General features: G+C 50.7%; 33 protein-coding genes and 2 non-coding genes across 42 annotated transcripts; 19 read left to right on the top strand and 16 right to left on the bottom strand.

Annotated features, from left to right (window-relative positions):
- Positions 1–11,969: 11,969 nt before the first annotated feature.
- Positions 11,970–14,259, top strand: NCU00052 (alpha-methylacyl-CoA racemase; the record flags this gene model as incomplete). Its single annotated transcript, XM_951070.2, has 2 exons — positions 11,970–12,339; positions 12,436–14,259. 2 exons carry the CDS (start codon positions 11,970–11,972, stop codon positions 13,986–13,988), a joined length of 1,923 nt encoding a protein of 640 aa, XP_956163.1. The 3' UTR covers positions 13,989–14,259.
- A 188-nt stretch (positions 14,260–14,447) lies between these two features.
- Positions 14,448–14,551, top strand: NCU15229. The gene has a single exon. It is a non-coding gene; the product is annotated as a tRNA-Met (tRNA).
- Positions 14,552–14,834: 283 nt separating this feature from the next.
- Positions 14,835–16,545, bottom strand: NCU00051 (hypothetical protein). Its single transcript, XM_951069.2, has one exon. It carries the CDS (start codon positions 16,222–16,224, stop codon positions 15,124–15,126), a length of 1,101 nt encoding a protein of 366 aa, XP_956162.1. The 5' UTR covers positions 16,225–16,545; the 3' UTR covers positions 14,835–15,123.
- Positions 16,546–17,335: 790 nt separating this feature from the next.
- On the top strand, positions 17,336–19,851 carry NCU00050 (pyruvate dehydrogenase X component). Its single transcript, XM_951068.3, has 2 exons — positions 17,336–17,740; positions 17,845–19,851. The coding sequence occupies exons 1-2, from the start codon at positions 17,680–17,682 to the stop codon at positions 19,062–19,064; spliced, it is 1,281 nt and encodes a 426-aa protein (XP_956161.2). The 5' UTR covers positions 17,336–17,679; the 3' UTR covers positions 19,065–19,851.
- A 4,577-nt stretch (positions 19,852–24,428) lies between these two features.
- On the bottom strand, positions 24,429–25,424 carry NCU00048 (hypothetical protein; the record flags this gene model as incomplete). Its single annotated transcript, XM_951066.1, has 4 exons — positions 24,429–24,577; positions 24,662–24,745; positions 25,207–25,303; positions 25,410–25,424. The coding sequence occupies 4 exons, from the start codon at positions 25,422–25,424 to the stop codon at positions 24,429–24,431; spliced, it is 345 nt and encodes a 114-aa protein (XP_956159.1).
- Positions 25,425–27,172: 1,748 nt separating this feature from the next.
- On the top strand, positions 27,173–27,833 carry NCU16649 (hypothetical protein). Its single transcript, XM_011395734.1, has 2 exons — positions 27,173–27,258; positions 27,328–27,833. The coding sequence occupies exons 1-2, from the start codon at positions 27,233–27,235 to the stop codon at positions 27,590–27,592; spliced, it is 291 nt and encodes a 96-aa protein (XP_011394036.1). The 5' UTR covers positions 27,173–27,232; the 3' UTR covers positions 27,593–27,833.
- Positions 27,834–29,305: 1,472 nt separating this feature from the next.
- Positions 29,306–30,214, bottom strand: NCU00047 (hypothetical protein; the record flags this gene model as incomplete). Its single annotated transcript, XM_951065.1, has 2 exons — positions 29,306–29,481; positions 29,863–30,214. 2 exons carry the CDS (start codon positions 30,212–30,214, stop codon positions 29,306–29,308), a joined length of 528 nt encoding a protein of 175 aa, XP_956158.1.
- NCU00046 lies at positions 29,340–34,939 on the top strand. 2 transcript variants are annotated; one of them, XM_011395433.1, is made up of 3 exons: positions 29,340–29,937; positions 31,003–31,250; positions 31,332–34,939. In XM_011395433.1, the coding sequence occupies exons 2-3, from the start codon at positions 31,209–31,211 to the stop codon at positions 33,858–33,860; spliced, it is 2,571 nt and encodes an 856-aa protein (XP_011393735.1). In that variant the 5' UTR covers positions 29,340–29,937; positions 31,003–31,208; the 3' UTR covers positions 33,861–34,939. The 2 variants fall into 2 exon arrangements, with proteins under 2 accessions (XP_011393735.1, XP_011393734.1); XM_011395432.1 differs by lacking the exon at positions 29,340–29,937 and having other exon boundaries at positions 30,131–31,250.
- Positions 34,940–36,442: 1,503 nt separating this feature from the next.
- Positions 36,443–40,730, top strand: NCU00045 (PHD finger domain-containing protein). Its single transcript, XM_951063.2, has 2 exons — positions 36,443–39,224; positions 39,281–40,730. Exons 1-2 carry the CDS (start codon positions 36,718–36,720, stop codon positions 40,557–40,559), a joined length of 3,786 nt encoding a protein of 1,261 aa, XP_956156.1. The 5' UTR covers positions 36,443–36,717; the 3' UTR covers positions 40,560–40,730.
- A 1,070-nt stretch (positions 40,731–41,800) lies between these two features.
- NCU14113 lies at positions 41,801–42,823 on the bottom strand. The gene has a single exon (XR_897854.1). It is a non-coding gene; the product is annotated as a ncrg40 (non-coding RNA).
- Positions 42,824–45,575: 2,752 nt separating this feature from the next.
- Positions 45,576–49,283, top strand: pph-3 (protein phosphatase-3). Its single transcript, XM_951061.3, has 6 exons — positions 45,576–46,538; positions 46,687–47,024; positions 47,128–47,529; positions 47,610–47,909; positions 47,972–48,000; positions 48,090–49,283. Exons 2-6 carry the CDS (start codon positions 46,845–46,847, stop codon positions 48,103–48,105), a joined length of 927 nt encoding a protein of 308 aa, XP_956154.2. The 5' UTR covers positions 45,576–46,538; positions 46,687–46,844; the 3' UTR covers positions 48,106–49,283.
- An 868-nt stretch (positions 49,284–50,151) lies between these two features.
- On the bottom strand, positions 50,152–51,644 carry NCU00042 (selenoprotein domain-containing protein). The gene is made up of 2 exons (XM_951060.3): positions 51,384–51,644; positions 50,152–51,142 (listed from the first exon to the last, which is right to left on the bottom strand). The coding sequence occupies exons 1-2, from the start codon at positions 51,486–51,488 to the stop codon at positions 50,492–50,494; spliced, it is 756 nt and encodes a 251-aa protein (XP_956153.3). The 5' UTR covers positions 51,489–51,644; the 3' UTR covers positions 50,152–50,491.
- Positions 51,645–51,932: 288 nt separating this feature from the next.
- On the bottom strand, positions 51,933–53,688 carry gng-1 (guanine nucleotide-binding protein subunit gamma). The gene is made up of 3 exons (XM_951059.3): positions 53,509–53,688; positions 52,837–53,193; positions 51,933–52,741 (listed from the first exon to the last, which is right to left on the bottom strand). Exons 2-3 carry the CDS (start codon positions 52,995–52,997, stop codon positions 52,621–52,623), a joined length of 282 nt encoding a protein of 93 aa, XP_956152.2. The 5' UTR covers positions 52,998–53,193; positions 53,509–53,688; the 3' UTR covers positions 51,933–52,620.
- Positions 53,689–55,064: 1,376 nt separating this feature from the next.
- On the top strand, positions 55,065–59,421 carry NCU00040 (eukaryotic translation initiation factor 3 110 kDa subunit). Its single transcript, XM_951058.3, has 2 exons — positions 55,065–55,543; positions 55,776–59,421. Exons 1-2 carry the CDS (start codon positions 55,541–55,543, stop codon positions 58,950–58,952), a joined length of 3,180 nt encoding a protein of 1,059 aa, XP_956151.3. The 5' UTR covers positions 55,065–55,540; the 3' UTR covers positions 58,953–59,421.
- A 2,327-nt stretch (positions 59,422–61,748) lies between these two features.
- NCU00039 (hypothetical protein) lies at positions 61,749–64,304 on the top strand (the record flags this gene model as incomplete). Its single annotated transcript, XM_951057.2, has 2 exons — positions 61,749–62,940; positions 63,013–64,304. The coding sequence occupies exons 1-2, from the start codon at positions 62,364–62,366 to the stop codon at positions 64,302–64,304; spliced, it is 1,869 nt and encodes a 622-aa protein (XP_956150.2). The 5' UTR covers positions 61,749–62,363.
- A 39-nt stretch (positions 64,305–64,343) lies between these two features.
- Positions 64,344–65,892, bottom strand: NCU11012 (DNA-directed RNA polymerase I). Its single transcript, XM_001728433.2, has 4 exons — positions 65,546–65,892; positions 65,160–65,441; positions 64,967–65,086; positions 64,344–64,911 (listed from the first exon to the last, which is right to left on the bottom strand). The coding sequence occupies exons 1-4, from the start codon at positions 65,587–65,589 to the stop codon at positions 64,875–64,877; spliced, it is 483 nt and encodes a 160-aa protein (XP_001728485.1). The 5' UTR covers positions 65,590–65,892; the 3' UTR covers positions 64,344–64,874.
- A 438-nt stretch (positions 65,893–66,330) lies between these two features.
- On the top strand, positions 66,331–67,874 carry NCU00038 (C2H2 transcription factor; the record flags this gene model as incomplete). Its single annotated transcript, XM_951932.3, has 2 exons — positions 66,331–67,694; positions 67,820–67,874. The coding sequence occupies 2 exons, from the start codon at positions 66,331–66,333 to the stop codon at positions 67,872–67,874; spliced, it is 1,419 nt and encodes a 472-aa protein (XP_957025.3).
- A 444-nt stretch (positions 67,875–68,318) lies between these two features.
- NCU00037 lies at positions 68,319–71,378 on the bottom strand. 2 transcript variants are annotated; one of them, XM_011395430.1, is made up of 4 exons: positions 71,294–71,378; positions 70,717–71,233; positions 70,520–70,635; positions 68,319–70,464 (listed from the first exon to the last, which is right to left on the bottom strand). In XM_011395430.1, the coding sequence occupies exons 2-4, from the start codon at positions 70,847–70,849 to the stop codon at positions 68,686–68,688; spliced, it is 2,028 nt and encodes a 675-aa protein (XP_011393732.1). In that variant the 5' UTR covers positions 70,850–71,233; positions 71,294–71,378; the 3' UTR covers positions 68,319–68,685. The 2 variants fall into 2 exon arrangements, with proteins under 2 accessions (XP_011393732.1, XP_011393733.1); XM_011395431.1 differs by having other exon boundaries at positions 71,023–71,233.
- A 1,347-nt stretch (positions 71,379–72,725) lies between these two features.
- NCU00035 lies at positions 72,726–75,335 on the top strand. Of its 2 annotated transcripts, XM_011395429.1 has the most exons (5): positions 72,726–72,916; positions 73,092–73,416; positions 73,485–73,525; positions 73,615–74,653; positions 74,758–75,335. In XM_011395429.1, the coding sequence occupies exons 2-5, from the start codon at positions 73,125–73,127 to the stop codon at positions 75,009–75,011; spliced, it is 1,626 nt and encodes a 541-aa protein (XP_011393731.1). In that variant the 5' UTR covers positions 72,726–72,916; positions 73,092–73,124; the 3' UTR covers positions 75,012–75,335. The 2 variants fall into 2 exon arrangements, with proteins under 2 accessions (XP_011393731.1, XP_011393730.1); XM_011395428.1 differs by having other exon boundaries at positions 72,726–73,416.
- On the bottom strand, positions 75,203–76,751 carry NCU00034. 2 transcript variants are annotated; one of them, XM_011395427.1, is made up of 2 exons: positions 76,455–76,751; positions 75,203–76,084 (listed from the first exon to the last, which is right to left on the bottom strand). In XM_011395427.1, the coding sequence occupies exons 1-2, from the start codon at positions 76,502–76,504 to the stop codon at positions 75,331–75,333; spliced, it is 804 nt and encodes a 267-aa protein (XP_011393729.1). In that variant the 5' UTR covers positions 76,505–76,751; the 3' UTR covers positions 75,203–75,330. The 2 variants fall into 2 exon arrangements, with proteins under 2 accessions (XP_011393729.1, XP_011393728.1); XM_011395426.1 differs by having other exon boundaries at positions 75,228–76,478.
- An 88-nt stretch (positions 76,752–76,839) lies between these two features.
- On the bottom strand, positions 76,840–77,886 carry NCU00033 (integral membrane protein). Its single transcript, XM_011395425.1, has 2 exons — positions 77,688–77,886; positions 76,840–77,629 (listed from the first exon to the last, which is right to left on the bottom strand). The coding sequence occupies exons 1-2, from the start codon at positions 77,720–77,722 to the stop codon at positions 77,215–77,217; spliced, it is 450 nt and encodes a 149-aa protein (XP_011393727.1). The 5' UTR covers positions 77,723–77,886; the 3' UTR covers positions 76,840–77,214.
- A 313-nt stretch (positions 77,887–78,199) lies between these two features.
- pex8 (peroxin 8) lies at positions 78,200–81,807 on the top strand. Its single transcript, XM_951926.3, has one exon. The coding sequence runs from the start codon at positions 78,534–78,536 to the stop codon at positions 80,763–80,765; it is 2,232 nt and encodes a 743-aa protein (XP_957019.3). The 5' UTR covers positions 78,200–78,533; the 3' UTR covers positions 80,766–81,807.
- Positions 81,808–82,512: 705 nt separating this feature from the next.
- On the top strand, positions 82,513–83,730 carry NCU00031 (hypothetical protein). The gene is made up of 3 exons (XM_951925.3): positions 82,513–82,627; positions 82,950–83,208; positions 83,311–83,730. Exons 1-2 carry the CDS (start codon positions 82,610–82,612, stop codon positions 83,157–83,159), a joined length of 228 nt encoding a protein of 75 aa, XP_957018.1. The 5' UTR covers positions 82,513–82,609; the 3' UTR covers positions 83,160–83,208; positions 83,311–83,730.
- Positions 83,731–83,879: 149 nt separating this feature from the next.
- Positions 83,880–85,602, bottom strand: NCU00030 (mitochondrial nuclease). The gene has a single exon (XM_951924.2). It carries the CDS (start codon positions 85,245–85,247, stop codon positions 84,249–84,251), a length of 999 nt encoding a protein of 332 aa, XP_957017.1. The 5' UTR covers positions 85,248–85,602; the 3' UTR covers positions 83,880–84,248.
- Positions 85,603–86,051: 449 nt separating this feature from the next.
- NCU00029 (ZIP metal ion transporter) lies at positions 86,052–89,019 on the top strand. The gene is made up of 3 exons (XM_951923.2): positions 86,052–86,989; positions 87,073–87,203; positions 87,287–89,019. The coding sequence occupies exons 1-3, from the start codon at positions 86,926–86,928 to the stop codon at positions 88,634–88,636; spliced, it is 1,545 nt and encodes a 514-aa protein (XP_957016.2). The 5' UTR covers positions 86,052–86,925; the 3' UTR covers positions 88,637–89,019.
- Positions 89,020–89,036: 17 nt separating this feature from the next.
- On the top strand, positions 89,037–91,847 carry NCU00028. 2 transcript variants are annotated; one of them, XM_011395424.1, is made up of 5 exons: positions 89,037–89,224; positions 89,459–89,554; positions 89,804–89,858; positions 90,074–90,835; positions 90,914–91,747. In XM_011395424.1, exons 2-5 carry the CDS (start codon positions 89,467–89,469, stop codon positions 91,008–91,010), a joined length of 1,002 nt encoding a protein of 333 aa, XP_011393726.1. In that variant the 5' UTR covers positions 89,037–89,224; positions 89,459–89,466; the 3' UTR covers positions 91,011–91,747. The 2 variants fall into 2 exon arrangements, with proteins under 2 accessions (XP_011393726.1, XP_011393725.1); XM_011395423.1 differs by having other exon boundaries at positions 89,202–89,554; positions 90,914–91,006; positions 91,074–91,847.
- On the bottom strand, positions 89,762–92,003 carry NCU00027 (hypothetical protein; the record flags this gene model as incomplete). Its single annotated transcript, XM_951921.2, has 1 exon — positions 89,762–92,003. One exon carries the CDS (start codon positions 92,001–92,003, stop codon positions 91,332–91,334), a length of 672 nt encoding a protein of 223 aa, XP_957014.1. The 3' UTR covers positions 89,762–91,331.
- A 186-nt stretch (positions 92,004–92,189) lies between these two features.
- On the top strand, positions 92,190–94,616 carry NCU00026 (hypothetical protein). The gene has a single exon (XM_951920.2). It carries the CDS (start codon positions 93,083–93,085, stop codon positions 94,175–94,177), a length of 1,095 nt encoding a protein of 364 aa, XP_957013.1. The 5' UTR covers positions 92,190–93,082; the 3' UTR covers positions 94,178–94,616.
- Positions 94,617–94,946: 330 nt separating this feature from the next.
- On the top strand, positions 94,947–97,243 carry NCU00025 (integral membrane protein). The gene is made up of 3 exons (XM_951919.3): positions 94,947–95,535; positions 95,632–96,527; positions 96,602–97,243. Exons 1-3 carry the CDS (start codon positions 95,440–95,442, stop codon positions 96,864–96,866), a joined length of 1,257 nt encoding a protein of 418 aa, XP_957012.1. The 5' UTR covers positions 94,947–95,439; the 3' UTR covers positions 96,867–97,243.
- NCU00024 lies at positions 97,191–99,745 on the bottom strand. Of its 2 annotated transcripts, XM_011395422.1 has the most exons (4): positions 99,617–99,745; positions 99,430–99,558; positions 98,761–99,210; positions 97,191–98,577 (listed from the first exon to the last, which is right to left on the bottom strand). In XM_011395422.1, the coding sequence occupies exons 3-4, from the start codon at positions 99,208–99,210 to the stop codon at positions 98,344–98,346; spliced, it is 684 nt and encodes a 227-aa protein (XP_011393724.1). In that variant the 5' UTR covers positions 99,430–99,558; positions 99,617–99,745; the 3' UTR covers positions 97,191–98,343. The 2 variants fall into 2 exon arrangements, with proteins under 2 accessions (XP_011393724.1, XP_011393723.1); XM_011395421.1 differs by having other exon boundaries at positions 98,761–99,558.
- A 572-nt stretch (positions 99,746–100,317) lies between these two features.
- On the bottom strand, positions 100,318–103,306 carry NCU00023 (ferric reductase). Its single transcript, XM_951917.3, has 2 exons — positions 101,826–103,306; positions 100,318–101,763 (listed from the first exon to the last, which is right to left on the bottom strand). The coding sequence occupies exons 1-2, from the start codon at positions 102,561–102,563 to the stop codon at positions 100,702–100,704; spliced, it is 1,800 nt and encodes a 599-aa protein (XP_957010.1). The 5' UTR covers positions 102,564–103,306; the 3' UTR covers positions 100,318–100,701.
- Positions 103,307–106,936: 3,630 nt separating this feature from the next.
- On the bottom strand, positions 106,937–110,571 carry NCU00022 (hypothetical protein). The gene has a single exon (XM_951916.2). It carries the CDS (start codon positions 110,169–110,171, stop codon positions 107,262–107,264), a length of 2,910 nt encoding a protein of 969 aa, XP_957009.1. The 5' UTR covers positions 110,172–110,571; the 3' UTR covers positions 106,937–107,261.
- A 396-nt stretch (positions 110,572–110,967) lies between these two features.
- NCU00021 (hypothetical protein) lies at positions 110,968–116,079 on the top strand. Its single transcript, XM_951915.3, has 3 exons — positions 110,968–111,464; positions 111,659–111,822; positions 111,883–116,079. The coding sequence occupies exons 1-3, from the start codon at positions 111,425–111,427 to the stop codon at positions 115,525–115,527; spliced, it is 3,849 nt and encodes a 1,282-aa protein (XP_957008.3). The 5' UTR covers positions 110,968–111,424; the 3' UTR covers positions 115,528–116,079.
- A 1,337-nt stretch (positions 116,080–117,416) lies between these two features.
- NCU00019 (FKH1) lies at positions 117,417–121,476 on the top strand. Its single transcript, XM_951913.2, has 4 exons — positions 117,417–118,341; positions 118,460–119,470; positions 119,536–120,368; positions 120,427–121,476. The coding sequence occupies exons 1-4, from the start codon at positions 118,225–118,227 to the stop codon at positions 120,530–120,532; spliced, it is 2,067 nt and encodes a 688-aa protein (XP_957006.1). The 5' UTR covers positions 117,417–118,224; the 3' UTR covers positions 120,533–121,476.
- Positions 121,477–123,235: 1,759 nt separating this feature from the next.
- Positions 123,236–126,957, bottom strand: NCU00018. Of its 2 annotated transcripts, XM_011395420.1 has the most exons (7): positions 126,472–126,684; positions 126,352–126,379; positions 126,230–126,285; positions 125,926–126,175; positions 124,368–125,859; positions 123,652–124,308; positions 123,361–123,575 (listed from the first exon to the last, which is right to left on the bottom strand). In XM_011395420.1, the coding sequence occupies exons 1-6, from the start codon at positions 126,525–126,527 to the stop codon at positions 123,716–123,718; spliced, it is 2,475 nt and encodes an 824-aa protein (XP_011393722.1). In that variant the 5' UTR covers positions 126,528–126,684; the 3' UTR covers positions 123,361–123,575; positions 123,652–123,715. The 2 variants fall into 2 exon arrangements, with proteins under 2 accessions (XP_011393721.1, XP_011393722.1); XM_011395419.1 differs by having other exon boundaries at positions 123,236–124,308; positions 126,472–126,957.
- Between the last annotated feature and the right edge of the window lie 4,003 nt (positions 126,958–130,960).

Raw genomic sequence — 130,960 nt, 5'->3', positions numbered from 1 at the left:
CACCACATTCTTATTAACGTAAAAGATACAAAACTAGAATTAAACTTAAGGATAAACTCACTTAATAACTAACCTTATTACTATATCGTAGTTAATTATCGTAATTAATAGGGTAGCGGCGCCAACAGCCTCACAGCGAGCATTAACTTAGTCCATTAACCAATCAAATCCCTCTTGTCTCTCGTTATTAACAAAGCTAAATCCGTAACTAAAAACGTACCCAATACCAATCATACTAATAATCTAAAAAAAGGCTAAGCCTTTATTATTCGTTTTATATATATTATCGTACATCTAAACCCAAGGATTTTCCTTCCACATCTACTCTCCCCATAAATCACTCTAAAAAAAGGCAATCGATTTACTCTATTAAGAGGTATCTACCTAATTAACCTCAAAGTAAACCCCCTTCTCTATAAGCAACTTCATAGTAAACTAGAAGGGGTTATAACTACTATTAATTTCTCGCTTAAACGCATATCGAAAGTTCTCGAACTATCTAGTTATAAACTGGAGATCCGGGAATTAATTGCGCAAGTCTTCTATAATCTCACAATTCCTTACAATAAGGCGGTAGAAGTATTAGGAAACGAAGGTCTTATATTCTACCTTAAAGACCCCGCGAATCTATATTATAATACTAGTAGTATAGCTATAAATAGCACATCCCTCCCTAACTTCGAAGGTCTACCTCCTAAAATTCATCTTCAGTACCTTAGCAATTCCCCTCTAAGGATATCCCCGTTTAGCGGTTAATATAGATTTACTATATATAATAAAAGGACGGATTCTACTAACAATACAAACAAAGTCGATAGTAGTATAACCGAAGTCCTTAACGAAATTGGTAGAGCGTAACTTAACAAATTAATAACCGCCCTACTCTTTACTCCACTCTCTAACTACTTTAGCAAGGTTATCGAAATTATTATACTAAATTATAAAGAGGGGATAAGGCTCGTTATAAATACTATTACTATCGTTATCGTTATTAGGGTTACTACTATTAATCTCTATAGGCTCTAGCTAGGCAGAGGTAGGCTCGACTAGGGTAGTGCTTATTAGGGGTCTCAGTCTAGGATTAATAAGGAAGAGGTCGATTGTTTGAGCTTAATTAGGGTAATCACCCGCGCCACGGTCGCACGCGCCCGTCGGCTAGGGGGTTGCTATATTGGCTATCTATATCACAGTTAGCTGGGGAAATGTACTAAAAAGTGATAGATCAATCCGTACCGTCGACAGGATGATAGCGCTTTATTAACTTAGCGATAACTGGCGATACGCAATATGGTGGATTGATTGAGGGTGACGAGGGTAATAATGGGTAGTTTGGTAGAGGAAGTAATACAACGAAGCATATGCTAGAATAATCGCTAAGTTAGATTGGTTGGGTAGCTAGTGTAGTACGAGGGTAGCTAGTGCGACCCCTAGATGGGTGTAATGGGTTGAAATTTAGGAGCTTGGCGGGCGCGGTACGTACTAGATAGGTGCGGGTCGGTTTGGGAGTTGAGAGGGTTAGGGTTGGGTATGGGGGAGGAGGGTGGATCCACGTGCGAATAGAGTTTCTTCAACGTACGAGTAGAGTTTCTCTTAATAATATCCGCCCTCTTATTTATTTAGGATATAATATCGCTTTAGCTTAAATATTTATTAGCACCCTAATTTTAAATTTATACGAAGTATTCTGTCTAATTAGTATATATATTTGTTAGACCAAAGGTACGCTATCTTCCCCTTATTACCTCTCCTATTTTTTTTTTTTTTTAATTTTTTTTTTTTTTTTTCTAACGTCTTTTCCTTCTAAAGTTCAACGAGAGATCGCAATATTCGCTATCGCTACGCCGCTATATATTCGAGGTCCCCTATAGTATTTGTAATTTTTAGAATAATATATAGGATATAGTAGCCGAGATTATATACTTTACTAATATTAATAGCCCTCTACCTACCCCCCTCTTATAGTAATTATATTAGTCCGTAGTAGCGTTTTGGATTACGATATAAATACACTTTATTAATAACAGTCTCTTTACAACGTTACTTAGTATATTCTAAATTAGGAATTTCGATTGTAAAGGTTATTTAAAATTTAGCTACTATAGTATTGGCGATATTAATATTAATATTAATCCGGTAATTCCTATTAACAATCCTATTATTAGTAATAGCGGCTTTCCTATAAATATCTCTATACCGAATACTCCTATTCGTATCCCCCCTTCCCCTAATTGTAACTATAGTCCCTAGCGTTAATTGGTTAATAGAAAATTAGAGTTGCTAAATAGAAAATTGGACGAATTATTAGAATTTATAAGGGCGGACTATAAATAAATAATATAAAATAGTATTTATAAATATTACTAATAGGCACGGTAGTATATAGGAGTATTCTTCCTAAAGTTATAGGTTTTAATCCTATATTAATAATAGCGGATGCTATTAAAGATTTTTTCGTTTAAAGTAATAATAGAAAATATAGGCTATATTTTACTTAGTACCTTATTAGTATCCTACATTAAATTATACTACCTTCCCTTCCTATTTCTCATCTTATTTAGCGTCTCTACTTTATATTTCTGCCTTATATCTCTATTTTTACATTTCTACTTTATATTTCTACTTTATATCTTTACTCTTATATCTTTACTTTATATTTTTATTTTACGCCTTACGTCTACGTTTTATATTTACATTTTGCATCTTTATTTATATTTCTACTTTACGGTTTATATTAGCATTTTACATCTTTATTCTTCGCCTTATATTTATATCTTACATCTACATTTTACATTTACATCTTATATCTCGTATTTACATTTTATATCTATATTTTACGTTTTATATTTATATTTTATATTTATATCTTACATTTATATTTTGTATTTCTATTCTATATTTTTAAATAATTACTATTTTCCCTCTATTATTTAATTAACCCTTATTAATTTAATAATCGGCCTACTACTAGTATACCGCTACTATATTTCCTTAGCTTCGTATTCTTTAAATAGGTCTGGGCAATTTATATCCTCTTACAAAACTTACAAATTTTCATTATTCGGATACCCCTTCTACTTAACCCAAAATTAATATTAGTAGCCAGATTTATAATATTTTATAATCGCCTTAATTTCGTACTAAATATTATCCTCCTTAATATTTACAACTTCCCTTCGCAGTACTATTATAGTAGGATTCCTATAGTACGGCTCTAGTAAAGTAATAGGGAATATTAAGTAGATTTAATAATATATAAGGAATATAAATTAGTATACTATCTTCTTCTTTCTAATAACTTTAATAATTTAGAAGGGTCCTAAAAATTTATTTATTAATTTAGTATTTAGGCGGTATTATTTAATATATTTTATATTAAATAAAACTTAGTTTCTAACGTCGAACTCTTTTAATTTCCGAATTTTATTATACTATTTCGTATACCCCTAATTAATAACCTCCAAAACTACTATAATTTCTAATTATTTATAAAGTAATTTATTAATCCGATTAGTAGTTACTATCGGAAGGATTGTCCTCCGCCCTCGTTCCGGATTCGTTAGTCCCCAAAGATAATACCCGAAGAGTAGTTATAAAAGGGACTTTTTAATAGCGGTATAGAAATAATTATTATATATTTACTATGCTAGTATAATTTTTTTAGCCTAATCGATTTACTCTATATTGTAGAAGATCCGAAAGTATAATTCTAAATTCTAATTTTATTTCTCCGTTTATCCGTCCGTTTGGGGGTACTAAACCATATTAAAGCGTCTATAGATATTTAAGAATTTATAATAAATCTTCTAAAATTAGTTTATAAAAAGGCTGCTTCTATTTAATATAATAGAATCCGGGAGGCTAAATTACTAGAAAATGTTTCGTTAAAAAAAGAATACAAATTACCGGGCGTCGATTATCTTCTACGTAGGGATATATAAAATATATTTAGTAAAATAATTAATAATAATAAAGATTGCGTTGTAGGTCCGATTTAATATAGGGTTAAATAATTTTAGTATTCCAGTAATAAAGTTGTACGAAATATTTTACTAGGAGATAGTAGGGATAGGTAATAACTTTAATAATTTATATAGTTAGTAATTACGAGGCTTAGTTTTTTAATATATTAAATATTTACGGATATATAATTCGATATTAATTATAATAGTAAGTTAGTAATAGAATTAATTAATACGCTTTAATATCTTCCTTTAACCTAAGTATCTAACTATTATTATATTATAGTAGGCGTAGAATAGTTTAGTTCATATTTATTCTAAGATATAAATTTAGTATCGATACTATAGAGTTCCGTTTTCCCCTATTTTTTAATTCTTCGCCCGTCTCCTTCCTTCGCTATTCTTCTATATTTCTTTAATAATAAATAAATCTTCCTTCTATACTTCCAATAATTACTATTCTAATAATAATAATTACTCTTTATCTTTCTATACTTTTATTATTACTATATACCCGCCTATATTTCCTATAATAATACCTTCGTCCTCCTTCCTTAATTTAATAATAGTTTTATTTACGAACCTTACTTTCTTCCTTACTATTCTATCCTCTCTACTATTACTTTCAATTTCTTTATACTTCCTTTTTTCCTTATTTAATTCGCCCTCCCTCTATAAACTCTACCTTTCTTCCTACAATTCAATCCTTTCGTCCTCTAATATCTAACCCTCTTTTATTTCGCTTATATCTTATTACTATTCCCTTTCTTCTACCGCCGTCCTCTAAACTTCTTTTTTAATTAAAATTACCTATTTTACTAACACCCTCAATATTCAACTTTCCTTTATTACCCAACCCTTTTCTTTACCCCCTTTAATAACCTTTATTAATAAATAATCGCCCTCTACCTCCTATTCTTTTCCTTACAATTATAGCTTCTTTAATAACCTATCTACTAAATTCAATTTTCCTAAACGATATTTAATTCTAAAATTATATATTACTAATTCTAACGCTTACCAATTTTATTTCGCACTAACCTACTCCTTCTTTTAAAAATACTATAAATTTAAATAATCCGTAATTACTAAAAATAATTTATTTATATATAATAAATATTACCTCTACACTTTTAATACTCTTATAATTACTAATAATTTTCTATCTCTAACCCTATATTTAATTTCTTCCGGCGATTTCTTCTTCGAAAAGAAAATTACCGAGTACTATCTATTACTATATAACTATATAAAAACCGCCCTAATTATAAAGTCCGATATATTTATTTCTATTTAGATTTATAATGCTAGGTCGAAGTAGCGTAATATAGGAGCTTCTTAAAATAATTTTTTAAATTCTACGAATGCTTCTTCCGCTTCCTTTATAAATTTAAATAGCTTCTATTTATTCCCCTTTAATAATTCTATTAAGGGCGCTATTACTTTAAAATATAATATTATAAAGTATTAATAGAATCCGGTAAACCTTAGGAAGACCTAAATATTATAAACGCTCGCCGGAACTTCCTATTCTACAATTACTATAACCCTCTTTAAGTTTATCGATACGCTTTCTAGAAAAATAATATATTTTAAAAATAATACCCACTTTATATAAAACTCACACTTATTTAAATTTATATAAAAATTACAATTTTATAATTATTAAAGGACTTCCTTAATATAATTAATATAATCTTCTTTATTTTTACTATAAATTAAAATATTATTAAAGTAAATAATATATATTGTATTTATTAATCCCGTTAACGTATTATTAATATATATTTAAAATATCGCTAGTATATTCACTAATTCTATTAATATAATTAAGAATTTATAGTACTTATATTTCGTACGAAATACTATCTTCTCTTCGTTTCCCTTTTGAATCCGAATCTTATAATATACGTCCTTTAAATTTAATTTTATAAAGACCTTAATTAATAATAACCAATTTAAAATTTCTTAAATAAGGGGTAGTACCGTATAATTCTTCTTCGTAATTTTATTTAGTACTTTAAAATTAATGTAGAGCTTTAGTTTTCTACCCTTCTTTAGAATAAAAATAATAAAAACGCCTATTAGATTAATAGAAGGACGAATCTATCCTTTCTAAAGTATTTCCACTAACTATTTACGTAATATTTCTAATTCTTTAACGTTTAACGTATAAATCGGTCCTTAAAGTATTAATTCCCCTTTAATTAAATTAATATAATATTCTAGCCGATTATATTAGGGTAGAGGTGTAACTGAAATTTCGAATACTAATTAGAATTCTTTATATTCCGGCGGAATAATTAGTTTAGAAACGGCGGGCTTATTTTTTATTTCTTTTAATAATTCTAAAAATTATAGTAGCGCTAGTTCTATAGGGGGTGCTAAGGTAGGGTAAACGCTATTAAATACTATTTGAAAAACCTTTGCCGGGGGGGTAAGGACCGGAGGCGATTTGGCCGATTTTATTACAATAGGTAGGGTTACAAATTCTAATATTAAAGAAAAAGGGATTTTAAATAGGATATTTATATATATAGGAGGGTAAAAACTCTCTTTTACCTTTATTATTTCCTAAAGGTCTAATAGTAGAATTAAATTCTACTATAGCCCCATTAGGACAACTATAGCGTTATACACTTCTTCCATTAATACTATACTTAATATAAAATCGCTAGCTTTAATACGAAATTAAAACAATTATTACTACTAATTAATATTAGAATTCTACTTATAAAATTAAGAGTAACCGAGAATAACTTTTATAACCGGGGATTTAACTATAATAAAAGTAATTCGCTTCGTTCGCTTAATACTATAGGAATTATATATTTTAATAAAATAAATAGTTATATTATATATAGGAATAGGCCGAAGGGAGAAATTAATAAGACGATAGGGTACTAGATTAATTTTTGTATTCGATAGAAGTAAATACCTACTAATTAGGTTTAATTCCGCGCCCGAATCTATTAACCCTTATATACTCCGCTAATCTCTATAAATTCTTATTAATAATTTCATTTCTAAGTATATTTATAATTTACTTATATTATCCTAAACGGTTATAGCTATTATTCTAATTGTAATTAGTTTAATATTTATTCTATATAAAGGGGTATTTATAGGGATAGGGCAATTCCGTACTAAATAGCCGACCTAATTATAATTATAATAGGCTCAATTCGAGCACGCTACTACAAAATAGCCTATTATATTATATTTATAGTAGGTATTCGGTAATTTTAATTAGATATACTAACTATATATATAATCTTTTTAATAATAAAGGGAATAAATAAAATTAGGATTTATTTAAAAAGCGGTAGGAAGGCAATAGGAAAAATCGGAGGGGTTATTATTATAAGACAATTAAGAAGGGATATTTAAAGAGGAAGTAGGAGGGTATAAAAATAAAGAAAACAATAGATTATACCCTAAAGATATTTAATTTTAGTAATACAATATAAATAGTTCAATACTCTCTAGGCCTTCTAGCCATTCTGTATATACTATTATTTTATTTATTATATTAATATTAACCGTCGAAAGGATATTTTATTTGAAGAGAGGGCGCAACCGGTTGGTTTAAGTAATAATCCGAATATATTCTAGTTAATTATATAATAAACTAAGTTCTTTGGTATAATAGCGGTTATAAAAGTTACAAATAGTTTCCAAAGTACTTTACTATATACGTTCGAGCTTATCGAAAGCGGATTATTTAATAGCCTAGGTATTACTATTATATTCGGTCTTTAAGAAGGTATAGAAGTCGCTCTATATAAATATATTATAAATAATATTATACCTAGGCTTACTATAGAAAGCTAATATATATTTAATTTATATATTTTTAGAATTACCTTCAATATAATTAATAGTAAACGAGAGGGAAATATAGGGGTATTCTTAAAAGTACGTATTAACGTTATAAAAGTAATTTTATAATTATAAGAAATTTTCGCTAATAAATTTAATAATATTATATTTAGAATAATATTCAATATAGGCTAATATAACTACGGTTAGTAAAAGGACGGTTATAGCAATGGTTACTAACAAAGGGGTAATAAGGGAAATTATAGTAGAAATACGAATTTAATTATAAAAGAAGTAATTTTAGTAATAAAATTTAATGGAAATAGGAGGGTAATTTCCTACTAAGTTTTACTTAGTGAAGCTTATAAAAACGAATTACTCCTACTGGGATATATATAAGGGGAGGTAATTAAAGAGGAGTTTAATTATAGCGAATTGAGATTCGAATAATTATTATTTATACGTAAGTTTATTAATTTCCGAAGTTTAAGGGTACGAACAGGGAGCCCGGGGCGGCGTAGAGGGGTAGTCTTTATTATTATCTTCTTTAATAAATTCTATAATAGGCTAGTATTATTATAATAAAGGCGGAGGAGGTTGAATTATTTTAATTATAGTAACTACGAAGGTAATAGTACGAGAGGGACGAAGAGTAGTTTCGGCGGTACGAGAAATAGATTAGTTACTATATATATATATTTCGATAGTATCGGTTCAATTCCCGGAGGAAGAATTATTAATTTATTAGGAATATAGGCGAAAAGTAGGTTAAAGTAACTATAGTTGTAGTTATACGTAGGGGACGGTAAATTAGGGGTTAATCTAAAAATATATTAATAGTTACCGACTATAATAAATTATACTCTATTGAACCTCTTTTATACCTATATAAACTCTATTTATCCGCTAACGAGTATTATAGAGTTTCGTACTAGTTTAGTACTTCGGTATAGTGCCGGATTATCCTTCCTACGAGCCCGACCCGATATAAGCATTATCGTTAGTAATCCTACGCGTCGGTTAACGAAGGGGAGCAGCAGCCGCTAAGGTGCTTCTGTGTACGAGCTTTTAGCCTCCTAACATTTGGTACTAATCGAGAACGTTTGGCTGTGGATGAAGTTACTTATAGAGTTGAATTACGATATTCAATCTCTTACGCCCAAGAAATTGAGAGAGGCTATTTAGGGAGCCTGGGATGCCGTTCCGGAAGAATTTCTACTAAGGTTAGTTCATTTAATGCCGGAAAGAATGAGGCAGATTATTGAGAAAGACGGAGATTCTATTGATTATTAGGATTATTAGACTTCTACAATAAATGGCCATTTCTATAGTAGTTTAAATCCTGGTTTTCTGTACGGATTAGTGGCTTGGCTGGCGCCTTGGCTGTACCAGACTAGCAAGTTTAATGCCGGCAGAGGTGTAACATACTGCCATCATTAGCAGCTACAGACATGATTTTTGCTGCGCTATGGATGACGGAAAGGGCCCTGTGCTTTGTCGGATAATGCACCTAGACTCGCCCCTGGGCTCGGTGTTTCCGCCGGGCCTTTCCGTCCGGGCCTTTACCCGGGGCATCATCTGACTTGCCATCTTGGAGTCACAACATCATGGGTGTCCTCGAGTTCTTCAAAGCATCCAACATCGTCAGTCCAATCATCAACAAATGGACGTTGATCACATGTCCACGAGGCAAGTAAGAGCTGATTAATTCCAACTTCTCATCCCGCCCCGGCAAAAGAAAAGACCGGAGAGCCCTCAAGATGTGGTATTGTGGGTGCGTGGTGGTGTAAGTGATGAGGATGTCGAGGGATAGTGATGGATGCTGACCTTAACAGTTTCCCCGCAAGTATCTTGGACATACTGTTAACGATCACATTACAACCACAACTCGGAAACCTCCTGATCAAGTCCAGCTTGATGATCCAACACATGAGTTTCCCGTTTCTGGACTTTTGCCGGAATACCACACTTCATTGCCCACCAATCTTGGTGCTGCTGGCTTGCTTCGGCAACAACTCGTCAACAAGTCCTGATAAGCCCAAAACTCCAACCCCTTCCGACCTTCTTCAAGTCGAGATCATCTCTTTCACTCTTGAAATAACGCGTGAACCATGAATGCACATTGGTAGTTTCCTATCACCCACTTCATGCTTTCGGACATGGATCGCATCGGAGCATGACCGGTGGAAAGGAAGGAAGCTGGCAAATCACTTCCAGAGCCTCCCCGGCCTCTCTATGCGTAACTGCTTTAAGCATGCAAAACTACTGGTCCGCCGATACGCGCGTCTCACTCATCACCTCAAGTCACACCTCGACAAGGCGAATAGAAGGCATCTGAATCCGATCACTTCACAGCGTAAAGCGAAGAAAAAGTCGATCAGTCGTTTTACTATGGCTTCGGATACTTCTTCACGTTCGGATCGACAGGCATGAGAATAGTTTCAGGTTGAATGCGGATTTCGAAGGCTGGTTGACAGGGTCTTTGAGCCTAGTTCCATGTTCTCATCTTTCCGAGGCCAGTAGTTGGCTCAGGTTTTGCTATTCTTCATTTGCGATGCAATACCCGGTCCTTACGGGTCGCCCCTTGGAGTCTGGAAACACGGAATGTGACACGGCCCAGCTCCGGCAAAGCGTTCCAAGCCCCCAACTCCAAAGCTTGCCGGGTGAGCACACTAGAGGCTTGTCTTGAAGCGGCTCTTTCTGCCTTCTGGATATCAAAGCGCAACTGCTACGCCAGGTGTAACCGGATTTACCTTGTTCAGTCTCCCAGAGACCATCAGAAGAAGGGCAATACCTTTCCACTACGTGCTGAGAACCGTCGTCACATGGCTGTTGAGCTCCCACACCTGCATCTAAACCCTTTGAAAACGACATAATTCCAAGCAGCTTGTGGTTTGTCCAAGTTACCACGGGTCGCCCCCAGACTTCAACTGTTCAACATGCGGTGAACGTGCATGCAAGAGACCAGGTAACTCCTCGGTTACTCCCTACAGGACAACACTCGACATCACACACGGATCCCCCACGTCTAGGAACGGTCTCAAGCACCCAATGTGCGGGTAGATGGGTGCGGAGTGCAGCACACTCGCCGCACGTTCATCTTAAGCTGGGGTTTATTTGGTGTGACCGGCCCAAGAGATCCAAAAAAGATAACAGCCTCGGCCGCTCCCTTTCCCCCCAAAAACTGCCCCCCGGTCGAGTGCAGCGTAGTAGCGTGGCCCTTCTCTACCTCGTGACGGCGTTCCGAAGAGCCGAGGGCCAGTATGCTGTTCAACCTCTTAGAGACGGCCGAGTTACCCCCCATTGGCATTCATGTCCTGCCAGGTCCCGATGGAACTGCCGGGACATTATGTCCTTGAAACAGAATATCCAGGTCTTGTGCAGAATCTTTGTCGACGCATACTAGTCCAAATTTGCAAGTCATGATGTTTTTTTTTTTTTTTTTTTTTGTTTTTTTTTAAGGTTTGGATGCCTCACTAGCCTCGCGGGCTTCGCTAGGTAGCTAGGTAGAGATATATATGCAATAAGTTGGGATCGCTAGTCGGATAAACAGCGTCTGACCGCACCCCTTTGCTGTTTCACCTAGCACTTGGTTCCCTTAGGTTTGTTTGATATGACATGAACCAGAAAATCAAAGCATTTGAAGAGACGTGGAAGCAACCTTGATGAGGTCATGGTGGGTGAAATGTGTTTTGGGAGCTTGGGGTAATATCAGACTAACACAAAGATCACATTTCCCTCTCATATTTTTCTGTTGCCACTTCTTCTCTGAACCAGTCCGCTTCCTTCGTCGACCAACCGGATTCAAACCATATCTTGAAGAGTGGAGCGGGAATAGGTCCCTTCACTCATTATTCCCCCGCCTGCCTTTGGTCCGAAGGATGATACCTCGACATTGTACGATCATGGGGACTGGTCAGTGAACAGTGCTCCTCGGTAACCTTGGAAGCGACCTTGGAAAGCGAGAGCGCAAAGTGAACACTGGCCATTTACTTGGGAAACCTTGAAGTTTTGCACGGCAGGTGTGTTATAAAAGAAACCCATGGCTGCAGGAATTTCCGAACTCTTCCCTCTTCTCTCTCCTTTACCACGAAACTCCTCAACAGTAATTTGCACATGTCTAGTATGCGTGTCTCATCCACCCAACCCGATACTCTGAGCACCGGTGGTCACTCAGCATCCAACAGCATGGCCAGCTCGGCTACCCGACCTTATTCTGTCGCCGCTGGCGCATCAGAGGCCTTTGGCGAGCTATTGAAGCAATGCAAAGGTCAAGTCCCCAAAGAGTTTGGCTCCTATTCCGGCAACGTTACGTTCGTTCCTTCCAACCATGGGGATCAAGTGTACTTCCCGAGCCCTTGCCGAGAACAAGATGCCATAGCAGCCATCAAGGCCCTCGAGGCATGTGCTGCTGCTGCTATCGGCGACCTTCGTCATGGAAAGAACTCACGGTCGATCAAAGTGGATCTCGACAAGGCAGCCTGCTTCCTAATGTCGGCTTACCTTGCTACCATTGACGGCAAGCGCAAGGGTCAGACTCCGAAGGGGCTGATTCCAGGTAAGGCATCTTCACTTCCATGCGACTCCCATGTAGCCAGTTGTTCCTACGTACATGGGATCAAGAACGCCGCCATCTCACTAACTTGGACTACAGACACCGACTTCAATCAGGCTCAGTCCATACAGTATCGCCGACTTTCCGCGAATCTCTACGAGACCAAGGAGGATGGCAGATACTACCATATCCATGGCTCACTCGACGCTACTACTCAACTCCGCATGATCGGCCTTCTGCCTTTTAATCCCCGATTGACCGACTATCAAAAGTGTATTGACACAATTGAAGCCGCCGTGAAGAGATTTACTGTCGCGGAACTGGAGGATATGAATAGCAAGCACGGGCAAGCTGGTGTGGAGGCCCTTAAGTGGGAAAATTTTCTGGAAACCACTCACGGAAAGGTCATATCGGCATTGCCTCCTTTCACAGTCGAGGCCATCAAGGTACAGCAAACGACGGTACCGGAAACTCCGCCACACACACCCACGGAGACGAAGTTCCAAAGCCATCTCTGGCCGAAGGTGCCCGCAAATGTCTCTCAGTACGCTTTGCGTGGCATCAAAGTCATCGAGATGTGCCGTGTCATAGCCGGTCCGACCATTGGCCGCTCACTTGCCGCCCACGGGGCTCAAGTGCTCAAGGTGACCGGCCCCAAACTTCCTGATGTGCCCTTCTTCCAAGTCGACGTCAACACCGGCAAGCACACTAGCCATCTTGATCTTCGCAACCAGAGTGATCTCAAAACATTTCAGAACCTACTCGCCGAAGCCGACGTTCTCATCGACGGATACCGGCCCGGCGCCCTCGCCAAGTTTGGCTGCGACCCTCAATCGCTGGCAAAACTAGCCCAACAGCGCGGGAACCACGGCTTCGTCTACGTAGCCGAAGATTGCTTCGGCGGAACAGGTGTACCCGGAGCCGAATGGGCTGGTCGTCGCGGCTGGCAGCAGATCGCCGATTGCGTCACTGGCGTCGCGTGGGCGCAGGGCCAGTTCATGGGACTAGAAAACGAGCCCAGCGTGCCGCCCATGCCCATGTCGGACTACGGCACCGGCGCTTTGGGTTGCGTGGCCGCCATGGCAGGCCTGTACCAACGCGAGACTAAGGGCGGGTCGTGGATGTGTCGGACCAGTCTCTGCCAGTACGACATATTCTTGCTCAAGCTGGGACTGCTTCCGCTTCAGGAGCAGGAGCGTCTGAAAATGGTGTTCGCGGGCCCGTTCTTCAAGTTGCGACATTATGACTCTGTCGACAAGGTCAGTGGAGAGGCGCTCAAGGCTATGCAGCGCGCGTACCCGCATCTGTTTGGGCCGGATTTGATGCTGAAGGCGAAGAGCAAGGGCTTCAATGGCAAGGATATTCGCTGGCCGAAGGAGGCGATCGAGGTGGAAGGACTGCTAATTCAGCATGTGCGTGCCTCAAGGCCGAATGGGTTTGACAGGCCTGGCTGGGAGGGCTGGGAGACTGATTTGATCATGGATGGTGAGGTGAATTTGGCTGAGGATGATGCCGTCTTCACCAACACCAGTGTTACACCTGCGCCGAGAGAGGAACAGCATCAACAACAGGCCGGAAGTGGAAGCATGAACTCAGTCCCGCAGCGTCGTAACAGGATTGCGACAATGAACACTGTTCTCGCCACGGCCTAGGAGGAGCGTGTGAGGGGTGGTTCTAAGTCGGCAAAATAAAGCGCGATTTTGAGAGGGGAGGTGGGGGTATTTGGAGTCGTCGAAGGACATCCTGAGGGGAGAGAGGATGGTGGAGGATCGATTATGTGCGTTTCCAAAAATCCTTGGCGGCTGAGCGTTGCTTTCCATCATGACTTGTAGTGTTTCAAGCCAACAAATCAGTAGGCAAGGTTAGCTAGAAGAAGTCTACCATTTGTCATAAAAAAAAAGAGACAAACATTCGGTTCCGTCAGTATAGTGAAGGAGTGACACTTCAAATGGGTTGAGGTTTATATGTAAAGTTATTGCTACCTAGATACTGTTCCTCACTTCGGAAACGGATGTTGTTAATGCAAAGAGCGAGATTTTGTCCGCCAAGCAACTGTGATCTTCTCTAACTGTATGGTATAGGCATATGTAAAGCCCATAAAACCATAACAAGGGACCTTGGCGCAGTTGGCTAGCGCGCAGGTCTCATAAACCGTATGATCTGGCTTAACGTCAGAGTAATCCTGAGGTCGGGAGTTCGAGCCTCCCAGGTCCCATGTTTTTTGCTTTCTTTTCACATGAACCAAAATGATTCAAATTACTTGAGCTTTAACATCATATTATCATTAGTTTCTTTCTGCGTTCGGTTCCTTCTTTTTTTCCCTCCTATGTTTGCTTTCTGCATGGATAACTTCCAGCCTACCCAAGGTGGAAGGAAGAACAACTCGACACCCATTCATTTGGGCACAGTTTTACATACAATATTTGCTTTTTGAGTACAAATCTTCGCTAGTGGTTTGCCAATCATATAGCCCCCAGCTTGAAAACATTTTGATCTGGGCTTCATGAACAAATACTTGAAGGGGCAAGCGACTCGAGACACGCTGCCTACCTTCGTCAAAGCCTTGGAGTCAGCAGCTTTGGACACACTCCCAAGGTATTGATCCTTGGAAGTTCAACTTTCCATTCCTTCGTCTATTTGATTCCATACCATCTGCGTGTTATTATACATATGTTGATGCTACAGTAGTCTATACAGAACGATATCGTGTCCTACGAGTCACGGGGGCATACCTAACCGCAACCGCAACTCCTTTCGCTCCCGGCTCACCTTTCCAAGCACGCCCGCTCAATACGCGCTAATATTCGCACTCGGCTTGACATGGACCAACCGATCAATAGCCCTTCCATCATCCAGCGCCCATCCAGAAGTCATATCCAACTTATACTCCACGCCCCTCAGATAGACCTTGGCAAAGCCCTCACGGTAGAACGACCTCCTGAGGCCATCATACGCCCCGCGAAACACTTTCGCCGCGTCCCTGAACGGCAGGGTGAGCAGATGCTGCATCCTTTCCTTGCGCTCCTTCTCCCTGGCAGCCTTCTGCTTGCTCGCCGCAATGATCTGTCCGGTCTTGGTGGTAGGGAAATTCTTGCCCACGTTTTTCTGCGCGCTAAGGGTGTTCAGCTTCTCGCACAGCAGCTGCATGCGGAAGGGCATCTCGACCTCGGAAGGGTGGTAGTACTCCTTCTTGTTGGGCAAGAAGGGGATGGCGCGGCTGTAGGCGACCTCGAGGTAAATCGGGGTAGGGGTGGTGACGGGAACGGCCTTGGGCTTGCTGGTGAGGAGCTCAGCCCATGCCTTGGACTTTTTGGTGGAGGCCGAGGCTGCGCCATCGGTGATCTGGGAGACCACCTGAGAGGCCGGCACGGCCTCGATGTGCCGGATGATGCGCCGCAAGCCCATGAAGAAGTAGCCGCCCATGCCAATGGTCATGGCGCAGATGACGCCGTAGGCATAGGGGACCCAGGTGGACAGGTCCGCCGGAGGGTTGAGGTGGACGCTCCAGTAGTTGTAGAGCGAGTAGGCGATGCAGAAGCTGCCGGTGGTGAAGCTGGCGAAGCGGAACCAGGCGTGCGAGTGAGCCTCGTAGAGGAGGGTCCGGCCCTTCTTCGCTAGCTGTTCGGCATATGAGGCGGGGACCACAGTGGGAGGAGCGGTTACGGTAGTGATGACAGTGGATGATGAGGTCGGCTTCTTTGCTACCTTCTTAGCCTTGGAGGCAAAGAAGCGTGCCGTTTGGGCGGTGCGGAAGCCGGAGCCGGAACCGGAACCGAAGACCAGGACGAAACGTGTTACCGAAGCTTGAGATGCAGTCCTGGCACATGGCGCCGTGCGGTGTGCAAGCAGGACGAACTGGCTGCTGAGCCTACTGGAAATGGAAGCCATGGTGCTGTGTTGGATGACGGGCGGTAGTTCTGTACGGCGCCGGGGTAGCTGCCGGGGGACGGAGATCGGCAACGGAGTTTATGTGGATTTGAGGGCGAGCGGCTCCGGTCCGGGTCCTTGTCAGTTGACGGCGGGGAGGGGAGGGAAACTGGATCACGGTGCGGCCCGGCCACCTGCTGCCGTTTCGTTGCGTTTCGGGGCTTGTACGTACACTACAAAACCGTTCGTCAGGTTATCTTCGGACCCGGCCCCGCTCCCAGGTCTCGAATATTTTAGCGGATTCCCCTCAGGAACTCGGTCCGCAATGGAGCTCCGCTGGTGGGGACCGGTTCTTGGCTGCAGGGGAGAATTTGGAGGCCGAAGACGGGGGGGACGGTGAATGGGGGCATTAGAAAATATGGGTCTGATCACGTGCCAAGTCGCTTTTGGTACCTTCTCCATACCAGCTTGTAATTACGTCCGCGAACAGCCGTCAATACCCGACTTCTTTGCAAATTACCAATTAGTATTAGGGTTAGTTAGGGTTAGTTAGGGTTAGTTAGGGTTAGTTAGGGTTAGTTAGGGTTAGTTAGGGTTAGTTAGGGTTAGGGTTAGCTCCGGGGGTGCAGGGGGCCGGTGAGAGGCCCCCGCATGTGAATGTGAATCGTTAATATTGACATATGTCAACCATATGCCGGCCATATGTTCTGTAATTACGGTAATTATACGGGTGACTTTTGATACCTTCGGCTTAAGGAAAGTGGAGTATGCACGGACCAGTCTAATGCCCCTAATCACCATGCCCGAAGACGGGCTGACGGGGGAGGACATGGATGTCCCCAATCCTTGCTGACTCTACACTACAGTAGCGCGAGGATGATGACAACCCCGGGCAACTTCCATTGAAATTTGGCTCCAGTTTTGACTGTAGCGCGCGTCCTGCGCAGAGACAGCTGCTCGGGTGCTGCACGCCAGTGATGTGTGGTGAAGACGTCGCCCAAAAAAAAAAAAAAAAAAAAAAAAGAGAGGTTCGTTGCCCAAAGAGGTTTGGGGACATGGGGCGGTCGCGGGGGTTCATCGGAGGATTTGGAGGGTGGTCCAAGCTTCCCACGGTCGTTTCCCCAACATGTCGCTCATCGACCCTCATCAGCATCCACAAGCTGGCGACAGCTTTTTCTGGGTTGGTTCCCGTCCGTTTTCTGTCGCCGCCGGGTCCGCAGCCAGACTTCTTGACAGGAAGACAAAAAGATCCACTGCCCGCTGCCCATCCCGTCGACCTCGCGGTGGAATTTAGCATTGAACCTGACTCGTTTGACATACGTCAAGCATAAGGCTCAATTGGAGATCCCCAGCAAGCAGCAACCACGAACCCCATTCTCGATTTCCTTGCTGGAAACCACCATAGCCCTATCGCGATATCCACGTTGACCAGGCATTTCACGTCTTCGTTGCGACAACACCACATAATCATCCGCCATGGCTTCGCTAACAGCAGCTTGTCGCATCTCTGCCAGAATGGCAGGGCGCTCCGTCAGAGGTCGGTTCTCTCGGCTCCCGTCACCTGCCCGTCAACATGATGCCCGCTTTAGGTGCCTAGAAGGTCATCACTTGCTGACTTGGAGCAACATGCCATGTAAACAGGTTTCCGTACCTCTGCCGCCGCTCTCGCCGCCCAAAACTTTACCATGCCCGCTCTGTCGCCGACAATGACGGAGGGCAATATCGCGACCTGGAGGGTGAAGGAGGGCGACAAGTTCTCTGCCGGTGACGTGTTGTTGGAAATCGAGACCGACAAGGCCACTATGGACGTTGAGGCGCAGGATGACGGTGTCATGGTCAAGATCATGAAGAACGATGGCGCCAAGGGTGTTGCTGTCGGCGCCCGGATAGCTGTTATTGCGGAGGAAGGAGATGACATTAGCTCTCTCGAGATCCCAGCCGACGCAGCCCCACAGTCCAAGCCAGCCGAGTCAGCACCCTCGGCACCTCCCCCACCGACCACCGCGGACCAGTCTAACGTTGCCGTCCCCGAATCCGCTCCTCAGAATGCTTCGTCCAAGTCGGCTCCCAAGCCTCCGAAGAGGCAATACCCCCACTATCCTTCCGTCGCCCATCTCCTCAAGGTCAACGGCATTGACGCCGCTGCCGTTAAGGATATCACCCCAACCGGCCCCGGCGGCCGTCTGCTCAAGGGTGACGTTCTTGCTTACCTTGGTAAGATTAACGCCCAGACGCCGTCCACCGTCTCCGAGAGGTTCGAGAAGCAGTCGCACCTCGACCTTAGCAACATCAAGGTTGCCAAGAGCACCGAGGCTGTCAAGGCCACTACCGAGAAGGCTCAGTCCAAGAAGCTGGATGCTCCCGCTCCTCCTCCCGTAGCTGTTGTCACCGCGCCTATTTCTCTGTCCGCCGCCATCGATGTTCAGAACAAGCTTCACAAAACCATCGGCGTCTTCCTCCCTCTTTCAACCTTCATTACCCGTGCCACCGAGATCGCCAACCAGAAGCTACCCCTTCCCGCAAACTACCAGCCTACTGCCGATGAGCTCTTCAACCAGGTTCTCGGTCTTGACAAGGTCACTCGCAAGGAATCTCGCGGCTCCTATACTCCCACGTTCGGCTCCTTCGTGGCCCCTCAGCGGGCAGCTCGCAAGGCTGATATCATCGATATTCTCGCCGCTCCCTCCACGCGCGTTGCTGCTTCTGCTCAGAGCAAGTCCGCCGCCCCCGGATTGACCACTTCTGGACCCAACGTCTTCAGCCTTCAGGTACCCAAGTCGGAAGAGAAGAGGGCCCAGGCCTTCCTTCAGAAGATGAAGCTTGTTTTGGAACAGGAGCCTGACAAGCTTGTACGTGCCTAAAAAAAACTTAATGATCTGTTCATTCTTTTTCATCCTGCGCTCCCTCAATTGCCTTTTATAGAGAGGGAATAAAATGCACATAATGCACATGGGGTTTACTTGCTTGACATATGTTGGTATTGGATTGTATGGAGTAACTTGTTAGCACTAGACTTCCACTTTTATGGCTTCATGATCTAGGTTCTCTACTCTTAATGTTCGGGAGGACAACATGCGCTTATGTGCGGACATCCTGGGCATTTTTTAGTCGCGTTTCAACCGCTCGAATAACCGAGACATGATTGCGTTATGGTTGGCGTGCCTTTAGCCCATGAGCTCTGTGCTCGACGGTAAAGTTCTCCGCTCGTATGGAGGGATTTGCCAGGCCATGTTTCGGTCATTTGATCAGCTCGTACGTCCAACCGCCATGCAGCTCCTGTTCATGAGCAGGTACACTGTGACCTGATCTTCACAGGTCATCCGTCAAAAACTCGAGGTACGGGAGGAAAATGATTCAGTTCGAACTCGATGTTGATCAACATCATAAGCCAGGCCTCTGTCACACAGCGGTAAGGTATATTGTATCTTGGGCTATAAGTTTTTCTGGCCGCCAAGTACACTGGAAGACTTCATGGCACATAAGTGATAGACCTCCGTAGAAGAAAGAACCAGCTTTTTTAATCATTTCTCTCAAGGTCTGCCACTAGAGCCTTCTGGAGGAGGCTGAGATTGAACCACACTATGTGCATATAGTGTAGGCCTCATCTCGTTCGAGACCATCCATCAACTCATCATGTATTCAAAATAGAGACACTTGACAGATTAATTCTTTCCCACAAAAGACACTCGAGCCTCGAATTATCTGAACTTACTATCTCAATACGGTAGAGGTGTCCATACCACCAGGACCTTCGTAAAGAGCCATAAAGAGCCTTACTGGATGAATGGTAATGGATCCTGTTTGAAACCACATTGGGGCACTCAGTCCGAAAACACCTGCGGCGTGTACCAAAAGCATTCGTACCCCTAGGGGAGATTGAACGCTAAAGCCATTTCCTGGTATAAGCCGAGTGAACATTTCCCACCCCACGATGAATTCCCAATGATTGCTATATAGGCCCACCACGTCTACTACACCTATCATCACATGGTCTGGTCCGCAATCACATATCCCAATACATCCACTCGTCTCATATGAGGTTATACTCATGCCTCCTACATCTCCAATCACACCCCCGCTTTTACTTCTACCTCCTCGCCTCTCTTTTTCCCATATACCCATCTTGTCCAATCAAGCACTGACCATATCGTTGTTTAATATTCCAAGACCAATTTACCGACGTCTAGTCTCCAGGCTATCTTCGGGTCGGGCACCCAGGACCCTCGATGAAGATCTTTGATACCTACCTTGGCCGGTTTGCCTCAATCCGTAATCAGTTGGCCTGATGGGGCAAATATTGGGAGGACATACATGTACCTGAAAAGCTTTCTGAATTTGTGTGATGGAGACCATGGGATATGTGGTATGAATATGCGGGGACGTTAAAGTGAGTGAGGGGAGGAAGGCAACGAAGGGGAGAACCGTGTTCGGCGTCATGGCCTCTATATCTTTGATTCTTGAATATGAGCCAAATGCGTTGATGAGCATTCTGCACGGTTGAAACGACCCGAAAGATGAGTCCAAGTTCAACTGTGGGAAATTGCAAAAGGCTTCAATGTCCTGTTGTGAGTAGCTCTGGATCCTCAATCCTGGGACTTTCAAAGCCCTCAATCTTCCACTTTAGGTCCAAGCCCTTCCTAGATCCTCCGCTCACTTACATCCAAGAATAATCTGAATAAGTCTCATGTCTCCGCATCTTTGAATCTTCTCCAGATCTGGAACTGGAAACGGTAACCATCCGCTTCGCGAGGCTTCAAAGTTCAAACTTGGTCTGACCGAACCCCCATGTACAACTCGATTGAAACAACTTCAAGACCATGGGCCGCGCGGCTTGTCTTAGACACTCGTGGATAACAAATGACTTGGAAACGGTTCATCTTTTCCATTTACACCTAAGGCTGCGTTTGTTCTCGTACGGCTTTCGTATAGCGCTTGAAAAAGCTCAGTTCACTCAACTGGGTAGCTCGACTCAACTCAACCCAACTAAACTCAATTCGATATTCCCAAGGCGAGTTCCAACTTCTCTCTGGACACGGATACTTGATGACGTGGCCGCCTTTCCGAGTATTGGAAACATCGCACATGGCCCTTTTTTGCACGAAAACCGTACCAGATCAAATTAGATCAAACACAGCCTAAGTTGTGAATTGAGGAGATACCTAAGTATATGGCATCAAGGGTTGTAAGGCACAGCTTTCGATGAAGTCTATACTTGGCTAGGTTAAGATTGCATACACTAACGAGTAACGAAGCAAAGTTATCTGATGTAATCCTCGCTGTTCTTTCAATCAGAGTAAAATTCGTTAACTTTTCCAGAAAGTTTCCGGGTTCAGGTGTCGGTAAGAGCCAACGTCCACCTACAAATGAGACCTAGAAGCCCGCAGAGAATAGAAGTAGACGCACAAGAAAGGACATACTTACCTGCAGGATTTTCAGAACCCTACAACAGAGTCATCAGGTGTAACAAGCTGTGACACAAGTCACGACATGCAATTTAGTCGGTGCATAAGTTTCTGCCATACACCTACCTGGGATACCCCTATGTGTGAAGCTTCAAGGTCAAGCCATCCGACCGGGGACACATCAAGCCAGTGACATAAGACCGAAAACCAAACCACAACAGTTAGCAGGATAAGATGAGACGAGATGCAATGAGATGAGACCATACTCGGTTCATTATCAGACCGTTGCCCCGCATATGTCGGTGATGTCAGAAGAAGCTTTGTAAATCTACCTGGGATTAGCATGTATTTCAAGATGTTTGATCTGCCGACTTTGCGCCGCAAGTCTCTTGGTGCTACTTTGAACCTTCTTCGGACACGCGGGTGAAAGAAATATATTGTTGTTGGAGTGCCCGGTAACTTCGGATGATTTTGTTGATGACGACTGACAAAGATGAAGCAGGATAGGACTCCGGAGTTTGAATTTCTCGTTCAGAATATCGTTACTTCCAGACTTGAAGTTAGGTACGCAACCAACACAAGGCGATATCTCACTAGTTAGGTATTGCAACAGTACAGCCTTGTGTGCGTAATCTAGAATGAAGTGTCATATGGGAAGGTGAGTTGTGTGTAAGTGTAAGCCTGTATCTACGCTCCGTATAACTCTTTCTTCACTTTGTCGTACAGTGCCGACGTGAGTGTTGCCTTGCCGGCGTCCCACGTCCCATATCAAACCGAAAGGGATCCCCCGACTTCGGCAAGCCGGTATTTTCCTATTCATGGTTGCTTTCCGTGATACCGGCGATATCCTCTCCATTGTGAAACGTGAGTCTTTGTCCCTTGGCAATATCAATGGCGGAAAGGGTGCGGGAAGAAGCGAGACAGCGTCATCTTCGGTTTAGGGTGAGCACCCTTACCTTGCCTTACCTCACTTCAGCCTGCGGTCCCATGTCAACGGTCGATGTAGGCATGTGTTGTCTTGACAAAGAAGATGATGGCATGGTGCCAGCTACTCCCGGTAATCGTACGTTATGGGAGTGGAATCCAAGGAAAGGCTGTCCATTATGGGCGTATTGTGTGATATGCGTTGTTTGTGACGGATTCTTGGCACTCTGTTGTCTTTGTCCCGCGGCGACGACGAGAAGGCTATAGAGCCTCAACTACCATCCTCTAGAACCCTATCGTCCGATACATATGGCCATGTGTATGCGAGCCAAAGAGGTCGTTGCGTTCATGTATCAAGGGACAGCCTTGTCCGGCAGATTTTGATAGCGCTGTTGAAACTTGAACCAAATGATCGCTAACGAGGCGAGCGAGGGTCTATAGATCCCACATAGAGCCTACGTAGTATCCATTCGTGTCGCAATACTCTAGGTTCTGTCGGTATCGGTTCAACTGTAAGTCTGGCAAATTACAATATGAACCATAGGTACGCTTCACAGAAACTGGGCATGTCAGACAACTCCTAGAAAGACAAGAGGAATGGAATACTGGACGACAGAACCGGAAAAAAAAGAAGACGGAACGAAGTTTGAGCCTCTCCCATGACCCCGGAGCCCGCTACATACACCGGGTGGTTCGTGCACCCTCAAGTTGCATTAACCAAAAGGGTGCTAGCTCAATGCAAGAAAGGCCTCACCCACAAAGCAAAAGGGAAAAGAAACCCACTCGCATTGTCTTCCTGCACACACTTCGCAGAACATCCAGATGCGATGCTGGCACCCATACTCACCAACCGCCATCCTCTGTCATGCTCTTTACACCCTCACACATGGGATGATGCGCATTCGGGACGAGACATTCCCACCACCCTCTTTCACCATATCTATGGCATAGTGTACATCTAGCGATTTGAGCGGTGAGCAGGTTCGAATTGGCGTATCATAAGCCACTGAGACTCCAGCCGTGTGCGTGAGTGTGGGGGCTGGGGCGCAGGGAGGAGAGGAAGCGGGGGGCAGAGAGAGGGAAAACAAGCAAAATCAACAAAGGGGAGGCTGTCCGTCCAGATCCGCCGAGCGAACGAAGGAAGAGATTTTTCCCACGGGGTAACAGAAAATGAAGCAAGGGAAGGGTGGTTTCGGACGGGTGTTGAAGAAAAGTCCATGCCGGCCGTCAAGGTGCATCTACGCAAAAAAAGTGGGGTGCTTTTGCTCGGGCGCGTGATACCGTTCGTTCGTCTTGGTTTTCCAGGGCGACTGACGAGGAGGAAAGAGCAAAATCCGGATCGAATCAGATGAGGATTGTCTCCATTGATCAGTCCAGCGAATGTCCAGTGTCCATTCAGTCGCGAGCGAGAACAAAACGGAGGACGGAGGAGGACATTGAATGACTCTGGAGCCCCATGTGCTGGGAATCCTTGCTTGTTGCGCAATCCCCATCATGACTTGAGGAATCAGCCGCCCTTGGCGCCCTCGCAGACGTTTTTATGGCCTGGGAGCTCCCGGCTTCCCAGCTCCCAGCCGCGCCAGCCATGTATGATAGGCCTCGGAGGATCTGCCGGAACTTGGGCGATTCTCTCTTGATGGAAGATTGGAGGAATTGGAAGGAAACAACAGCAAACAAAAAGAAGAAAAAAACACACACACATCTAGATACTGCCACTACTACTACGGCTAGGGTACTTACTTCACTGTTACGACCCAAGTGCACCAGTGGGTTTTGAAGGGACAAGTGCCGTATGTACGTCATTGTGGTCTTACTCCGAGAGGTTGAATGCTTCCCAAGAACTCCCAAAGATCCACTCTTTCGACCTGAGCCGCTAATTAATCTGAAGAGCATGGCGCTCTATGAGATTGACAAGGTTGCAAAAGCCAGGAGATTGTCAGGGCCCTGCTGCTGTTGGGCAGAGCCAGACCGTGATAAAATCACCAGCTTCCATTGGAGAAGCCCATTCGCCTTGACGCTTGAAGAGGGCTGCTTGTGGGCCGTACGTGCTGTTGCCGTACACTTAGTGCCGTAGGTACTGCCGTCGGAGCCGATGCAAGTCTGTCATGTCGACGAAGCTTCTTGCTACATACAAGAGATCATCGGCACCGGGCAGCTAAGAGTGGCGCGGGGTTGTAATTCGAAAATCATTTGACCACATGGGCGTCTCAGCATGTCTAACATGCCAAGGGAGCAACAGTTTGGCTGTTGATGAATGACACTCAAGTCCAGGATCCGATTCCGAACAGACTGTTGTCAGAGATCAAGCGAAAAAAAGGAAAATCTGATCCCGGTTCTGGAATCCCTCCAAGGTTTCAGTGGGTTCGGCATGATCCAGCAAACACCATGGCCGATCTCGTCCATTTGCTTGCGCCTTCATCACCCACGCGGAGCCATGGGTTTGAGATGAGGCGGGAATGGTGACCAATGGAAGCCGAGATTTGACCACGGTCAAGAACGAGATGTAACCATCTTGCGCGCCTACCTTTGTCCAAGGCGCATTCACAATACATTCCGTCCAACGGCGAGATAGCATCTATGAACGAGGGGGGGCCTTGTCGAACCCCGAGGTATAGCGAGCGGGGACAAGGGACTTGAGCGCAAGTTGATATTTTTCTACACTCTTGTCCATACATACCAGGGATACAGAAGTAGCAAAAGCGGGAGGCGGTGAGTGCACAGGCTTCTTTCGCATGCTGCAACGGCGAGGTAGCAGCGCCGGCACTTTGGCGCTTCTGTGATAGTTTATGTAGGTGGTGCAGAAGCGATAGGTAGGTAGGGTAAGAATGGGGGTTATAGTCGCATGCATTTATCCGCAACGACGACCATTGCAATACATACCTGCGTTCCAGGCATTGTGATGAGTGACACACAGTCGAATTGTTTTCGGCGCCCTTGATCGGATCTATACAACAGGTCTGAAGTCGAAACGTGCTGACCACAAGATCTGATTCACTTCCCCGCTCTAGGGCATCAGGCCTTTTGGATCTTGATGTGGCCCATGCGCTCAGTGCTGCGACGATCACCTTTCTGAGCTCGCACGGGCCATCTGGGCTCCAGATACAGGCGAGAGTACTTGGCGGATGAGATTTAGTCAACGATGAGACCAAGATGGAAAGTAGATCAGATGATACGCATGTTCCCCAGCGACAGGACTGCAAGGCTGAGCAGGAAGAAAAAAAGTCAAAATATGTGCAATGTATGTACGACAATGAACCGCGTCCAACCTCTAAACTGTTATATCCAATGGGCCGACCTCGGAAATTGTCTTTTCTCGTCACTGTTACCCACTAGTGTAAAAAACCACCAATGACAATACTAGTTGCCTGGATAAGCTACCCGGGGTCAGATATCAGTTGTACTAGCCGCTACCGAGTGGTAACATGGCCCGACCCAAACCTGGAGAGGATTTCCCGAGAACTCCACCACGTACGCCAGAAAAAGCACGAAGGGACCTGAGCTTCAATCGAAGCCCTATCTGCAATAGGATTCACGTTAACTACCAAGCAGAGAGGTAACTAGCGAAATTTGTTCCTGGTGCTTTAAGCTAATGGCATGGCGGCTGTGAAGAATGCCGGGTTGCCGTTAGTCTGTTCAGCCCTCTCAAGGTAGTTATGCCCGACGAAGGATCCGACACACCCAAGCGGAGAAAACAAACTGCTGGGTCTCCAAAGTGTCAGATAACGGTATTGGTTCACTAGACATTGATCTTCCTGTGGCGTTAGTGTCCTGAGGCTGTAGTGTACAGGATAGCCAACCAGGCCAGCCTGAGTTCAAGCCACGTTCGTCTACCCGCCTGGCATGTGAGAGGGGTTGATTCAAAGTCCGTCGAACTTGATTCCCATTTGCTCTCCCCTGGGAGATTGTTTGCCGGTCATGTCCCCTTTCTTCGAAAAAAAAAAAAAAAAAAAAAAAAAAAATCGGTGGTCCTCGGTTTCCCCACACATTGTTACGCCCTGTTGCTACATGATGCGTATGTGCTCGCTACCGTCTGTTGGGAGGGGCATTGACAGGTCGTGCACTGATGTGATTCTTGCTCAGGTCACCCCGGCAGACATGGATCACTGAAAAAAAGCTCCTTTCACCCTGGACCAAGTCCCCAGAACCCTGAGCCTTGGCTCTTGTCCTGAGGACCTGCTCTGGGTTGAATTCCCTCCAGGGATAGAGGATCGCATTCGTATACAATTCTCGTCAAGACAAAGACAGCTAGCTGCTGACGTCCCAAGCAAGGGATGTTTCATGGTCCTTTTCAATGCCATGCAGAACATGTCGGAAACTGGGAGTTACGCAGTCAGCAGAGTTTTCCTCGGAATTTGCCAGGACGACGCCAAGTTGGAAGATTCCCATCTCCGATCGTACGGGGTAGGGAACAATGACCTACCTCGAATGGCAGGCCCAGCCTATCACCCTGTCGCCATGCTACGCCGCGATAAGGCCACCGCAATCTTAAATTTGGGGCAGATAACCACTTAATGTCAAGGCATAAACATCCTTCCAATGATTGACCACCGCGGCGCTCTCGGCTTGGGCAAGGGGCGGAACGAAAAACTCTCCTACCGAAGTGTTACACTGGTTCAAAGTCAGCAAGAGGGGCTGGACTGCTCCCGACGTACACACACGGGACAGCGACCCGGCGCAACTCGTTGCTTCGAAAAGACTTGGGAATGTTCTCCGAAGATGGATTGAAACCGTAAGTCGAGCCTTGACCAAAAGTTGCAGAACAACGAACCATGATGACGGAGCAATCATGGATAAGTAGTATACAGAAAGAGCAGTTGGAATGCCAGGCTATCTCTGTCGGTATCAGGAGAATGCAGCTGATCTGCCACGCCAGTCTGCCAGATGGTCAACAACCCAAGTCGTCGTGCTGCTTTCTGGGGCTTTTGCAAAACACTCGCTGGAGCTTCTGGCTCCTCGGCCCCGCACAGTGTTTTGTCACTGTGATTGGTCTCTGGGAACCCAACTACAAAACGACGCCAGTCGGAGCCAAAGTCACCCCGCATAACCGAAATCGTGCTACTTAGACACTACACTGCTTTTACCCTGATAACACAAGAGGATCGTATCGAACCCCATTTCAGCGACTTGGGCGTTCAAAGGGGGCACTATTGATGTCTGAACTGTCGGTCTAGAAAAAGAACACATATGTGGGAGTGAAAGCGGCTCTTCACAAGAGGATACACCTCGCGAGTTCAGGCATGGCCCTTTTTTGCTTGGTCCGATCGCTGTTGACCCTATCATAATTCAAAACAGGTTCTACTGCGCTTTTTGGGTAGGTGAAGTGAGACTTGCATTGTGTCCTGCAAATGCACTGCATCTCTGATCTAGAAGCCATCATTGGGTTATCCTAGGTCTGCTTTTGGCCCGGACTGCGTGAGCGGCTGCTTCAACGCAACTGAAACCAAGGCAAGCCATGGCCAAGAAAGCCGAAAGACAGACACACTTTGGCGTTGTATGACAGCAAATTCCACTGAGTTCTATTGCAGAATTGCTACCTTTGGTCTTTGCACCCCGAATTGACTGACGCTGTACAAGTACGACGATGACATGTCGGAGGAAAGCGGTCAAGTGAGCACTATCTGCGAGAGACGCAGAGCAAAGCAACATCATCAGAGGATGAGATGTAATGTAGAGGTAGGTAGGCACTGTCGACGGGTAGGTAGAGAGGGGGTCCAGATAGGCTATAGGCATGTATATCTGCCCGCGTCTTCCCCGATGAGACAGAGGAGGCTTCGAGCTCGTGCCTCCAGCATTCCAAGTCCAAGTCGAACAGAGCCCGTTCCAAGGTCTGTCCCTGGGTCTTTTCAGTTCGAACAAAAGGACTCTGATACAGGATATCGTGAAGTTCGGCAATGACAAACCACCTGAAGTGAATCATCCACGCAGCCTAACCACCACGGTTGACGATCATCGACCGAGTCACCTCATCGGTTCGCGGCCTCTTAGCTACAACAAACCCCGAGACAGTGGAGACGTGTGTATGTAGCATAGTAGTAGCGAGGAGAACGACCGTGCGAACACGAAGAGACGAACACAGGGCAAACATCATGACGGACCATGGCTTGGGAAATCGCATTGCCTGAAATTGCCTGGGGTAGCAATGGGCAGTTCAACCCACAGCCTGGTCCGGGTTTCCAAGTTTCGTCGCTACCTACTTACACCTTAGGGTACCTACCCAATACCTTGTTAGAGGTAGCCCCGCTCCCAAGCTGGTAACGGTGGTGCCCTGTATCATCTTCCCTACCAACATGCCCCGCTGCAGAGGACGACACACCCCAGGAAACCAACCAAGATTGTACTATAGAACTACAAGGACGCAATGGCATCCCCAAGACGTAGTCATCACAAGTGAGGCTTTCTAGCAGCGATCCCATTGCGTTGAAAGCGGAACGCGTGGAGGTTTCCCGTCTGAAAATGAGGTGGACCGTAAACAGAGAGATACTCGCAAAGCGCAGGCGGCGGTCCAGGTCGTGCCGCTACACCCAGGTAGAGGCAAGGTGGGCAGGCAGGTACCTCTTGAGGTACCCAGAGGTTGGAGGTAGCGTCGCCCGCCAATCTCACATATCTGCCCAGTCACCACCCAAAACCCACTTGCCTATCGAAGCACTGGACTGGACCGACGGCTGCTGCCCTCTTGCTGCTACCTAGGGGACCGGGGTGCCCTGACTGTCCAGTGTGAAGGGTGCAGTGAACTCGCAGATTCCACTTCGCAGCCTGCCCATCGTAGGTATTTTGATTTAGCTAGCCTCCATCCGCACCCCCCCGGCGAACCGACCATCAGGAAGACCCTTCTTTTTCTTCTCTTCCCTCCCCCCCTTCGTGGTTTTGTGGTTGCGCCGGACAGCAGCAGCAGCACCACCACCATTCAAACACGCGACATCGCGAGAGTTTGTGCAGACAGAGCGGAATCGGACTCTTACACATCCATCTCACCCCAAGCGAGGCATTCCTGTCCTCTGTGCTCGCTCCCGTCATCCGCCTTTTCTCCGCCCTCCATCCCACCTCCCCGTCTCTTCACAACCTACCCCGATCTCCAGCAAGGTCCCCGCCCTTGTCCTGCCACCGAGGCCCTCCCTACCTTACAAGTACCTTAGCGTGTTCCCGTTGGGCACCTCGAGTCCTCAACAACTTGCTCAGCTTTCTCAGCTCGCCCTCCCCCCCCGAGTACCTATCGACTTTCTGTCGTCGCCTTCCTTGTATTCAGTTGCGTGCGTGTCTGTCCGCCGACACGCTTCGCGGCCGCATCGCACACAAAAGTCGTCGAGTCCGCCCTCAGGATTGGATCCGAACGAACGAAACCTCCCGCTTTGTTGGTCTTTGTGGGAGACTGGGTTACCGTGAGACGGTCGCGCCAAATCGAGTGAACTCGGTGAGTTGCCTGATGTTTCCTTGGCCTCCTTTCCGCCCGTTCTACCGTTGTTCCCCCCTTCCGCTGGGCCAGTGCCGGCCAGCCAGCCAGCCAGCTTGCTCGCATCGCATCGCCGTCGCATCATATCGCTCCCAAGCGCCTTCGCCGTCGTCATCGTGCTCCTCTTCTTCGGCTTCCATTTCACAACGTGGGCTTTTGGGTCGTTCTTGGTGGTTTCTCCAGCACTCCCCATCCCATCGTCCATCTTGCAGCGGAGATCGCCGTTGTCGACAGACATGCTGTTTGGTGCTGCGGACCCTGGCACGCTGGCACAGCATGGAAGGAAATCATCTTGTGACTGGCCCGCCAAACCTCAGGCTGGCCTCTGGCTAGTCCCTGCGAGTCCAGGACACCCTCCCCCCAATCGGTGTGCACGCGTGATCGGTGGCTCATTCCGTGCTCGCATACCTGCTGCACCTCACTGCTGCATCTGCGTGGATTTCACCTCCGGGCTCTATTGCAGCCATCTTTTCCGCCATTTCTGCTGCCGCGGCGTCGGTGTCCTGTCCGCATCATGACGGCCTCGATACCGCTACTTTGCTACAATCTTCACTACTACAAGTGGCGTTGAAACGGCCGAGGACGACTGAAACTGTTGAACGAGCACACACATCTCGCAACCGGTGCCGGACAACGATCCGCCCTCCTTCAAGCATCTACCCGTCACACAGAAACCGGAACCTCTGCTTGCCGCCGAACCACATCTGCACACCTTGCACACCTACATAACACGCGCCGCATTGTCACCAGTATCCCCGCACTCGACATATCTTAGACCCGACTTTGATGCCGAATGCGCTCATTTCCACCGGATATACGCACACTCTACCGATCCATCACGGCCTTCGTAACCTTTTGTTCAAAAATCTCGTCGGCCATTGACATTACCGAGCCGACTTTGTTTTCCGCATTTTAAGCAAGCTCCAAGCGGTCGCTGTGCCAGACAAGAAGGGCTTGCCGAAAGAACGAGGCGTCTGTGCCTGTGCGAGGTGACGGCTCGACTAACTAACATATGACATTACGCAGACCAACTTGCTGTCCGACTTTCGCCACGACAAACTCCCGCAAACTCTACAGACCGCACGATCACACGCGTAGCCTTCCGAGTCCGAGCTGCACATAAACTCTTCCCAGCGCCGACATCGTCCTATCTAGACACCTTTCCCCCTGCTGTCCTCGTCCGGGAAACGCACCTCTCTACCTACAACGCCCCAACCCGTTATGCATATTGAATGCTAAATATGGATTCGGAAGACGGGGAGTTTTTCATCAAGGTACGACGATTCATGGGCATTACTGCAATGCAGTTGCGCTTCAAGAGGACCGTTAGGCTAATTATCCATGTTGGCTTCTAGCAACTGGCGAGCTTCGTGCGGACCCATGAAAAGGCCCTCGCCAATGCGCTACAGTTTAGGAGGCAAAACACTCCTCGCCATGCATCTTCACAGAGCGTTTCGGTGCTCTCCACCTCGGCCCCCACGGCCTCTTCTCTTCCAGAGCGACCTTCGACGTCTTCATCGCCTTCGAGCACATTAGCTGCAGCTCTATCCCTAGGTTCCTTGAACTTCACATCCCACAACGTAAAGTCGGCAAAACTGGCTCTTACCGCCCATCACCTGTTTTATCTACTTTCCCGATTCCAAGAGCTGGCTATTCCTGTCGGCCCCATGAAGGTTCGCCTGGAGAATCTGCACGATAACCGGAATTCGGGAAATTATGTATCCTTCCTCAGCCAAACGCAACGGTGTAAAAGCCGTGGCTCCGACGTTGGCTCGATCCACTCTGTTTCCAGCATCAGGAGTGTTATGTCAGGCATGTCTGCTCTATGGTCGAGTTTTGGAATCGGTTCTAGCATATCTGCCGCTCGTTCCGAGAAGCAGAAGGCTGCCATCGAGGCTGACCTCAAGTACTTGTACTCTGCTTTCACCAAGATCCCTTGCCTACGACTTGCCCCCGACTTCCGCGCGCGTCTGATCAAAGGATACGAAGAATTTCCTTTCGACTCGGCCGTCCCTCTTTATGTCTTCAAGAACGTCCAGGCACTTGAAGTCAGTGATACAGACTTCAGGCAATTCTTTGGTTGGGACCGGCTTTCTGAGCAGCTTCGCTCTCTCACACTCAAGCGCGCCAGTATCGATGACCCTGCAGATGTTCTGATCGACATCGTTTTGGATGATATGGATAAGAGACGTCGTCGCTCGTCAAAAGCGCAGTCATCCCCAACCGGTCCTTGGGCTGCACCAAGTCCTCGGAGAAGTCCCACAATTCCGCAGGCGGCGCAGAAGTCGAATTCCCCACCTAGTTCTCCAGATGCGAGGACGTCCAACACTGAAATACCAGTTGGCTCTCTCAACAGCGAATCTGGGCCTGACCAGTTCGGGGCGGCTTTGCACAACCACAGGCGGCCGTCTGTCGTAAGGGTGGACAGCGATGAGTCAAGGACACCGGCAAAAGACGGGCGACCACGAAGTCACTCCCCGCGCCGGCCTACCAGCTCTAGGAATGGCTCAAGCAACGTCCGGGGAAGTCACAAGATTCGTCGATCCGGGTCTGGAAGCTCACACTCGAGCCTCTCGGACTCCTGGTATAATTCTCGTGGAAGTTCTTCCAACTTGCTTGCCATGGGAACACTTCCTCCCTCCAAGTGGCGTTTCCTCAAGCATTTGAGCCTCGCAGACAACTCCCTTAGCTCCATCCCGGCGGCCAGTCTGGCCCCACTTGCGAATTCTCTCCATTCTCTCGACTTGTCGGCGAACTTGTTTACCCAGATCCCCGACAGCCTTGTAACTCTAACAGCCCTCCGCGCCCTGAACCTGGCCCATTGCATGATCGACTCGCTCCATTCGCTTATTCGGTGTCCTCTTCCCGCTATCACAGCCCTCAATCTCCGCGCCAACCGCTTGACATCGATTGTGGGCATTGAGAAGCTTTACCCCCTGGAAAGACTGGACTTGAGGGACAATCAAATTACCGATCCTATGGAGTTGGCGCGTCTTACTGGTATCCCCGAACTCCGGGAAATCTACGTGGAGGGCAATCCTTTTACGCGAATTCACCGTGACTACCGCATCACCATCTTTAACCTGTTCCGTCAAACACCGGGATATACTGAAGACATCACTATCGACGGGTCAGGGCCCAGCTACTCAGAGAGGCGGTATCTTCATGAAAGGGCGGCAGAGCTACCGGCTGTCCCTGTCATCAAGCCCCCACCCCAGGAATTGCCTGCGGTGGATGTCAGCAAGCCTACATTTGTATACGAGCCGCCCCCAAGAGAACCGGCTGTCCTTAGGAAGGAGAGGCCCATGCCCAAAAGCACAACAAGCGAACTCAACACTGCGTCTACGCGCCGTCGGAAAGCACCCAAACGACGTATTGTGGATCTCGCTACTAACGAGACGCCTGCTCCTGTGACTCTGGTCGATGATCGCAGTAGACCTGGCGAGAGAGCGGCTTCGGGTCATAACGAACATTATCGTATTTCACAACCCACCGAGATCCATGCTTCTCAAGAAACACTTGCGGCTAGCCCTTTGCCCGACGCTCGAGCACCCGCCGATATCCCCAGGATTGAATCCACCGTCATTCCCAGCATAACTCCCCTTTATCCCTCCCACAAGAGCTCATCCGAGTCTCAGTCGTGGAGGGATAATGGCCACTGGGATGTCGACGGCGAATTGTACCGTCGGAAGATCGAGTCGCTTCGTGACAAAGTGGGGAGCCGCTATCTGAGTGCACTCAATGAGGAAGGATGGGATCCTACTTCGCTTCCGCCCAACTACTGCGAGGGCAACTTTGGTGCTCCCTCTCCCTTACTTGCGGACCCTACAGCTCCTAGAGCCGCATCCGTGCAGGCGATCCATAGTGGTCGGACACTTGGATGAAGTCTTATTATGATATACCCCCCCAGGCTTGTTAAAAAAAAAGGCATGTTTTGACTTTGGAGCGTTGTATAAGTCGTAAGCTGTTCGCTGGACGATGCTACGATGCCTCCTCGCTACCTCTACGCATTCCCTCCTCCAAACCCTTCAAACACTTGTGTAGGATTGGACTGGGCTGGTTTGCATTTACATTACACAAGAAAAGAGATATCCTATAGGCATAGCGTATTGGCGTTTTGGAATGGGAGGGCGTTGAAGGAAGCGGGAGAAATATGATTGTATAACCCAACCCGCCACACCTTTTTGCCATTCTTCCTGTGTGTTCTTTTTAGCTATGCCCGTTTTCTTTTGTATGCTGGAGCTGTTGCATCTTGAACCTGTTGGAAGATTTTATCTTTTAGGATGGTGGAAATTTGATGCTTCTTCATCGATGGGCATTGATATCCACACGGCCTACAAATCTTGTCCATTTGTGGACCTGATTTGGTCACCCTTTCCTTTTTCCCCTTATCCGGACAAGTTTCAGTAACAGGTGGCTAGCCGGTGGCAGCATTGAAGTTTGAAAGAGTAAAGACAGAATGAATGGTGGGAGGCATTGCGAATCCTTTTGACAGCCCAAGAGCTGAGGCATGATGATGACGACGATGATGATGATGGGTGGAAGCTTGGGTGGGATTGATTGATTTCCTCGTTATTGGCGTGTCTTATGATGATGACGATGATGATTGGCGTTATTTTCGAGGGCATTTGAGAGAGATTTGAAAAAAGCATTGCAGAGTACAGCAAGAAGTGAGACATTATGTATACTGGTTTCTCACAAAATTGGGTTTCCCTGAAACTTCATGTCCGCGTCTTCTTTATCTGATGGCTGTTACATCTGCTTCAGTCCTTTGCATTCATTGTACGCCTCGATTTGATGTTGCAGAAGGGGAGAATTTGTGCGGACGCTCAAGAGTTGCAGTTTGTAGCAGTTCAAATTGACGAGCTATTTGGTTGCCATTGCAAATATCATCCAACCTAGAGCACGAGGGTTCGAATAGGAAGATGTCTCTTGTCTTGGAACAATGGCAAATAACACGGTGCCGCCCGCGGTAACGCCCAAAAGAGGGAAATCATAAGCTCGCGAAATTCTAGAACCAGGATTTTCATGATCGTGAACGGTGGATCACTCATGCATTCTCGGCAACGGATCCGAGCGAACGGATCGGATGGGTTTGTCGGGGATTTAGGTTTAAATTTTTTCTTCTTTTGTTTTTAAGCTTAAACGCGGGATAGTGTCCTTGTCGATCCCCTCGGTAATTCTCTCTGCTGGGTCAGTCAATCATTCCATGACAGGAGAATGCTGTATCTCGACTACCAGGTGTTTTTCTTTTTTTTTTTTTTTTTTACAAGTCAAAAAAAATCATAGTATCCTGTTGTCAATGTAGCCGGCTCCTGCCGTGATTGGAAGCACACGTTCCTACAAAGACCGGTTCACCAAAAGCCCCAATTGAGCACAAAACAAGTGACGGACAGCAGAATGGATATTGAAACCAATTGGCCATGATCCTTGCTGTGTTATTCTCGGAATGTCTGCCGGAGGTTCTGGCTCGGATCCGATGAGGAGGAAGGCCAATCAGACGTCGAGCGCATGCGGGATCATGCGTTACGCGCGCAAATGTTACATAGTTAGAAAGGATTCTTTGTTTTTGTTCCTCTTGATGATCCTTTCTCACTGCTGATGAGGTGGCAAGGCTAAATGGTCAATTCGAAAAAAAAAAAAAATGCATGAACGGATGGGGGCCAGGGGGCCGACCGTGGGTCGTGGGAAAGGTGAGTGGGGGACTCTGACTTGCCAAGACAGTGCAACTAATCAATACTACCACGCACGAAAATTGCATCTCTGTGGAATAATTACATCATGGTTGAACAGTAAATTTGGATATTGTGCGCTGGCCGTTCTCGGCGTTGACCTAGGGAAGGATGAGGGTGGTCGGTTTCTGTGACGACATCTGATCTTTTGCCAAACTAGAGGTGGCTCTATGTATGGATTTCTCGGGAGAACACACAGGAAAGAAACAAAGAGCTGAAACTCACTTCAAAGCTCGCCGGATCCAGCGTGCGAATGCGCATACCCAACTGCACAAGTTCTGCTGTTGGTGTCAACCCTTTCTTTCATCCTGCCTCCTCCCCGTGATGGAAACAGTTGGTTTGAAGCATGACGACGTTCGCCTAACAAAAGGGTCTGCCACTAAGACTGTAACTGTGCACTACAGGTATCTTGTGGTGGTTAATTTGCCAAAAGCTTAAGGTTGAGTTCTGGGGGATCTTCGAGAGTGGCTGGGATTAGGGATCGAAATGTGCAAAACCGTTTGGTGACTGAAGTGAAGATGATCCACGCACGCAAGCTGCACCACGGGATTTAGCTCAAAGGGCTAGGCCGAAACGAGCGGTAAGCCCCTCCCAACCCCTGGAACCCCTTGTTCTGGTCGATTTTAGGGCCCGTGACATGCGTGCGGCTGTCGTTACGTAAGCGGACAGCCAGTGGGCCATCTTTCTTGCCCTTGACCGCGGCATGCTGATTGGCTAGCCATCACTCGAGCCTCGCGTTTTCGAGAACGTCACGTCTTCAGGCCTACCGGGCTCCCTCACGCTTCCCGCATCGTTGACCATCGCACACCCGCTTCTTCTTGCCTTCTAGCCCACGGTCGCATATCTACGCTTCCTCCACCAATGATCGAGCCGAACCGCCGACCCTCTCGAGTGATTTCTCAGCCACCATCTCCAACGCGGTGATCCCCCTTTGACCACCGCCTACCCGTCACTTATCCGTCACCTTCGACTCGTCCATCAGCTTTATTGCTTCATCCATCAAGCAGCCATGGCGCCGGTGCCATCAACCCCGCGGCGGCGACCTCAGAGTCGGCCCAAGGCTCGTTCAAGGGCCGGAGGTTCTGCGACCACCTCCCGCGGCAAGAGACACGCCTCAGGCGCCCCGGCAACCGAGCCACCCTTGAAGAAGAGACGATACGTGCCTGGTGGGCCCGGCGGTGGCGGACGTTTTATTGATGAAGATGGTGTCGAAACCCCGGCCGAGCCATCGGGCTCCGCATCAAGAATACGAACATCCGCCGCCCGTGCCTCCCCAAGCGTTTTCCCGAAACGAGAGCGAAGTACAAGGATACGGACCGCCGTGAACCGCGATAAACTCGACGATATGCAATACAGCTCGGCTGCCGCCGTGGTGGCGGCCGTTGTTCAGAGCGAAGGCTACAAGCCCCGAGAGGAGCGTGGGTGGGAAGAGTTCCACCCAAACCTGGATATCGAGGGGACATTTATGATCTTTCAAGCCGACGAAGTGGACGGTATCTTGAGGGAGGCACCTCATACACCTGCTGTCCAACAACAACCACAACAACATCAACTAGGTGGCCAAGATCATGGCGCCACTACTCCTACGAAGAGCGCCATCAACAATATGGTGTCAACGGACGCACCTAATGCAGCAACACCTAGTGGGCAGGATAGGCCTCTACTTGCTGGTTCGGTCACAGATACGCCTAGTAGGCGTAGACCACTACGGCCAACGAGAGAATCGTCTTCTATCTATGCAAACCGTCCGCTGGACTTTGGTATCACACCAAAAACACCCAAAGTTCTTCCGATCCACAACCAGACGCCAAAAGAGCGTTTGGACCTCAAGCAGCCATCATACCGAAAAACTGACCGAATAGCCCTATTCGAGAGCAAGACTTTTGGGCAAGCACGATATGTCGACAAATCCATGTCCAACGTGGGCTATCAGGAGAGCGACAACTTCATTCGGCCGGATCGGAAACTCATCAAGGCCACGGATGCGAACGTCGAGGAAGACATCGATCCTTCGACCATGACACAAGCAAATAGTGATTCTGCACACAATTCGGCGGGGGCTGTGGGCAGGGTCGAATACGACATGGATGAGCAAGATGATATGTGGCTTGAGACACTCAACAGGCGCCGCAAGGACTCCAACCTCGACACTATAACCCGCGAAATATTCGAAATCACAATAACAAAGATCGAGAAGGAGTGGCATGCGCTAGAGAAGAGGATACCAAAGCCAAACCCGAAACCACCACAGACTCATAGGCCAAGGTCGAGCTCAGCAGCGGCAGTCAACGGCGAACCGCAGACCGGCGAGGAGCAGGATAGCAAGTGCGCCATTTGCGATGATGGGGATTGCGAAAACACCAATGCCATTGTCTTTTGCGATGGCTGCGACCTTGCAGTACACCAAGAGTGTTACGGTGTACCTTTTATTCCAGAGGGCCAGTGGCTATGTCGAAAATGCCAGCTTATTGGGCGTGGTGTCCCAACCTGCATCTTCTGTCCAAATACCGACGGTGCATTCAAGCAGACAAACTCGTCAAAATGGGCACATCTTTTGTGTGCCATGTGGATTCCAGAAGTGTCACTTGGGAATCACACCTTCATGGAGCCGGTGATGGAAGTGGAAAAGGTCCCCAAGAACAGGTGGAAACTCGTGTGCTACATTTGCAATCAGAAGATGGGAGCCTGCATCCAGTGCTCTAATAAAAACTGCTTTCAGGCTTTCCACGTCACATGCGCTAGACGAAGTCGGCTATATCTGAAGATGAAGAACAGCCAGGGTGCTCTTGCAGTGTTGGAAGGCGGTCTGCCGCTCAAAGCATACTGCGACAAACACTGTCCGCAGGACTACGCGAAGGAGAACGATGTTGTTCAGGCGACAAAAGATGCTAAGCGCTTTTATAAACGCGCCATGAAGGGCCGCATCTGGGCCGATAGTCAAGCTTCAGCCCTGCAACTGGCAGCTACCCACCGGCACGCCATTACCGAGCACCCTCCTGACGAATCCCAGATGACGGGAGCCAAGGTTTCTGCTGTCCTAGGGGAAACCAAGAATGGCCATCCAGGAAAGCCTATATGGAAGCTGCCATCAGGAGCGCCCATCATCCCACAGGCTGTCTACGATCTGGTGGAGAGCGCCCTAGCACGCTTCCCTATCCTGAAGAGGAAGGACTTTGTTGCCGAAGCATGTCGTTATTGGACTCTTAAGCGTGAAGCCCGTAGGGGTGCTGCTCTTCTGAAACGTCTCCAGCTCCAGATGGAGACATTCTCATCCATGGAGTTGACGAGGCGGAACTTCGCAGCTATGGGACCATCGGGCAAGACACGGTTGGCTAGAAGAATTGAGTTTGCGCGAACATTATTGAAAGACCTTGAACACCTCAAGGCCTTGTCAGAAGAGATCGTGCAGCGCGAGGCTAGCAAGCTTGAAGCTGCCGAGATGGAACGCGATTTCGTGGACAGCTGCTATTTCCCAGTCTATGAGATGCTGATACCGGCTCTCCAGAAGGCCATCCAGTACGTCTCTTGAACCGCCACTCTTGTCACGAACAACCTTGCGCTAACGGGAATAGGTCAGATAGGGACGTCTTTGCGAAGGGCTTGTCCGAGTTGCAGGACAAAATGGAGAAGCGCTACTACACGACAACCCTGCAGTTCACCCACGATCTCTGCCAAGTCATTAGTGCTGAGATCAACTCTGCAATGAACCCGCATGCGGGTTTAGACCAAATTGTCGAACCATCGTATGCTTCACCGACGAAACCCGGCACCAATGCTGAAGTGAAGAAATGCAAGCAGATGGGCAAGAGGATATTAAGACAAGTTCAGCCATATCTCGAAGCAGCATTGCAAGCAGAGGCGGATATTTGCAGCAAACCCTACGATACTCTCCATCAAGAACTAGAAGGCATGCTCGATGCAAGCCTGGAAGTCAGGCAACCCACAATCACTGTGTCCAGCCATGACGGTGTCGCGGCCGAGGACGTTGAAATGGCTGATGCTCCAGAAGAGGGCGGCCAGATCATCGTCGCCGATGAGAGCGACGGCGAAGCAGACGGGGACGGTGACGAAGACGGGGACGGTAAAGCGGACGCTAACGTTGATTCCAACGGTGAACCGGATGAGATGAACGTCGATACCTCCCAACAGAAGGCGGGTGTGGGCAGCATAGAGGTAAACACATCAGAGGTAGACGCTGCACCAGAATCTAATAACACACTATCAACAAGCCAGTCAGTCGCTGGCGAAGAAGAGAAGGAAAATCACAAGGAGGACTCCCAACAGCTTCAGCTGCCTGATGGGCCCACCAAAGACTCCGGCACTCCGCCCTCTTTACCCGGCGAAGGTCCCGACCGCGCCAATGTTCCCCAGCTATCGCACCCTCAACAGTCTGGACCTCTCACACCACCTCAGTCGAATGGAAGCTTCGGCCGCGACCCGACCACCAACATCCTCACAGAGGGTGGCGTACCCACCTACCTCCACGGCTTCCAGATCGAAGGTACATCAGTCATCGAAGAACAGTGGCCTGGCAGAGAGGCGGTGCGAAGTCTAAGTGAGGAGTTGACGGATATGGACGACGAGGCCCTCAAGGACCTTGAGTTTGATGTCGATGAGGCAGATACCATTACGGCAACGTCTCCTAACCATGTCCCTGTTCCGCTAGGAACTGCGGAAATAGCAGTAGAGGGCGGCGCCAGCAGCAGTAAGGATGTTGCTGCCGCTGTTGTTACTGCTGCTGTTGCGAATGCTACTGCCACATTATCAGCGCCGCCAGTAACGAGGAGAAGAGAGAGGGCAAACCCAGCGATGGCTAGGAAAGGTGTTAGATCGAGTGCCAGGAGGAGGTGACGACATGACATGAGATGGCGAGCCAGCGTTTATGAAGTAAATGGATGGAGCTGGGTTCCACTCATGTGTCGTGTTTCTTTCTTACCAAGTTTAATTCGGAAAATATTCTTTTCTTCGATTTTTTTCTTCATCTCTCACCTCCTCGCGCAAAACCTACCTCTAAGTACTCCCCACCTCCGAGCAAGGTAAGTGCGTGTTCCTTGGTTTCCTTTTTATTTCTTGTGTTTGCTTTCTTGTGTTTGTTGGAGGTGCATCATGGTATTGTGTATGGATACTTCAACCATCTCTGCGTCGGCGTGGCACGTTTTGTCGAGGGCGTTTATTCTTTTTTTTTTTTTTTTTTTTTTTTTTTTTTTTTTTTTTTTTTTTTTTTGGCCCAGCAATCGCCTTCTCTTCCTTGTTGCCTTGTATTGCCTGCCTCTTTATCGGGTTTTGCTACGTGAGAAGGTTTTTCTTTTTGGTTTTCTGGCAGGTTTCTTTTATACCAGTTGTGTTTCCCATCTCGAGTTTTATGTAGCCAAACGGAACGAAATGGGTGATATGGGATGGGTCAGGAGTAGGCGTGGAGGGCAAAGGGGTCGGATCAATGTTCTTTATATGATAACCAAACAGGCGAAGAGGCGTGAAACAGATATTCATTACATTGGTTTTCTCTTTCCCCCCCCCCCCCCCCCCCCCCCCCCCCCCTCCTGGATGGGACTTCTTGCTTGCTATTACGGTAGTGAGTGGTATAGTAGGTATTAGAGTTGACCTTGACTGCGGTCCCTTACTTCTACACATATCCAAATCAAACACACCTTCATTATCATATTTTAGACATGAGCAAGAGCGTCAATGGATAAACTCAAGTCAGATATACATGGACCACATCGTTTTCCTGACCACCTGGGAGCTTGATCGCGTTGTAGCTAGATTATCGTTTCCAAAATCATCAATTAATGAGCTAAAGTTTAAAAAAAAAAAAAAAAAAAAAAAAAAAAAAAAAAAAAAAAAAGATCACGTCCATGTTCCCTTCATACCTGCGAACGCTGTGTAACTTGTATTGCTGAAGAAAGACCCTCCTCCTTCCTTTACCCCAGAGTACAGGTGTACTCATTGTTGAGAAAGCAAACCGTCGGTCCACAGGTACATATACGCCAACAGCCTTTATCGTCATGTCCCTTCCATTGTCTTCTCACGGAATTGCGCAGGTATCATCACGACATACCTTTTTCTAGTCTCTGCCTTCCCACGTGTCGAACTATCAGCATCAGGTTCTTGTTGAATGTAATACTGTCACTATACCTATGTCACTATATGCAGACAAACACCTTGTTGAGATGCCGACCTAGCTAAGTAGGTAGGTAGATGGACTCGCTCAACCCAACCCAAACAAATAAGATCTACCATACTTCGTTGTTTTCCGTTGCAGCTAGGCAGGCAGGCTGAACCATTATCTGATCTGTCAGATTGATCTTCGTAGTTTCAATTTGTTCCCACACCAACGAGTGAAAGTGATGTCAGTCAGGCTGGTGGTCTTCCTACACTATCTCTCCCGTATTATCGGGAGCTGGTTTTGTTTCGTTTCTTGCTCTCTTCCTCTTTTTTTGTTTCTTCTTCTTTCTGTTTCTTCTTCTTTCTGTTTGTTCTTCTTTCTGTTTCTCTGCCGAGCAAGCCCGAGTCTCATCTTCCATGCTTGCATTACTTACATTACGTATATATATATGGACACATGAGAAATCTTGGCTTCTTCCTCCGTTCCGATGATTTGATCTCATCATGATTGCTCTCCGCTCCGCCGCGCGGATCAGGGTATGTGCAGTAAGTGTAAGGTAGGTAGACGTAGGTATGTATGGCTTGCAGTCACTCAGTGTCACTGAGGTGGACCTATGACATACAAGAGCATGAAGGATGGATGAATGGGATAGGGAAGCGAGGATGCGAGTGGGATGGAAGGGACGAAGATCGTTTCGTAAAAAGTTGGGGTTGGCGAGGGAGGGAGAAGAGGATGAACCCTGGATGCATATCCGGCATAAACATACTCTCTGTAGCAGGTTTCCCCCGTCGTTGACAGCCCGCAATAATACGCTCGGTCGGTACGTTAGAGAAACAGGATGGACGTTGGCTTGATTATAGCTAGTTGGAAATCGTGATCCATTCTGTCATATCAAGCTAAAGGAAAAGAAAAAAAGAAAAAAAAGAAGAGTTACTTTCTGCAAGAAATGTATCAAGCATTGGGAAAGTTGAACAGATAGCCATACATAATGGATCATGTGACAGAAGAAGAAATAATGATATTTAACGGGCGATGAGCAGTGAAACAAAATAAATAATTTTGGACAAATGGAAATCGGAACTTGCGCACAATGACAGCATAGGATGGAGGGGCATGGAATCGAGTCCAGAGGACGGGTGGTAGGACCAGCGTTCCTTTTTGAACTGTTTTTATATTTTATTTTATTTGTTTATAAACAGATCCCGGTGCAGTCATGGTTCAGCTGGAGATACGGAGGGGCTTTACAAAGGAGGGAGAGAAGGAGAGGAGGGGGGTAGGGCGCGCTCCATACACTTGACTGCGGAGGAGGGGACTCGAGCTGGAGAAGGGGGGGATGGGTGTTGTGGAGGGGGGGGGACGCCTAATGGAGGGGCTGCCCCGCCTTCCGTGGTAACCCAAACAAAGAAAGTCATGCTACTCTGGGCAGTCTAGGCCTTGTACGGTGGAGGGGCAACACGAACGACAACAGAGCTCTTCCGGCCAAGTCGTTTGGATGCAGTGCCTAGTCTTGACCGGTAATTAGGTACTAGAGGGGAAAGGTGTTGACGGGGTGACAAAGCAAAAGAAAATCGAGCTTGGGTGACCCCCATTGATTCGGGCTCGATGGCAAGGCACATAGTCGATCCTCGCTGTAGCAGCAGAACAGCATTGGACACTTGAGGAGCTGCTGCAGTTCGAGCCTCGTGTCTCTTGGATTCCAGAAGCGGACGAGGGGTGCTGTGTTTGACGATATGTACAAGGTCGTCAAATTGGAATTGTCTGGTGGGGCAGACTATGCACTTTGGATGATGAGCTGCGGTTGGAAGACTTCGGGAAGCCAGCCGTTGAAAGGCGTTCGGTTTTTAAAAGACTCGGGGCTGAACGAATGCCCAGACATAGCAAGGATCGTGAGGATCGTTGTTCTGAAGGGAGACCTGTCCGAGCAAATCAGGAGCCGTCCCATCTGACGAAACGGAGTTGTGACCCGGAAAGTCGAGGAGAACGGCAATGAGGTGAAAGTGACAAGGGAGACCTCGACACATTGCTGAAACATTTATTCTGAGGTCCCGCGGGTCCAGGTCTTAGTTCAGGCGCCGTTGGCCCCGAGATAGGTGTAAACCGAAAGTTACCAAAGATATGGGTTCAGACATAGTGGGCGCCTAGTTGTTGGTTTCGTGTGTGTGATATATTGCTATGTCTCGTCATGGCGATAGCCCAAAGCGACCAACCACCACTTCAAGGGATAAAAGGTCGGAGTTTCCATACTCTGATGTTGTTGTGATGGTCGAGTCTCTTCTCATCATATCGCAGACAAGTCCAAGATCTTAGCCGACTTGGACCTATCAGAATTTCTTTCTCCTTGGTGGTGTGGCGATGGTGGTTCAAAGAAAGTCAGTCATGTTGACACTACTCTGTCTGCATGGACAAGGTACCGGATTCTAGCAACCCGGTAATTTTGCCAAAGGGCTTCCTTTTTTGACGGAAACTGGCATTCTTGAGTTACCAGAATCTCAGGTTTTGATATGCAGCTAAGCATCACCTATGACCGCAGAGGACTACCTGGATCTCCAAGATGCCCAAGATTCTCGACAGCCTGACTGAGGCTTTGCGCATTTGCTGTCGAGCTCCCAGTCTCACTGATCTTGCGGATACACGTCGGCGGCTGAGTCGCTCGAATATTTTGCTCGTTGTTGACTGGATATCCGTTGCCTGTCGACCTGTCTTTATACTCCTTCGCTTCGAGCTGTTGTAATCATGCATACCGGGTGCTTGTGCCTGATCTAGGTGTAGGCCATGTAGCCAGGCTGCCCTGCCTATCATTGCGTTTGCGGAACCTGATGCTGATGGTGGGGGGAAACGAGCAAAGAGGACAAAGCCGGAATACCAATGCAAAGTAACAACAAGGCGACCAAGAAGGCATTCCCGTCTTTGCTATTGCCGTGTACATACCAGGTAAGGTGTCACACTCACAGTCCACTATCTCTACACAGGGAGGGGGAAGTTGGAGGGTTGGGAGAGATGGAAGTTCCAGGCGACACCCACCAACGGGATCGCAAGCGGCTTTTAGGCGAGCCAATCCCAGGCCTAGACCTGCCAAGGAGGGTCCGGTGTTCGGGACTCTTGCTAACAGAAGTGCTCGCAGTTGCGGGGGAAGGCAGCGCAGCTCCTACCCAGTCGCGTTAGTGAGCAACATGGACCGACCTATCATCATACCTGCTTCCCCAGAGGCGAGTGCATGCAATTTTTCTCGAGCCAAGTTGGAAGGGCCGCTTCACTGCAACTGGAAAGGGCACAAGGGCTCGGCCAGGATCTGACGGAGATTCAGAGCGGGCGCGAAACCTAGGTAGGTACCTACCTACCTGGCTGGCAACCTAGGTACCAACTACCTAACCTAGCTCACCCAATCTGAGCCTGTCCTTGTTTGGGTTATTTCAGCCGTAGGTAGGTATGTTTGAGTTTAAGTTGAGGGTTGTTCTGGCCTGCCATCGCGTCGGATGTTTCGAGTTTTTTTCGTTCCATGTCACTGAGTGCTGTCCTGTTCATTCCATCGATGTGGATGAGAGCCCAGTCGGCGGAAAAGATCACAACTGCACCGAAACCCGACCCGACCGGACGCCTGTTGTGGTTGTTGTAACGATAACCTGACTGGCAGGCACCGAGGTGACCTGACCTGGGCTTGAAAGAACGCGGACCTGGACCTGGACCTGCCTGCCTACCTCTACCTACTGCTCTCCACTGCTAGTAGGTAGTCTGGAAGCCCTGTGCGTTTCATTAGCTGCGTTGCGTGCGTGTAAATCTTGCTGCTCCATCGGCCCAGTAGCCCAATCCCTTCTCTGCGTCCCCGTCCAGTCCAGTCGCCAGTCTTCTCTACCTACCTACCTCTACCTAGCCCATCGCCCGGCCGGACCCCCCCCCCCCAGCAGCGGGCAGCCCAAGTGGAAGCGTCTGCGCTTGTCCGTCTCCTCCCAAAAGTCTCTAAGCAACCACCACCGACGTTGATTTTTTTCTCCCGACGCTTTCTATCCCAACCAAAACAGGGCGACGTCTTTAACCACAAAGAACGCGCATTTTCAACCCCACCCTGGCGATAGAAGTCCTATTATCATAGGCATCATCTCGCGGTATCTCGTCTTCTGGCCTCCGTCGCTCAATTAGACGCAGCTTTTTCCAGCGACCCTCCGACCGGCCCAGCGCTCTGTACTGCACCTCGCTGCAGCACTTTGCACTCTCCCGGGCAGTCCATCGACCAGTTTTTCCCGACCGTGGTTTTGGCAGTGGCAGTGACAGCCTCTCCCGCAGTCTCAGGACTACTTGAACTCCCCTTCTACACCCGACCTTTTCGAACCCAGATTTTCGACGACGACACGGCGTTTTGCCCCAGCCCCGTCCGCGCGACAAAAAAAAAAAAACACGTTACCTCACAAAGGACGATCAGAGACTTCTGGAGCCGTCTCCTTTTTCCATCATTGCTAACCCTCTTGTCGCCGCGTACTACCGGACCGATTTCTTCGCAATTCCGACGAGATTTGCTTGCGCTTGCTCTAGACCGTTCGCACCTCCGCCAAACCCAGTGACGATTTACTAAAACCAAAGCACAACATTCGGTATCCGAAAGAATACCTATTTCCAGAAAAAAAAAACACCAAAAAAATCACCGCTTGCTGTATTCCCAAGGAGAACGCGTTCGCCTCTCCAAAAAAAAAAAAACCCCCAACAATCGCTTCTTGCTGGGATCGCTTCTGAGCGTAAGTTGATCAACTGCCGTTACATTGCGGCTTCCCAGTCTCTGCCCAGCCGTCGCTCCTCCTTCATTTTCCCGCCATCGCGATCGCGTGCGGCAAACCCCAATCAGAATCTGCGTCGTCATTGGCAATGTCTAACGTCTTGAATTAGTCGTTTAGCTTTGCAGAAGTGCATCTACCCCAGTTTCCTACTCCTTACGCGTGCCGCTCTTTTAGACCCGTCCCATCCGACTAGCTGGGGTTTGTCGGTCGTTACCGTGACTTCGAAAACCTGTGCGCGGTATCTCTCCGGTTGGTGAGGATTTTGCAATGGCGGACCATACCGAAGTCGACCTCGACTCTATAATCGACCGCCTCTTGGAGGTGCGGGGCAGCCGGCCTGGTAAGCAGGTGCAGCTGCTGGAAGCCGAGATTCGCTATCTCTGCACCAAGGCCCGTGAAATCTTCATTTCCCAGCCCATCCTGCTTGAGCTCGAGGCTCCTATCAAGGTAAGCATTGTGTTCTTTCTATTATCCCTTTACATAGCCTCGGCATGCGCCATACTGCCCCTTCGGCAGTGTTCATAGCTGACGTCGTGCCCCACCTCCCTAGATTTGCGGCGATATCCACGGTCAATACTATGATCTCCTCCGCCTCTTCGAGTACGGTGGCTTCCCTCCTGAGGCCAACTACCTCTTCCTAGGTGACTACGTCGATCGTGGCAAGCAGTCCCTGGAGACCATCTGCCTGCTCCTCGCCTACAAGATCAAGTACCCCGAGAACTTCTTCATCCTTCGTGGCAACCACGAGTGCGCGTCCATCAACCGTATCTATGGTTTCTACGACGAGTGCAAGCGGAGGTACAACATCAAGCTTTGGAAGACCTTCACCGACTGCTTCAACTGCCTACCGATCGCTGCCATTATCGACGAGAAGATTTTCACTATGCACGGTGGTTTGAGCCCGGATCTGAACTCAATGGAGCAGATCCGCCGAGTCATGCGACCAACTGACGTACGTTACACCATTCATGCCCGGGCTTTCCGTTTGCTCAGGCTAGTTGCCGTAACATGAGACACTAACAATAGCGCCAGATTCCTGACTGCGGTCTTCTTTGCGATCTCCTGTGGTCGGATCCCGATAAGGACATTACTGGTTGGAGCGAAAACGATCGTGGTGTTTCCTTCACATTCGGCCCGGATGTCGTTTCTCGCTTCCTCCAAAAACACGACATGGATTTGATCTGCCGTGCTCACCAGGTTGTTGAGGACGGATATGAGTTCTTCTCGAAGCGCCAGCTCGTTACTTTGTTTAGTGCCCCCAACTACTGCGGCGAGTTCGACAACGCTGGTGCTATGATGAGCGTCGACGAAAGTTTGCTCTGCTCTTTCCAGGTATGTTTTTCTGACTTTGGCAAGCTCCGAGACCCTTGCACTCTTGCTAACCCCCTTTGCAGATTCTCAAGCCCGCAGAGAAGAAACAGAAGTACGTTCCCAGTCTCAGATGAAGCAATTCAAGACCCCCAAGAAGCACAAGTAAAGAATTTTCTTACGAACACACCCGTTTTCCTTTAGGTTCGGCCGCCGATAAACGTCTGATACTTTCGCCCGCCCGCAACGAACATGAGTATCTTACCGTCAGCTTGTCTACCGCCGCCATGTTTCCTGATCGCCAGGGCTCCCAGCCATCATCCCGTCTGCCGTCTGTTCCGACCACTTCTTTTGGGGAGGTCCTCGCCCCTCCTGCCGTGCCAACGAAACGAAAGCCACGTCTGCCCGTCCTGTCTCTCCATCCGTCCGGTCTCCACACAACTCGAGAGGGTAGGAAGGAAAGGGAATCTTTTTATATCTCGGGGGATGAATAACGAACGACCTTTTCTTTTTCTTGTCTGGTCACTACTCCTGCTAGGAAAGGTATAGATAAGCAGTGTGTGTCTTGGGGGGAAACTAGTTGTTTTGTGTCGCTTTTCGCCAAAGGCATATGTCATTCCGTCATGGGAGAGTGTATTGAAAATTTGTTCGTTTACATCCGCTCCAGCACTTTCTGACTACGGCATGCTGTGTTTCGCCACTCCGCTATTTTACATTTACGGCTCAGTTTCGAAAGGTATACACGTTGCAGCAGCATCACAACATATCTCCGCTTTAATTTACCAGCTTTTCGGCCTGGTCAAACGACACTTCCGCCTTACCTTCCTACGACTCTCACGACCTAGGCTCTTGTAGTTACCAAAATGGCCAGGGCACCATCGCAGAGGTAAAGCTACGAACATTGCAAACGGATGAGACGGAGCGCCTTGGTGATACCAGAGAAGAAGCAGATGGGATGAAAGGCGGTGGTTTTCTGCGCTCAGGCCCGATTCTGCCACGCTGGATGGATAGAAAAGCAGGAGAGAGGCGTTGGGCAGGACAGGACAAAGAGAAGAAGTACGATATGGCGTCCTAGGTTATGAACATGAAGATGGCAGAACGTCTTGGCAGGCTCGAGTTTTTCTTGTTCTTGGGGGAAAGGGAGGGGGACGGTTGCTACTGGGTGATTATGAGGCGAACACCATGCTGTATTCGAGAAAGAGGAGGCAAGCGTGCCGGCGGTAGGGAGTGCGCGGGGCATTGACCGATGGGTTGATCAATCAGGCTCATCGTGAAAACGTGAACTGGCGGTGGCATACGGTGACTGAGAGGCAAGAGTGATACTGAGATACAGGTTGTCGTCGTGTTGTGTTTGGAATTCCTGTATGTTTACCAGTGTAATTATACATTACGATCGAGCGGGATAGAGGGTGGTTCTCGAAGTCAAGTGAGTCGTCTAGCAATGCGTATATTACGTTGAAGATACGATGAGTGGGACGAACAATGAGAGGGGGTATCGTAGCCCTATTTGTCAAGTATGTGGAAAAGCCGGACGGAGAGGGATGACAGAGAAGGGGCCTGGAGTCTTAAGTCGGGGGCTGGGGGTTGAGCAAGGGGCAGGTATCTTTGATGTATACGTGGACGTATCCTCAATAGTTTGTTTTGTTACTTATTGCTAAGTTTCTTTTCGTTTTAGGTCTTTCCTTCACTTTGTGCTCCCTTCGTTGCGTGAGCTTTGTTTTTGTCGCGTATCTTGCGTTAGATAATGGGAAATATGCAGTCAAGCAGCACTGGTTATACTCTTGTGTTCATGAGCTCTCACAAGGCTTACTGCCAACGAACATTGCCTCATAGTGTTTTTTCCTCTACACCTTGCTGTAATACATTTCCCTTCATAACTTCGTAGTTTCCGAGTGTCAATACGAGCACCTTGATTATCACACTTGAAAGATAGGATATTCACAGCAATCCGAATTATGAAGGGGAAGAGTGATGGTGAATCGATCTCATTAGTACTTCATCTTCACTTTCTACAGTGCGTTGTGAACTTCGCGAGTTTACTTGCCTTGGGGCATCTACCTTCAAATATCTGGAAACTGACTTTCGGGAAAAGCTCACCCATTTCCTGCTCCTTTCGTATACCTGACATCTTTGACTTCACCCGCTCCAGGTTTTCCAGAAAGTAAATCCCCCGAAAGGTATATGATCTAGACCCGTACCTGGTTCATCTACCCTGTTTTAGGCATGATACTTGTATGTCAAAGGATCATCAGCTGTTTTTGAATCCCCCATACGTCGATTTGTTTCCTCCTGGGCTCATGTTCTCGATGTTCCCCATGGATTCACTCGTCACCAGGCTTCTTAAAGACCGCAGCCCTGTTCTACACTCATAGTGAAGCGTCATGGCAGTCCAACTCAGTACCAATCTGAGTTGGCTTCGACCGTTTATCATAAATTCCAATCGTGCCCATGGAGGAAGGGCGAAGAAATAGCGCTTGTGCTTATGCGCAGAGCGAGAGAGCGAATATCCCAACCCAACTAGTTATCTAACCTTCGAAACCACAACCCACAACCATTTAACCAGATATCCCTCCTTTCTTCAATATCCCACCCATCCATCCCCTAATTCAATGTCCACCCTCCAAGTCCTTATAAGTCTCCTCAGTCATCCAGCTAGAATCAGCCGTCTTCTTTTCTCCGCTACCTCCCCTCGTATCAGTTCCAGTTCCTTCCCCGGTCGTCTTACTACTCTGCTCTCCGCTTTGCCTCGCCCCACTCCCACCAGCATGTCCTCCTTCAAAATCCCCTCCCTTGTAAGTCTCCTCAGTCATCCAGTTATCGCAATCGGCACACTCTGTCTTGTTGTTAGAGGTACTTTGCTGCTGGGGGGCAGCATCAGCCTCCGTAGACTTGTTGGTTCCTGTTATAGCTTCCATAGTAGCTTCTTCCGTAGCCGGCTGCTGCTCCTGTTGCTTCTTGGAATGATAATCCCGATCAACATGCCCCAGATTTCTCTCGGGTTGAATCACGTCTCTCACCCGCCTCTTGAGCTCCTTGGTTTCGGGGAAGCCGCCGTCTGTTTTGCGATCCCAGATTGTCTTTTGCTGTATTTCGGGAGTGGTGGTAGAAGCTCGGTTGTCCAGAGTGGTGGCGGTGGTAGCAGCGGCGGCGGCGGCGGCGGCGTAAGTGATGTCGACGATAAAAGTGCCGCCTGTTGAGGGCTGGAGAGCGACCTCGCCGAGAGAAGTGGAGAAGGTTGAGAGGAGTTCTTGGGCGTACTGTATTTGAGAAGGGGGGTTAGAATTTTTGGAGATGTAGCTGAGGTTCATGTGATTCATGTGTATTTAACGGGAACGCGATTGGTGAAAGTGTGGATGATGAATGGTATAGGTGAAGTGGGAGGGTGAGGTGGGGGTTAGGGAATTCAGAAACCCTCTTCCGAGACGGTGAATAGATGACAGTGGCGAGACTCGAAGCGTCTGAAAAGTACTTGATATCTTCAGGAAACTTTCTACTCACATATGCTGCCCTAAGCATCCACTTGCACTGCGTACAAAAGCGGATGGTAACACGAGGAAGTAAAGTTGGAGTCGAGGCACTGGTAGTAGTAGGAGATTGGTCCATTATCCTTGTGTGTACTGGGAAATGCTATGTCAAGAATGAGAGTGATGTACATGTATATATATTCGCGTAGATGGAGGCCTCTTGATTGTTATGGACTTTGCGTGTTTTTCTCACTCTGGTCGGTTTTAGGTGGCGGCGTGTAAGTGGGAGTTCATGTGATTTGGAGGGAAGTCCACACGAGAAACGGCTAAATCCTGGAGCTGTACATACCTACTCAGCTCCATCGGATGGGTTCCGCACCCCGAATCGCCTGTGCGTCATCACGCCTCCGAACTAAACATGAGTTCATCAACAACCAGTGCGAGATCCCCAAAATGGATTACTACTATGTGAGGATTTACCAACCGTTAAGTGCACTGATAGAGACATTTTTCAATGTCTATCTCTCGACCCAACTGCAGCAATCCATCACATAGGATATCAAATTCCGTTGATGAGGAAACTGGAGCTATTTTGATGCATTCATTCAAATATCATCAGTTTGAGTAAAATCGATAGTCTAGTGCATTTCATTTGCCTCACTTATCATGTCGTAAGCCCCTTCCTTTCCAGACCCAGAAGAGGAAGCCGCGCGAAAAGCGCTTCATGAAGCAGGATATACACATGTAAAAGACAAAAAAGGGAATCGAGAAGGCCGAGTATAAAAGAGTACAACCGGGGAATAAGAAGCAAAAAAAAGGGAAAGAAAATATAGAAAAATAAAAAGGTATTACATGCTGAAGAGTCTGCCGAGCCTGCCTGCCGTAGATCCGAAGTAACGGATGGGGGGTATTTGAATAAGCATTATGGTCAGGCCAGCCGTCGTGTCTTCACTCCTCAAAACCTTTCTCCCCGGTTTGACGTATCGTGATAATGGCGGCGAAAAGGACGAACCGCAAACAATGCCGACTTCTTTCCGTCCCGATGATGCACATCTGATCGCTCATAATCTCCGATAACGTTCTCGGCCTTCCAAACCAACTCCGTCCGGATCCAATCCCGCTTGCAAACGACGGTGTCCGCCCCTCCAAAAGACTTTCGTAGGAATCGCTGTTTCGAAACGCTGAACTGATCGCCCGTGCTAAACAGAGTGACTCGAATGTCCTCCCCTTTTGTCGCCGCATTGATGTCGTAGCTTTTCGCAGTTGGCAATTTACATGACGACGCAGCACCCGCTGCTCTGTTGTGGCAAATACGGGTCTTCGGACTTGGGCACCGGCCCCCAAACACTTGGTACCATGTAGTCTCGTGTGCTGTTGCAGTAGGTGATTATGCTATATAGGGGAAAAGAAACGACTGTCAGCCTCATTGAACCACGACCGGCACATGTTGCCGAACGACCCGAGCAACAACGAATGGCAGTTCTCACCTCTTGGCTGCCTGGCTAACCGGAATCCTCTCCCTTTCCAAGTCCTCACGTAGTCGGTTGTTGAGTTCGGTCAATCGACGGAGTTTTAGATCGGCCATGCTTTGCTTGTTCTTCTTGATTTGCGACGGGTCGCCGACATCGCGAGAGGCGTACTGAGGCATTTTGGCTGATATTATCGAAGCCTCGACTCCAGGGTGGGAATTAAAGGAGTGTTGGAGTGTCGTCGGGGACGTGGGCGACAATGGTGCTGCGACAAAAGCCGACAACTAGTAGTTCGGACAGGCTTGGTGGTGAGGAAGGGTCGCAAGTAGAACTCGGGGTCGGTGGTGCTGTGGGTCTTTAACGATAGGAATTAAGCTGTTTAGACATGTCGTGTCAGCCGTGTTGTTCAGATGTCGTCGTCAATCGCCATTCATTCACTCCAGTCGGTGGTCGGGGTCGCGCTGATGCTTGCTCGTGTCGGGGGGGTGAGGGCGAGATGGAAAAAGAGTTGGAGTTCGGACTTCTCCCCCGGCGGTCCTCTGTCCTTGCTACTGACGGCTGGCGATTAGGCGGCCACGAAGGGGACGGACGGAGGTGCCAGACGTGAAAAATGAAGGGCGACGGCCGCGATGGAGCAATTGGAAAAATTGCGGCAAGCAGAGGGAACGATCAGAAATCGCGAATACATACCAGATACTCTTGGTAAAGGGCAACCTCCTGGCACGCAACGGGGAAAAGGTGATGATGTCGACAGTCGATAGTTGGGTTAAGCGAAGGGTCGGAGAAGGCGCAAATGGATCATTGACTGTCCCGAGGATTGAAGAGAGGGAGGAATTGCGGACAACGATGCCAGGAATGCTTAGGACCGACACACGATTGACGATTCCTAATAGCAAGTCTTGGGAAGAGAAGGGGCGCCCATATGGAAGTTCCTTCATTCCTTCAGTGCCACTGGCGGGCCCCGGACCGCGACGGGGGTCAGTGCGCAGCCTGTAGAACCAGTAGCAGCGCAGCAGGGAACGGTTCGGTAGGCGGGTGCAGTCCGTGCAATTCCCCAGCAGGCATGGACGCCCCAGTCTCCCCCTGCTTGGCCTGCTGCAGTGCTGCGCTTTTACCTGCACTTGCACTGCTGCAATGCTGGTCGCTTTCGGTGCTGCACTCCTCTTCTGGGCAGCCAAAGCAACCCAGGGCGACGAGGAAAAAAAGGGCCAAGTGCAAATGAGACGGACCAGGGGGTCGCTTAGCAGGGTTTGGTTAGATTAACTCGACACTAACTACGACCGTAGACGGAATGGGTGCAGACGAGTTAGTATCAAGACAAGATAGCAAGTATCACCACGAGCTCCGCATTCAGGATGAGGTGCCGGCCTCCCTATTGTCCTGCCCCATCCGTGCCATTGTGATTGACATTGTTGCAAGCTTCTGGAAGCGGGACTGGAGGTCAAGATCTAGGAAAAGAAAAGCACGATGGAGGCCGTTGAAGATGGACTGCTGCCACCGCCGCTGGATAGGCAGGGACAGGACTAGTCCGACCAACCGACGGGACCTTTTTTGGATCTGTCGGTGCTGCTGTGCATGAAAGCTGCAGCAAGAATGGCAAATGCAGGGCAGTCAGAACACGACGGGTTCCGCCCCCACTTTATCGTCCCCCCTTTGATGGTCTAGCGGAACCACCCCGGCTCAGCAGGCATCTCCGGACGGGATTGGGAATGGCGCCATTGGGTGGGTGCCCACTTGCTCCGACCGATGATGGACGCGAGCTTGAACGCTCTGGGTGGGACGACGAGGGTACAGAGGAGAGCCTCCTGTTTCTGCATGTATGTATGTATGTATGTATGTACACTACAGTAATCACAGACCGTGAAGTCCTATGCAGTTGCTGGTGTGCATTCAGCTACAGGAGAAGAGTTTGCAGCCACTCTAGCAGTTCAAGCAGCGATATCATATGCCTTTTAGGAGGATATATGTTCTTACTGGGGATTATCTTCTCAATACTCGACCGAAGTTCGCACCACGATTCTGTTCCAAGTTCCAACTAAGCCTCAAAGTGCAATTTCGTCGATGACAGCCGTGAGAAAGCTTGGCAAGACCGCCGACGGTCCGTCATCGGTCAAGGCGGGGGTCCGTGGCCCGGCAGAGAAGAACGCCCGTCGCCAGCGGGCTGGGAACTCGGGCACAAAGAAAGAACAAAAGCCGCTGTGCACACACACCATGGAGCTCCTTTCTAGTGTACACCAGACTGGACAGCACCAGACGCCAAGATGGCAGAACATCCCACTTGCCCTTTGCGACAATCCAACCTTTTTACCATTGTGCACAATAGCCTCACAGCAGATCACGGTTAAGATCAAGAAAATAATTGCATCTCAGTCAATCCCCATTGCTACAGAAGTGACCAAACATCCATTCGCACAACAACTTGCACTTCACGCCTCTGAGTTGTTGTCGCAGCGACGTGCTCGATAAGCTGCATCACGTGACTGTCCCGCATCATCCCAGCCCACAAAGTGCTCCTCAGCAAAATCGAGCCTCTAGCCTTGGCCAGGGCTTTTTTGGCTGGCAACGAACTGAACTTCTCCACGAGGCGAAAAAATCGTCCTGGACAGCGCAGCCTCAGCCAAAGTCTCCAGCATTTCTACGTGCTGCTTTGCGCGCCGCGTCCCCTATCACCACTTTATCCATATCTCCTCCAGATTAGCCAAGTGCCGAGGAGTTGCCCATCATGGTGAGTTGGGAATACAGCCATAGCCTTATGGTTATGGCTTCGAGTTCATATAATCTTCTGCCCCTCCTTTGACTGGAAAGCCAACTCCATCGTCACCTAACCTCATCACCGCCCACCCTGCCCTCCACCCCCCCCTTCAACCCTCGACCACCCCCGCTCCCCGCCTGTCCCGCTCACCACCAAGTGTCGTCGTGTGTTGTGACCCGTGGTGACCATTACTGATCATCAACAGCCTCCCCCACCTCACCAAAAGCCTGAGAATGTTCTCAAGCGCGCCCACGAGCTCATCGGGGTCAACCAGGCCCCCGCCGCCCTGACCCTGCTCCACGAGCACATCACCTCGAAGCGCTCCCGCAATGTCCCCATCGCCTCCCTGGAGCCCGTCATGCTCCTACTCGTCGAGCTCTCCGTCGAGCAGAAGAAGGGCAAGCTCGCCAAGGACGCCCTCTACCAGTACAAGAACATCGCCCAGAACACCAACGTCGCCACCATCGAGTTGGTTCTCAAGAAGTTCATCGAGCTCGCCGCCGAGAAGGTCACTGCTGCCCAGGCCAAGGCCGACGAGGTCCAGTCCAGCATCGAGGCCACCACCTCCAACATCGACGATCTCGAGGCCAGCGAGACCCCCGAGTCCATCCTGCTCGCTACCGTTTCCGGTGAGCAGTCTCGCGACCGCACCGACCGCGCTATCGTCACTCCTTGGCTGAAGTTCCTTTGGGAGGCTTACCGCACTGTTCTTGACATTCTCAGGAACAATGCCCGCCTCGAGGTTCTCTATCAGAGCACCGCTATGCAGGCTTTCGACTTCTGCCTCAAGTACACCCGCAAGACCGAGTTCCGCCGCCTCTGCGAGCTTCTCCGCAACCATGTCCAGACCGCCGCCAAGTACTCGGCCCAGATGCACGCCATCAACCTGAACGACCCCGATACTCTTCAGCGTCACCTTGAGACCCGTTTCCAGCAGCTCAACGTCGCCGTTGAGCTCGAGCTCTGGCAGGAGGCTTTCCGCAGTGTTGAGGATATCCACACCCTCCTCAGCCTCAGCAAGCGCCCCGCCAAGAACGTCATGATGGCCAACTACTACGAGAAGCTCACCCGTATCTTCCTTGTCGGCGAGAACTACCTCTTCCACGCCGCTGCTTGGGCTCGTTACTACAACCTCTTGCGCCAGTCTGCTGCTCTCATTGCTTCTGGCCACAGCAAGAAGGCTGATAACCCGGCTTGCAGCGATGCTGACCTCCAGAGGGCTGCCACCTTTGTCATTCTCTCCGCCCTCTCCATTCCCGTCATCAGCACCTCGCGCTCTCGCGGTGCCATGGTGGACTTCGATGAGGCCCGCAAGAACAAGAACTCTCGTTTGACCCACCTGCTCGGCATGGCCCAGGCTCCTACCCGTGCTGGACTCTTCCGCGATGCCCTTTCCAAGTCGCTTCTCCGCCGCGCCCAGCCCCAGATTCGCGATCTTTACAACATCCTCGAGGTCGACTTCCATCCTCTTTCCATTTGCCAGAAGATTTCCCCCATTCTCGCGGAGATTGGCGCCGATGCCGAGATGCAGAAGTACATCCTTCCTCTTCAGCAGGTCATTCTCACCCGCCTGTTCCAGCAGCTTTCGCAGGTGTATGAGACTGTCGACCTTGAGTTCGTCGAGAGCTTGGCTCAATTCCCCGAGCCTTTCCAGGTCACTCGCGGCACCATTGAGAAGTTCATTATGAACGGCAACAAGAAGGGCGATCTCGCCATCCGCATGGACCACGCCACTGGCGTTCTTAGCTTCGATGCTGATGTCTTCTCTTCCGCCAAGGCTGTCCACGCCGGTTCCTCTGCCGGCTCTGCCGAGAGCGAGACTGGCTCTGTACAGCGTCTCCAGAGCACTCCCTCCCAGATTGTGCGCTCTCAGCTCACTCGCCTCGCTGAGGCTCTTTACACCACCTGCCGCTATATCGATCCTAGCTTCAACGAGGCTCGCATCAAGGCTCGTGATGAGGCCCTTGCTCGTGCTAAGGCTGGAGCCGAGAAGGAGCACCAGGAGGTCCTTGCTCGCAAGGAGATCATCCAGACGCGCAAGGATAAGGCTTCTGAGGCTCAGGCCCAGAAGGAGAAGGAGAACGCTCGCAAGAAGCTGCTCCAGGAGCAGGCCCTCCAACAGGCTGAGGCCGCCCGTCTTGCCGAGGAACAGAAGCTCCGCGAGGCGAAGCGTCTTGCCAACGAGCGCGAGCAAATCAAGAGGAAGGAAGTTGAAGCCCTCCTCAAGGATATGAAGCTTGAGGAACTTCAGGGTGAGGACATCGAGACCCTTGACAGCAACAAGATCCGCATGATCAAGCTCCAGCAACTCGAACGTGAGAAGAACAGCGTCGCCGAGAAGCTCCGGATCACCGGCAAGCGTCTTGATCATCTTGAGCGTGCCTTCAGAAAGGAGGAGGCTAAGAAGCTCCCCGAAGACTACGCCAAGCAGCGCGAGCGCGATCTCGCTGCCTACGAGCGTACCAAGGCACAGACTCTCAAGGAGGCTGAGCTTAAGCACAAGGCTGATGTTGAGCTTAAGCACCGTCTCACTCGCCTCATGCCCTTCTACGAGTCCTTTAGGTCTGACCTGCACGAGCGTCGCCGTGATGAGTTCGAGAAGCGCCGTCGTGATGCCGAGCGTGAGATGGAGAAGCAGATCAACGCCCGCCGCAAGGAGGCCCGCGAGAAGAGGATCCGCGAGAAGCGCGAGCGTGAGGAGCGTGAGCGTCAGCTCCGCGAGGCCGAGGAGCGCGCCGCCAGGGAGAAGGAGGAAGAGAGGAAGCGTCTGGAGGCTCGCCGGGAGGAGCTCCAGCGTCTCAAGGAGGAGAAGGAGAAGGAGCGTGAGAAGTTGCGCGAGATTGCTGCTCGCCAGCAACAGCGCGAGGAGGAGGCCATGGCCAGGCGCAAGGCCGAGAAGGAGAAGCTTGCCGCGACCCCTTCTGCTTACAGACCCCCCGCGGCTGCGGAGCGTACCGAGGCTGCTGCTCCTCCCCGCATTGCCCTCGCTGGCAACCGCCCCAGCTGGAGAGAGCGCGAGGCCGCCAAGGCCGCCTCTGGAGAGACCGCCGCTCCCGCACCTGCTGCCGCCGAGCCCGTTGCCGAAAGACCCCGTGCCGCTGCCCCCCCTGCGGAGAGGACAGAAGCTGCTGCTCCTCCCCGCCTGGCCCTTGCCGGCAACCGCCCCAGCTGGCGTGAGAGAGAGGCTGCCAAGGCCGCCTCCGGAGGTGGTAATGCTGCGGCCGTCCCTGAGAGGAGCGCTCCTCCTCTCAGGGCTGCCGCCCCTCAGAGAGCTGGATCCGGTCGTCCTGAGAATGACAGGGACGTCCCTCCTGCGGAGCCCTTGAAGGCGAGCGGTGCTCCCGGCAAGTACGTTCCCAAGTGGAGACGTGAGGGTGCTTAAGAGTCTATCTCTTTGCACTTGTTCTCATGGGAGTTAAGGGTTGTTCGCGCTCCCTTTTTTACGAGGTTCATGTAAACTAGCATCACGTAATATGGGGAGCACCTCTTGCAGTATAGACTGGACTAAAAGTGGTTGTGCGTTTTTCTTCACGTTTATCATTCATTCATTCAAATGGTCCCAGTCCTCCCAGACGTTGATGGTTAATGGTCATGACAAGTCCCAAAAGCTGTTTACAACTTCTTCATGCGGCGACCGCTTTTACGGTACTTGATCAATCTCTTTATGTTCCGTGTAACGTCTTATAGCGTACCTTTGTAATTCAGCGACAATTTGACCAAAGATCCGAGGGCTTGGTTTCGGGGTAATTCGAAATTACGTTGCAATATTAAAGGACGAGTTACTCTCCGTCCACCGTCGCAGCTCCACTGATCAAGATGAGGACGGGGCAGCGATCGACCCCAAAACCCCGTCGCTTGGGAACACCCCGGTCGACGATCACTGCTTTCACCACGGTGACAAAGACACAAAAGTCTTCAACAAAGCTTTTCGTTTTACTTTTCCCAATTTCAAGAAAAACTGTTCCATCGGCTCTGTTTCACACTCCCCGGTACTACACTACCTGACGTGCTAACCTACCCCCTGAGTTTGTCGCATCAGCCTCCTTCCAAACATCCCGCCATCGCACCGTGTTTTCCGGCTGTCGCGTCATCATCCGTCGTTGTCGCACCTCGCCGTTGTCAATATTGCACTTTTGATATTGCTCAGGGGGTTTCTTTGACGTTTCGCAATGCCTGCTACGACGGTGACCGGGAGAACTGAAAGGGAGAGCCGGGGAAGTGAATTTGGGACATAGGACATGCATGGCTGGACATGTCGATAGGTAGGTATTTGTGTATATATACTATATATTACGTGTCGTGAGGAACTCCATATTACCAAATTTTCTCGCGCTTGCTGTGCCATTCTGAGAGGTTTGTCATCACCCTCGTATGCAGTGAGGCACCCTACAACACGAGGTTGTGGCTGATAAACCTTTCCGACGTTTGTTTTCTAGCGCGAACTACCTTGTTGACGGCCTTGTTATGGGCCAAACTTGTGACTGATCAAATTCGGGCAAGCAATATCTGGATTGGGATTGTCTAATGTCTGCTTTGGGACAAATGGTTACCGTTGTGGAAATTCGAAGGAATCTTCATGTGCCACAAATGACCACAAAAAACAAAACACAAGAAAAAAAGAAGATATTTGGACATGGGTGATTATGAAGGAAAGAGTCGCCAGACTTACTTGGGTCTTTACTGCATAGGTACAGGGTTTCAGATTGACATTTGACATCGAGACATGGTGGGATATCTGGTCTTATTGTTTGGGTTCTATGCTTTTTCTTCGATCTTTCCCGAGAGAAGTGTGAAGAGAGGCGCAATACTATTTAATGTATGTCTCAACATCAGTACACCTCCCGCTCTCGTGACAATAACTTGGGTTTTTATGATATAACCAGTAGTAGTAATTCTTCCGGAATTACGAGGCATCCGCGAAGGAACGCATAGCCTCGTCACGGTACTCGAATTTTTCCACTCCAGATCGATGCATCCTTCTTCGAGGGCAAACCGCGTCATGTACGAGAGGATTCTGCAGCCCAGCGGGTGATGATGGGCACAGCCTTATTTTCCATGTAGTCTGCTCTTGGTCCCTTGGCCCCATCGAACAGTTGCAGATGTTCAGATTGGGTAATTTGTGTAGTTGTCAGGCTGCTGAAGCAGACCTCAAAACCATCGTAATTACCGTGCTGTAGTTCTCGCTCTCGGGAGAGGTAAACATGTAATGGTAGTCTGGGCATATAGATGTCTCCAAGCTTGAAGCCGTGATATGGTGAGATCAGGACATCGTTAATGGTATATGGTTGGCTTCTTACTCCTTTATTCCAATGGTCATTGCGTAGTACTTCTTAAAGGTTGTAGCCGTTGATGGCCCCTGGATTAAATTAACAGCTGCAACTCAATATCCATACAGAAATAAAGATGAGAATGCGAAGTTGAAGATGGCAATTAAGGAAGTTGAAAAGTAAGAATCGCGTAACGCCGTGAGACTGATATCATCTAGCCTCAAAGGCGTTGAAGGAGACGGCGAGAGGTATAAAGGATATACAATGAAGGCTTCTGTGGCGCTACGAACCCTTGTCATTGTCCTATGTTGCTTTGAACGGAGGATGATTTTTCTCGTGGGGGAAAGGGGAGGGAGGGGGGGGGCAATAAGAGCTTCAAAACTTCCCTCTTCAACCCATCATCGAACTGGACTGACCAAACAAACCAACTTCGTATTGTAGATGGACCGCATGCAGGTACCCGTTTCCTATGACAGCAAGATATAGGGGCAGGACGTTCATCCAAAACCCTTATCAGTTATTGCAGCTCCTCCTCCTCAGCTCCCCTACAATAACATCATGACTTTCTCCTTTTGTACAAAATCACATTGAATTTGTAGAAGTATGACCTAGACCTCTCAATAGAAACTTGCAAGTCTTCAATAATCCTACCTCTACAACAGAGAGCCGGAAAGCATCGGATCGGATCAGATCAGATCACGTCCCGTCCCGTCTTCCCCTGCTCCCGCTCTCAGCTGAAGTGAAGCCGGAAGGTGATTATTACCTGAAAGGACCATGAATGACATCTAGGGCCCCAAATGCAGAAAAGGGAACAATTTACACATTGAGATTACGTGCCGGAATCCACGACAATTAAACATCGCCCCCCTGTGAGGTGACAGTGTGATGGCCTACGCCATGGGCTTACACTGAGTTCAACACGAGGACTTCATTATACATATATCGGAACAACGCTTCATTTCCAGCAACCTCGGACCTGTTTCCTCAGCCTAGTCACTTAGCCATTGTCTTACTACAACGCCATGGCGTTGAAGTCTCCCTCCTACACGTTGAAAACTCAGTGAGCACCAGTCCCTTCGACTCTTCTCTTCAGCTTGCTACCCTCATATATTGTGATGGGGTACTCAATTGTTTGATGGCCCATCATCCAAGTCCCCATACCACTAAAGCTGCAGGTAGGTACCTTGACAGGAAAAGTATGTAGTAGGGTTTTGCCGAGAGCAAGAAATTGGATATCACTGTTCTTTCGATATTTGGGTCCGAAAGGCTTCGGTGACCGGATGTCCAGCGTGATGTGGCGTCGTTGTGTTTATTCCAGACTGGACGTCAGTGAGCTCAATACACCATCTGCTTCTGAGCAATTTGTAGAATGTATACCGCATTGACTTCTTCGCACCATGACCGCTTCAGTGCCATGGTTCTCATATAAGACAACCTGCTTCTTGCTGCTCAGCATCTGAACTTCTTCCCCCGGCAGCACTCCAACCATCCCAAGGGATTCTCACGGTATTCAAATCGTCACCACCATGGCTTCGCTCACCCTTCGAGCTGCAGCGCTAGCAGCCATCGCCCTAGTCCACGTTGGTGTCCGTGCAACAACCATCGAACTCCCTCCCTGCCTTGACCCCTTCCAGCCTTTCATCTACTCCGGCTGCTACGCCGACACCGGCAACCCTCACGCCCTCAGCCTGCGCAGCCAGCTCAACCAGCAGGACATGACCATCGAGAAATGCGTCTCTGTCTGCAAGGGTAATGGCTTTCGTTACGCAGGTCTAGAGTACTACGGCGTGTGCTACTGCGGCAACACCGTCAGCGGCCAGCAGATTGACGAGGAGCAATGCAACTACCCTTGCACCGGCAACTCCTCGCAGGTCTGTGGAGGCACTGATATCATATCCGTCTACCAGGATCCCACTTTCTTGCCGGTTGATGAGGTCACGGTTGCGGATTATGACCATTTGGGATGTTGGACTGATGATTCCGAGTACGGAAGGGCGTTGGCTTATCCCCAGGATCAGCTTGAAGGGTCTACCTTGACGACGGAGAAGTGCTTGCAAGCTTGTCGGGATGGGGGGTATCCGTTTGCCGGGACTGAGTTTGGCGGTAAGTAGCAACTTGTTACTTGATGTGGTGTGAATGAGAGCACTGGATGCTGACTTCCTAACCCACCCCTAGGCGAGTGTTGGTGCGGTGTTGTCATAGGCAACGGAACCTTCTCCGCCCCTGATAGCGAGTGCGATATCCCTTGCAACGGAAACTCCACGCAGATTTGCGGCGGACGTGCTCGTCTCAACCTCTACGTCGCCAACGAGCTTCAGTCACTCGAACCTTGTGGTTACGTGCCTCCCCCAGAAAGTAGTAGCAGCTCTTCCGTCACAGCATCCTCATCAACAACTCCAGTTGCTTCTTCGCAATCTACCTCCGACATAACCAGCTCGACGGCGACGACTTCTGACGTACCCTCTTCGACTACTACTTCTTATGTCCTCAGCTCAACCACCACCACTTCCACCACTTCCATCACTTCCACCACCCTAGCCACCACCCTAGCCACCACCACTTCGCCACCCCCTACCACTACCTTAACAACCACGTCCACCACCACCACCACCACCTCCTCCTCCTCCATCTGCAAAGAAACAGTCACTCTCCCGCCCACCTGCGAGTACAAGTGCGGCAAATGGTGTTCCTCCCCTTTGCCGGACTGGGACTCCCCCCAATCCTGCTTCCCCAGCCACGCCAACTGCTTCCTCCAAGTATCCGCCTGTTTCAAGCAAGCCGGATGGCCGGGGGCGCTCGACTGCTTCGGTTTTGCCGAGTGGTGCTCGGCCCTGAGCACCTACTGCAAGGGATCAAGCAAACCGGGGGGCATCTGCTCCAAGAAGGATTTCTGGAATCACAAGCCGCCTTCGTCGCCCTCCCTTACCGGACCTGGTGTTCCGACAACGACGGTGATTACGGTTCCTTGTCTCCCTGTTAGCACTGGCAAGCCGACATCTACTTCCGTTCCAACGTCCACCAAAGCGGCCACATTCACAACCAGCACCACCACCACCGGCACCAAATGCCCAATCCCAACATCCACCTCCCTCTGCAACCCCCCCAAAAGCAACAAACCCCCCGTAGGCGGGATCCCTCTCCCCGTAGTAACCTGCAACGACCTTCTCTCCTCTTTCTCGTCCGGTCACCCCTTCAAGCTGTACACGGACTCGGACTCGAGCAAGTGCAAGTCATACGCTCGCTCGTCGTTCTCGACAGCCTGTCTGGATGCGTGCCAGGAGCAGTACGATGATTGTGTGGATGTGTACGCCAAGGGGTGCAAGGAAGGAAAGTACGGCAAGGATGATTCGACCTCGTACGCGGGGGCGGTGCTGAAGTGTAAGGAGCAGTATGCGGATTGTACGTTGGCGAATTGGGGGAAGAATGCGGGAGCGAAGTGTAAGGTTTGGGGGACGGGGCCTTGGTGAGGTGCTGACTGCTGAGCCGTGTGTGGTGCTGGGACGCAGAAGGAAAGGAAGGGAAGCTTGGGAGAACTGGTGTTCATAAGGATGTTGCTGGACATGCGTGGTGATAGGGATGGCGGTAAGCTTGACACGAACGCTGTTCTTCGATTCTCAAGTAGGTAATTTTGTATGAGTGTTATACTCTATTCCTTTTCTGTATAATTGACATACTAATTGATCTGAATATTCGCTATCAAATAGCGACAGGAAATCTAAGCAGATATCAGCATGAAAAGTGCGGCGTAAACAAGGCTCTTGATACCTCATATGCCCAGGCCTGTTGAACAATAGCACGAACGTACAGGACAATGACTGATCAGACGCACGTGAATTTTTGAATGGGCCCTTTATTCAACTCGAGGAGCACATTGTGCTCTTGTTGTTGCCCTTTGGATCGAGTCCAACCGTCCCAAAATGATCAAATATGATGTATAAAACTTCAACCTGAACGCCCTCGCTAATGCAATTTTGTGTATTTTCTGACCAAAGACTGGGTCGCCCCTATTACCCCTGACGGGTCTTGTAGGTTTCCGTTTACTGCAGGAGCTCCTCGCAGGTCCAGTCCTCGTAGCTACGTAGGGATGTTAGCGGGTATTCGGCTAGGTGCCGGGAAAAGGACAACTTACTATCCATCAGGCATGTAACGACGGACAATCAGAGGAATCTTCTTCTCGCGCAGCTCCTTGATGGCGATTTGAAGAGGATCCGTCTCACCCTCGAGATCAACCAGCACTGGCGCGTTCATGCTACAAAGGTGGTTCCTTGTCAGCCCAAATCCGTCCCTACAGTCGTCCAAGCGCCACCGATGAGGAAACCCACCTGATTTGCAGAGCACGTGTGCCGAGGATACGAGCTTTCTCGTACTTGGTCATGTAAGGTGTCGTGGAACGCTGGTCGTTGGGAATCTTCTTGTCCTTGTGGGATTTCTCGTTGCCCTTGCCAGCGTTGGCGGCCGCGTTAGGGTCACCCGAAGTGACTATGTTGTTATCGTTTTCGGCCTCGTCGACTTCGTCGCCGGGTCTGCCCGCTACGTCGTCGTCCGCGGGCTCGGGTTCGGGCTCGTAGTACTCATCCGGGTCCTCATCGAAGGCGGGCTCGTCGCTGGCGGCTACGTGTTAGCATCTCTTGCGTTACGCATGAGTTGCGGTATCATGTGTAGAGGTTGATGCCAAGGACTAGGTGGGTAGGTGGCGTTGGAAACCTACATAGGCTCGCGATCATCGTCACCGTGGTCACCGTAGTCGGACATTTTTGGTGGGTTTGTTTAGGAGTTGATTGATGGTAAGGATAATAAGATATGGGCTGCAGCTGCACAAGTAGAGGTAGGTATGTGGACAAAATGGTATTGCCCAAAACGCGTGGATGTGGAAGACTGGACGTGTTTGGCCGACCGTGGATGCGCAAGGTGGTGAGGGAAGGGCGAAGGGCTGACAAAAGGACGACAGAAAATTCGAGTGGGGCCGCTACTTTATGCAAGGCTGAGCCGTGCCAAGACATAAAACCTTAAAGAGACATGGGGGGTAAGAAGTGATGATGTCTCATTCGTCCAAAGTAGTCTAAAGAGTAGAAGAGGGGAGGGATCTGAGAAGCCCCCACCTAGCTAACTTAAATAGGCTAAGAATGCCCAATGCACGTGACACCAGAGAAGTGGGTCACAGGGGTGGGGCCAATGGATGGGCCATCAGCTTCTTCATGGGTTCCCTTCCTCCAGGTCCCCCGAATTTCACTCGCTCGTAAAATTGCCTGCCGGTGCTGGAACCGGAAAACGTCAGATAAACTTTTTGAAGCGGCAGGGACACCCACCCCGGACGAAAAGTCCAATCGGCAGGTGCAATGCAAAGGTTCCGTCACAAATGTGAACCTCCAAAAAAAAAATCCATCCAAGCGAATTTCCCAAAAAGCGTGGAGCTCCCTCTCTCCAATGTCGAAGCTCCAACCAAGTCCAGGGTAGCAGGCCACGGCGACCAGTGCTGCTACTCCAGGCCTCAAAATGAAGCGGAAACAGGACGACGAGCGCCTTGATGGCCATGACGGCCCCGACCATGCTCAAGTCCAATCCAAGAAAAGAGCTACTGATTGGGTCCAGCAGCAGCAGGAGGAGGAACTCTCACAAGTAGAGCAGCTCGAGGCACCGGCCCTACCCTCGCAATCGCGATCGCCACCTGCTGGCGCAGAGGCGGCAGCTTCTGATGGCAACGGCAACGACAGCCTCGAACTCGACCCTGACTCGGCCTCTGTTGCCTCGGTTGCCAACACCTCCCTTACCCACGCCGATCCGACGACTACGGTAGCAGCAACTAGTATCAACACTACCACGACTCGTGCTTCACGCCGCTTCCCCTCCGATCTCAAGACCATCAGGTGCACATTCGCCGGTTGCACCAAGACCTTCAACCGCCCTGCTCGTCTGGCTGCCCACCTCCGATCTCACACAAACGATCGCCCGTTCAAGTGCCCCTACGATGACTGCGACAAAGACTACCTCGAAGAGAAGCACCTCTCCCAGCACATCAAGGGATCTCATACCAACGATCGAAAGTACACATGCCCCGAGCCCGGTTGCGGAAAGTCCTTTGTCACTAATACACGACTTCGCCGCCATGCTCTGGTTCACGAGGGCGCCGATCGCTACCGCTGCCGCGGCTATGGGGACTGTGTCCAGAGCTTCCGCAAGCACCAAACGCTCCAGAGACACATCCGAACCGTTCATCTAGGCAAGTCGGCATATCCATGCGGTAACGACGGGTGTGACGCCGGCTTCGACACTGCAAGTGCCTTGCGAAGGCACGTAGAGCGCGAGCACGGTGACCTGAAGTTTTGGTGCGACGAATGCAACGCTGAAGGAGAGGGTGATGACAGTGGAGGTCGCCGTGTTGGATTTACCACGATGCTGCTGCTTCAAGCCCATATGAAGAAGGAGCACAACAACTGCGCCTTCTGCGGTGTCAGATGCGGTACACAAAGCAACATGATGCGTCACGTTGAGCTCTACCACTCAGCCAAGACAGTCGAAGATCGAAAGACGATTGCTTGCACGTGGGAGGGCTGTGACAAAAAGTTCACGCGTGTCTCCAATCTCAACACGCACATCAAGTCTGCCCATGAAGGCCATCGTTTCGTCTGCGGACAGACCGATACTTACGATGCCAAGGTTTCGGAGATTGCGGACTGGAACTTCGCGGAAGAGGGTTGTGGCCAGGGATTTACCACCAGGGTCAAGCTGGAGGAGCATGTTCTTCATGTTCATCTTGGGAAGAAGCGTCCACCCAAGCTGTATCCCGTCCCTTCCATGGTCGCCCAGGCTCAGCAAGCTCAACAGGCTTTGCTGGACACTCGTGACCTTGCTTGCCCTGCGTACGGATGCACCGCTCGCTTCATCCGTCATGCTGATCTGGATAGACATATCCAAAATGACCATGGCAACAATGGTATCAAAGAAGAGGAGCAACAGTTGCTGCTCCTACCTCAATTGCATACAGGCGAGGAACAGGCAGCTATGGTACCATTTCCGAGTGCTGCCAACTTGAGCGTTGACGACTTAGGATATGTCATCGATCCTAGTCTAGAACCCCAGCATCAGCAAGGAGATGTCCACTCCGCATTCACCTCAGCTGGCGCTACCCCTCCCCCTCAAATGGAGCAATTCACGAATGCTCCAGTTAGCGATGGCGGAAATCTCGGCGCTGCGCCTTTCTGGCTTAGTGATCATGGAGATCCGTTCTCACTGCAACACCAGTCGCCTGTCTTTGAAGACTGGGCTGCCGACATGCAGCTGTTGATGGGCCAAGATGGTGAGGGTTCGGACCCGCAGTTTGCTAGAGCATAGATGATGCAGTAATACGGGTTCATGGTTCACAATGGGGGAATTGTCGACTGTATGATGTTGCATTGCTGAAAACAAAACGGAAAAAAGATGGGAAGGTTCACGGAAATATTGATACCCTTTTGTTATGTGGCTTTGACAGTATGTAGACCGCGTGGAGGAATGGAGATGGCTTACTTGTACGGTTACGGCGTTTGGACGGAGTAGACATATAATACCGGTTGTGGTTAACTCACCGTGCTCTCAGCAAGACTCCCTTGTTCGCTATCATTCACGAACATATAGTAGTCTTATCGTAATATTCTTTTCTTGTCCCTTTGGATGTTTCTCTCACCCTATGATTTCCTTCTTCATGTGTCATTCCAGGACTACCGCCACACTTGATTTCCCGACACATACACTGCCCGGAAGAAAAGTTCTCAGCATTATGTGATCAAGCACCACCCCCATTGACTTTGTGCAGCATGGCTAACAAAAGCAAATATATCAAAAGCAAAATTTGTCTCCTCCACAATCTCTATCCTATCTCACGCGCGTATAATTGCCCTTGCTCTGCTCCATCCTAAGACTCTCCTCCTGACTAGGCAACGGCGCGCGTCTCCTCCCTGACGAATCATACTGATCATTCCCACCATCGGGGTGAGTGGCTCCTCCCGGCGGACCACCAGCACCAGGAATCAGCGGCGGAGGCGCAAACCCAGGAGGGGGCATAGGGAAGCCCGCCGCGCCCGGCGGGGGGATTAGGCCAGGGGGCAGGATGCCGGGAGGGGGCATCGGTGCGCCAGCCGAGCCTGGCGGCGGCGGCGGTTGATAACCGGCCTTCTTCATCATTTCAGCGAGCGCGCTAAAGTCGGGCGGGTTCTTCAGATCTAAACCCGGAAGGGGCGGCGGGACGACACCGGCAGGCAGACCGGGCATGCCGGGGATAGGGAAGGGGAGAGGAGGCGGGACACCGGTGGCACCGCCGACGCCGGGGATGATGGGTGGTGGCGGTATAAAACCGCTGCCGCCAGGGCCAGAGCTGGGAACCTGCTGGAGAGGAAGGCCGGGAATGCTGGGGAAGGAAAGACCAGGCATCATTCCGCCGCCGCCAACGCCGGGCTGCCCCTTGATGGGCATCTTTTGATCCACCAGGCCGTCCATCTCGTCCTCCAGCTCCTGCTCCTCCTCGACTTGCCGCATGTGACGGCCGCCGCGGCGATCCCAGGTGCCTTGAGCTTCGGCTGCTGCCTCGCCGATGTGATACCGGTCGTTGAAGGACTCGGGAGCCTCGCCAGGTCTTGCGCGAGACCAGAAACGTGTGATGCGATCGTTGGATCCCGAGGCGAGGATGTGGCCGAGCGGGTGCCAGTCGAGCGACCAGATGGCGAAGTCGTGGGCATAGGGGATCTTGTGGGCTGGGTAGATGGGTTGGGCAGGTGCGGACGAAGGATCGGCGGTGTCGTAAACTGCCGGGATCGGCATGACTGAGCCGTCGGGCGCGGTGTTCGGCTCGTCCAAGAGGTAGTGGAATAGCGAGCCGTCCGAGCCGCCGGTGCTTAGGAGGTTGGAGTGGACTGGGTGCCACGTCAATGTCGATATGTCCTTTTCGTGGCCCCTGAGGAGGGCGATGTCTCGCATCATTCGAAGGTCGAACACGCGAGCTGTCTGATCTCTAGCTGATGTTGCCAAACAGTTTCCCTGTACTCTCTCGAAGAGCGTTTTGGTGATGGTGTTTTTGTGCCCATGAAGCGTGGTCAGGCATCTACCCGTCCTTGGATCCCACAGCTTGACCAGATGATCTTTCGAACCAGAGACAATCAGGCCTCTGCTGGGATGCCAATCGCAACTCTTTGCGTCCCATCCGTGCCCTGTCAGAGTCATGTCCGTTGAGCCGCCAGCAAAGTCAAAGACTTTGAGTGTCTGATCATCTGAAGCCGTGACAAATTTGGTGTCGTTGGGGCTGAAGGCAAGGTCGCGGATGGGATCAGTATGGCCCCTAATGCTCTCGACATTGTTGAAGTTTGGCTGCCAATATTTGATGATACCGTCATGATCGGCTGAGACGAGCCAGTCGTCGCTGTGCGAATATACTAGAGCACGAATGGCGGAATCGTGGGCTTGCATGATCGTTTCGAAATTGAATCCTGTGCCGTTCCAGAGCGTAAACTCTCCACTGCTACTGGCCGTTAACAGCCTTCGTCCTTCTGGCGTCCATCGTACCACATTGATGGGGTGTTTGATTTTGTTGAGGGAAGAGTGAAGATGCCTTGATGGTACGGAGTCTGCTGGATTGGTGACTCGGGCGTATGGTGGTAACATCTGTACCAAGTTTTAGTATCAATGCGGCGGGTTGATGGCTTGCATTTGTCCTTACATCAACAATGTAACTCGGGCTGGGCCTTTCAACTTCACCAGCATACGATCCCCGGTATCTCGGTTGCCTGTGGCGCATGTAGTGAACTACTGAAGCACCATAGTCGGTGACGGGGCCTGAGTCTAGGGTCAGTCTTCGTTGTCCATCGGCGAGTGAAAAACAGGTGCTATTGAGTTGGGTGAAGAAAAGAATCCCACAGAACAGCCAGAGATGGTGATGTGAGATGATGGCGGTGCTAAGCAGGAACGGGTGAACGAGAAGTGAGGATAAAGTGAGGAGGGCGAGTGTCAACGTGATCGATTGTATTGTCGTCGGTGATGTCCAGGCCATGGTCGGCAACAAAAGCTACGCCATCACGGAGCAAACGGATAACTGTTGTCACCTGGGACGCCGTCATGATTGATGGACAGAACATTGTGATAGATAATGCCTGGCGACATGGACTGTGTACACGGTATATTCGCTAGAGGTAGAGTTTGGTCGTAGCCGCAGCATGAACTTACGTCTGCCTCTATTTCGGGGTGGGAGGCCATCATGACCTCCTCCCCCTCCATAGCCCTTGTCATGATCTCCCCTGGGCTCGTATGACATGGTAATCAATCGACTGAATTCTGATGCTGACGCGCTTAGATGATGATAACTTCTGGTCGCGCCTCAGACGATGATTTGTTTCCCCTAAGCGCGTGTAATTTTTCAGAATTCTTGTACGAATATCTAGATGTAATGTATTAGCGGCATACTCCACCCTGAACTTTCAAGGACGGATAGACTCACTTCACTTGAAGCGCGGCTTCCTTTTTTTTGGTTGGAGTTTGGTGGTTTGGTGGCTTGGTTGAACAGGCTGGGTGGTGAACGATTGATGAGTTGAATGGAAAGTCGGTAGATGGTCCGTGCCCTGGTGGTCTTGTTCAGAAATGCCTGGGCGCATTCAAACGCGGCCGGCATGCTTTAGCGCACGGGCCAAGCTTTCCATCTGAGGGTTACAGCGCCCCGAGAGCGCCTACCTCCACCGCCCGGCAACGGCCCGGGTGTGCGATCAGTGGGGATGAATTTGGAGTTTGGAACGCCCGTTCTGATGATGTTCCCGTCGCAAGGGAACAGAACCTCGAGGAACCACAGCAACGACGCTTCAGGTCAGCGTTGAACGGGCAGTTTACCCATCCGAGCCCACGTTACAAAGAGGCCAATGCCTATGGACACTGGATGAGCGATGTTTACCTCTTCGTAGAGGCATACACAAGGATATGGTCATTTGGATTCCCTTTTCCATAGCCCCTATTTCTCATCGCTTTCAAGACCGTGTTCTGGCAGTATGTATGTAGTGCAGTAAGGGAAGCTCATATGACTATAACCCCAAAGCTTTTCTGCCACTACAACAAGGGCTTCTTTTACTGTCCTACATAGTTTTGGAACGAACACGCCTTGGGTTCAAAAACAGACAGATACCTCTATAGGTGATGGCACGGTACGTAGGCGGTCCTCTGTGAGGAGGTGCAACGAGGTGACATGGATTTCATGAGCTTCAGAGTTCCCGTCCCGCTCAACCTCATCTTTGCCTACATGATTAGGTACATTCGTTTTTACCTATGTACCTACTCCTCCCCGTCTTGCCAATTTATATGGATGTTCGAGTGGTTCGTGAGCGCCAACTTGGTAGTGCATGGTGATCCCGGCCCTTGCACCTATCAATACCCTGTTCGGATCACATGTATCGAGGAAGCTTCGACCTTCAAAAATTTTAGGGCTCCATGGACGGACTTTCCAGATGCGTTATTCCAGCTCAAGTGGAAGGGGACATCTTAAGTTGTATTCGCGTTCCACTTCTTTAGGTGAGGATGCCCAAACAGGGGGCCCATTGCATGGAACTTAAAATCTCGGAGCGTGGAGCTAGAACGATCTCGACGGAGATTTTGTCTTGGGTCGTCGCTTCTGTTCGGGAGCCGAGAGTTATATTATACGACTTACAGAGTTCGAGGACGTTGGACAGCACAGAGGTAGCTCCTGAAAGGTAGCGGTGTCCGTTGATGAAAGAACGATGCTCCATTTCTCCTTCATTTCGGGGATTTGGAGGCCTTCTCGGATGCTCCAGTGACAGACAACACCTGGTCCAGGCACCAATTTCGCGTGTTGCTATAGCTATCTCTATGCACGCTACAAACTAAAAGCTTCCAAGACTACCTAGGTACCTCTAGCTGCCCTTCCACTTCTTGTCTCTTGTACAACCTCAACCCAACGGATTCATTCCACACCCTTTCTGCCCTACAAGGTCCCCTTGCATCATGTCATCATACTACCCTCGGCCTCCAACGTGCCATCCCGAGGCTTTGACAGTTTAGTAAAACCTGATCCTTGGGGAAGGGTCCGGCGGCGTGCCCGAACCAAGGTTGACAGCGGCCCGTAGGTAGTAGCTAATTGCGAGCAAGCGCCCAATCCGACTCGGCTTGACGCGGAGATATATACCCTTGCCACCTTCACACTTTATTTGATGAATATACATCAACCACACCCTCGTCTCTTTTTCACGATTTGACTCTCGTGAAATACAAAAGCTCACAATCCCCAAACTTACTAGCCACCTCATTCCTTGCCGGTCTATGCTGGGATAATGAGTAGTTCAACGGCCACGACGACGGGGCTTGACCCCGCTGTCCACACCTCAAACGACAACGTCATCCGTCGGACTCATGGTACAGAAAATGGCAGCACTCCTAATGACAAGGCCAATGCCGGTGGTGAACCAGAGACGGAGACGAAAAGACACTCGAAGAAGGTAGTTCGGAGTAAATATCGCCATGTCGAGGCCGTTCACTCTCAATCAAGGCCATCCTGTCTGAGCCACGACACAACTGAGAGCCCCAGCTTCTTGGGGTTCCGCAACCTGATGGTCATTGTTTTGGGTAAACATTGGGAATTCCTGCCACGTTTACATTACCGAGTTGGCCGAGTGTGCTAACAGTGTTCGCAGTTGTCGGTAACCTTCGTTTGATCATTGAGAACATCCAAAAGGTTGGACATACCATCTCCTGCCTGACTTCGACCGTCTGGCCTATCTGTTCTATTTGTACCGGATCGATATAGCTAACAACTCTCACCAGTACGGCGTCCTGATATGCATCGGCTGCCATGACTTTCGGAAATCCGACATCAACCTCGGTCTGTTGCTGTACTTCCTGATCCCCTGCCACCTTTTCATCGCCTACATCATCGAGTACTACGCCGCCGTCCAAGCCCGTGCCGAGCGCAATGTGTCCGCCTCCGAGCAGAACGCAAAGGAGCACCAGCACCAAGACGGCACCAATAGCCCAACCGAGGAGCAGCACCGCAAGTTCCAATCAACATGGAAGCTCGTTCGCCTCCTTCACGCCATCAACGTAACTACCGCCCTGGTTCTAACCTCCTATGTGGTTTACTACCACATCCACCACCCTTTGATTGGCACCCTCACGGAAGTGCACGCCATCGTGGTCTGGCTCAAGACAGCCTCGTACGCCTTCACCAACCGCGACCTGAGACACGCGTACCTGCACCCGGCCCGCGGAGAGCTCGACGCCTTGCCAGGACTGTACGCGGAGTGTCCCTATCCGGAGAACATCACGATGGGCAATCTCTGCTACTTCTGGTGGGCTCCCACGCTAGTCTACCAGCCCGTATACCCGCGCACCGCCAAAATCCGGTGGTCGTTCGTGGCCAAGCGATGTGGCGAGGTGATTTGTCTCAGTGTATTCATCTGGTTCCTTTCGGCGCAATACGCGACGCCGGTGCTGCGCAACTCGCTGGACAAGATTGCTTCGCTTGATATCCCGAGCATTGTGGAGCGGCTGCTGAAGTTGTCGACTATTTCGTTGATTATCTGGCTCGCTGGGTTCTTCGCGCTGTTCCAGAGCTTTTTGAACGCGCTGGCTGAGGTGACCAGGTTTGCGGACCGCTCGTTTTATGATGAGTGGTGGAACAGCGAGAGCTTGGGCGTGTACTGGCGCACGTGGAACAAGCCCGTTTATCAGTACTTCAAGCGCCATGTGTACTCGCCCATGCGGTCGAGGGGGTGGAGTAATGCGACGGCGAGTTTGGCGGTTTTCTTCTTGAGCGCCGTCTTGCATGAATTGCTTGTTGGTGTGCCTACTCATAACCTTATTGGTATGTTTTTTTCTTCTTCATTTTTTCTTTTCCTATTTTTTTCCCTTTGGCCATTTCACAGACAAGCCATATGGAAGAACTGTCATCTAACACAAAAATCACAGGCGTCGCTTTTCTCGGCATGTTCCTTCAACTGCCTCTCATCCAGTTCACCAAGCCTTTGGAAAAGAAAACGTCTCCCAATGGCAAGTTGCTGGGCAACATCATCTTCTGGGTCTCCTTTACCATCTTTGGCCAACCGTTTGCGGCCCTCATGTACTTTTACGCATGGCAGGCCAAGTATGGGAGTGTGAGCAAGATGACTACTTCGCAGCAGCTTGTTCAGCAAGGGCAGGGGACGTGCCCTCCTCTCGTGTAGTTGTCTGCTCCTGGTTATTTTCGACGGTGAAGGAAACATAGATATAGGCTTGATCAACAGGACAGTGTAAGGTGAACGTCAGCTGTTCCCTGCAGCTGGGTCGGGATTCTAGGTAGACCAATTGCTTTAGCCATGGTGTTCGAGGGCGTTACCGGAACTGCGATAATATTATGTAGTAACAAAGGGGAAATACGTGAACTGTTTGGTTTGATAGGCTTTGTATCTATTCTTTCGAACTGTATACCACGTAAAGCGACTACCACGTAATAGACTATGGCACACAACAGATGAGTTCTGTCGAAAAAGCACCACGCCCAACTCAGGGAACAAACGGAATCTTGGTGCCCACCCTTCTTCGATAATCCACATACTCTTGCCCAAAGAACTTGACCAAAAACTCCTCCTCATGCTTGATCCTCGAACTGAAGAACTTCCACAACACCGCCGCATAAGCCACAAAGCTAACGACGTTGCCCATAGCCATCTGCGTCCCCAACGCCCACCAAAAGAAGCCAAAGTAACTCGGGTGCCTGAACCTGCCGTAGATCCCCGACGTCACCAGTACGTGCGCCGAGCTTCGCTGGCGCTGCACCAAGTGGTTGAAGCTCGGTCCCGCCTGTACCATGGCCACACTGCGCACCACCTGGCCGATCACCGTCAGGGCCAGGCCGAGCAAACAGAGCAGCGTACCGGAACCAAACGGCGCCCACGCACGGTTTGGCCAGAAGGCGTTGGTCAGCAGACACTCAAGCGTCGCGAAGCCGTGTGCGATGGCGTAGCCGGGCCAGTTGGCCGTGAGAAGGAAGGACTTGACATCGGCAGCGCGGGTATTGTAGGCGGCTGTGGTCCAGAACTCGAGGAAGTGAAAGGTCGCGAGCGCGGCGAGGAAGAAGGGCAGGCGCCAGAGCGAGCTCGATGTGTAGAAAAGGGTTGCGACGGTTGCGCCGACGCCAATGGTAACAGCGATGCCGAGGCAGAAGGAGCGCGTGGCGATGCCGGCTAGGGACTTGGGCTGGTAGGGAAAGTAGTCTCGGTCGTTGACGAGGTTGAGGTCGGAGTTCGCGCTGGTTGGGCTGTCCGTCGGAAGGGAAAGGTCAGCTTCTGAAAGATGGGTAGCGGTAGCGGTAGCGGTAGCGGTAGCGGCAGGGATGTTAATGTGAGTGGTTTGTCCGCGTGAATGCTGACGGTGGTGGACTGATGGACCGTCACTGCGACCAGTAGCCAAGGGCGCCGACGACGACGACGACGGAGTTTCAGACATGGTAGACTGATCTGGTGATGTGATGCAAAGGAGCCGGCAGAGTAGGCAAGACGGTTATGGCGACAGAGGCAGTGGGAGGTAGCGAAGATGTACACATATCATATGCTGGCGCCCGGGGACGGCAACGTCGCAACAGAGAACAATGGCAAGAAAACCAAACAATAGCATTTAGGGAGACTTACCCCTCTTGCGACCACTGGCGCAAATTGGACGATGTTTCCATTCTTTCCATTCTGAGGCCTGTCGATTGCAGGCTGCCGGGTGCAGAAAGCAGAGGTAGGTACGTGGTAGGTATTCGTCGAGCCGGTCGGGATGCGGTCAAGAAAGCGAGTCGCGACGAGATGTTTGTAGTCGTAGATATTGTTGTTGCGCTCCCGCGATCTCCTTCGTATTGTCGTCTGACACGCCAACAAAGTGGCCCCCCTTACCCCGGCAAGCCAAACAGCAACACAGAAAACAAAGAGGCGATGTTGGGTCCCGTCGAGGATGCAAAGGTGAAATGATATCAGCAACAAATCTCCATCAAGAAGACCTCGATGCGGGCAGTTCCTCGTTCACGGATGTTGTGCCCCGCTTCGAACCGCTAACAGCGTTGCATACAGGGGCCGGGGTGCTGTGAGCAGTACAATGACGCAACCTGGGATCCTAGCAAGCAATTCCGGGCAGTCCCAGCCAGTCCATGGAAAGCGCCTGCCCACTCGTTTACAGAGCCCCTGACGCGCCCGCGAGGTGCCCCTAGAACCCCGTATCGTCCCGGTTCCTGATCGCCATGTCGAAAAAGGGGTCAGTTGGTCGGGTGGGTTCCATTTCAAAACATCGGGCACTTCCCTCCCGTCAGCTCGGCTTGAGGCTCGGTACCTGGATGAATCAACGGTGGAGGTATGCTGAGCACTTCCAGAAAGCACATAGCTTATTGGCCTTGCAGAGAAGCCAGACGTTCCACTAAAGACCGCCCTGGATTCTGAAGGACGACAAGATCAAGATGAGCACGTTGACCCAGCCCCAGATGAAGGGGATCCACGTCGACATGGAGAATGCGCCCGCTTTGTAAGTGGCTCCCACTACCAGCCCAACGAGACAGCCGGCCAGCAGAGCCTCGGCGCCAGCAACAGCAGCATAGAGCAAAGGGACCAGCCAGAGGAACTTCCAGTTGGATTTCTTCTTGCCGACCTGCATCATGAGCGCAATGCCAGCGGCACCGAGGTGAACGAGGCCATAGATGATAAGGGTCCAGAGAAGAGTGAAGCGCCACATGTCCTCAAGGTCGTAGAGGCTATAGGTGTCACGTTGAGGAGGCCAGTGGAGGGAAGGAAAGGGAGGAGTGACATAGCCAACCGGTTTAACCTTTCGGATGATACTGCAAGTATGGCTGTTAGTGAGATACACTATGTTGGGGAACTAGTCAAGAGCCGTACGAGCGTGTTTCCATTGCGGATGGTTCCGTTGCCATCGAGCTGCAAAAATTGTAAGCGAAAAATGTAGCCTGGGCAGATGTTGACTATCTCGTGGTGTGATGTCGTCTGAGGGTAGTTGTATCAAGTATTGATTGGTGTAAAGTTTGGAAAATGGCTGGTTTGGTTGATGGTGATTTTGGCTAGTAGCCTGGATGGATTCAGTACCTATTGTCTGGTGATGTTCTTTGGAGTTTCGCTGCTGCTTGTTGTCGTTGGCCGTGTTTCTTGTAAGAAAAGTCCCGTTTGTAACCATTCGTTCCTTACTTACAAAAGCGCACATGCCAAGAACACTGGCCGATTACGTTACAGTACATGACTAGGTAGGTAACACTGGACCGGACCTCGATATTATGGGGCGTCCCCGTATCATGCATGTGCATGGATGGCAAGAAGAATCAGGTCGGGTTCAGCTGAACGGGGACGGGAATCGAACGAATGGAGCCCCCCAGAGAGCCTCCTCACCCACTGACACTGCACTCTTTACCGTCGTTCCTCCTTACAGTACCTCGGCCCCCGGTAGGAAATAACGACGGTCGCAACCTTCCACTTCCATCAGGTCCCGTCTTCAATGTTTGTTCTTTGCCAATAGACATGACATGGTTCCACCGTGACAATCATCTCGATTAGTTCCCCTGCCCATCGCTGTCCTTACATACCGCCCCATTAATCTCTAATATCCCACGACGTAATTGACAAACGAAGACTTGCGACGGCGGCGACGACGACCACTACAACGACGACGACGACGACGACGACGACGACGAGCAGCACGACGAGAAGGGGCGACCCATCCACACGAAGCACGCCATGTCGGTCGAACGACTTCTGACCAATGTTCTTCGGTTATACCAGGACGTCCATGACGATGATCGCACCGAACAGTTATACTCGACCACCACCACGCTGCTGACCCACCTCTCCAACCCGCTCAACATCACCGTCCTCACCTCGCAACTGCTCAATGCGCCAGCAATATGGGAGCGCGGCGATGGCATGAGGGCCTGCTACCGCGTCATCAGTATCTTCAACAGCGCTGCCACCCACGTCCGCAACAAGGAGTTGGAGGCCGCGAAACTTCAAGAGCAAGCCAAACACAAGCAGCCGCCCCAGCCACTTCCACTTCAGACACACCCGGCACTGCATGGCCCGCCCGGGTCGCGAGCGTCACAAGGCCTGCCGCCAGGTTCGAGAGGATCTCAGGCAGGACCGCCGGTGCCACAGGCGCCACGCACAGGTGGTGGTTTGTCGTGCGATGACTGGGTATCAGCCGTCCTCAAGGGCGCAGACGACAAGTCCAGCAGGTGGCAGCATCTGCTTGTCTTCTGCGGTGTTCTCCTTGGCATGACAAGTCAGAAAGATCCCAGGAATCGCCATGGCCTGAGCTACTCGATGCGCAATACCGTCGAGCAAGCCTTCGTCACCGCTGTCAACCTTGCCCTCCGCCCCAATGAGCAACCACACGGACAACACCGCGAACCAGAGCCCCCTGCTCCCCCCGGCCCGATAGCGCTGGCCCTCACCTACGCCTTCCCACTACTTTCAAAGTCCTCTCGCCTCGCCCTGGACTGTGACGCTATCGTGCCCGTTGCTCTGAATGGCATGACTGGCGCAGATGGCTTGCAAGACGGCCTCTTTCTTTGCACTATCGATGGAGATCTCAAGCAATCAGGAAACCACTTTACTTGGCAAGAGAACTCCCCATCGGCTCTTCTTCTTCGCCAGCTTGAGCAAAAGCCGTTGGTCAATGGACTTGGACCTCTGTCAAAGGTCGTTGGATTTGCCATCGAACATGCGCGTGATACCAACGTTGTCTTGCAGGCTCAGAATGATCTGCTCACGTTTACCCAAAAGCTCCTGCACGAATGGGAGGCTAGCAAGCTCTCGGAAATCGAAATCTCCGAGGAGGAAGTATACCTCACCCAAGAGACTCTACAAGGTCCTTGGGTGGCTCTGTGGACGCTCTTGAGGAAGGTCATGTATGGCTCGGTAGCGGTGTTACAGACCATTGTGGCTCGCAGTCTGCTCGATCCTCGGATGAGGAATGATGCCATGGCACCCGTCGTGGCCAGCAAGACCCTCAAGGCCCTCCGCTACCTCTACTTCATCTCGTCTCGGAACGGAAGCGATGCCTTCCAGGTATACACCTTCACGTACCTTACGTCCGTTGACAACCTGGCGAGGTACTCGGACGCCTGTGCCAGCTTTCTACGCGATGCGAAGCCACTTAACCCGGGCACCATTCCTCCACATCCCCTTCACAGAACCCTGGACTTGTTCTACTTGAACGTTGCCGAACACCTCCCCCTTAAGCTGACACCCGAGGACTGCGATTCGCTCATTGTGCAACCGGCCATGGCCTACCTGACTCACTCAACCCCCCTCTCGCCACGCATGCTCGAGTTGTTCGAGGCAGCACACAGCGCCGTCCTTTCGGTTCTCTCGTGCCCACATAACGCACCCGTCACCGTAAAGCTCGCCCCTTTCTATGCCGAGGCGCTGTTCTCGGCCTTCCCCACGCACATTTCACCGCGCCAATTCCGCCTGGCCTTCAAGACCTTGATGCAGATCCTTTCCCCCCCGTACCCCATTTCGTCAACCCACCCACAGCTGGCTGAGACACTTTTAGAGATGGTCCGTTTCCGCATAGGTGTCGCAAGCAAGGTGCCATTGCCGCCTCCTGAAACTCAAGTCCAATCGGCCACTCCCGAGCTACCCGTGTCTGAACAGAGTACCTTGGTGATGACCTTGATAGATTCTCTGCCGTTCCTCCACCTCCGGATCTTTGAGGATTGGCTAACCCAGGCCGCTCATGCTGTGAACCAGATCGAAGACGTGGCCATGAGGGAGGCTGCCAAGAGACGGTTCTGGGAGATCCTGGTCAGCGGAGAGATGGACGTCGAGAGATCGGCTATTGGTGTTGCATGGTGGGGGACAAAGGGAGGCAGGCAAGCCGTTCTCTATGGATCTCAAGGAGGACTTCCTGACGTGCCCATGATGAGTGGTGCCATTCAGAACAACATGGACCGAGCCAAGCTCTGATTGTCTGTGTCTTGTTTTTTCCTCCTGCATATGGAATAATGACATTTTTCTCTTTACTTCAGTAAAAGGCATGGAAGTTCTCAGTTCTCAAAATAATATGTCGATACCCCCTTCTTTTTGCCGTCCAGTAGTCAACTTTCTCGCCTGCCTGCCGCCCCGCCGGCTTACGCGGCTGGTCGTAACACTTTGCTCAAACTGATACGACTTGTACTCCTTTCTTGCCCAACTCTCTCGCCTGGTCATCGAATTGAACTCTCAGTCGCAGTTGCGTCAATGATGCCGTGGGGCGTGGCACGCCCAGCCTCTTAGTCTAGTATGGCAGCGTCATCAGCAGACTGACCCGAGGCTCCTATCGACTTTCAATGTTGAAGCCATGAGGCTGGATTGACGACCGCTTTGCTTTTGCAAACAACAATGACTTGGTCATTTTCTCATGCGCACCCACGACTAATACAGTGCGTATCTCGCCCGCATAACATGTGAGACTCACCGTCCCCCAAAGCGGCCTGTTATATACGGCGGTAGGTAGTACACCGACCGAGCCTTTCATTTCCCTTCCCCCCCTCACCTTTCTCTGGTCCAATTACGGGATCTACGGCGATGATACAGTCCAACCATTGTGCCTTGCTAGAAGGCGTGCGCGGAACAACCAATTCTGTTTCAGTCTCGCTCTTTTGTTCGTTCTCTCTTTTCCCCTCACCTCACTTGATCGGGGGGATGGTGTCGGACAGTTCTTTGACCAGAACATCGAGGCGAGCGAAGCCATGAGGGAACCACATGGTTTGATGTTCCTGACCGGTTGTGTGTCCGCGCGTCAACTTGTCTCGGATTTTACTTGAATAAGACAAGAGGAGAAGAGCGGGAAAGCAAAAGGCGGTAGAAAAGGAGATTACGCAGGCATTTGATTATACATAACGACTACTACAGTACACGACAGGTACACCTTGCTGCCTGGCTACCTCTTTTCGTTGGACTTGAGGATGGCGGAAAGGCGGTTGGGACGGGGAAAGGAGAAAAGTGACCGCAAGACCCAAAAAGTAACCAAAAAAAAAAAAAAAAAAAAAAAAAAAAAAAAGAAAAAGTTTAGAAGAAAAGAGAAGTACCATTTTCTGCTGCACTAGAGGCATTACAAGGAAGGATTTTGCTCGTCGGCAAGGCGAAAATGAAGGCGCGTGAGTGAATGGTAATCGCGTTTGAGCTTCCACCTGAGCTACTTCAGAGTCCAAACCCAAAACGTGGGACAAGTTACCTCTACCGTGCAGTGAGTATATCGAGGTAACCGGAGACACTTCGGCAAGAAGTTTGAAGGCGGCAAGCGGTAAGATGACTGGAGGGGAAAGGAGGATGATGGCATGAGACGATTTCGACGTGGCCTCCTCCTCTCGCCTTGCGGTCGGTTGATGGTGGTATCGTCTGAGAAAGACTTGGGTGGGCGGTAAACGACTCGTGGAAGGGCAAAACGGGAAGAGATGGGTATGATTGTGGTTTCAAGGAGCAAGGAATGGTTGCGGTGGTGTTGCGCGGAATCTGTTCTTTTGTGTACAGTGGAGAAAGAACTTGCTTGGTTGTTTAGCGGTAAGATGAAAGCGTTTGGAGAGGCGAAGGTTACTCTGCGAACTTTCTTGGATGGGAAGAGGAAGGAGAAGGAAGAAGGAATTCAGAGGACGAGAATTTTGGACGGAAAAAAAAGTATAAGTATGAGGGAGTCGCCGAGTTGCAAGAATGAAAAGATCTAAAAGAAGAGCATTGAGAGTCTTATATCCTCATCTGCATGATATATCCATAGCCTTCTACTACAAGCACCATTCAACCACTTCTCTAACCTACTTCGCAACTCTATCACCATGTCGTCTTACGATAACGTACGTTGCCTATCTCCTTTTACCCAATCCTCTAATCTTCATGATCATTCACAAAAGACACATTTTTGCTAAGTCTCACATCTGTCTTCTCCACCACTCACAGACTCGCGAGGAGACATTCGTGAGGCCATCATCTCATATCCTTTCATCCTCAGCATCCTTATCCTTAGCATTTTCATGGTCCATCCCACTCCAATTCCACACCAACCCTCACCAGTTTTTTTTTACACAGAACCTCCAGCCCAACCACAGCCATATCATCATCTACCGCACCAGACACCCCTTGCTAACAGCTTTTCCTGCCCCTTATTTTTGCGACCAGACCTCCGGCCAAGACACCACCACGGGTGGCACCACCTTCCCAGGTAACGAGCAAGTCCCCAAAGATCAGACCGGGGCCACCACCGATTCCAAGAAGGACGAGTCTAAAGACTCTAGTTTCAAGGATGAGTCCGCGAAGGACCAGAAGCCCGAGGAGACGGAGGCTTCGACTACTACGGCTTATTCCAAGAAGAAGTACCAGTCTGGTTAAAGACTGCGGTCTATGAAGATAGAAAGGGGGGGTAGTTGAATGGGGGTTGGTATGTTTACATCAACGTTGATCACCTATGTCGGTGGTTAGGGTCATGACTGACTGACTGACTGACTGACTGACTGACCAATAATGCTGATCTTCCATCCAGATGGCTATCGCAGCCACAACGTACCATGTAGACATGGATACCGATACCCTGTGGTTGATGGTTGACGTTTTGGGAATGGATGGATTCGTTGATCAGAGCGGTGTGAACGTATACCCAACCGAGACAAGATCAGATGAACAACATTTGGAAGGCGGGAACGATGAACAAAGGAAAGAGAGAAAGAGAGAAAGGGATTACGATCGTTTCGCGACTGTGTGTGGGTTTAACTTCGAACTTCCTGTTTGGCTAGCTTGATGTTGTCGGGAAAGATAGGTACCTCGCCGGTGCTTGAGTGAGGAACCTTGATCAGATAGACAGACGACTTTGAGTTGCCTGGTGGGCATTGAATATATCACCATGGTTGCTACCCCCTAATCTGCTACTAAGGTTGGCTGTGGAGCTTTAAACCTCTTCCCTACGTTATGCACTGATATCATGCTTGGTTCACTGTACGGGCTGTGATCAAGGATGCCTTGGTGTCGATAAGTGCTTGCCTGGCGAATGGGCTTGCCGTCATATATCAGCTCGCGAAAATGAGCTCTGATTTGGAAGGCACACCGCAGGGCTAAAGGAGTAGAAGCGCACGTATGCCTGATGTCCATATGCAGTTGACCGACCAACACCTTTAACTGAACCCTGTCAAGTTCGACTTCGGACAGTGTTCCCTTTCCAATGGGGGTATAATCATAAAACGCTAAACTATGCTCATGTATGATGCTATGCACAACCCGCCTGTATGCAAGTACAAGCCTCACAGCGGCCTTCCCCGCTAGACTCCCATTTATCGACCTTATCCCCAACCTTCGTCACGGCAAGAAATCGAGGTGTACACAAGAGGTCATCTTGGGTGATACCGTCCTCGATACAACCATCATTTTTCTCTCTCTCTCTTTCTCTCTCTATTCTCCCCCCCTCCCCACAATACCTTTGTCATCCCCCTACTGCTTCTTACCAAACGACTTCTGCCTCTCGGCATAGTCCTTGACAATAAGGGAGCAGTTCGCCTCCGCACACAACCTCTTCCTCCTCTGTACCGGCAGCTTGCTCGCAAACTCGAGACCGCTCGCCCTCTCGACCGCCTCCAGGGGCACCTCAAAGTCCTGCAGCGGCTTATCGTTGGGGATCTTGGCGTTGGGCAACACGAAAGCTCCTAGCGCAACGTTTCCTCCCTTCTTGCCGTCCTCGGCAAAGATGACCTTGTAAAAGTGCGTCGGCACCGCCACGTTAGGGGGCTGCCCGATCATCTCGTACTTGACGTACCACTTGTTGTCGCTGGGGTCGCGCTTGGGCAGGTACAGAGGTCCGGTGACGATGCGGACGGAAGGGTACTGCTTCGTCAGGCGACGGCAGAAATCCTCAAAGTGCGCCCAGTAGTCGCGGTTGAAACCCTCGCCCACCTGCGGGCACATGTTGGACAGGTAAAAGGTGTCGTCCATGGCGGCTTGCGACCACTTGCAGTCGGCCGCGGGAACCTGGTGCCCGCGATCGAAGCCGGAGCGGAAGTAGTCCTTGAGCTTGCCGCGGAACTTTTCGGGGATCGCCTCGTCTTCGACGAAAGTAGACTTCTTGCGGTCGCCTTCGGACATGGACAGGGACTCGGGCGTGATGTGCTCCACCGTCCAGTGCGGGTTCTTGGTGCGGCGGTCGTACGAGGACACAAAGCCTTGGCGGGTCGCGAGATCAGCGACGGGGCCCGGGAAGCCGTACTCGAAGAAGGCCGAGGGGTCGACAGGTTTATAACCGCCGGCGAGAGCGGGCGCGCTGAAGACCTGGCTGGCGGGAACCGGACCAGGCTTGGAAGGGGCAGCGGGAACGGGAGCGTTCAGCGAGGTGGTGTCGACCTTCTTGTCGCTCTTGAGGGAGAGCATAGCGGCGGTGGCCGCGGCACCACCGGCGGCGCTCACGGCGGCAATGACGGCGATGGTAGCTTTCGACATGGTGACTAGCTGTCGTGGGGTTGCCCTGCTGGATAGACTGGATGGGCCTGCTTCCTGTCGGGGTGCGCGCAAGGGGTACTCTCCGCGGCTTTGAGGCGAGCGAGGTGCTGAGGAGATTCGGACAAGGGAAATTGCAATGGTGGAAAAGTTCCAAAGCTCAACTTAATAAAATTTCCCACGATCCGCGACCCGCGACTTGCGACTCGCGCCCCCGCGGCATCTCCAAGGGACACCCGAGGACCCAGTGACCCCGGCTCCCCCGAACGGTTGGTGACACGGCGACGGAGTGGGGAGGTCCCCACCGGGCAACTGGACGGTACCACATCACAAACACATGCACTTCATCTGATTCAGCTGGTGGGCAGAGACTTCGAGATAGAATGCTGTCCAGTCCCTTCGTTGCAACTGATATGGAGCATTTTGCCAACTGTTCCAACGCATTGACAGGTTGGTAGAGGTATGCAGTATAGGTATTTCAGTGCTCTTTTTCGATCTCGGAAACTCAGGGTCTCTTTGACTGAGCAACCCTGACTAGCCCATATGAGACCTGAGAAATATGCTAGACCAAACAGCATCTATAGATATCCATCAGAAAGCTGAATTGTTGAGACTCATGATGGACAATTGCTCATGACAGCTACCAAACAAAAAAGAGAAACAAAGTGGGCCGAGTCCAAATCGGGGATCTGTGGTCTACATATGGTAGGTACAAGGCCAAGAAGGAGACCTATGATGGCATCGATGATAAAGATCCTTGTTGCTTTCGCTGCTTCTTATCACGAACGGACGGTCCTTGTTAAAAAGCCTGCGTGAGCTGCAATTGTTCGCCTTCCCAACCTCAGCCTGGATATCTCGGTCCAAAATCAATCGACTTCTTCGACGTCAAAACCGGCAGTCCCTATCAACTTGCGGCACTGCAGTCGACACCCAGGCATCCAAGGCTGCAAGTTCCCTCCACATCCGCCCTGCATCTTGCATTGTCTTCGTTCTCCGCACTCGACGCCCCAGGCACCTGCACTCCATTGTACCTACCGACCGAAACAATACTTATCTGACCCATTGACTTCCATTCTTCCATCCAATCTGATCACCTGCTTACCTTCACGACGCCAACAGCCCATTCAGGGCCGGCTACCGTGTGCCAGCAAGGTCCTCAAAACTAGCGCACACTGCACTAGCGAAGTTTTCGATCTCCAAGCGCCGGTCCGGATCAACAATCTAACCCCAGGCCCCAAACCCGCCGCCCAAGAGCGGGCTCCAATTGATTGTCCTGTGTCTTATATTGTCTGGGCTGGGTGTGTGTGGCCGTTGAGGTTCTCAACCACGACGGGACCTGCTAGCTACCTAGATTCTCGCCTGCGTCTGATCTTGCCTCGCTGCCTTTTCCCATCCAAACACCATCTTGATCAAACTTGTGAGGCTCGCTCGTCCGTCTGACTCCTGTTGACGCCAAGGTCCCTTTTTGGTCATTCTTGACAAATATCGGACTATATTCAGGATTTCTACTGCAACAATTTGACCGTTCCCCGTTGCTACAAGTACAGTTATCGATCGCCGTCTCCCCTCCATGCCATACACGCCGTCATCACGGATAGCAGAGACTGCAGCAACCGACTACAGACGGGCGGCGTAAAGCGACAATCCGGCAAACTTGCATCCTCACCCAATTCCGGCCACGATGCTTACAACCGCGATCGACAATGACACCCGAGGGTGGATTTTGACCGTCGTGAGTGGCTTGGGTTCGTATCCATCACCCTTCGTTGTATCGATTATGTGTGTGGGTTGAGTTTCTCGAGCATCCAAGCTGACGAGCAATCCCTAGCATGCATTCTTGGATCAACTATCATTTGCGTCGATGTCCCCATCCGCTTTTTCAACATCAAGAGCAAATTTAGTATACAGGGGAGCAATGTCTTCATATCAGGCTCTTTGAGTCTGAGTTTTGGGGTTATGGTTAGTATTCTTCAGACCTGGCTCTAGTGGCTTTCCTTGACCTTGCAAGAACCACAGCGAGTTAACTATTGAATGTACCACAGATATTCTCGGCCTTGTTTAGCATGCTTCCGTCTGCTTTGCGATACCTCACTACGGACGGGCGGGACGAGAAGACCGCAGGCCTCATCAACATGGGCTGTTACATTGCTGGCTTTTTCGGCATTCAGGTCGTCTCCCGAGTCCTCCATCGATTTATACCCTCCCACGTTGTTGGGTGCGACCATTCCCATAACCCACACGCAAATGTGCAACATCAGCCCCATCATGATGATCATTATCACCAGCCGCCTTGGGCGAGCCGTACCCATGGACAGTCCGTCACGACGCTATCCTCGGAAGCTCCAGAAACACCGACCATGGTCGAAGTGAATGGGCATGCGACCGAATCAACTCCCCTGCTACCGACCGAGACCGACCACGAGGCGCAGTCAGTTCCCCCAGTGAGGCCTAGTCTTTTTGGTCGTTCACATACCGTTGGAAGACAGGCCCGCAGCACCAGCGGCATCCAAAGCAGACGCCCATCCGTACGCCAGATGACGAACAGAGTACTATCATTTGTTAAGGATACCAAGCTTCACTGCGATGGCGATGGCCCGTGTTTCGGATATACGGATCCTTGTGGGCAGGAGTGCTTCAGACACATTGGTGCACGCTCCATCCCCCCTGGGCGTCCCGCCACCCTCCCAGTCATACGTTCCGGAGAGTCCGTGGGTACTGGCGAGGTACCAGATTCCCTCAACAGTCCCATATACCAAGTACGGAGTCGAACTTGTTCCAGAGAGTCGTCTGTCGGTTACGCAGACCGTGCCGACCACGATGGACCCCACGATGACCATGACGGAGAAAATCACGACACTGGCTATTCAGCAGTAGAGGAGGATATCGAGGCTCAACACCATCATCACGTACCGACAAACGCCTTTCTCTCTATCGGCCTGCAGACTGTTATAGCCATTGCGCTTCACAAGTTTCCTGAGGGCTTCATCACCTACGCCACCAACCATGTGAACCCTTCGCTCGGCTTCAATGTTTTCATGGCCCTGTTCGTTCATAACATCGCCGAGGGATTCTCCATGGCCCTGCCGCTGTACATGGCGCTGAACAGCCGGTTCAAGGCCATTGCCTGGGCCACATTGCTCGGTGGCCTCAGTCAGCCGCTGGGCGCCGGAGTCGCAGTGCTGTGGTTCAAGGTTGCCAAGCACAGCAACATCACGATCAACGGCACAGCATATGGATGTTTGTTTGCCGTCACTGCGGGTATCATGACCAGCGTGGCACTGCAGCTCTTTGGGGAGAGCTTGAGCTTGACCCACAACAGGAACATGAGCATCTTCTTTGCTTTCCTGGGTATGACTCTGCTTGGGGTCTGCGACGCCATTGCCGATGTGTAGAATGAGGAAACATGCGACAAAAGGTGTCCCCTTTTTTTGAATACGTTCATAGACGGAAGAGCACGGAGCTAATAGAACCATCTTGTATCACCCGTCTTGGTTGTTGGCGTTCTTGATTGGATCAGGGGACGTCATCGCACGAGTTTTCACGATAATGACAATGGGGAACAAATACAACGGTCGGACACGGGGCGTTTTGGGGAACATTGGACATTGAAGATTGGAGAAGTCATGAATTTGAACATGGGAAAAGGGGGCGGCGGGTTTATTGCTAGCAATGAAGTTTGTGATATGGCTAGTAACAAACCTCTTGAATATCAATTACCAAGACGTCGACCCCTACTTAGTGCCAAAACAAGGAATCTGAATGCCACGAACTACTCCACTTAAAGCCGGTGCTACTTGGAATTCTGACCCCTCACAAGCCCGAGTTTTCCCCTCTTCGGACTCCTCCTACGATTCTCCGAGATCGCTCGCTGGAGCAAAGTCGACCACCCAAGTATAAATAGGTGTGGTCACTGGTCACTCTAGATCTAACCTCGGGATAAACACTCAGACAGCCGGCCGATCGGGTATTAGTTCCAGCGGGTATGTTTCAGTCGTTCAGTGTACTACACTAGTCAATGAGTCTTCCTAGATGCATGAAATCAGAAACGGAAACTGAGGGGAAACTGAAGTCGATCACAAAACATGCGACATTCTAGACATCATTAGCACCGCCATTGTTATCCCCTCTGCCACACAATTTCTGGACTCACCACTAAAACACAACCGCACAAAAGTTCAACAAGCTAATTGGCCTCTTGATACCAAGAAATTTAGAAACAAAAATGTCGACAGAAGCAAAGAAGACTATGAAGGCCGTAGTCTTTGAAGGACCCAAGAAGGTTTCTGTTCAGGAGAGGCCGATTCCTGAGGGTAAGCCTCCCGCATCTGGTGTTTTCGCTCTCCACCACCAACCACTCCAAGATACATACATACGGTGGTCTTGATCATGCTAGACTTATATTTCACACTGAGCACAAACTCAGTCAAGACCTTCCCCAGATGGCATAACGAGTCCCGAGTCCAACTGGGCACACTGACTGCAAATCATCATCCTCTACAGCACGACGGAGTTTTTTGTGTGTGACATGGGCTAACGTGAGTGCATGAATGATTGAACAGTGCAAGATCCTAGGGACATCATTGTCAAGGTGCAGATGACTGCTCTGTGTGGCTCGTAGGTTCTATCCTCTGCGCTTGGTTTCCTAGGCTTAGTATAACATGCTACACACCTCACCCAGTATCTCACCCCATCACGACCTATCCTCCCTACCTCCCTTCTCCGTTTCCCCTCTCCCTTTCACCTGCCTCACTGCCACCGATCAATCCCCCTCTCTCCATCACCAAAAGCACACCCCTGACCGACCACCGCTAACCAACAACTGCCCAAAGTGAACTCCACACCTACCGCGGCCGCGAGGCCTCAACCCCAGGTTTCATCATGGGCCACGAATTCACCGGCGTCGCCCACGCCGTCGGCTCCTCTGTGAAGACCATCAAAGTAGGCGACAAGGTCGTCGCCCCCTTCACCGTCTCCTGCGGCACCTGCTTCTACTGCCTTCACGGCTTCTCCTCCCGCTGTGCCTCCTCTTTGTTGTTCGGTTCCCCCGGGCTCGACGGCGGACAAGCCGAGTACGTCCGCATCCCCCTTGCCGACGGGACCGCAGTCGTGGCCCCGCCCGAGATCGAAGATGAGAGGGCGTTGGTGTTGATGGCGGATATTTTCCCCACGGGATATTTCGGCGCGAAAAACGCGTTTAAACTGATGCATGACCTGAACCCGGAGGAGGCGACGGTGGTGGTGGTGGGTTGTGGACCTGTGGGGCTTTGCGCGGTTGTATCGGCGCTGGAGTACAAGCCTAAGCATTTGTTTGCTGTGGATTGTGTGGAGAGCAGGTTGGCGTTGGCGAAGGAGCTGGGCGCGGAGCCGTTGAACTTTGCGGAGGTTGAGAAGGGAGGTGTTGGGCTGGAGGGGATGGTGAAGAGGATTAAGGAGGTGACGGAGGGGAGGGGCGCGGATGCGGTGGTTGAGGTGGTGGGAAGCAGGCCGGCGCTCAAGACGGCGTATGAGCTTTTGAGGCCGTTTGGAGTGATCAGCAGTATTGGTGTCCAGGGACACTATGATTTACCTTGGTCGGGTGAAGATGGGTATAAGTAAGATTTCCCCTTCGTGCCTCGTCTGTCTCGTGAGATGATGGATAATGGATGGTTTGGCTAATCTCCCGGCAACAGCAAAAACCTGAGAGTACAGATGGGCCGATGTCCGGTGCGGTCCATCTTCCCGGAAGCGTTGGAGGTGATGGGTAGAAACCAGCACAAGTTTGGGTAAGCACCAATATATGTTGGTTTGTACAAATGTTGACACAAGATGCTGACCTTCTGTCGTCTATAGCTTCATGTACGACAAAATCATGCCCCTCGCCGAGGCTGTCGAGGGATATGATCTCTTTGATAACATGAAGGTACAGAAGGTGATCTTCACACCTTGAATAGGAGCCATGATTTCTTCGCGCCGGAGATGTCATACGCATGAGTAGAGTACGTCGGGGAGACCAAATAGCCTAGCCATCTACAAGTACTTCCATAGACAGACAGACAACTACCGCAATGCACCGACGGATGCGGAACTTTGGTGTGCCTGGTAACTCTCTCAGTTCTGTCTAGGCTTCACGAGGCCGTTGTGCATCCAGTAGTACGTAACAGTTGAATCATCTTGGACGGTCGCGAGCAAAATACGCTTGCCACGCTTCGGGCCCCTCCATAACTGCCACTGGGCATCCTCGTTGGCGTTCACAGACTCGCCTCCGGGAGGGAGGGCCGTGATGGCATCAAAGACGGCCGCGAAGTCGCTAATGGACCATTTCTCAGCCAGGTGCAGCGGAAGAACCCATTCCAGCTCAGGCTCCTGGGGAACACGCTGGTTCAACTGCTTCTCAGCCCTGATGATGTCGATCTGCTCATCGGGGTGCACATAGAGGCGCTTTGGCGGGAGTCCATAGATGAGAGGTCGAGGGAGGTTGTCCTGAATGTGTATCTGGACCTGAGTCCAGTCGTGTTGATTTTCCAGGTTGTTCACCACAACCTTTGTGAGAGCTTGGAGGTGTTGGTCGGCCGACATGTTGGCAACAATGGTAAGACAGTCTTGCGTTTGGGGTGACTGACTGACTGACTGACTGACTGAATGAGATGGTTGTTGTTGTTGTTGTTGTTGTTGTTGTCTTGTCGATGTGGGCCGAGCAAGAAGCTTGCCCTGATGTCCTGTCCCGTCTTGTTCATTTTCGCGAATCTGTTTGTCCGTTGGCGGGGTTGATCCAGACTCCATTTTTAAGCGGGTCTCAACCACAAGGGTACGACCTCAAGGGACGCAATCAGCAGGGGTTCTCTATCAGTATTGGACAGGAGGAAGTGGGTCACTGAGGAAGATCAGTCGAGCCTGGAACATGGAGGCCGCTGAAATACGGCAGTATGGACAACTTTTGTTTCGGATGTTTTTCCCATCGACATCTCATTTTCACATCACCTCCCGTCGACACGACACATTCGAACACTTTTTCCCGAATTACCTCGTAACTTTGAAGCTTTACTGACACATGCGGCATGACATCACCGCTACGTCGGCCGTGTTTTGGTCCCGTCAAGCCATCTCACAAGCTCCCAATGACCATGGAGTAGGCCGAGATGACGGGAAAGGTTCACCAATGAACTGGGGACCCAAGATATTTTCTGTTGGAAAAGGCCGTCTTTCTGGGTTTCTGGAGGGTGTGTCACGACGGGGCTGAGTGTCTGCAGGTTTCTGGGGGAGCTAAGCTCCGGCTATACGCGTACAGTATGGTATAGGCTGTTGGATTGAGGTCTGGCCCATCCCGTCACTCGCCCCCCCCCCCCCTAGTCGCCGTTACCTTGGGCGGTTTGTGGTTATGTCGACTTCCTCGCTTCCTCCCTCCTTTTCTGCCCCCTTGAGCAGCTGCATCACTAGTCGGTGCGTCCTGTACACAAGTAAGGTGACCCTCCTGTGTCGTCAGTTGCAGGTACCGTGCCCTTTGCAAGGGTGCAAGTTGGTTCCGGGACCAAGAACTTAAATCTGACGACGAGTGCTATCGGGCCCTTTGACTTCTCGGCCGCCCCTTCGCTGTCTTTTCTCTTTCTTTTTTCTTCTTCCTCATCCTCTCCTTCTCTAGGTACTAGTAACCTTGCCCACATTGACTTTGGTCTTGTTTACTCTGAGAAACCCCCACATCTTACTCTACTTTTACATCGTTTGTATCTTACACCACTCTTGTTTTCCCAGAGCATTACGAATACCAAGTACACATAATTAATCTTTAGTCACCCCCGCCACGCTTTGATAACCGCGCCCGCCAACAGCCCCCTTCGATCAACGGCTTTATCAAAGAAGCTGCGATGGTTCAAAACAACCATGTCGCAGCCGGGAGCCTGAATGGCACCAACGATAATCCATCTCCTCACAAGGATCGAACGACGGAGAACTTGAAACCCGTCACATCAGAACAGCCACTCGTAAGCCGCCAGGTCTCACGACAAACCGACACCACGAAGCCTCCTCGATTATCGGTAGATGATGTTACCTTAGCAGTACCAGCAGAACGCGACATCGCAGAAACAGACCACACACGGCCTTTTGATAATGGCTATCACTTTCCGCCCAAGTACTCCTGGCAGGAGTCCACAAAGCAAGGGCTCTCCTCGTTCTGGAAGTTCTTTACAACGCCAATGGGCTGCTTCTGGACGTTCTATGGGCTCAACGTGGTAGCTTGGGGTGGCATGTTGTTCCTTTTGCTCTGTAACGCCGCGCCGGCCATGTGCCATCCGACGTGCGACGATATCAACTCGCCGAGGCGAAAATGGGTTGAGTGGGACTCGCAAGTTCTCACGGGTCTGTTCTGTGTCACTGCGTTCGGACTGGCGCCATGGCGCTTCCGGGATCTCTGGCTTCTGATGAAGTACCGCATCAAGGGACAGCAGGAAGGCCTTCTAAGGCTTGCTGGGATTCATAGCAGCTGGTTTCGTCTCCCGGGCACGGAGGAGCTGTCCCCGGATATCGGACCAGACAATCTCCCGGCTGATGTCCCCAAGCAGTGCGTTCCCATCCCGCAGGAAAAGATGCCCAACGCACCACTGACGGGCATTCGAGCGCCGGCCACCAAGGTTTGGAAGATGGACTTTATGATATGGTGCATGATTCTCAATACCTTGGCTCAGGTCGGCCTGTGTGGTATCATGTGGGGTATGAACCGGTATAACCGCCCGAGCTGGTCAACGGGATTTCTGGTAGCTGTCGGCTGTATTATCGCTATGGTCGGTGGCCTGGTCATGTTCTTTGAGGGAAGAAAGGTGAAGAGGATCGAAGGTGTTCCTTGCAGTGCGCGAGATCTGCAGAAGCTGGCACAAGACAAGGAGATGGGCATTTTGCACTACAACAACATTGGCGACAAGAAGCCCAAACAGAAGAAGAAACAAAGCGATCCGGAGAAATAGAGGTTTCATGGAAGAGGCATTCGGCGTTTGGGATTTGGGATCAGGCATTAATCGATGGATCGAGTTCTACAACAACCCGGGAGGCTTTAATGATGGGAGTTTGGGAAAGGATATGGAACATTGTTATCGCTGTATGGGCTGTGAAAATAAGTGCGATAACTTCTTGATGGAACACGATAGGTAGAACACCATAGGTTATCGCGGCTATTAGTATGTATCAAGAGTATATGGAACCTACGAGCAGAGATCGCCGTCTCACTACTCGGAATACTGCATAACCAAGGCCTGAAAGCGAGGCGGTGAATCTCTGGTCCGTCTGTCTCTCTTTCTTTAGGCTGTCTGTCCTCCAGACACATGACAAGCTCTACGTTGATATTCCCACGTAATCATTTCAGGTTTTTTATTGGCTCGATGTACCACAGTCACTTGATCGTATGAAGCAGCAAGCAAGGGTTTGGGCCGTTGTGGCTCGAGATCTTGAGATTTACAATGCAGAGGCCAACCAACACCTTGATGGCCTCTTCCGGCGTCGGTAGGTATTCAAGCCACAGTGACCAATCCCAAGGCGGTTCCCTCTGTTCCCCCGGTCCGTTTCACCACTGAGGGCCTGTGGATACATGCGTTGTGGAAGGGAAATGATCAGCGGGCGTTTATCTGGGGTGCCGTACACACTAGTTCAATGCCCGCTGAGGACGTCAGCCACTGCTCCACTCCACGTTTGTCACCCGACGGACTGTTCGCCCTGCCTAGGTAAGTACCATACATAGTAGTTGGAGCATGGCAACGAACTGTCCACAAACCAACAAAGAAACGGACGGACAGATTGACTCGCGCACTATTTCGAAAGTCAAGGCCACCCACGAAGGTGTTCTTTTCAGGCATCTGGAACCAATCCCAGTGTTTCACAGATACACGTTCACGCAGAACCGCATCACCACGGTCGGGTTTACCATCATTCCCAACAACCTCAAGCACCGAAAGCAGCAGGTAGCTAGCCTCTCCGCGCAGTAGCGCATCCTTTAGCGCCCCCATTGATCGTCCAAGAGGGAAGGCTACCGATATCGTTATCAGTCCTGGCATCACATCACTTGATCAACCTCCCATCTCGCCGATCATCTCGGTCATCCGTCCGTAGGTGACTTCGACCTTTTTACAGTTTCTTGCTTGAGCTTTGCAACGTTCAAGCTTTCTCTCGGATACATTCAATTCACCAAACCTGAGTTGAAGGGAGAGAGAGAGAGAGAGAGAGAGAGACCGACAAGATGGCTTCAATCATACCCGCGCGGGCCATCATCCCCTTCCTAGTGGGAATGATGTTACTTACTGGAGTGTGCAACACCCTCTTGACCAAGTACCAGGTAAGGAAGAAATGTCGCAAACTCCATAGCAGAGCAAGGTAATCTCCATCACCGATCAATTGCTGACGATGACCCGTTCTTCGTTTGTACGTATAGGACAACCAATGCGTTCGCAACTGTGACGACCCCGACCCGCTCAAGCGGAAGCACTTTGAGCAGCCCGTCATTCAGACCCTCCAGATGTTCGTCGGCGAGATGGGCTGCTGGCTGGTTGTAGGCATCATGTCGCTCTGGAGCCGCTACGTCTCCAAATCCACCACGTACGAGCGCATCAACAACCGGGCGGGCGAGGACGAGGACACCACCGTCCCCGACGACGCCAGCATCCGCTCCCACACCCCTCTCACCGACTCAACCGCATCTTCCAAGTACGACGGCCCCTCTATCCTCCGCGGCTGGCGCGTCGTGCTGCTCTCGCTCCCCGCCATCTGCGACATCTGCGGCACCACCCTCATGAACGCTGGCCTGCTGCTCGTGGCGGCCTCCATCTACCAGATGACGCGCGGCGCACTGGTGCTCTTTGTCGGCATCTTCAGCGTCGTTTTCTTGCGCCGCAAGCTGTACGCCTTCCAGTGGCTGTCGCTGGTGGGCGTCATGGTGGGCGTGGCGCTCGTGGGACTGGCTGGTGCGATTCAGCCGGATCAGAAACATCCTAGTGCTACGACGACCACAACTGCGGATGTGGGCGCCGATGCCCTCAAGGTGATTATTGGCGTCTTGATGATTGCGGGCGCGCAGATTTTTACTGCTACGCAGTTTGTGTTGGAGGAGTACATCTTGGAGCGGTCGACGATCGAGCCCATTCGTGTTGTCGGGTGGGAGGGCCTCTTTGGCTTTACCGTCACACTTCTGGGCATGGTCATTTTGCACTTTGCCATTGGACGGACCGAGGCCGGTCGGTATGGACCGTTCGATATGGTTGAGGGATGGAGGCAGTTTTGGGAGTACAAACCTGTCTTCATCTCAAGCGTTCTGATCATGATTAGCATTGGGTAAGTTTGCTTTAATCCCTTTATCCCTCCTCCCCCCCTTCTATCAACAGAACACCACCCTGATACCTTTACAGCGGCTTCAATTTCTTTGGCCTCTCCGTAACCCGCTCTGTGAGCGCCACCTCCCGCTCCACCATCGACACGTGCCGCACGCTTTTCATCTGGATGGTCTCGCTCGGTCTCGGCTGGGAGACGTTCAAGTGGCTGCAGGTCATCGGCTTTGGTCTGCTCGTTTACTTTACTTTTCTCTTCAACGGCATCGTCGAGCCTCCGTTTGAGTTCCTCCGTGTCAGCCAGGTGGAGGAGCTGTTGCCCGAGGAGCCTATTGAGCATAACTGAGCTAGATTATGGAGAATTGGGTGTAACACACAGACACGGTGTTATGCGAACGGTAAACAAGGACATGGTTTATACCAGTTTTACTTACGGCTTCATGGGTATTTAGTTTGTTTTATCAGCTTTGGGTAGGGTAGGAGATCACTGTCGCTTGTCACGATACCTGCTGCTAGTTGACTCAGGGTCGGTATAGGAGATGGATGTGGTGATGTTACCTTGAAGGGACGGACGTAAGGCGTTCAATGGATTGGTTTCGGATGGATGTCAAAGGGTCACGTTGGGATAGGGGTTCACTTCTGCAGCGATAGCATATAAACACATATACAGGTGATGTATCATACATTACTTTTCAGGCAGAGTAACAAGACATGTTTACAGTCTACTACCCGCGACATGTCTGTGACTTGTGGAAGAGGGTCGCGGGCAATGGTCAGACAGGTGCTTTGAGGCCCGAAGAGTGGGTTGTAGACAACAGATGAAAGTAAGACAGCGATGATGGATGTCTCGGCAGGAAGATGGTCTGGATCATTGTTGCAGAATGTGCTGAGTGCATAACGATAAAGACGCAGATAGATGATTCGCAACAAAGGGATGGATTAGATGCACATACGGTAGCCACGAGGCACGAGTCAAGGCCTCCACCTTCTACTTGGACTCTCGCTCAGCGAGATCGCGAACAAATATTGTCAGGTGCGGACAGGTAGAGTTTGAGAAAACTATTGATTCGCAACCTAAAATATCAAAAAATACCTGATAACGTCTCCGTCACTTGCTTGCCGTGATTCATGCGCATATTCCCTTTAGGCTTGATACTCCGGGCCGTGCGTATAAGCTTGGCTGTGTTCGCCCTGCGCCCTGCTGCCCTACTGCCTGCGCCACGCTGCGTCTGATGATCTTATCCTGATTCTGCTGTAGGTAGCTACCGAATGATCTTGCGAAATTGGCAAAATACCTTTGATCTTTGAGCGCCCGACGTTGAGCAGCAAGAAGCAGCATATACCTGTACATACTTTGCTCGCCCAGTTGGTGAAGGCTTCGAGAACACCTGCGTGCGTTTCAACGTACAGGGTCAGACATCAGTCGGCCCTACAGATCTGCCAGCACTATGTCGCAGAAAGAGGTTTCTTCGGCAGTAGTGCTATGTTGCCAATTTCGCGAAACTGTTCGGCAGGTAGTCTGGCAGGTAGTCATCCATAGGCGCTTCTTCCTTCATGTTATATCGTGCCAAGTCGTATCATGTCGTAAATCATCTCGTCCGTCTGTCCTTCTGTCCATCCTTCGCTATGTCGTCCTGTGCCATCCGACTCGACTTATCCTTCCATCTTGTCACATCAACTTCATTCAGTCCACCCCCGAACCACCACGGCCCATTAAGCGCCCCAGCACTCCAAGTTCAAACATAGCAATGCACGGCAGCAATGCAATGTAGTGCAAGCTCCAAGGCATCATACACCGTCATCAGACCAGGTCATGGCAAAACCTAGTTCACATTGGCAAGCAACTCGGCCTCCAAAATGAACTTGCCTTCCTTGTACTTCTCGTTGGGCTCATAGGCTCGATCGTACTTCCATCCGACCACCTCCTTGCATTGGCGGCAGTGGATGTCCCGGACGACGTGGCGGCCCGTCGTCATGTTGCGCTCGTTGGGATCACCGGTCTCGACGTTGACGACCGAGTTGAAGAGGTAGGCCTTTCCGTGCTGGCCTCTGAAGTTCTGTGTTTTCGGTTTTGTTTGATGTCAGCGACTAGAACGGAATTGCCGGGACAAGTTAAGGAGGGGACATGAGGAAGCGAAAGGAGGAGAGGAGGGGTAGGGAAAAACAAAGAGAAGAGAAGAGAAGAGAAGAGAAGAAAAAAAAGAGGCGAGGGGAATGAGAGAAAACTAACTGCGACTCACCCTACTGATGATGTCCTCATGATTAGCCAAATGGGTCTTGCAGTTCCTGCACCCATAAATCTTGCCGCTGTTGAGGTAGACATTGTAGGCGAGACCCATGTTGTTGTTTGGGTTGGTGGTGGTGATGTTGGTGTTGTTACGGTTGTCGCTGGAAGCGGGTGTCGCTCCTGAGGCCGTCTCACTGACGGTATTCGTAGTGGTCTCGCTGACACGGATGACTCGGGCGTCCTCCTCCGCGGTTGTTGGTGCCGGCTCACGGGCAGGTGCTACGCTGTTACTTTCGCCGCTGTTGTCGCTGCCGATGTCCAGTTGTCGAACCTGCTGTTGGTCTTGGGCTTGGGCTTGGGCGTTCTGCTCTTGAGGTTGAGGCTGATGCTGATGGTGAACTTGCAGTTCCGGTACGACTCGCTCAGCTCTCCTGCCAAAGCCGCGGGGTTCGCTTTCGATCATCTACGGATTTCACGGACAAAATGGTAAGTGTGATTGCTTCGCGAGCGAGCAGCAGTTGCAAAAGGGACAAACTGAAGGACACAGTCACAAGACGGGACTGAAACAACGGATGGGATGAATGGATGCAATGAATGGTAATCAATTGGTCTGAACGGTGGACGGTGCTGTCCAACGGCGGCGAAGCGAACGACTAACAAGCGGAGAGATAAGAGGACGAACGTTTGCGGTTAGGCAGTGTACTAAGTAGTTGTATACCAAATCGGTGTACCTTAGACTAGCGTAGAGGTACCCTGGTGTGATAATACGACCACTGACGTCGTTAAGCGGAGCCTACTTGGTTTGGTTGCTCTGTCAACCGATGTCAGCGAGTGAAGCTGCCAAACAAAGAGTTTACCAAACAACGTACTGTGCGGGTGTCACTTATTCTGGTTAGTAATAGTAAAAAATGAGGTCGAAGCTGAGAGGGAAGGAGTAAGAAATCGTGCGACCCAGGGCGGAATAGGAAAGAGCAAGCGGGAGTAATGTCTTAAATGCAATGGCGGCATACTACAAGCAAATTACTCGGGGAAAGTAGGAATGCTGTCAGCTGCCAGCACGTGTGGCCGCACTGCTGGCCTTACCGACTCTGCTCGGCTTCACGTCGTATAGTAATTCCCTTACTTGCACTTGGCAAGCATGCCTAGAATGCAGCAAATGAGAGAAACATGCCGATACGTGCTCGTACTGCATTCCCTTTCTATGCTGTATATGAATCATCGTTGACTTCAGATCGAGGTTCCAGATTGCTTAAAAGTACGAGCTGCAGTTTGCTCTCGCTTCCTATGGACGAACAGTGGGCTGAACTGAAGCCTCGCGCCTCCTTACCTCTAGATAAAAATATATAGGGCGTCAAGCGAAGCTTTTCCCTGCTAATTAGGAAGATAATGATTTTTACTTCTCACAAATTCACAAAATAGACCATGGGAAATTGTTCACACTTATACGCCAATCTATTAGGAAGTGTCACGGTAAGTAGTCTCCCAATGTTTGTCATTGGCAAGGGCCTCGTCCCCTTATCCCAATCGTCACCTTTGTTTACATTTGGCTCAGCAGGGGATAATTAACGACCCGCCATCACTTCGAAGAATTGAACATGGCATGTGAAGTTTGGGTACAGCTGTCTTGTAATAATAAAGTCATTTCAAGCAAGTGATTGCTATGCTATTCTTTTGCCCACCAACACAACGTCTCAGATAAAGAAAAGAAAAATAGAAAAAAAATCAAGAGTCTAATGTACAAGAATTTCATTGTACATTTCACAGAGCGGAAATGACAGTGATGTATGATGAATTGGGGATATGTCCGCACGATGAGAGCTTGTTCCAGTAACCAGCCATGATATGTGCGACAAGACAGGTTGAACAAGTTTCCTCAAAGTAGCATAAATGTGAGTTCATTTCTCATAACCTCGAGCCTTCTGCTTGATGCAAATTCCAACGGAATCCTCCACTTTTACCAGGAAAATGCCTCCTCAACGAAATCAATAGCGCCGTTATATTGCTTGTTCCTGACAGCGCGACGGACTTCGTCACTGAGCGCACCAGGGCCACACACCGAGACGCCCATGTGGCCCACCTGGTCCTCCATCTCCCTTGCTAGAAGCGTGTCGATGTTCGGCCTGCCGGGGAACATCTGCACTGTCGAGCTTGGGCTGTGAATCTCTTTTGTCGACCGGGGCCTGCTGACGAAGAGCATGATACGGAGCACCTCACGACGCTTTTCCATACCCAAGACCTCCGTCATCCAAGGGCGAATCCACTCCAAATGCTCAGGGCTTTGAATAGTCCAGACCAAGATAACTTTGCGGGTAGCCGCCATGCCATTGCTGTAGGCAATAACCAAATCACGGACGTGAGGCACTGCCTGTGTGATACCAACGCCGCCGGCGAAGAGCATGACGGTGCCATACGAGTGCATTTGGTGCATGCCTCCATAGGGGCCCTCAACAAGACACCTCGTCACCAACTTGCCGTCAATGCATGAAGCAGCCTTTTCATACAAGTTGCCAGTCATACCCGTGCGACCACGGAGGATAAAAGAAACAGTCGTCTTCTTCATGGCGAGAATGTCACGGCGGTCCATGGGAAGCTTTTCGCCGCTGGGTGAGTCGGCCTCTTCGCTCCATGCGACGGAAAATGGGTGAGACTGCCAGAGGCTGACGGATGGGAAGTAGAGATAAGCGTGCTGGCTAGGCTTGAAAAACCAGGGGCGCGCCATGGTCACAGTGACTCGTGTGGAACCGCCAGGGAGAGCCTCAACGAGAGCCTTGCCACCGCCAGATCCAAAGTTGTAGTACGCCACCCGAAGGAAGCGAGCAGTACGGTCAAAGGCCCACAAGACCATGACAGGGTAGAGGTACTTGATCTGCGGGAAGCCCTTGGGTCCAAGGTGGTAATACAGGCCGACGACGGAAGCGATGGCCAAGCAGATGTGCAAGATCTTGAAGATCTCGTAAAAAGCGTGCCGGAAAACGCTGGACGCCTGAATTGCAATGACGACAAAAGAAGCGGTTGCCTAGAGGAAACGTTAGCTACTGTGCTTCAAATACTATTCATCAAGATGCAGTGTTTACATACCACGAATCCGTAGATGAGAAAACTGCTCTTGAAGATGCCCTCGAAAGCCACAGACCAGCCCTTGGTAGCAGCCGTACGGTAAAGGTAGCCCAGAGTGTGAGCAAGAGCCTCCAGAGCCACAATACGACCCAGCCATCGGTGAAGGAGATTGAACGTATCAAACGAGATACCCAAAAGGTAGAGGAGGGGGTTATTCCGGCCAGCCATGAGGAACAAGGGGATCATGTTGGCGACAGCGAGGGTGCCAGTACGATTGATGAACACAGTGGCAGACGCGGCCACTGGCTTTGAAAAGTCGATGCCCATAACACAGAAAGCTACATTGGTGGAAAAGTAGCCGAGGAGGAAGACGAGTTGAAGGCGCGTGGGGAGAGTTCCAACGTTGATGGCCGAGCTAAGTTGGAACTCGCGGTTGTGCCTCTTGCTGAAAATGGGTGAGTACTGGACATTCTTCTTGAACCACGACCACTTGCTGCCTGCTCTGGCAAAGTATGTCTGTGTATCGTTGGTGAGGCACGAAACATGTCGAATGTATCTGCTGAGGCCTGTGCTGAGTCTCCAGATGACCAAAGTAGCGGAGATACACCCCAGGACAAGAAGTAGATATCCCGAGAGCATGTCGTTGATGATGGCAGCTTCATCCGGACCTTCGGCAGCTGCACCTTTAGCCCTAGCAGCTATTACCCCCGCAGCACCATGAGCGACCGCTGGTGCGTTTCCTTGTGGTTGAGCTGACATTTTGCTTTATCCTCCTCTCTGCGTTTTTGGTCGTTTGTTGTTAATGTTGTGAAAGAATGGATGTCTGATATACGACCCCAAAAGTGCCCGAGTCCAGCGCGGGTATATGAGTGTCGTAGAGGCGTGTCGAGTGAGTGTCTGATGATAGTGACGTCCTGTCCCTGGATCGCCTGCCTGGGACTGATGGGTTGAAGGTGAATGATCAGGTTGAGTTTTGCGGAGTGTTTCTATTGCCGAATTCGGGTTGATGGTTGGGCCTCCAGGGTGAGATTTGGAAAGAAGGGATCCTGTCGAAGGCGCGTATAATGAAGGCAGGTCGTGTTCGGTCAACGATCAACACTGACGAGGAAGGAATGATGGGGGATGACGGTCGAAGAGAAAAAAACTCGAAGGAGGGCGAAGAAGAGAAAAAAAGGCCAAGATGACAAGTGACAGCCAAGTTGCCACTAGCACGAGGGATGGGGCCTTTTGTGGATGGTCAAGAAAAAAAAAGTAAAGATGACGGAACCCAGGTGTTGGGGAAGGGGAGTGGAGGGAGAAAAGCTGGGAAGTTAAGAAGAAGGAGGGGGTCTCCTGGGCATGAAATGAGAGAGAATGCCACACATGGGTTCGAGAAGGAGGGTGTGACTGGCAGGCGTGCTCGAGGCATGGGAGACGGAGTCCCAGAGTGGGTTTTGTGTGGTGGGTTTATCGCCGGCGCGATCGTCCAAACGTCTGGGACCTGGGAAGGTGGACTTGGTGGGGGGGTGAGAGCAGGGGAGGGGGGCTTGCCCTCGTCCAATCCCTGGCCAGAGGTACCTTTTTTTTTTTTCCCTCCATGCGCCTGCGTGCCTCCTGGTAAGGTTGTGTACCGGTTGTATGTAGTGTACCTCTTCATGGCCCTCCACCGAGAAGGCGTCTTGTGGAATCTGTCCGTGTTTTCGTTCCTTGCATGTTGTGTTCGTTGTGGTTGTTGCGGTTGCCCCTGGATAATGCGCTGCATCAACAGTCAATGAGGGAGTACAACGGGACTCGCCAGACGCCTCTCATGCACATCGGGATGTGTGTCTGGCTTCCAAACGACGGAGGCAGTAAAGAGTGGTGTTGGTCAGATCTTCCTCATGGTGTTGCAATTGCGTTTCTGTTTCCTCCTGCTGACGACATTCCAGCCGGTGGTCAAGGTGATACACGACAGAGAACTCTCCACGCAAAGGGAGACATCAGATGTCGTGTGGCATGCACATCCGTCACAAAGCGCCGTCACTGCGATCCGTCGAGTGGTTGTCGATTAGAGAATTCCGTCCAACAGCATCCATCTTGACGTGCTGCCAACTACCGCGCTAGAAACCCCTAACCCCCGGAGTATGTACACTTAGTAGAGTCTAGTACCGTGAACTAGTATCACAACTCACTTGGGATCTTCGTTTGTTGTTTCGACACTCCACAACCACTTGGGATAGGTATTCAGATTCCCCACCGTCAGTCAATCTCCATGAGGTGCCGCGGAAGGAGTTCGCCCGAGGTTTTCTGTTCTGGGCCTCTGGGGGCAGGGCATGCCGAGTCGTCCATGTCGTCGTCTGTCGTATCGACTATTCCACCCTACATCCCCCTGGTTTTTTCTCCGCCGGGCAGGATTAGGTGATCAGAGCTGTGACCAGCATGGTACCTAGCCCTCCGGGCCTCCTCCGGGCCTTACAATCTGGGATCGGGTGTCCCTGCATTGTGGCGGCTGCAGTGCTGCGGGCGATGCTCTCTCCACCGCCGGGTCACAGCGCTGAAAACAACGGTCACAAACACTCGTTGACAGTGACGGTCTGGGTACTCAGTGGATAGGTATTCTAGTCGGCAAAGTGGAAAGATGGGAGAGAAAACTGGAGAAGAGACGAACGGGAGTTCCCAAGATTGGCTTGGCCCGTGCGCTTAGGTCCAAGCACGTTCCTGAACATTTGGGTGGACTTTGTGGAGCCAGTTGGCCACACTGAAACAGCCTCGCAACGAGCCCCTGAGGTCGCTGGAAGCTCTAAGATCGCCCCTTCGCCAGTCATCCCGAAATTCAAACATCAGTCTCCCGGATGTCTGGCCAGAAGCTGCTATGTTCCCGAACAAGCGCACGTCAGCTGAAATGGCCTGTGAACCCCCAAATAGCGATGTACATAACAAGATCAGCCAACGGAAGAATGAGCCGAGATCTCCACATGGGCCGGGTCCCGGGGAAGTTGTTCTCTGTTCCATGATCCATTCTCATCACACGGACGCCCTTCAGCGCCTCGCTCTTTTGCTCCGGTTGTCAAGTGAACAACAACAACAACAACAAAAACAACCACCAACAAACTGCAGAGAATTCGGTTTGATACAAGCCATCGCCCACACAATCTCTTCTTGCAGGCATCACCGACTCTGTGCAAACATCTCGTTTGTCGGCAGATGTGTATTCAACCTCCATCCGCCAGCCCAAGCATCGGCCGTGCGCGGCAAACCCTGTAACGCATCCCAAACAATCACGCTCGTTGCAACCAGAGGCTTCCTCCATCTTGATGGATTCCAATGCTACATACCAAGAAAGCCGTAATTTAGCCTCGGTTTATCATCCCAGGCTCGTTTACCGGACTCGCCGGGAAACGAGAAACGAAGCATCTCTGTGGATCCCCTTCGCAACCCAATACCTTGAAGAGGAGGTTATCGCCGTGTGGCCTCTAGGGTCTGCAACCGCCGAGTACATAGTAACATTCAATTCTTCACGACGTCCTTTATGGTATACGCAATCTCCCTCTCCAGTGCTCCATCGTCTCGCCGTTGCAAAACCAGGCGTGTGTCGAAGGAAACTCCCGGATAGCCAATAGTTACGTACACTATTTCATTCTCTCAGAGCCGCTTCCTGTCGCCGTCATTCTCCGAGAAGAATTCATGCTGTGGACTAGATACTTTGGGGGAGTGTTTGTTTTATAAAACACTTTCTTTTCATTTCCCACCCTGATCAAACGTGGTGACTCCTGGATCAACATGATGGAAAATTTTAACGCCAAGTTGGGGATCTTGGAGTTTGAGACGAACCCTGGCGGCAGATAAGATCCATTGTCTCCCGTCTCAGCTTCTTTGGCCTTGCTTGTCAAGCCCGCGCGCGGCTCAATCGAAACAGCAATGGTCGAACGTTGGCCGGTCGTCCGTCATCACCATTTCCACTGGGTAAGGAGTGGTCACCATCACCCCTGTCCCGGTCACAAACAATGGAAACAATGGGACAGAAAAGAAAAAGAGAGAGAAAGAGCCTCAACAACCGCCATGTCATGCGGCGTCATCCAAACTGAACGACACACTTGATGAAACCCATACACCACTACCTACCTACTGTTAGCTGTAAGTTTCTTCGACCGAATTTGAACTGGAGCCGAACCCAAGGTTCCTAAAAATGAGAGAGGTTCGTTCAGGCACCGCACCGCAGTGTCTGCCGAGCACGCATACCTCCATCGTCCCATCATGCAGCCAGCAGCAGCAGCAGCAGCAGCAATCTGATTTTGCTCGTGGGATCGGCGTCAAACAACATAACTACATATTCTCTTAGAACCCCGACCCTATAAGGCCCGGGGGATAGATATTTTATTCGGAATGTTTCCTTGCTTTCCCCTCTTTTGGTCGCATGGTGTTAAATGGCTCTGTACCACGTGACACGACGGGACTGCCTTTCAACCAGGTCTCTAAGTGAGCTTTTAGTAGAAGAACAGGTTAGTTCTCGGTTGACGACTGACGTTGTACTCGCTTTCAAGACATGGGAATAATATACACCTGACTTGAGATCTCCAATTTTGCAGATAGGGTTATGCAGTGTCCCGGGGAGAGAAGGGTGGGTACTCGGGGATTTTGAGACCCTAATGTGGTCTACTATGGTACCTACTTAGGTAGAGGTATCGAGTAGATACGATAGACGAGTTGGATATATTGCTTGCTACCTATGTATACTAGCAACCCGACAGGCCATTCAGCAGGCCGACACAACCGACAATAGAGTGACCAGACACATAACAGACACACATGCTCACCTACACAGACCCCCACACCCCCAGAATACATATACACACCACATCGGCATCAGATAACCGGCCATAATCTCCATGTCCTAGTGAAGCGAGAGATCCAGGCAAGAATACGCGCGGCGGAGTCTGAGCGTTGTGGGGAAACTAGCCTAGATCAGGGGAAAGGCAAGGTAAGGCGAAGCGCAGTTGGAGGCATGTTTCATGTGTACAGTTCATTTCGTTTCGGTAGGAGAAGGCGTTAAAGTAGGTAGGAAGACGTTACTAGGGGGCAGTTGAGGAGCGGGGTATGTTCAAGGACAAGGCGAGGTCCATAGAAGATGTGATTTTGTGCCGGTATTTTCGCAATACATGGTATATCTACTCAGTCACAATTTCAAGTCAAACATTATCCAGAGTATCATTTATACAATGACCCAACAGCCACTTGATTATGCCATGTGTATCCTAAACCACCATCCAGCAAGCAACCAGTGTTAATGTCAAGCAACGCAATCGGGTATTCTTTCCTTCCTCTCCCCCATTTCATTCGCTGGGGAAATCGCAATCCAACTTCCAACATCCTTGACGATCCGTTACCATGCCTAAACACCTCTCATGTGCAAAGTAACCCAACTGTAAAGCAAAAGAAATAAAAAAATGAGTCCACTCTTATCCCGCCATTTTTTTTTTGCCTGTTTTCCCTTTCCTAGACCTAGCCAAGTTCATCTTCACTCGTCTCTTCGGTTTCTCCCCCGTAAATCGCCCTGCCGCTGCCGCTGCTACCGGCAAATATCCTAAGTGATCGCCGCCGAGCAGTATTCACACCGTTGCTAGAGGTATCATTACCGCTACGGCTGGCGCTGGCGTTGACCCTAGCACTACCGCTGGCATTATTACTGAGTTTAGCAGTAGCACCAGCAGCAGCAGCACCGGTATTGGTAGTAGTAATAGCCAATGCAACCAGTGAAGCCCTCGTCCGACGCTGTTTAGCCAAGGGACGACGACGTTCTGTACCACTAGACGGCGGCTCAGGAGCGGAGAAGTCATCGTCGTCGTCATCATCATCATCCTCATCGGAGTCATTGTCTTGATTGACCTCATTGTCGGTGTCGAGATGACTGGATTTTCGCTTGTTGCCGCTTAGCCGTCGCTGTTGTGGTTGCGGTTGCAGTTGAAGTCGCGTTCTTCGAGAAGGAGGTGGTGGTATCTGCTGGTAAGTTTCGTTTGGGCCTACGACGTTTGATGTTTCAAAATCGGAACTCCAGTCTAAGGACGAGTCGACAGTGGCGGTTTGAGGTGTGGTGGTAGTTGTTTCAGAGCTGGCGTCGTCGTCTTGGAGGTCGTCGTCATTGTCCGCGTCAATGTCATTGTTGGTGGTATCGACTGTGGTAGATGTTGCAAGTGAAGCTGTGCGAGATTGTACCAGGCGCGTGCTACCACGTGTCTGTTTTTGGTTGGGCGCAATTGTAGATGTCGATGAGGACGTAGCAGTAGGAGTATACCGTTGAATTGCCTCCATCAGAGACGGACACCTTGTCGACCTTCTCGTCGTTCTACCTCCGCCTCCTCCCACGGCCGGCTGAGGAGGATCTACCGTGACCCACTCGCTCAGAGCATCGTCCCACTTGAACCCGGTAAAGGACTTGCCCTCTGACTCCTCCCTGGTACGGATGCGCTCTTTATAGTGTGGTTTCGCCTTCATCATGGCGTGAGGGCAGGTTGTTGACTTCTTCTTAGCCCATAGCTTTTCGGCATATGCGAGGTCTTGGAGGTCGTTGGTCTCGAACGCCACGAAGAAGGCGACATCCAGTTCGATGTTCTCAAAGGGGTGGTAGGGGAGGTTGTCGGGAATCTGCAACGCTCTCATTTTGTCACAAATCGGGGGAATGTAGGTATGAGCACTGGTCGATCCATTGCTTCGACTGTAGTTGATCACTATCGTGCCCAAAACACCCAATGTCATCGAGTATTGCTGGTCCAGACGATCAATGCGTTGGCCACTTTTTGCGCCTTTCCATGCTGCTGAAGCAATGGTGGAGGCCGAGGACTCGGTTCCGAATGCAAGGAAATCGCAGAGGCTGACAAGATACACGGCGGGGGATGGGAGGCTCGTCTTTCGAGCATGAAGTAAGTATGTACGAAAGATGTACCGCACACGGTGGGCGAATACCGCAAGCTGTGACGGTGTAACCGCGCGCTCTCCCTGTTTAGGATCATCGAAGTGACGGAGCACTTGAGATACTAGCGTTGCCATGTCTCCAGTCAGGTTTCCGGTGGCCAATTTGTGCGGCGCGAGATCAGAACAAGAACAAGTTTGTCTTCGTTCAGACATCAGAGGAGAAAGGACGTCGATCATGGTAATGAGAAAATCAACGCAGTCTTGGCCAGTCCCGTAAAACAACTTCGCCATGGCATCAAGGCGTGCAGTCTTAAAAGCACTGACAAGCAACCACTCCGCCGGCAAAGAGCCATTAGCAAAAAGGTCGGCCAGTTTTCCAAGCATGAAGCGCTTAGTCTTCGCATGGCCGTAACCAATCGCCGCGAGCGGTAGTAGCGCAGGCGCTTCTATCGTGAGCCCGTTACGTACGTAGCGATCTGGAGATGGGTACTGACGCGAAACAAAGACATTGGTAAGATCCAAACATTCGACCAAAGGCAGGTATTGGTAGCAAAGACTGATAAGAAGAATGGCTATGCGATCATCGAGCAAACCGTCCCTGATGGCGCCCTGGATGATCTTGACGCCATGGGCTCGGACAACTATGCGAAGATGTTTCCAGCCCCCCAGCGCACCTAGCGACTCAAGCTCCGAGTAGATATCGAAGGACGCTCGCGACTCTTGTATAACGGACTTGGTCTTGTTTGCTTCGGCGTCCCTTTTCTCCCAGTATTCAAGCTCATTGATGTAATCTGGAACTCTCCGCAAGCACATGGCAAGGAACGATTTGGGCGAAGCGCTGGCCGGAGACTTTGGAGGAGAGGTAGCTCTGAGCAGGGCATCCAGCGTGCGGAAAATGGACTCGTATATCGAAAAGGTCTCTTGATCCGTGCTTGGCCGAAGTTGTGCTAGACACGCCTCCAATCTGCACTGAACTCCCTGGCAGCTTCTATGGCTACATCTTGCGCCTCTGCCATGGTCGTTGGTTGAGGAGCTTTTGGTGGGAGCAAATAGAATGGGCTGAGCTGGAGAAGATTCCAAGTAGTTGTCCGTGGTATGCCTAAGGTAGGGAGTAGGCACTGCGGTTTCTTGAACAGGCCTTCTGCCTACCCGCTGTCGTCGCGGTTTTTCAGGCGTCGTCAAATGCGCCCGTGATGAAGTTTTGCTGGAGTATGTTGCAGGTTTTGAACCACCTCGGCCCTGCCGTTTACCAAAACTCGCGCTCGAGGTGCTCTTTCCTTGACCTACGCTCTCAGAAACGCCCAGCTTTCGCTCTTTTTCCTTCTTCAATGCGCCGATGTGAGCGAGCAGAGGGCGAAGGAGCCGGTTGCATCTCGTCGCGGTCCAGGGCTGGGCCTGTTCATGTGCTACTCCAATTTGTTGTCGTTGTTGTTGCTGTTGCTGTTCTTTTCGCTGAGGTGAACTCCATGTTCGTCTCTGAGGGGTTGGCGAAGAATAGTCCATGAAGAGAAAAGGATGTTGAGCAATAAGCTGAAGTGGTGATTGATGCCGGTGACGAATATCAAAATGACCCAAATGTTCGCGAATAAGCTGAAGCGATTAAACCAAGATACTGTTTTAGGTACCCATACTCCAAAAAAAGAAGAAATCGTCGAATCTCTTGTTCAATGCTGATACATACTTGGTTTGGTGGATGGCTGGTTGTCGAAAAATGTTGTGTTCCAGATTGTCTTTTGGTCGCGGTTCTGGAATGATAGGTATTGATGTTTACTTGAGAATACCGTCTCTGGACTAGCGTCTTGGACTGGGCGGAGTACACTAATTGGACGGGCAACAACGCAGGATGGAATGTGTCGCAATGAATCTCAGCCAACCAGGCCCCGTGGAAACAGTAGGAATCGCGCCCTTTTAGGACGCTCGAGCCACCCTCCGCCCTCTGCTTCGGTTGTCGGGAACTGCAGTGGGGACGGGAGTGACTTTTTTTGAACTTCCAGCCCAGGTCGAGTGCTGCCCGTGTTCGCCCTTCCATGCTTGGAGCGTCGCGAGCTGCGTCGAAGGGCGGGTATTCGGCGCTGGAAATAGTGTAGTGGTTATAGAGGCTCCGTGTCTCCCGTCCCTCCCTCGATCGCAGAAGTGTTGAAGGCGGGGGAATGGAGAGGGAGTATGTAGAGGTATTTGATGGACCCTTTCAAACCTATACCCGGAGGTACCTTACCACTCGCGGTACCCGCCTGCCCGCCTTTGCCCGCCTCGAGTCATGCCCTGGTCTCGGGCTGTTGCCGGCCGCTGGACCCGGCAGTAACCTGCATCATAGGCCGAGACGAGAAAAAAAAAAAGTTGATGTTTGATCCGACGCCCCCAGACTGTGGTGAAAGGCCGAAGGTGAAGGGAAAGAGTCATTTACAGGACCTGCATACCCTACGTACTCTGAATATATTTCTGGACGTGAGACCTCTGTACGGCTTGCACGTCTTGAACTTTTCCCCAAAACCTCCCAATTGGACTCTCTGATCTGTTTTTTCTGTCGCCTTGCCCGGTTCAAGGGACTTGTAGAATTCCACTTTTAAACCACTCTTTTTTTGTGTGCCTCGAATCCCGAGACCAGGACCAGGCCCAGGATCAGGACCGTATCTCGACCGAGCCGCTGTCCCCATTCCCCTCCTTTCAACCTCACTTCATATACCTGAGCCTGTCGTCTTTTTGTCTTTGTCCACCACACCTTGCTGCGCTAGTCCACAAGGTATCGACTCACAATCATGGCGGACGCATCCCAAGCAACCACTCCCGCTGCCGAGGGTAAGAAGCCAACCCCAACACCACGTCCTAAGCACCGCGTCGTACATATTAAACTCGATACGAGACGAGCCCCGGACCTGTCATACCTACCTACCCACCTACCTGCCCACCTACCTGCCTAGCCGCTGCACACATGCCATCTGCCAGACCTGCCGCCGTCCATCGTCGCTAACACAAGCCTCCTCTCCCACCAGGCAACCCCGTCCCCGAGGTTCCCGAGACCCAGACGCCTCCGGCCGATGTCAATGGCACAACAGAACAGGAACAGACGGAGGAGGGCGCCGAGCAGGCCCTCGAGGACCAGCCCTTCGTCGTGACCATCGTTCTCCCCAACACCACCGAGACCCTTGATATTCCTGTATGTGTCCCATGACCGCATATTACCACCCATAACCAGTGTTCTAAGACGGCGCAACAGGTGTCCCCCATGGAGCAGATCCATGAGATCCGCCAGTCGATAATTGAGCACCCCATCGCCATCGAGTTCTCGTGCTTCCACCTCGAGTTCAACGGCAAGAAGATCAACGACTTCATCCAGGTTTCCGACGTCGAGGGTCTCGAGCACGGCGCCCAACTACACCTTGTCGAGGACCCCTACACTGAAAAGGAGGCCCGCATTCACCTCATCCGCATTCGCGAACTGATTGGTGCTTCCGGAGACCGCACCGATACCGTCCACGGCGTTCTTGCCGGCGTTTCCGTCCACGACGATATTGTGGTTGAGAACCCCGATGCCCCCGAGGCCGAGATCAAGGAGTACGACTTCCAGGCCCCTGCTGACCTGGCTATTCTGCTCCCCAAGGAGACCGGCCCCGCCCCCAAGAGCATCAAGTCCATCTCTCTATCCCCCTGGAACCCCCCTCCTGCATACTGGAGGCAAAAGGGCCACCTTCTCTACCTTGTTATCCAGACCAACGAAGGTGAGCAGCACCACGTCACCGCCCATGTTGGTGGCTTCTTCGTCAACAGGTGCAGCAATGCCAAATTCGACCCTCTCCCCAAGCCGGCCCCCAAGGATTGCGCCTCTCACTCTCTCTTTACCCTTCTCAAGAAGCTTTCTCCTTCTTTCGAGGAGTCGTTCAAGAAGTTCCAGGAGTTTTCTAGCCAAAAGGATCCCTTGGCTACGTTCCAAGTCGGCAACACAATCCCGTCTGCGCCGTGGTTGGTTCCTTCCATCAACTCCTCCCTTATTGCCCACGAGGCCGACAACACCCGCTCGCAGGAGACTTACCTGCTCGGCGGCGCTGAGAACGTCGACTCTTTGAGGGATTGGAACGAGGAGTTCCAGTCTGCCAAGGAGCTTCCCAAGGAGACCATCCAGGATCGCGTCTTCAGGGAGCGTCTGCTTGCTAAGCTCTTTGCTGACTACACTGATGCCGCTGCCCGTGGTGCCGTCCTTGTCGCTCGTGGCGAGGTTGCCCCTCTTAACCCTACTGAGGATAAGGATGCGCAGATCTTCGTCTACAACAACATCTTCTTCTCCTTCGGCGCTGACGGTGTTGGCACTTTCACCAGCGAGGGTGGCGATGAGGCGGCCCGCGTTGCCACTGGCAAGGATGTTCTCGGTGTCAAGCTCGTGAACCAGCTTGACATTGACGGTCTCTACACTCCCGGCACCGTCGTTATCGATTATCTCGGTAAGCGCATTGTCGGCCAGAGCATTGTTCCCGGCATTTTCAAGCAGCCCGAGGCTGGCGAGAACCAAATCCACTACGGTGCTGTCGACGGTAAGGACATTGTTGCCGCTGATGAGCGCTTCGCCCCTTCTTTCGAGAAGCTCGCCACTGCCCTGCGCGTCAAGAAGCACGCCGTTTGGGACAAGGAGAACAAGCGCCACGATCTTGAGGCCAGTGTTGAGATGAAGGGTCTTCTCGGAACTGATGGACGCAAGTACGTTTTGGACTTGTATCGCATCACTCCCTTGGACATTGCCTGGATGGAGGAGAGCGGACCTGAGGGATCTGAGTACCCTCACCGCATGACTGTGCTCCGCCCCGAGCTTGTCGAGGCTTTGGCCAAGCAAAAGACCAGGGAGTACGTCCAGGCCGAGCTCCTGAAGCGCGGCATCATCAAGAAGCCCGAGGAGAAGAAGGAGGGCGAGGAGGCCACCGAGGAGGCCAAGACCGAGGAGATCAAGACCGAGGAGGCTGAGAAGTCTGAGGAGCCCAAGGCCGAGGAGACTGAGAAGACCGAGGAAGCTTCTGAGTCTACCGAGGTCGCCGAGAAGAAGGATGAGGAAGCCGCCAAGGAGGATGAGCGCATCGACATCAGCAACTTCAAGTTTGCCCTGAACCCCGATGTTTTCAGCGGCCAGGTTCCTCAGACTGAGGAGGAGAAGGCTGAGATGGCCCAGGATGAGCAGGACGTCCGTGATGCCTGCACCTACCTTCGTGACTCGGTCATCCCTGCCCTTCTGAACGATCTCAAGGAGTCCGACATCAGCTTCCCCATGGATGGCCGTTCGCTCACCCGCCTTCTGCACCGCCGCGGTATCAACATGCGTTACCTCGGTAAGCTTGCTACCCTCAGCGAGGGAACCCGCGTTGAGTGCTTCCGTCAGCTCTGCGTTCGTGAGATGATTGCCAGAGCTTTCAAGCACGTCGCTGCCAAGTACTTGAGATACTTGCCTCTGCCTTTGACTTCAGCCTGCTTGGCCCACCTTCTCAACTGCTTCTTGGGCTTCGGTCTTAACTCGTCGCCTGTCGCCGAAGTCGATGAGGAGCTCCGCAAGGTGTTCAGCGATGCCGACTACAGCTTCGAGCAGGTCACTCCTGAAAATTTGAGGGAAGCCATGCAGCAGGAGATCCTCCACCGCTTCAGATTTACTCTGGAGGATGGCTGGTACAACCAGCTCCAGCACGTCCAGATGCTCCGCGAGGTTTCCCAAAAGCTCGGTGTCCAGATTCAGAACAAGAAGTACGCTTTCGTCGCCACCGAGGGTGAGGCTGAGCCTGTTGCTGAGAAGCCTGTTGCCCCTGCTCCTGCCCCTGTTGAGGATGGCAACAAAAAGAAGAAGAAGAAGAAGGCTGCTCGTGAGACGTCCCCTGTGGCCGCCGCTCCTGTTGCGACCGTGCCCCACACCTTCAGCCCTGACGACTTCGTCAATGTTGTTCCTATTGTCAAGGACTCTACGCCCCGTAGCGCCCTTGCCGAGGAGGCTCTCGAGGCCGGCCGTCTCTCTATCTACCAGAACCAGAAGAAGCTTGGTGAGGACCTTCTCCTCGAGTCCCTCTCTCTGCATGAGCAGATCTATGGTCTCGTCCACCCCGAGGTTGCCCAGATGTACCATACCCTGTCGCAGCTCTACTACCAGCTGGGCCAGAAGGATGCCGCTGTTGAGTTGTCCCGCAAGGCCGCCATCGTTGCCGAGCGTACTGTCGGCCTTGACTCTTCCGAGACCGTGTTGAACTACCTCAACCTCTCTCTTTTCCTCCACCAGCGTGGTGACAGTAAGGAGGCTCTCCTCTACGCCAGACATGCTCTTGATCTCTGGAAGGTCATCTATGGACCTGACCATCCCGATACGATCACCACCATGAACAACTACGCCGTCATGTTGCAGAGCATCAAGGCCTACCACGAGTCCCGCCGCTGGTTCGAGGAGTCCCTCCGTGTGTGCAACAAGGTCTTTGGCGAGCAGACCGTGCACTCTGCCACCCTCTTGTTCCAGCTTGCTCAGGCCCTTGCACTCGACCAGGATGCTAAGAAGGCCGTCGACCGCATGCGCGAGAGTTACAACATCTTCAAGACCCTTCTGGGCCCCGAGGACAAGAACACCAAGGAGGCCGAGCACTGGCTTACTCAGCTCACTCACAATGCCGTGTCGGTCGCCAAAGCCACCAAGGAGCTCCAGGCTCGCCGCGCGAAGGGTAGTCTCGGCTTTAGCCCTCGCAACGCCACCGCTGGCGCGGCTGGTATCGGAAGTGTTGTGCCCAGCGCTGTCGGCGTTGACAACCGCAATATCGATGAGCTGGTCAAGTTTGTTGAGAACAGCGAGAAGAAGAAGGGCGGTAAGAAGTCCAAGGGACCCAGCAACCCTAAGAAGCGTGGCGGCAAGGCCTAAACGTGTTGACCCTGTCATGTTTCTGTGATCGATGGTACCATGACTGCCACGTCATTGCTCTTTGACTGAACTGTTACTTGATGTATATGATCATCCATTGTTATCCATCATCATCATCATCGAAGAAAAGTTAGGCACCGGATATGGCTGGCGTTCCTGGGCTTGTGGGGAATTATTTTGGAATTCTCTTGGCTGGTTGGCGTCTTTTTAAAAAGCACTCTGTATATACTTGTATTAACACATGATAAGGGCGGCCACGTGGAAAAGACTCAACAAGTCATGGAGATATCCTTGTATATGGAGAGCAATGTTTCAGAAACGGGAAAATAAAAGGGAAAGGCAGTACGTTAGAAGCATTTATAAAGCGGTCAAGAAGAGGAGGCAACGAAGCATACAGACACACCCCACTTTTTTTTCTTTTTTCTTAGAGTTTCTTATGTTTTTCTTTTCATGATGGGATGAGCGAGCATCTAATTTTGAGTGCGTTCACGGAACCTTTGTATATAGAACGGCTCCGTTGGCTTGAACAAAATGCACCCACCTTTCAACTTCTGCCTCATGGCTCGGGGTTGTGTTAGTTGGGAAGGGCTGGTTGATGAACTTGCTTCAGAGGAAGCGTTCGCAGGATACAGCAAACAGTACACCAAGTGACTAAAGAGGGTCAAACAGCTGGCGGCAGCATGCGCTGGAGATCAGGGGCCAACATGATGATCCAAGACGATACGTGAGAAGGGAAAGTAGAAAAAGGAGCATGGGAAGTTTGTTTACTTGCACAGTGTGTATAATGATACGTCCGCTTCCCCCTTTTTCTGTCGTTCTCGACACTGCTATGGATACTACTTTCGGGTGCAGTGCCGGATTGCCATTTCAGCGGTATAACGAAGACGAGCTCGAAAGCACCTGCCATATAAAATTGATATCTCTTTCTTCTTCAGAGCCCAAGGCGACGAAGGCGATGATTGTGCGAAATGTGTAATTCGGGTTATGGAAATTTCTCCAAATTGTCACCAAAAGCCCCAACCTTGAAATTCCCATCCTAGCAAACCCCGCCAACCCCCTAACAGCAGGGGGCACGCCTAAATCTGATCGAGGCTTGGAGCTGCTGAGGTACCCGCTTCTGCCCCCAGACTGCCCCAGCCGGGCATCTGCCATCCATTCCCGTCTGCTAAATTGACTTCCTAGTAGTGTATGTAGTGTAGTTGCCCATTGGAGTGCTGCGGAAGGAGACAGGACTGGACGGACGAAAGAGTCACGGTGTGGAAAAGACAACTCTCAAACGGTGCTTCTTCGATGCCAAGTGTACAGTACTTAACCCCCCCAAACCCCCACCCCGGCCAAGAGAGAAGAAGATCCATGATTGCTTCATTCGTCACCCCCCTGATTGATGTAAACAAACCTTCGACAAGCGACCGAAGGATGCGTGGTGATTGCTTTGTTTGCGGTGTCTGAAAATGGCATGGGGCTTTGCTTGCATCTTGCATATTTCATCGGACATCGGATATTGGCAATACATTTGATGTCAATCTTGGAGCAACATTTTGGTTTGCTTTTTCAACTTTGTTGTTGCAACATAAATTACAGTTGGGGATGTGGGGGGGGGGGGGGTGCATGCGGGACTTAATCGAAGGAGTGTCCGTTGTTGACCACACTGCACCGAACGGCGTTAGGTTGCGTTGCGTTACTTCAGTTACATACCTACTTACCTTGAAAGGAGTGATGACGAACAGAGTGGACGGAAGCTTGAACACGTGAATGCTCCACCTCTGCCCCGCTAAAATCCCAGTAATCTGACGCAGTCATTGGCCAGTGACTGGCCTGTGCCTGCTTCAATCCGCATTCTGCGCATGCCTTCCAGTTGCGCACGCGAAAAACCTGGGATTTGGAGAAAGCGTCGCCGGGTCAATTAAACAAATCATTCTCACCTTTTTGCTGTGCGTGGTGTCTTCAAATACAAAAAACCTCCTGCCTACTACAGCAGCTATCTACCATACTACCCCGAAACCCAGGGCCGCATTCGACCACTGCAACCTCTCTGCTCTCGAGTTGTACAGTGTCCAATCTTGATTACCTTGAATCCGAGAAAAACTGATTTTCTTTCTTCTTACCCCCCCACGACCGAGGAGCTCACGCATCCAGCCAAAAGTTGAAGCTTCAAAGAAGGAAAGAAAGAAAGTGTCCCAATATCGCCGCGCTGCTATCCATCAGTCTCACAGCGCCCTTTGACCACCCCGAGGCCCCCTTCCATTGTCTTCAACCAACTTGTTGACGTTGTCTGACTGCCCCGGCCTGCAGACATTGGTAATTGGAAGGTCCAAGGCTTGGCGGCCCCTTGCAGCATCTGCCATCAACGCAGGGGACTGGGGAACCGGTTCCAACTAATCGATGGAACTTTGAAGTTCAATAAATTTGTCGCAATTGATCTTCGTCCACACTTCACGACCTTCCTCGCCCGCAACCGCACGCACACGAATCCGGCACCTGCGCCGCCCTCTGATCTGGCAATCTTGATTACGTCTGCCAAAGTCGCCCTCCGCTACACCACCCAAACATTGGTCTCGGTAGATGTCTACCCACTTCCACCACCCGGGCCCCTGACCTCTCTGTTTACTTACGACCTCCTCAACCCCTCCGATCCCCGAGCTCCATCAGACCTCTCTACCTCAAGCGCATGTGCTAGCGCTTTCGCCCACGCACACAATGTCGCCTTCACCACCGAAGCATACCGCGAGCTTCAACACTGCCGACCAGCACAATCTCAGCGATCCAGTTACTGGAGACTCGTCGCCCTCACGGCCCTCGAAGCGTCGCAAGAAGGTAAGGCGCACCCTGCTCCCGCACATCGCTCTCCTTTGCCACGCTTTGTTACTTTTCTTTGACTACCCCATAGGCTGCCTGACCCCCACTAACCACGCACTTTTTGTCTTCGCTGCAGGACGACGATGCGCCGACCGATCTCGCCGACGAGGCCGACTCGTCATTAGTTGCCGACCAGTCAGCTCTAGACATGAACGACGATGACCAGGTGGTGGCACGCGTCATACAGTATCTTGAGATGCCCAAGAATGTTCAGGCTAGCAAGGACCACTCCAACAGCATCCACGAGTCGAGCCAGGGCGTTCAGGCCTTTGCTAAAATCGCGGCCAATGACTGGACCTACTACATCATGAGCCTCAATGTCAATATCGGTCGCTCCTCCGAACCTATACAAGCTACCACCGGCCAGAGCCAGGAGGAAGACCCCAGCAAAGTGGTACACATCGACCTTGGCCCCAACAAGCAGGTTTCTCGCCAGCATGCTCTTATCTACTTCAAGTCCACAGAGGAGCAGTGGTGGTTGCGCGTCAAGGGCCGCAATGCGCTCAAGGTTGATGGTGTCCCGTGGAAAGTGGGCGACGAGGGGCCTCTGAGAAGTGGCGAGGTCATCGAGATTGGCGGTATGGAGATGATGTTTGTTCTGCCTGCCGATATTAGTGCTCTTCAAATCAAAAGGGACTATCTCGAGCGAGCCGGCATCGTTCCCCCAGACTCGCAGGTTTCTCCTCGCCAAGCTCGCCATCCCCTTCCCTCAGCAGGAGAATCGCATGCTTTTCAGGCCGTGTCTCCGACTAGCAAGGCCGCCCCCCGAAACCAAGGACCGCAGAAGGCATTGGCTCCAGCTCCTCCAGACTACAGGAGAGGCGTCACTCCTCCCCTTAACCTTCCCCGACCGCCGATGCACAGGCCGGTTCACGAAGGTCTGGCAGGTCCGCTTGTCATGACCAACAACGAGGTAGATCTTAGTCTCGACGAAAACCAACACATCAAGCCACAGTTCAGCTATGCACAAATGATCACGCAGGCGATCGTGAACACGGAAGACCAGAAGCTCAATCTCTCCGGCATCTATCAGTTCATCATGAACCGCTACTCATACTATAGGCATCAACCCGCTGGTGGCTGGCAGGTATGTTTCTCCAGCGGTTGCTGTACCCTCGCGTACTTGGATAGCTGACATATATGTTACTCCAGAACTCGATTCGACACAATCTTTCGTTGAACAAGTCATTCGAGAAGGTCGCAAGGTCGACAGACGAGCCTGGCAAAGGCATGAAGTGGCAGATTGTTGCCGACGCCCGTGAAGATATGATACGCAATGCGTACCGAGGCGGTCGTGGTGGACATAGAGGCACCTCTAACCCAGCTTCTCCTAGCGGGCTGAATTACATCACGCAGGGTCCGAAGGACATGGCCGCTAAGGAGCCTGCGTCGTCTCGTAAGCGGAAGATTTCGCCTTCTGACTCGCCACAGCCACAACCGCACCCAACACTGCGCGACTCGCAATCAACGCCTGTGCGCGCCGCCCAGCGCAAACCTCTCCCTGACAAAGCAGAGGATGGCACGGAGGCTAGCCCGCTGTCGACGATCCGGAAGCCTGCGACAATGAGTACATTGGGGATAGTGGAGGATACGCCTGCATCGCCGACGTTGGGACCGTCGTACCTGCAGGAAGACGGTGCGTCTCTCGTTACGCCGGCTCCAAACCGAGTTAATCCCCGGCTTGTACCCCCCAGCACGGCCCAACGGCCTAGTCAACACATGCCGACTAGCTCACCCGCCCCGTTCTGGAGATATGCCGATATTTCAAGTACGCCGCTAAAGCCTGCTCAGTACGACGCCAGCCCCTCCAAAACACACGGGAACCTGCCATCGCAGAGCAGCAGCCCCCCACCACCGGCGCGGAGTAAGTCGCCTGCCGGGAGTGCAAGTCCGTCGAGAACAACCAGCCGGGGCGCCACGGTCGGCGTAGAAGAATCCCCGAGCCCTGCCGAGGAAGAGGAGGACCGGGCTTTCGATCTTACAAAGTAAGTGCAACTCTCGACTCTAGTGGTTCGCCATGTATACTAAATCTTTACGTTTTAGGGGATTTCAAAGCATCGGTAGTTATCATGCTCCTGTCAGTCGTGGCAAGGAGGTTCAGCCGGCTGGAAATGGCGATGTGCCCTCTATGGCGCCACTGAGCTCTTAAAAGGGCATGGAGTCGAGAGGGCAACTACAATACCGATGTCGCGATATATACAAGAACGCGGCTAGGGCCATTTACGCATCATTTGAGTGGGCTTCTTCTATTCACACATTTTGCATCATCATCCTTCTCTTCAATTCTTTCTTGTCGTTTGCTTTATGAATTTATCATCATTAATTCAAGTTTTTTTTTTCCTTTCCCCCCCCCAAGGCTATTCGTTACGTGGTATTAATTCCTTAGTTCGTGTCTTGTGTGATACCACAAGGGATGGTTGGACTGGATCATCTCAATTTCCAGGAAAGCCTAATAGCTTCCTGCTTTCGGGGCAAATGATTCTCTTTTTTTGTCATTCTTGTTCTGCTTCTTACGTCTAAGTTGTATTATTTCACTGGTTCTGAATGCGGGCAATGGTTTGAGTGCAGCAGGAACAAAACACAAATGGGAGTAAAGGAGGACTGGATGGCCGAAAGTTGGGAAACATCGAGTCACAATGTTGCATTTCACATCTTTTCCATCAAATTGGGTTGGGTTGGGTCAGGTCACGTCAGTTCAAGATCGTTCTGCACTGGGGTCATTATCTTTTTTTTCGGCATCGCTGCTAGCTACCCAACGGTGTTTCTGTCGGCGGTCTAGTTGGTTTTCATATCGATATCCCAAAATGCGTTCTATTTTGTTCTTCGTTTGTGTCCAGGGTCTTTGTGTTTCCTGCGTCCCGGTTGTTCTTTTCCAATACTGTGAATGCGGGTGCATATCAGGGAGGCCAGGCAGATGTGTTTGGACAGATCAGAAACCAAGAGGATGGATGTATAGACACACATATGGACAGCCCGGGGCGCTTGGTTGAGAAATTCAAGGATGTTATGATGGAAGAAAGTAGGACTGGGAGTGTCAGAACTCATAGTGACTCGCATCGCACACAGGAGTTTTTTAATCCGCGAAGGATTTCCATCAAAACCGCGCAGAGCCGTAGCATTTACTAGCCAGTAGCTGGTCGATATCAATCAGATGACTACCTAATATAAGATACTCAGCATGTATGAGTTTTTACCCTCTTGTTTGTTTCCAGTTATGCCTAACATAACTGAAGTTGTCGTCGATCAATGGGGTTATTGAGAAACAATGGACCAGAAGAAATGTCAAACAATCATGGACACGGTCTATCGTTCCATGATACGGATGTCGACTACTCTTGAATTCTTCGGAACGAACACCTTGTATGTGTCTCAACCGTCCCACAACGAAAAGTCTTCACTACATAGTCGTAGATGTCAAGTACACATTTATACGCTCCGCGGCTTCAGATTTGCCTTGAGCAAACGAATGAATGCCGTCCCTGACGAAACGGGAGAAGGTCCAACCAGCATATTGGGAAAAAAAAAAAAGAAAAAAAAGACAGTCTCACTGAGAAGTACATTGCCAGGTTGACATTGTGGGTACCTAGGTATGCTTCGTTTTCATGTTTGAGTTCTCAAGGATCGGCCCCGGCCTCAGGCACTTTTGAGTTTGGAGTACAGTGCTGTTTGAGAGGGTAAGGCACCCGGACTTGATGATGAGGATTGAGAAAATCGTTTGTAGGGCGTAGTAAATTCGAAATTTTCTCGACTATAGCTCTCTTTCTCTTTGGGGTCTTTTAATGTCTGTCGACCACAATAATAACATGTGTGTTGTTGTTTTTGCTTGAAGTTATTGTTGACAGTGGCAATATTCTCAACAGGTTGTAAAAAAAAAAAAAAAAAAAAAAAAAAAAAAAATAAAAAAAAAACCCGGCAGTTTCTTCCCGGCCCCTTCTGGCTGCAGTGTACCTACTAAATCGTGTGGAATTTCTTAATCATTTATACTAGTATTTTTGGTGACTGAATATATCCCGGGTACAACTTCCCATCCGTTCGCTCCTTCCCTAATCCATCAACATGCACATCTGCCACCAAAGGGTATGCAACACCTCCCGTCTAACGTTGGCCGAGACTTTGAGCCACCCTTCTCGAAAAAGGTCAACGGCTTTCTCTTTTTTTTTTTTTTTTTTTTTTTTTATCATTTTTTCCCTGCCGTCGATGCCGCGCCTAAACGGCTCTATATGCAAACCCAAAACTCAACTGCACAAATCATCCTTCCACTGGCGGTTCGAGTGTCCCGCGCCCTCTCATCCCTCAGCCTATTCAGTTCTGCCAGACCTGCATTAGGAAATGCGGACGGGGTTCAGTAGAGTTTTCCGTCAGTCCTTAGACCCGAAGTATCTTGGATGAGGCACATTGGTAGTCAGTCTCCTGGCAGTTTCGAAGGGCTCACTATCCGCAGAAGGGACGATCCTGCTTTTGATACCACTCCTTCCGACTCTGGAAGACTTGTTCCTTCCTTGCTCCTTCACTTTTTGGGGTAATGCTTCAATTTCTCATGCTCCATCTGGTTGGGCTTGTTATGTTCAGCCTTACGCCTCCTCTTCATCAGTCCGTCGGCCAGATGCAACTACGGCGGAAGAGATTAATGGATAGATCACAGGCAACGTACATGCTCAATAGTCGACATTATCTACCATCAATTATGGAAGGAAGACTGCCCGGCCTTGCTGTTGCCAAAAGTAGATTCTCCCTCGTCGAGCATCGCGGGTCGGGAGAAAACTGCACATGTACCTTTCACAATGTGGGATACAACTCCAGCACTGATCACTACAAGTGGCTCGCCCACTAGTCAGCCGTCGATTTTGTAGACATGACAAGTAGGCTTGGGAAGACGGTTGAGAATGAATTTGAGAAACTTGGTGCAACCTGAGAAGGGAGTAAAAAACGAGCCGCACGTTGACATCAGTTTAGGGTCACTGTTCCTATCTTCATAACCGAATTTGGAGGCAGTTGCATGGTGGAACCAAGTCAAACACAAAGCCAGCGAGGTTGACGAAAACATAAGTCATGGCCTGCATGATTTTCTCTCAGTCACCAAATCCGAATGCCAAACAATCGCTGAGGGTACCGCTGTTATGTGGAATCTTATAAGTCACATCGTTTGTGCCCAATTGCTCTGAATCGACCCTGGATGGGCCAAACAAAAGAGACTATGCAAAGACATTGTCAATCAACTTTGAAGGAATACCTCGTCAACTCCTATCCTTTGAGCGCATATTAACATACATGTAGAGCCCCAAGGCTAGCGGAAGACTGCTCTAATACTGTGAGTCTTGAATCCCTCCCCCATCTAGTTGTAAAGATCATCATCGTTGCCAGCATCACCAAACGAGTTACCAGCACCGCCGTTGCCGCTGCTCTCAACACCACCCTCAGGGAATTTGAAGAAGGCACCCGGGCCGGCGTTCTTCATCTGCTGGGAGAAAGCCTCATAGCGACGGATTTCGACGTCACTGACGGAGCGACGAGCCATCGACATGGCCTCCTCGAAGTGGCGCTTGGTGAGCTCAGGAACGGGGTCCTCAACCTCATCCTCCATCTCGACATCCTCGCCAGCGGCCTCGCGCTCCTTAGTGCGCTGAATATCGGCGGTGATAGACTCCTTGATGGCGATCTTGACAGCACGCTGGGTGATGAAGCCAAGATCGGCACCAGAGAAGCCGTGGGTCTTGGAAGCGATGTAGTTCAGGTCAACATCGGCAGCGACAGGGGTCTTGCGGAGCTGAGCCTTGAGAATACCGAGACGACCCGCCTCATCAGGAAGGGGAACGTAGATGAGGGAGTCGAGACGGCCGGGACGGCAGAGCGCTGGGTCGAGCTGCTCGGGACGGTTGGTAGCACCAATAACGAAAACATTCTTCTTGGAGGTCATGCCGTCCATTTCTATAGCTCAGGTTAGTATGCACAGCAGAATGGCACAAACCAAGGAAGAATCAACTTACCGGTAAGAAGCTGGTTAACAACACGGTCAGAAGCGCCACCAGCATCACCAACAGAGCCACCACGGGCCTTGGCGATAGAATCCAACTCGTCGAGGAAGACGACGCAAGGAGCAGCAGCGCGAGCCTTGTCGAAGATATCACGGATGTTGCTCTCAGACTCACCGAACCACATGGAAAGCAGTTCGGGACCCTTGACGGAAATGAAGTTGGCTGCGCACTCGTTGGCAACAGCCTTGGCCAACATTGTCTTACCGGTACCAGGAGGACCGTAGAAAAGAACACCGCGAGATGGCGAAAGGCCAAACTTGAGGAACTTTTCGGGATGGTCGACGGGGTACTGGACACTCTCCCTGAGCTCCTGCTTGACAGTCTCGAGACCACCGATATCCTCCCAGCGGACGTTGGGAACCTCGACAACGGCAACCTCGCGAAGAGCCGAGGGGTTGGAGACACCGAGAGCAAAGCGGAAGTTCTCTTGGGTAACACCAAGAGAGTCAAGGACCTCGGCGTCGATAGTGTCTTCGTCCAGATCGATGAGATCCATCTTCTCACGAATCTGCTGCATGGCAGCCTCGGAGCAGAGGGCAGCAATATCAGAACCAACGTAACCGTGGGTCTCAGCAGCAATCTGCTCGAGATCGACGTCATCGGCAAGCTTCATGTTCTTGGTGTGGATCTGGAGAATCTCAAGACGACCGGTAGGGTCGGGGATGCCGATATCGACCTCGCGATCGAAACGGCCGAAACGACGGAGAGCGGGATCGATCGAGTTGGGACGGTTGGTGGCAGCCATAACAACAACGTTGGAACGGGCCTTCATACCATCCATGAGAGTAAGGAGCTGGGAGACGACGCGGCGCTCAACCTCGCCGTTGGTCTTCTCACGCTTGGGGGCGATCGAGTCGATCTCATCAATGAAGATGATAGCGGGCGAGTTCTTCTCAGCCTCCTCGAAAGCCTTGCGCAAATTCGACTCGGATTCACCGGCCATCTTGGACATGATCTCGGGGCCGTTGATCAAGAAGAAAAAGGCACCAGTCTCGTTGGCAACAGCGCGAGCCATCAAAGTCTTACCGGTACCAGGAGGGCCATAAAGCAGGACACCACGGGGCGGCTTGATACCAATGGACTTGAAAAGCTGAGGATGCCTGAGGGGCAGCTCAACCATTTCGCGGATCTGAGCCATCTGCTTACGGCAACCACCAATATCATCGTAACCAACCTCGTTGAGGTTGTTCTCCTCCTCGTCACGCTGGATGGGCTCGCCCTCGCAGTGGATGACGGTATCCTGAGCGACAATACCGTACTCTGGTGGGTCCACCTCGACGACCTTGAACTCGACTTGCCTCATACCACCGCGGACAATAAAGAGATCGCCTTGCCTGACAGGGCGGTAGGCCTCGCGGAAGTAGGGAGCAAGGAAGACGTCGAAGAGAGATCCGGTGATGCCCTCAACGGTATCGGCGATCGGGAGGACGGCAATACGCTTGGCCTACAAGGAGATGCTGTGTCAGCAAGGTGCCCATTCTATGACTAGGTGACCGGGTTATAGACTAACATATTTGATATCGGGACAAGGGTGAATGGTGATGATGTCGCCGTGCTTGACACGGAGGTTGTGGCGAACGACACGGTTGAGGCGTGCGCTGCCATCGTCAAGATCGTCATCGGCAAGAACAATCAAGACGGTGTCCTTTCTCTTCTTTCCGCGGACGAGAACGGTATCACCACGGAAGAGCTGGAGCTGCTCCATGGTGTTGTTGGAGAGGGCGATAATCGAGTTATCATCGTTGACGGCGTCAGTAACCCTGCATATGTGTTAGCTCAGGTTGCAGTGCCCCGCATCTTCAACGTCAACCTACATCAACTGGTTGGGCTTCTTCTTCTTCTTGAGAATAGCAGTGGCGGTATCATCTTCCTGTTCCATCGGTCAGCACGAGTGGTTCTCGAGATGTCTTTGGCGGGCAAGCGAGGTTGAACATACGGCCTTGTGCTCGGCACCAGAAGCGTCCCTGTTTGGCTTCAAGTCAGCTTGGCGTCATTCGCGATGAGGGGGCGCGACAGCTTCGAGAGCTCCCGCGATCAGCGTCGCTGCTTCACGTACATCAAGTTGACCTTCTTCTTCTGCTCGACGTGGTCGGGATTAGGTTCGGGAGCCATCTTGACGTTTGTGTTGGAATCAGTAGAATAAATGTGGTATTTGGGTATCGCGGACGGTGATGCTAATCCACGGAGAGGATGTAGCGGGAAGAAGTGGTTTTGGAGAAAAAGAAACCAGAATTCGTAGCCTCAAGACCCGCTGATAAAGGGATTCTTTGGAGGTTGGACGGCGAGGTGAAGGTGAATGGTGTTGGGATGGAAACAAAAAAAAGGACCAGTCGGAGGGACGAAGTGCCTTTGCGTTTTGGTGTTGGAGTTGGTTTCGTTTACGTTCAGGTTGTCACGGCCAGGCATGGAAAGGACGGTTCGAGCCAAAGCAAGCAAGCAAGCAAGCACCGCTGCGCCGGCGAGTGGCACCGACCGCTTGCTCCCTCCAAGGCCAGCCAACCAGGGGCAAGCAGCTGGTGGCCAGCAGCTGGGGAGCGGCAACAGCAACAGCGGGCATCTGATTCAACTGTCAGTGTCACTGACTGACAAACCGCCCCGCCAGGCGACCATTTGGATGACGAAGTATGAGCGGAGCCTTTTCTGGGGCGACAAAGGTCCGTGCTTTTCGCCCATAGGTACACTTCCATTCTGCCACTCTGTCTGCTTCCATGCCCTGGCTGTTCCGGGCTCCAGGCACGCCTTCTGCCATCGCTCCGAGGATCTTCAGGTCGCCCGACACACCTGGTAAAGCAACGGTGCGGCCGGAACCTTCGAATGCGTTCTACAAAGCTGCTGACAGATCAAAGCTTCATCTTGTTTGACTTGGGGTTCGTTCCATTTCTTCAGTTCGAGATTTACAGTGAATCGAGGTTCGGATGCTGCAGCACCGCTCGAGCACCGATGTCCAGATGGCCAGGCTGTCAGGTCTCTCCAAGGAAGCGAGACATGCTGCCCTGGGATTTCCTATTTGCCCCTCCCCCGCAGTACGGACAACAAGGCGGTCAGTGGTTGTCGCATGCACCACCGGATGGCCTGTACAGAGGCCACAGGCCAACGATGCTGCTAGGTAGGTATCACAGAAAACGAAATGGAACAGGACAACACGCGGAAAGTTGGCAGGCTGCAACTGTCGTCTTATCGAGATTCGAGAGAGTCCGTTTGTCCGGACGTCGCAGGAACCCGCATGCCACTTTGGGTGGAGCAAGCGAGTGACAAGAGCAAACGACGACCCTCGACCCGACCGAGAACCGGGTCCTCAGGGGTTGTAGGACACGTCCCCGCCCGTGCTTATACGAGGCGCGCGCCGGCCATACGGCTCCGCCCCGGCACGCCGATACCCAGTACGTCCCGGAGTCTCTCCCCGGACTGCTCGGCGCCCGGCTGGAAGAAGGCGGGGCTAGAAGCCAGGGAGCTCGGTACCCTTGTAACGTACTACATACATACACTACAGTAGTGTAGTACCATGGGTGTTAGCTACCCCGCTGTACATGGTGACCCCAAAGACGCTGCGGCGCGCCGCCCACCTGGCCATTCAGAGTCCAAAGGGACCTCAAGGTCCCATAGTCCAATGCCTCCACGATCCGGATCCGATATACCGTTACTACCTACTGTACAACACGCATTGAGCCAGAATGGGGCTGGAGCTCGGAGGGTGTGGCATTTCCTTTCAGGCAACAGACTAACAATCAAACCAGCCTCGACTTCAACGACGTTCACTCTCGTGGAGTCAGTGTGAGCAAGGCTTGGCAGTTTTCCGGGCACAGCTCGTTAGACATGAGGACTACCTATATTCAGTCAACTACACCCGGCCCTCTGCCTTCCAACCCAACTTGCCCCTACCCACCCCAGTCACGAGGTACCCGGGAGCCTGATTGAGTTCTAATACTCTTGCTAAAGATAGGACTTCGTCAAACTCAGGACAAGATCACCCTTGTGTCCCTCTGTCAACGGATTTGAGCTCAGAATATCACCGAGGCAGCGTCGATATGGAAGACGTGACAACATTCAACACCAACTGACTTTAGCTAAATAACGAAGGCTTTAGAGACGTATCTACTGCAAAGTTAGGTAAGGAAGCGCAACGCGCTCTGGATTTGTTGATGGATATGTATGTGAAGCCCATTCCCTCGGTGTCACGTCCAGGACGAACAGCCAAACATGTTGAGTTCACTGATAGTAGAGGCGTGGACTCAACCGAACGTTTGACGTTCCTATTATCTACAGAACCTTGGCTCTGTACATCGGCTCGCCTTGCCCCATCCCTCCTGCCTCGAGCCTCGTTCACCTCGTCACTACATCACATTTCAATATTAGTAGGTTCTGGTACATTTGAATTTCCATCCCCTTATCTCCGCCCCTTCGAAACCAAGTAAGGTACCAATCCTCTCTCGCCTTTTAGCAAACATGAAGTCAAATTCTGCTGCCTGCTCTGCTGCTGTTTTGTAGCCATTCGATGGACTTCAATGGCCCCATGAGCGCCGTTCTTGTCTGATATCACAGTTTTAAAAAGGCAGAGGGGCTGAATGATTTCTACTGACTGATCGGATGTAACTACGTCCGGTCTGTGGCGTATGGGGATCTGATGCCAATTTGGCTCGCTTGGATGAGACACTAGGGCGACGAGGACTGAATCGTACGAGTGGCAAGATGGGATTACGCCTTCCGTGCCAGCATGGACGTCGAATGTTCGCACGTGTGACTATACTTGGGCTAGTAATGTAAGCTATGCCTTGCTCCAGGGGTAGAAGTAGAAGCTAGGCACCGTAGAGGTAGGGTAAGGTATAGTATGAGTAGAATGAAAGGGTGTAGTGGTAAAGTGGTGATGGACACCAATTCGAGCTCGCTGTTGAAGATTGACATGTTTGTTGATTGGATTTACTCAAGTACAGGAGACGGGGAAAGGGATGGTACGTATGATGTATGAGCGCATGCCTGTGACACGGCTCTGTTTTCTCCAAATGCTCTGCCTAATATATCCAGAGACGACCTTGGTCTGCTCTTCATGTGCATGTCAGTAAGAACAGTTCTAGGTAGGTTGTCAGACATTCAGCTGAGTTAACGCCACACAAGTGTCCTGCCTCTCTCTCTCTCTCTTTCTCTGATTGTTATGTAGACGTCTTAATGTTCTCAATGGGTTAGGGAATAGAAAGGGACACTACCGATTTCACCTGGCTGCCTTGAGCCATCGAGACTGGCTTTCAAATGGAAAGTATCAAATGCTGGTGGTCTCATTCTACCTTGAATTTCTTTGGGAGAAGAGATGGAAGCTTTCTTTAAGGACCGCGTCCGGCATCACTTCAAAGTTTCTCGTCATCTCCCGTTGCCAAATCATCTCTCCCCTAGACGCGCGCTTAAATTCAAGAGGTATATGCAAAAGAGCACGTTTTCGTGAGAATGAGTGGGTGTATTGATGTACTTTGCCCTATCACGACATCAAGTAAGTAGTATGTGGGCGTTTTTAGTATGTAGGATGTTCACCCAGTTCGGCAACGGCAGCCCTATGGCGTCTATTCTGGTCGGACTAAAATTATCTTGCTCCCTTTGTGGATATCAGACGCGCGTATGTGTGTTCAGGAGCCTAGCAGGTTGTGGGAAATGGTGAAAGGGTTGTATAGAGATGGGGAAAACGTGAGTGGTTGCACGGTGGGTGAGTGGAAAGAAAAAAAGTCCGAGGTGCTCGCACTTCAACACAAGTGGGACTGGGACAGGACCAGTCTTTCTACTCCCGCGTGGTGCCGAAAACATACTATATGTACAGTAAATTCAAAGCTACGCTATCAATTTTGCCAATCAGCCAAAGAGCCCGCCATTCCGTCAGCAGAATAGTATCGCTCCTGACCAGGTTTGGCGGTGTGGGGCAGGGCGAGACGAATGTCGTGTGAAGGCTGAACCTGCTCAGAATGAAGAGCTTGGGGAGGAATGATGGTCGCGGCACGTAACTGTACGAGTAGTTTTTGTGTTGTCATTGGGGGTGTAGTTCACATTCATGTTGCCATAAAGGAAGGCTGTTCCCATCTGATTTTGCTTTGCTGGAGCTTGCTAGTGGTTCGAAGCTGCCGTCCCGCATAGCGATGATGGACCGTCAAAGGAGGGGGAGAGAGTTGTGTTGGCACAAGGCAATCGCTTTCAGCCTCAAAACACTTCACGGGGCATCTACCCACCGTCAAAACAGAGTTATGCCCCCAAATCGGACTTGAATTATGCGTAAAGCTGAGGCCGTTTCGGGCCTAGTGAGTCGTTCAATTTCTTTCGCGATGAAATTCGACAGATATCTTGCTTCCAGGCAAGCCTTGTATGTTTCGAGGAAAAATTAGAGAATTAGATGGCCGCCTGTGTCTCATCTTCGAGAATGTTTTCCAGATCATTCAGCGTTATCCAACCTTTGTAGGAAATGGTGCTTGATGGCATGGCCTTTGAGTCAGACTGTCAGTAACTAGACAATGTGGTGTCTCTAGACCAAACTGAGAGATATCTTCACTTCATGTTCCATATAGAGGAACCTTAAA

Source organism: Neurospora crassa, linkage group III (genome assembly GCF_000182925.2).
Source record: "Neurospora crassa OR74A linkage group III, whole genome shotgun sequence".
Lineage (NCBI taxonomy): Eukaryota > Fungi > Ascomycota > Sordariomycetes > Sordariales > Sordariaceae > Neurospora > Neurospora crassa.
Note: the sequence above shows the minus strand (reverse complement) of the source record. Positions and strands in the feature narration are given on the sequence as shown.

Excerpts from the sequence above, each read along its gene's own strand:
- NCU00045 (XM_951063.2), top strand. The coding sequence starts at position 36,718 with ATGGCGCCGGTGCCATCAACCCCGCGGCGGCGACCTCAGAGTCGGCCC. Across the intron at positions 39,225-39,280 it reads GCTCTCCAGAAGGCCATCCA|GTCAGATAGGGACGTCTTTG; the intron begins GTACGTCTCTTG and ends TAACGGGAATAG.
- NCU00042 (XM_951060.3), bottom strand. The coding sequence starts at position 51,488 with ATGGACCAATCTCCTACTACTACCAGTGCCTCGACTCCAACTTTACTT. Across the intron at positions 51,143-51,383 it reads GGATGCTTAGGGCAGCATAT|TACGCCCAAGAACTCCTCTC; the intron begins GTGAGTAGAAAG and ends TCTCAAATACAG.
- pex8 (XM_951926.3), top strand. The coding sequence starts at position 78,534 with ATGTCGGTCGAACGACTTCTGACCAATGTTCTTCGGTTATACCAGGAC.
- NCU00046 (XM_011395433.1), top strand. The coding sequence starts at position 31,209 with ATGCTAAATATGGATTCGGAAGACGGGGAGTTTTTCATCAAG. Across the intron at positions 31,251-31,331 it reads ACGGGGAGTTTTTCATCAAG|CAACTGGCGAGCTTCGTGCG; the intron begins GTACGACGATTC and ends GTTGGCTTCTAG.
- NCU00037 (XM_011395430.1), bottom strand. The coding sequence starts at position 70,849 with ATGGCCTGGACATCACCGACGACAATACAATCGATCACGTTGACACTC. Across the intron at positions 70,636-70,716 it reads TCACCATCTCTGGCTGTTCT|GCCCCGTCACCGACTATGGT; the intron begins GTGGGATTCTTT and ends CCCTAGACTCAG. Across the intron at positions 70,465-70,519 it reads GCCCGAGTTACATTGTTGAT|ATGTTACCACCATACGCCCG; the intron begins GTAAGGACAAAT and ends AACTTGGTACAG.
- pph-3 (XM_951061.3), top strand. The coding sequence starts at position 46,845 with ATGGCGGACCATACCGAAGTCGACCTCGACTCTATAATCGACCGCCTC. Across the intron at positions 47,530-47,609 it reads GAGTCATGCGACCAACTGAC|ATTCCTGACTGCGGTCTTCT; the intron begins GTACGTTACACC and ends CAATAGCGCCAG. Across the intron at positions 47,910-47,971 it reads GTTTGCTCTGCTCTTTCCAG|ATTCTCAAGCCCGCAGAGAA; the intron begins GTATGTTTTTCT and ends CCCCCTTTGCAG.
- NCU00018 (XM_011395419.1), bottom strand. The coding sequence starts at position 126,527 with ATGGCTCCCGAACCTAATCCCGACCACGTCGAGCAGAAGAAGAAGGTC. Across the intron at positions 126,286-126,351 it reads CTGGTGCCGAGCACAAGGCC|GAAGATGATACCGCCACTGC; the intron begins GTATGTTCAACC and ends CCGATGGAACAG. Across the intron at positions 126,176-126,229 it reads AAGAAGCCCAACCAGTTGAT|GGTTACTGACGCCGTCAACG; the intron begins GTAGGTTGACGT and ends ACACATATGCAG.
- NCU00028 (XM_011395423.1), top strand. The coding sequence starts at position 89,467 with ATGTCGACAGAAGCAAAGAAGACTATGAAGGCCGTAGTCTTTGAAGGA. Across the intron at positions 89,859-90,073 it reads ATGACTGCTCTGTGTGGCTC|TGAACTCCACACCTACCGCG; the intron begins GTAGGTTCTATC and ends AACTGCCCAAAG. Across the intron at positions 91,007-91,073 it reads AGAAACCAGCACAAGTTTGG|CTTCATGTACGACAAAATCA; the intron begins GTAAGCACCAAT and ends TGTCGTCTATAG.
- NCU00019 (XM_951913.2), top strand. The coding sequence starts at position 118,225 with ATGTCGCCTTCACCACCGAAGCATACCGCGAGCTTCAACACTGCCGAC. Across the intron at positions 118,342-118,459 it reads CCTCGAAGCGTCGCAAGAAG|GACGACGATGCGCCGACCGA; the intron begins GTAAGGCGCACC and ends TCTTCGCTGCAG. Across the intron at positions 119,471-119,535 it reads AACCCGCTGGTGGCTGGCAG|AACTCGATTCGACACAATCT; the intron begins GTATGTTTCTCC and ends ATGTTACTCCAG.
- NCU00029 (XM_951923.2), top strand. The coding sequence starts at position 86,926 with ATGCTTACAACCGCGATCGACAATGACACCCGAGGGTGGATTTTGACC. Across the intron at positions 86,990-87,072 it reads GACCGTCGTGAGTGGCTTGG|CATGCATTCTTGGATCAACT; the intron begins GTTCGTATCCAT and ends AGCAATCCCTAG. Across the intron at positions 87,204-87,286 it reads GTCTGAGTTTTGGGGTTATG|ATATTCTCGGCCTTGTTTAG; the intron begins GTTAGTATTCTT and ends AATGTACCACAG.
- NCU00025 (XM_951919.3), top strand. The coding sequence starts at position 95,440 with ATGGCTTCAATCATACCCGCGCGGGCCATCATCCCCTTCCTAGTGGGA. Across the intron at positions 95,536-95,631 it reads CCCTCTTGACCAAGTACCAG|GACAACCAATGCGTTCGCAA; the intron begins GTAAGGAAGAAA and ends TTGTACGTATAG. Across the intron at positions 96,528-96,601 it reads CTGATCATGATTAGCATTGG|CGGCTTCAATTTCTTTGGCC; the intron begins GTAAGTTTGCTT and ends ATACCTTTACAG.
- NCU11012 (XM_001728433.2), bottom strand. The coding sequence starts at position 65,589 with ATGTCCGACTACGGTGACCACGGTGACGATGATCGCGAGCCTAT. Across the intron at positions 65,442-65,545 it reads GACGATGATCGCGAGCCTAT|CGACGAGCCCGCCTTCGATG; the intron begins GTAGGTTTCCAA and ends CGTAGCCGCCAG. Across the intron at positions 64,912-64,966 it reads CGTTACATGCCTGATGGATA|CTACGAGGACTGGACCTGCG; the intron begins GTAAGTTGTCCT and ends ATCCCTACGTAG.
- NCU00033 (XM_011395425.1), bottom strand. The coding sequence starts at position 77,722 with ATGGCAACGGAACCATCCGCAATGGAAACACGCTC. Across the intron at positions 77,630-77,687 it reads TCCGCAATGGAAACACGCTC|TATCATCCGAAAGGTTAAAC; the intron begins GTACGGCTCTTG and ends CCATACTTGCAG.
- NCU16649 (XM_011395734.1), top strand. The coding sequence starts at position 27,233 with ATGTTCTCCGAAGATGGATTGAAACC. Across the intron at positions 27,259-27,327 it reads TCCGAAGATGGATTGAAACC|TATACAGAAAGAGCAGTTGG; the intron begins GTAAGTCGAGCC and ends ATGGATAAGTAG.
- NCU00051 (XM_951069.2), bottom strand. The coding sequence starts at position 16,224 with ATGGCTTCCATTTCCAGTAGGCTCAGCAGCCAGTTCGTCCTGCTTGCA.
- NCU00034 (XM_011395426.1), bottom strand. The coding sequence starts at position 76,272 with ATGTCTGAAACTCCGTCGTCGTCGTCGTCGGCGCCCTTGGCTACTGGT.
- NCU00024 (XM_011395421.1), bottom strand. The coding sequence starts at position 99,210 with ATGATCGAAAGCGAACCCCGCGGCTTTGGCAGGAGAGCTGAGCGAGTC. Across the intron at positions 98,578-98,760 it reads ATGAGGACATCATCAGTAGG|AACTTCAGAGGCCAGCACGG; the intron begins GTGAGTCGCAGT and ends CCGAAAACACAG.
- NCU00021 (XM_951915.3), top strand. The coding sequence starts at position 111,425 with ATGGCGGACGCATCCCAAGCAACCACTCCCGCTGCCGAGG. Across the intron at positions 111,465-111,658 it reads AACCACTCCCGCTGCCGAGG|GCAACCCCGTCCCCGAGGTT; the intron begins GTAAGAAGCCAA and ends CTCTCCCACCAG. Across the intron at positions 111,823-111,882 it reads CCGAGACCCTTGATATTCCT|GTGTCCCCCATGGAGCAGAT; the intron begins GTATGTGTCCCA and ends ACGGCGCAACAG.
- NCU00023 (XM_951917.3), bottom strand. The coding sequence starts at position 102,563 with ATGTCAGCTCAACCACAAGGAAACGCACCAGCGGTCGCTCATGGTGCT. Across the intron at positions 101,764-101,825 it reads TTCTCATCTACGGATTCGTG|GCAACCGCTTCTTTTGTCGT; the intron begins GTATGTAAACAC and ends CGTTTCCTCTAG.
- NCU00050 (XM_951068.3), top strand. The coding sequence starts at position 17,680 with ATGGCTTCGCTAACAGCAGCTTGTCGCATCTCTGCCAGAATGGCAGGG. Across the intron at positions 17,741-17,844 it reads GGCAGGGCGCTCCGTCAGAG|GTTTCCGTACCTCTGCCGCC; the intron begins GTCGGTTCTCTC and ends CCATGTAAACAG.
- NCU00026 (XM_951920.2), top strand. The coding sequence starts at position 93,083 with ATGGTTCAAAACAACCATGTCGCAGCCGGGAGCCTGAATGGCACCAAC.
- NCU00035 (XM_011395429.1), top strand. The coding sequence starts at position 73,125 with ATGAGTAGTTCAACGGCCACGACGACGGGGCTTGACCCCGCTGTCCAC. Across the intron at positions 73,526-73,614 it reads TCATTGAGAACATCCAAAAG|TACGGCGTCCTGATATGCAT; the intron begins GTTGGACATACC and ends AACTCTCACCAG. Across the intron at positions 74,654-74,757 it reads GCCTACTCATAACCTTATTG|GCGTCGCTTTTCTCGGCATG; the intron begins GTATGTTTTTTT and ends CAAAAATCACAG.
- NCU00030 (XM_951924.2), bottom strand. The coding sequence starts at position 85,247 with ATGTCGAAAGCTACCATCGCCGTCATTGCCGCCGTGAGCGCCGCCGGT.
- NCU00022 (XM_951916.2), bottom strand. The coding sequence starts at position 110,171 with ATGGACTATTCTTCGCCAACCCCTCAGAGACGAACATGGAGTTCACCT.
- gng-1 (XM_951059.3), bottom strand. The coding sequence starts at position 52,997 with ATGCCTCAGTACGCCTCTCGCGATGTCGGCGACCCGTCGCAAATCAAG. Across the intron at positions 52,742-52,836 it reads GTTAGCCAGGCAGCCAAGAG|CATAATCACCTACTGCAACA; the intron begins GTGAGAACTGCC and ends TCCCCTATATAG.